Source organism: Lactuca saligna, chromosome 1 (genome assembly GCF_052625555.1).
Source record: "Lactuca saligna cultivar CGN05327 chromosome 1, ASM5262555v1, whole genome shotgun sequence".
In the NCBI taxonomy this organism is placed as follows: domain Eukaryota; kingdom Viridiplantae; phylum Streptophyta; class Magnoliopsida; order Asterales; family Asteraceae; genus Lactuca; species Lactuca saligna.
In genome coordinates this window covers 9,205,668-9,349,846 of record NC_136417.1, presented here as the reverse complement: position 1 = coordinate 9,349,846, position 144,179 = coordinate 9,205,668, and the positions used below count along the sequence as shown (strand labels likewise).

The following is a 144,179-nucleotide window of genomic DNA, read 5'->3' as shown; positions in this document are numbered from 1 at the left end:
TTCTATCTTCTTCTTTTCTTTATGTTTCCTATAAGTGCCTTCATGGTGTGACTGACGAAATAGAGAATCCACATCGAATCCTTTAGTATCAAGCATGGCTGCCTCATCGGAGGCTCTACATTCATCAGCATCATAAATATAATTCTTCATTAAAATACAACTCTAATTCAAATACATGTAGCCGTCGACGTTGCAAAGAAATCCATGCCAGGATGGTTTTCAATTACATTTTTATATAGTTTCATACATATATGTTTTGAATTGATTAATTCCTTATTAGAATTTGGGTTTTCTTTTCATAATAATATTATAATTACTTTCTCACAACTTGGATTAATCGATGGGTACTCAACTCCCAAATATCACAGTGATTGAAAAAATAGGATTGTCCATTGATCAGTTAGTTTCTTTTCATTACTCGATCAGTTTTTTACAGCATTAATCGATTAGTGAATTTAATATTAATGGGTTAGTTTGCTCATTTTTTTTTTTTGTACAAAAAGGATGATTTGACACTTTTTTGCAATAAATAAATGTTATGTCATATGTGATCATATTACTTTGAAATTTAAACCTAAACAGTACATTATAAAGTGTAACGTGGACATGATTCATCTTATATAGTAGCAATATAAACATAATTCTAACATGATTATTGTTTGAAACTTGATTATAGGATAGGAATCACACTTTTCTATTTCTTCATAGAATAACATTATTAACCTTTGAAGGCATGATGATATTCATGTTAGAATGACATTTATCACATTCAATTGAATTTTATTTTTTTTATATTCTCAACAGTGAATTTGACATACAACGATCGTGAATTCAATTTGCAATGAGTATTATGTGAAGATGTGATACAAGTCACAATGATATATATCATTATTACTATCGTTGAAGATTTGAAAACATCGTCATCAAATTTGCATGATGAATAGGATTCTAGATCATTTGAGTTGCACAAAACGACTTTATTTACTTTTGGATTATGTATCAATATACAAATTCATAATAAAATATAGCAGTAAGAAATTAAGAGTATTTTAGCAGATATTACATTCTCTGAATTAGGAATGAAAGTTTTACATAAATATTCTGAAATAAATGTTTTATCTGAATGAAAGATAGTTTAATACATAAGGCTATGTTTTTATTTTGTTATGAATATATACATGCAACTTACAATGTATGTTATTATTCTGATGTGAAGATTAACATATATAATAACTATCTTTTTCATTATTATTCAAACAAAAATTAAATAATTTAAGCAAATTTAAAATAGAAATGCATATAATATTCTGGATGTCAGTTATGTATAGTATTAGAATTTGATTTTTATAAATTTATATGTATATTCTAATGTGAAAATACATTGTTAATTGGTATTTAGCTAATATTTAATGTATTCTATAATTAATGGATACTGGAAATTTAAGCATTTAGTGTTTTTTAATTTTAAGAAAATTTATAAATTTTAAATTTAAATTTTGAAAATTTAAGAATCTCATAATTTTCTCTTATTCCATAATTATCTCAATTTACAATTACTACTTTACCCTTACATAATTATTAATCTAATTTTTAATAATATTGCTTATTAATTACAAAATATAACTTAATTAAAGAAAACGATTGGCTTAGAATCGTCCTCACCGTCTTCACTTTAATTAGCGTCTTCAAAAGAACCATCCCATATATATATATATATATATATATATATATATATATATATATATATATATATATATATATATATATATATATATATATATATATATATATATATATATATATATATATATATATATATATATATATATATATATATATATGAAATTCTAGACATTTAAGAATTAACGATTGGCTTAGAATCGTCCTCACCGTCTTCACTTTAATTAGCGTCTTCAAAAGAACCATCCCATATATATATATATATATATATATATATATATATATATATATATATATATATATATATATATATATATATATATATATGAAATTCTAGACATTTAAGAATTTCGAATTTATAATAAAAGTGAAAAAATATTGAAATATTAAAATTAAAATGTTTTTTTTTTCTTTTTAATTAAAAAAATAGTTTAGATAAATAAACAAAAGAAACTAATGAAATTTTAATTTAGATATGTATTTATTATTATATTAAAATATTATATAAAAATTAATAGAATGAAAGAAAAAACCATAAAATTACAGGGAAATCTCCAGAAAAGTTATAAAATTTTAGTCCAATTTATAAAAAAATCTTAAACTAAATTTTGTTTATAAAAAAACACAGAATATCGGTTAAAACTTCGAAAAAACCCTTTTTTGGTTGGTTTCGCAGATTTTGCCGGTGTTATGTTTTTTTGTTAATTTGCTCAAAATTTTGGGACTTTTCCAAAAATTACCTGATAATAAAAATATTGAAACTTTTCTAAAAATTACCATTAAATTAATGGATATTATTATCAATTTATAAACATAAAAATAATTTTATTTAGAAAAAAGAAAATACATTTGTTGTTAATTTTTAGGAATAAATTGGTGGTCTAAGGACTCATCTATTGCTTCCTGAGCACTCAAACTCTATACTTTCTTCCTATGCATTGTTGTGGGTACGATGGTCAGATATACTTAGTTAGCGTTCCTCTAATGTTGGTGTTCCTGTTATATTGTTTAACCTAACTACCACCCAACATTCATCCCTCACATATTAACAACCATCGGTTAACACACATCTATAAAATATGAAAAGTGAACCGTGAATGATAATTTATATGGAAATAAATGAAGGGTGATTATCTATTTAAATTCTCATTCAAAGTTTACTTTTCACTCTCCATAAATATGTATAATTTTATGGTTGTTATCGGGTAATGTTAGGAGGTTAGATGGTAGTTAGGTTAAAGAACATAATGAAAGATCTGTATGTTCGTGTAATGATATTTTCTAATAATATGTGATCATATAGTATCATGTGTCCATTTTCCTTTTGAACATCATGTGTTTCCACTTGGTACGCCATGCATACCCAGTTGACCCAAAACCCCTCTAACTTCAAACGGCCATCACTTTTGGGTCCTTTATCCGTTTCAGCGTTCTTTATATCCACGGAAAGGTAACAAGAAGCCCTACACTTCTATCAACTTTATATAGCCTGACAACCAACCAAACTTAAATCCAAAATTCATAAAAGTCCCGAACCAATGCCTTTACTGATACCCTTGGGCTCCAAACTACAAACCAAATACTCGGATCATCCAAACTACATCATCCACCTCCGAATGAGTCCAAACTTGATTCTTCAAGGGCTCTAAGTCAGCTAATACCCACTCCTTGCTCACCACCCCACAATGGTAACGATTCGAAATAGGGCGTTACATTTTTGTTCAAATAAAAAAGATTAGGACTTTATTAAATTTTTTTTTTCCAAAATATAAAGATTTCTATAAATTTAAATGAAAGACCCCAACTTTCGTTTTTTTGAAAGACCCAAACTTTCATACTTCACAATATCATTAGTCCAAAGCATGCTATTTGCATATTCATAAAAGCAATATTTTACATTGATAAAGGGAATTACAAACTATTGGATACAAACCTTCTATTACAAAGTGTTATATATATTACATAACTACCCAGGATATTGTAATTTTTACAAACATAAACTGTAGTACAAAAGTACTATTACAAACTATTCTAAATCTTTCAATACTATGTGAACATACTAGTTACTTATCACCTGCAATTGTTAAACATTGATAGGGTAAGTGGTGATGCTTAGTGAGTTCAAAAATAGATACAATATAACGTTATGCCATATATATATATATATATATATATATATATATATATATATATATATATATATATATATATATATATATATATACTTCAATGTGGCAAAAGCAAAGAGGAATAACAAGATGTATGTGAGATCATGTGACAAGCGTTCATATCAATCAAATACTTTATTCAAAGATATACTTTTCAATTCTTGATATACATCAATAAAGCTTTAGCCCAAATGGCATAGAAGACATGCAATTTCTGATTAACATCTTGTTAGATTTCAGGCTTATAGTTCTGTCTAACCATTTGCCAATGTCATAGAATAGAAGTCATTCTTTTACGGAGACATGCTCTACACGACCAGAGGCTACGTACCAGTACCAATGTGAATCTAAGTCCTTTCACTGATCACATGATCAAAAGTATTACAATTGCTATAAACATAGCGAATAACACGAGAAAATAACTCAGAATAATAACACTGAAAGTCACATAACACATATAACACATAACATACAATTGTTCCTATATATTGAACTCACCTTAAGTTAACCAGGGATTAAAATAGTAATATGGATAGCACTTCGGCTTTAAATATGTCTTTCTATGTTGAAAACCGGGAGCTTAATTGAAAACCCGACTCTGCGAAGGTAGGGCTTCAAAACCGAAAAGATAAAATTTTCGGGCTTCTTGGGGGGTCTCGGGACGTGTTTCGGGTGCTAAAATTGATATTGGGGCTTCGGGGAAAGTCAAAATAATGAAAATATGGATTTAGGGGTGTAAAATGGAAATTTTCTAATTTTAGCCGGGAGGGTTCGCACCCTCCTATTTATAGGGCCGAGGTTCGGAGTTGGCTGGGAAGGAAGTAGTCAGCGAAGCAGCTCGGTGGCGTCAGCAGTGAGGGGTAGGTGGCGCGAGAAGTGAAGGCCACGAGGCCTGCTGCGAGGCTCGGACGTGGCTTTGTATGCGAGAGGTAGGCGGGACGTGGAGGAGCGAAGTTCGGACACCGCAGCGAGGCGCGTCGGAAGTTGATTGGCTCGCACTTCGGTCAAATCAGCATGCGACACACATTGCTTCTCGGAACGGCCACGTCTCCGGTGACGCTACTTCTTCGTGCGAGGTGATGTGTCCGAACACTGTTCATGCGAGTTTTCTCGGTTTTCGGGCCCCGAACTTCTAAAATCCGTAACTTTCGCATACGAGCTCCGTTTTTGACGTTCTTTATGTGCACGCGTAGCTAAAATTACGCTCTACAACTTTTGTTTAGACTTCGTCGGCTAATTTTGACTTTAATTTTAATATTATTATTTTTAACAGACCGGGACAGGAAAATCCGTTAAAAATTCATAACTTCTTTATCCAACATCCGTTTTCGTCAGACTTTTTACCGTTGTACTACAAATGACGAGACCTTCGATTCTCATTTAGGATGTATCAGTCAAATATTGTTGGATCTAAAATTCGAGTTTTTAGTTGTCTACTGCTAAGTTGAAACTCCGAAAAATCATAACTTCCTCATACGAAGTCAGATTTTGGCGTTCTTTTTATCGAATTTATCGGTTTAACGAATACTACGACTTTCATTTAGATTACTAAGGCTAAAAATTAGTTTATTAAAAACTCGCTTTTTACGTCATTCGGTGTCGTGCCGGTTTTGTCGTGGATCTTCGGTTGGTCATAACTTATTCGTTATAACTCGAATTTCGACGAGGTTTTCGCCTACAAGTTTCTAACGAGATTCTATACAACATCATATAATAAAATTTTACTTATTTAAAATTTTATATTTTCGCTAAATTTCACTATTTGGCTTTTAATTGGAATCTCATAAGTCTTCCAATATTTTCTGAGTGATTCTAAATATAGTTTTACTTCATTTATAGTAAAAACCATCTGTTAGAACTCAACACTCAATTTCACATAGTATTTCACAATTTTATTCATTACATAACACGATTTCAAAACGTGTATGTTACATTAAAATAAAATAAAAAACTTTCATTTGTTATATTTTAAATGCATGCAATATTTTAAATGGATGCTCTTTGCAAATGAAAATAATTTTTATTAATTAAAAGTTAATTATATATGTGAATGGAGTATGTAATACGAGGATTGTAACACCCGTTCATTTAATAAATAAATCAATTAGTTAATGATTGTATTATAGCCCTAAAATCAATAATTATTTAGCAAAGTGTGATTTCGAGGAGCAACTTGTAAATATTTTAGAAGTTGGGGGTTAAAAGTGTAAGTTTCGGATGGGTTCCATAAAGAATTATGAGGGTAGGGATTACTTGGTAATTATTGGGACTTCATTTGAAAAGAGTTTGTATAGGAGGGGTTGTTTTAGTAAAAATCGTACCTGAATTGTAAAGGATTTAATGCTAAGGTTTTAAAGGGTGAATTTGGGGTCTATTTCGAATTGTTTTATGGAGGGAGGGACCATTTGTGCCATTATGGCCGCAAGTTTGTAAGGATCGGGTATAAAGCCCATACAAACCATAACCCTAAGGACCATGTGTACAGCCATCACTCCCATACCCCCTTGTGCCTCCCACCATTTGCCGCCTTCTTCCTCCACTTCCGGCGCCGCACCACCTCTGTGGAAGTCGGAAACCACTGAGAAGCCGTCGAACCATCAAGATGCCGACAAGGACGAAAGGTCACTACTCTAGACACCGACAAAGACACGAGAAGGCGCCTCCTTCCTCAGCCGTGATGTTATCGTTGTGGCTCACCACCGCCGTCAGCCACGACCTGCTGCCGCCATCTTAGTCCGATGACGATGTGGCTATTGTTTCCGTTGAAGATTTGGCCGCCGATGAGCGACCTGAGTCATGTGCCGCCACTGCGAGGCTATTCCGTCAAGATTGTGCCGGTTCCAGTCGCTCCTCCCTCGGTGTTGTTTCAGATCGTCGTCATTGCCACCAACCTTGTTGTCACCGCCACCATGAGCCGTCAGGTGGTGACTGGAGTATATTTTGATATTTGTTGTGGGCGTGACTGTTTTGGGTGGTTGGAAATCCAAGGTTGCCACCATCTACCACTGCCTGCCGCTGCTAGGTGGTGGTATGTGGGTGTTTTTATTTTCTAAGAGCGTGATGTAGTGTGTGTGTGTTAGATATCATGTTGTAACTTTGTAACCGATTGGAATAATGAGAAAGAAGCCCTAACCACCACCGTAGGGTGGTGGCTGCCACCACCGGCCGCCGTGTCTGGTGACAGTGTGTTTGCCTTGTGAGTTGATTCGTTTGGGAGGGGTGCTTGAAACCCTAGTGGGCCTTGTAAGCTCAAATAGGCCCAATAAAGCTTAATGGACTCTAATGGGCTTAATGAAAACCCTAATGGGCTTTAATATTATTCTAGTAGGCTTAATAGGCCCAATAAAGCTCTAATTCACCTAAAAGCCCAACAAATTAATAAATGAACTAGTATTTGGGTTGGAAACCCTAATGACGATAAAACCTTAATTTTGAAAATTAATCGGAACACACACGGGGAATTATTTAATAACTGGAGATATTAAATAATAACCATTGGCAAAAACTAATCTAAGCAATATTGGACTTAATGGATTAAGTCCTTAGTGGATTAAGTCTTTAATGGGTTAAGTAGGAAACTTAACCCTAATCGGCATTTTATGAGAAACCCTAACTTCACTTGGGTTTATTGTTGGGCCTTTCTTTTGGGCCTTGATGATTGGATTATTAATGGGCCATCCAAGAATAATCATGTGGACTAAAACAATTTAATGGGCCTAGGGCAAGGCCCATGTAAGGCGTTGGAATTATTTAATAACTGGAGATATTAAATAATAACCATTGGCAAAAACTAATCTAAGCAATATTGGACTTAATGGATTAAGTCCTTAGTGGATTAAGTCTTTAATGGGTTAAGTAGGAAACTTAACCCTAATCGGCATTTTATGAGAAACCCTAACTTCACTTGGGTTTATTGTTGGGCCTTTCTTTTGGGCCTTGATGATTGGATTATTAATGGGCCATCCAAGAATAATCATGTGGACTAAAACAATTTAATGGGCCTAGGGCAAGGCCCATGTAAGGCGTTGGGCCCAATTTGGAAAATTGGATCATAGTTGGGCCTTAATGATTATATGATATTGGACCTTAGAATAAGACCTTATAAAGGTTTGGGCCCAATTTGTAAAATTGGGCCATATGTTGGGCTTTGACGCATAGTTCACTTTTAGGCCTTTAGATTGGGCCTTGGGCTTGAATAAAGCCAACCTTGGGGTAATGTAGTAATTATCTAAGTATGTATTTATGGTTAATGTAGTAATTATCCATGTATGTATTTATGGTCGTGCGTTGGAACCCAATTATTAATTGGGTGTTATTTTGATGTCGACAGTTCGGGAATCTATCATCCAGCAGCTGGGGCTGGGTCTGCGGGACTTCAGCAGTGTGGGATTGAGTCTGCGGGATGTCAGCAGTGTGAGGTGAGTTACCTTCTAGTAGCAGTGGGTCTACGGCCACAATGTAAGCCCACCAGTAGGAGTTGTATGTTAGATGATTGTTTTTGTGATATCATCTAGGTTTGCTACTACCTGATATGTTATATGTTGTCATAGTAGTAGAGTTCGGTTGTTAGGACCAATGGGCTGGGTCTGCGGGACTTCAGCAGTGTGGGATTGAGTCTGCGGGATGTCAGCAGTGTGAGGTGAGTTACCTTCTAGTAGCAGTGGGTCTACGGCCACAATGTAAGCCCACCAGTAGGAGTTGTATGTTAGATGATTGTTTTTGTGATATCATCTAGGTTTGCTACTACCTGATATGTTATATGTTGTCATAGTAGTAGAGTTCGGTTGTTAGGACCAATGGGTAGGTCAGACACCCCAGATATGTCTGACAGTATGTGATGATATGAATTCTAAGAGGAACTTTTTCACATCTTTTCTTAATAAATGCTTGGATTCCATTAAAAAACAACAATATTTTTGAAATTTTCTTTTAAAAACTCACTAAAACTTTGATTTTTGAGTTTTTTTTTGGAATAAAAAAAAAATAAGGTTGAAAAATAAAGTTGGTGGGAATAAAACCTAACCAATAAGAGGCTGACATGTGGCGATGGTGAGTGAGAGTAAAGAAATGGCATGCGTGTAAGGGTTGAATTTTATTTATTTATTTTTTGTTTTATTTTTACATTTTAACCCCACAAACATTTAATTTTCGTCGGAAATGACCAAAATCTTACAAATAATTACTTAAACACCATATCATTTCAAGAGATTTTGACAATAAATAAAATCGAATCTCGACTATTTATTTTTTCAATCTTATATCAAATATTTGTCTCGCAATTTTCAGCAATTTTTGAACCCTCTTATCTTTTTTCTATACTTCTAAATACGTAAGATATCTATTTATACTTATAAAAACATTTTTTTTACGTTTTAGAACATACAATTAGGAAAAAACCCGGCTTACAAATAAATAACATTTATTATAATGTAAATGTGATGTTTAATTAAACATTTTTTTCTATATAAATATGTTTTTTCTTTCATGAATGCGTATAATATGACAAAGAAAAACATATTTAAATAAACCGTAAAAGATTTGTAAATTTAAGAGTCTTTTTATGAATTTTTATTACAATAACTTGAAAAACTATGAAAACAGATAACAAAAAAAAAAAAAAAAAAAAAGATTTTAAAACATCAAAAAATGTTAAAATAAAGCATTTTTTTTGGATAACTTATGTTTATGTTATTGAGTGGGTTTTAAATAAGTTGGGGTTGGGGGTGGGCATTTTATATATATATATATATATATATATATATATATATATATATAAAAGTTTAGGTTCATTTGAGATCATTTTAATTTTGTGAGACCGTGAGATCAAATCTAAAAATAATTTTACAATGCAAAATAAATGGAAAAATGTAAAATTTATTTTTTTAAATATTATTTTCGGAACTTGAATTAACTAAAAAAAATAAATAAATAGATAAATAAAAATTCCGTCTTTTTTTTTGAAAAATAAGTGAAAATTTCTAAGTGAAATATTACACTGATATATTCTAAAAAATAATTTTAAAATGCATAATAAATAGAAAAATCTAAAAAATCTTTTTTTAAATATTATTTTCGGAACTTGAATTAACTAAAAATAAATAAAAAAAAATTTTAAATTACATTTTTTTTTGAAAAATACGTGAAATATTCTAATAGAAATATTCTAATAGAATATTCTAATAAAATATTACACTGACATATTCTAAAAAAGAATTTTAAAATGCAAAATAAATGGAAAAATCCAAAAAAAAAAAATTTAAATATTATTTTCGGAACTTGAATTAACTAAAAAAAATAAAAATAAAAAATAAAAAAAATAAAAAAATGCGTCCCACGATCTCATAAAATTAGGCTGTCTCATATGAATCTAACCCTATATATATATATATATATATATATATATATATATATATATATATATATATATATATATATATATATATATATATATATTAAATCCAAAGGATCTTAGGAACAGTAAATTTTTTGACTTTAGGTTTTTGCCACAAATGTTTGGTTTTTTTGATATTTTTTGTCCTTAAAATCAAAACTTTTATATTTTTACGTTTTGATTAAGTTTTTATTACTTTAGGTTTTTGCCACAAATCTTTTGTATCTTTGACACTTTTAGTCTTTGCAGTCAAAAGTTTTATATTTTTGTGTTTTTGCCACAAGCTTTAATGAATTGGACATTTTTCGTCCTTGTAGTTAAAACTTTTACATTTTGATTAAAAAATACAAAAAACCTCTTTTAGAATTTTGCCACTATATTTACCCAACTTTGGCAACTATAACATTATTGCCACAAGATTTTTGGATTTTCTCCACCAATGTTCCATTTTTTGGTTGTATACTTTTGACATCTAATTTTAAGGGTTATGGATTTTATCCCATATTTATGATGATTTACAATTTTCGTCCTCGAAGTGAAAACTTTTACATTTTTAAGTTTTGATTAAGTTTTTGTGCCTTTACGTTTTTGCCACAAATCTTTAGTGAATTTGACACTTTTTGTCCTTATAGTCAAAACTTTTATATTTTTATGTTTTTGACGTAAATTTTTACTGACTTTGACACTTTTCAACATTCCAATCAAAACTTTTACATTTTGACATAAAAAACACATAAAACCTCCTTTACACTTTTATCAATATATTTTTCCAACTTTGACAACTTTCACACTATAATATTTTTGGTTTTTCTCCATCAGTGTTTTATCTTTTGGTTATACACTTTTGACATCTAATTTTAGGGGTTGTCAACTTTCTCCCCAATTTGTGGCGATTTACACTTTCAACACATCTTTTAAATTTTACTGATTTTTAACTTCTATGATATAGTCTAAAAGTGGTGGAGACGTGCGTCCTTTTGTAGTGTAAATAATTTGAAAATGAAATAAGCAATTATTTAGCATCAAGTCAGAGTTTTTGATTCAAAATGAGCAATAAATACCATTTATAATATTCAACAATCACAAAGTCATAGGTTTGAAATTTGAAGAAGACTATACGTAGCAAATCACCAAAAGTAATTATGACTTTTATTTTTCCATGTAAAGCGTTCTTCACTTGGAAAGTATATAGTTGGAACTATATGAAAATTTTCTCTTAAACACCAACACAAAGAATAAATTCTTTACAAATGGAGAAGTGCCTTATCGTCCATATATTAAAACTAATACTTTCCACAATTTCCTTTTTCCCTGTTGTTGCTTATGGTTCTACTGATGAAGTCGCTGCTCTTCTTAAATGGAAAGCTAGCCTGCAACAACAAAATAATATTTCTGTATTATCTTCATGGATATCTATTCTACCCAACAGTCAAAATGGTTCTGTGGCTCAAACGATGCCAACTATGTTTTGGTGCACTTGGTATGGCGTTTCGTGCAATTCTGATGGAAGCGTAACCAAACTGAACCTTTCATCCTCGAGCTTATCGGGTACACTAAATGGCTTCACGTTTTCATCATTTCCCAACCTTACAGATTTTGATCTGAGTGAAAACAATTTTTCGGGGGTTATCCCAGCAGAGATCAGCAACCTGTCAAAACTTGTTTTGCTTGATTTTGATTATAACCATTTTTCCAGCGTAATACCTCCAGAAATTGGGCTGTTGGCAAATCTTGAAACACTTCGTTTGTTTGAAAATCAGTTAAATGGTTCGATCCCGCATCAGATATGTGATTTGAAGTTTCTGTCTGAGCTTTCTTTGTATGCTAATGCTCTTACTGGTTCCATTCCGTTGTGTCTAGGTAACATGACCTACCTCCGTGACCTATTTCTTAATGAAAATAAACTCGTTGGTTCCATTCCTTATGTATTAGGAAACCTCTCAAATTTAGGTCAGTTGCATTTGCAGAGCAATTTTCTAACCGGGACAATCCCAAACTCTCTTGGAAATCTAAGCAAGCTGACCATATTGAATCTGTTTTCCAATCGGATACATGGCCCCATTCCTCCTGAAATAGGAAGTTTGAGTTCGCTTAAATGGCTAATCCTTCTCAATAATAGTCTCACAGGTTCAATCCCGAGTTCGTTGGGTCGTCTTCAATCCCTTACCCTTCTGCGTCTCTACTCGAACAACCTTTCCGGTCCTATTCCAGAAGAGTTTGGAAACATGACATCACTTGTTACTCTGTCCGCAGGTAATAATCTACTCAATGGTTCCATTCCTAAGTCGTTTGGCAACCTCATGCAGTTAGAGAATTTGTATCTCAACAGTAACCAATTTTCTGGTCATCTTCCACAAGAGTTGGGAAATCTCAAGTTTGTTGCACTAGAACTTTCCGAAAATAAATTTTCAGGCTCTTTACCAGATAATATATGTAATGGAGGGAGATTAGAGTTGTTGCTTGTACGTCAAAACAAACTGATGGGCACAATGCCCAAGAGTTTGTATAATTGTACAAGTCTAGTTAGAGTACGGCTTGATGGGAACCAGGTCTCTGGAAATATATCCCAAATATTTGGTGTTTATCCTCACCTCCGATTCATCGGTCTCAATGACAACAAGGTTTATGGGGAACTTTCTGACAATTGGAGTAAGTGCAAAAATTTGACCACGATGCAACTTGGAGGAAATGATATCAGTGGTAGCATACCTCCATCTCTTGGTAATTCTACTCAAATAGAAATGCTTAATCTTTCATTTAATCATTTGGTTGGGAAGATCCCAAAAGAATTTGTGCGGATGAATCGTTTATTGAATCTGGTTTTAAGTAGTAACCAGCTTTCGGGTTCACTACCCGCAGAAATAGGATCACTGAGTGCACTCTCTCTCTTGGACCTATCTTTGAATCATTTTACAGGGTCCATCCCTTTTACTTTGGGGAGTTGCTTAAATCTCTTTCATGTCAACTTGTCAAACAACAACTTTACAAATGAAATTCCAGTACAATTAGGGAAATTGTCGCACTTGTCAATTCTTGATATGAGTCGGAATTCACTCACTTCAGAAATACCATCACAAATTGCAAGTTTAAGTAGTTTGGAGAAGCTAAATCTTTCTCACAATAAACTCTCTGGCAATATCCCTAACTCCATGGAAGCAATGAATGCTTTGTGGAGCATTGACGTATCCTACAATGAGTTGGAAGGTCCCGTTCCCAACAGCAAAGGCTTTCTGAATACTTCTCTAAAAGGTTTACAAGGGAATAAAGGTTTGTGTGGTAACATCACTGGATTACAACAGTGCGACAACAATTTGATACTGGAAAAGCATGATAAGAACAGACGTCAAAAGCTTGCACTTATTGTTTCACTCCCTCTTCTCGGAGCACTTCTACTTGTTAGTATATTCATTGGAATGGTGATCTTCTATCACCGAAGAAAGAAGCTGTCATCAACAAGACAGGTGGAAGAGGATCACGTCTTGGACTTCTTTTCCATATCAAGTTTTAGCGGAAAGGAAGCATATGATGAAATCTTGAAGGTAACACAGGAGTTTAATGAAGCATATTGTATTGGAAAGGGAAGATGTGGAGCAGTGTACAGAGCAAAGTTGACATCAAATGAGATAGTTGCTGTTAAGAGAATTCATTCATCTTTGGATATGGTTGATCGTAATAGCTTTTTACGTGAGGTTAAGGCATTAACTGAAATAAGGCACAGGAATATTGTGAAGCTATATGGGTATTGTTTACATACAAAACATTCATTTTTGATTTATGAATACCTGGAAGGAGGTAACTTGTATGAAATGTTGAGGAAAGAAGCTACTCAAACTTTGGGATGGACCAAGAGAGTGAAAATCATCAAAGGGGTCGCCTATGCTTTGTCATATATGCACCATGACTGCTCACCCCCAATAGTTCATCGAGACATCTCAAGCAAAAATATTATGTTGGACTTAGAGGGTGAAGCTTGTGTATCAGATTTTGGCACCTCCAAGATTTTGAATCCAAATTCTTCTAATGAGAGTGCTCTTGCTGGAACATTTGGATACCTTGCACCAGGTTATGAATTTTTCCTACTCTTTTTAGACATAAATTCGAGAAGTCACAACTCATATTCACTATGTATTATTTTTCCATTTGTTTTTCAGAACTTGCTTATACAATGAAGGTAACCGAAAAGTGTGATGTGTATAGTTTTGGAGTTCTAGCACTAGAAGTGATCAAAGGAGAGCATCCAGGTAGTATTATTGCCTCTCTCTCAGATGGGAAGATGCAGCTACAAGATATGGTAGATCACCGCCTTCCAACCGCATCGATAGAAATAAAGAATGTGTTGACTCACATTATAATTTTGGCAATAAGATGTTTGAATAATAATCCAGCTATGAGGCCGACAATGTATTATATTTCCAAAAAGATTTCAACAGATTGTAATGCTTTTTTGTAAAATATTTAAGAGTACCATAAGATGTGCAATTCTTTAGAATGTATTTGGCAAAAGGTGACAAAATATTGAAGTAAATAAACACTAAATTGTTCTAGGTTTTCAAACAAGTAGATAGATAGATAGAGAGAGAGAGAGAGAGAGAGAGAGAGAGAGAGAGAGAGAGAGAGAGAGAGAGAGGTGTTGACCTTGCCGAGCTCCACCTTAGCTCCAACAAGGATGACGGCGGTGTTAGACCATTTTTACTAAAGCAATGGGAGAGAAGAGAGGCAAAGGAGTGAGAGAGGCATGGTAGGAGAAGGGAGTATGCCGAAGAGGCATGGTGGTGTGCGTCTAGCCACCTTAGCCATGTCAGGGGTGTTGTCAAGCTGCTCCCACTATCCTTAATCTTAATCTATCTATATGCTCATGTTATTATAGAATAATATTGTTAGATAATATATATATATATATATATATATATATATATATATATATATATAATTCTAAAAGGTCAGACTAATAATTTGATACAACTAATTATTTATTAGAAATTAGTATTAATTAACATTTATAAACTCTTATAATTAGTTGTAAATTATTTATTTGAGTAAATTACACGAATGGTCCCTATGGTTTGAGGTAATTTGCACGTTTGGTCCCTAACTTATTTTTTAACTTGGAAGGTCCCTACTGTTTGTTTTTGTTACGCGTTTGGTCAATGTCTTACTTAAAAATATTATTATTTAAATAGGGAAAAATGATAGGATATGTAAGGTAAGGTGAATGGATAGATTGGGGGTGTGTTTATTTAAATAAATAAATAAATCAAGGGCAAAACAGTCTTTTTAGGTAAGACCCCAGCGTAACAAAAACAAACAATATGGACTTTCCAAGTTAAAAAAATAAGTTAGGGACCAAATGCGTAAATTACCCTAAACCATAGGGACCATTCGTGTAGGGACCATTCAAGGGACTACAAAGGTTGCCATCTTTTTATTTCTTCTATGGTTGATGTTTTTATTTCCAAACTTTGCAAGAAGATATTGGTGGGGTTTAAACTAGTTTATGTTATTATAAAATTACAAAGTCTTCTGTTGTTAAATATTGGGTTTCTAAAACTAATTTTTGAATAAAACCCAACATATATATATATATATATATATATATATATATATATATATATATATGTGTGTGTGTGTGTGTGTGTGTGTGTGTGTTTGTGTGTGTGTATGTAGGGTAGGTTCAAATATAAATGATAACTATTGTGTTAATATGTAACAAAATAGTGACAATTGGATGAAAATAATGAAAAGTTATGATCTTAGCATGTATGTTATTAAAATGGGGCAACATGTATCATATGTATAATAGTGATGTGACCTTTCCCTTACTCTATCCGCAAACTCCTCTCAAACGTCTAGCTATCACTGCAAGATCACAAATAACGAAGGTCGTTAGCCGCTTTCCGGGAGCCCCTCCCAGAAGAACGCTCGGACGGTCAAGTTAGAGGGTATTTTAGGGTTTGTGTGTATTCTCTCTAGAAGGCTCCGAGAACTTACCTCGTAGGTCTGAGAGCATATCCTTTTATACCTAGCTCCCTTGCCTGATCCGTACCAGACAATATCGCTTTTTGGGAAGATAGGATCAGGAGCGCTGATTGGAGAGTCATGCGCCTTCAACCGTTAGGGCGCTCTTATTGGCTCTGACGGTAATGGTCTGGTCCTCCTGCTTGTCTCCTGACCGTATCTTTTGTTTTGGAGCCGGGAGCGTCTGTGACATCCCCAATTTCACGGCCAAAAAAGACCGATTTGTTTATGCTTTGTTTTTAAAATCAGAGTAATCGTTTAAAGAAAATTGTTGCGGAATTTGTCCCCAAAACAAAATATGATATGAATTTATCAAAGCATTTCTTAAAGAAAAGTATTTTCATTATATAACAAAATCTCGAGATATCATGTTCCGATACAGACACATAAGCATAAACAGAACTTACATTTATTTATACTAATGATTTACATCTCCTTTAAATCTCTCAGTGAAATATGTCTTCGTATTGATACCTGTGATACAAAGAAAACGGAGTGGGTCAGGCTTGGGAGCCTCGTGAGCATATAGGGTTTTCAACCCACAATAATATAATTATTATATTCTATCATTAAACAATCAACCCAATTACCCATCCCCATTATCTTCTTTACTTCTTAAAGTTTTACCCTAAGAATCAACTATCCTTCCTTCATTCATTCCTAAGGAATTGACCTAAGGAATTGGCACAAAGTCCATTGTTGCCTGAGGTTAATCTACATAGTACTAAATCTATAGCTACCAAGGTTCATAGTACTAAATCCATAGCTACCATGGTTCATCTACATTGTACTAAATCCATAGCTACCATCGTTTTATTATGAGGCACTAAATCTATAGCTGCCAGGGTTTTTAGAGTACACCGGTGAACATCAAGTCCACAACACCTACAAGTTGCGAGCTTGTTAGTGTTCCACTGGACTGTCTAGAATAGTCTGTGGTTGTCATCCCTACTCTGCTGAATGACGGGGGTCATCGTTTGGGTAAAGGTTTCACTCATTTTTCACGTGTCACCCTCATCTCATGATCTATATCACATTTCGTCTCATCCTCAAACTCATCTTTCATCACACACCAAGTATTTCATCTACCCATGTTCTACCCAACATATTTGTAGATATAAATTACATATATATAATTTAAATTAATAAAAAACATGTATAAAACATTCATTCAAGATCCATCTCAAGTAAACAAACAACGTGTAAACACATAGCATGTATTTCATAGCAAATACTTCATATCTATGTGGTGGAAGAAAGTAACTATACACTCACTTGATCAGAAGATGATCGGACAACACTACAACTTGTAGAAGTAGTATTCTTTGGTAGATCTGGAAGATCTTCACAAAAACGGGCCTCTCGCGGGCAGAGCTTCGGCTCTGGAATCTCACTTCTCCGGATCCTCGGGGCTTCGGAACTTGCTTCGGGGCTCGGGAATGATACTGGGTCTTAGGGATGTAATTGGCACACAAATCGAGGCAAAAACTAGAGAGAACAAAGAAAATGAGCAAAGAAAATGGTTGACCTCGGTTTCTATTTATAGGTTGTTGAGTTTGGGATTACGCTGGGCGTAATTTCCAAGTACGCTGGGCGTAATCTTGGTTACGCTGGGCGTATGCTTCGGATAAACTTTGGTATGCATGTTACGATCTTCAAAAATTCATAACTTTCGCATACGAGTTCCGTTTTCGACATTCTTTATATTCACGCGTAAGTGGGATTATGCTCTACAAGTTTCATTTAGACTATGTTGGCTAATGTTGAATTTTTTTTATTTTTTTTTTTTTGTTTATTTTTAGTAGGTCGGGACAGGAAAAGTCCGTTATAAATTCATAACTTCTTCACCCGACGTCCGTTTTCATCTGTCTTTTTACCGTTGGACTACTATCAACACGATCTTCGATTCTCGTTTAGATTGTTTAGGCTAAAAACCGCTCGATCTCAAATCGAGTATTCGGGTTGCATACCGCTAAGTCGAAACTTAGAAAAATCATAACTTTCTCATACGAAGTCAGATTCGGACGTTCTTTTTATGCACGCTCATGGTTTAACGAAATCTACAGCTTTTGTTTAGATCGCTAAGTTTAAATATCGATCTAATGTAAATTCACTTTTTACGTCATTCGACGTCGTGTCGGTTCTGTCGCGAAACTTCGACATGTCATAACTTCTTCGTTATAACTCGGATTTCGGCGTTCTTTATATGCACGGAAACCTTGTACTGAAAATTGAGCAAATCGAAAGAATACGCTTTATTCTTTGAGAAGTATGTGAAATATTTTAAAATTTTCATGAGAATGAATATAAATTAAAAAAAATATATTCTTGAAAGAATACATTATCATCATTAAAATTTTCTAAAATTTTAAAAGAAATTACATCAAACATGATGAAAAATACACTAATTTCTAACCATTTTCTGAATAGAATATAATGCATTCTTTGAAAGAATATAATGCATCCTTTGAATATGAAAATTAAAAACCACTACATTTTGTGGATGAATACAAGAATTATAAGAGAAAAACCAAAGATTATAAGCATAATTCTAAGATTCTCAGTAGAATGGGGAAATGCTAACAACAAAAAAGAATACATTTTGACGAGATTTAAGATTAATAAAAAAACGAAGAACATGAGCTACATTTGTAAACTGTATCATTACTTCTTGAAATCTAGTTGCATTGCAACCTCCTAATTTTCACAACCAAAATTTTTTATTTTTATTTAAGTAAATCTTCCCCAATTATAACTCCGTTATGGAGAAAATTGTTTGTTCCAAATACATTTATAAAAATCAAAGTGATATTAAAGCGTGGGAATCTTCAATGTTGTTAATGAATGTGTACAGTCATGCCTTCACATTCCCATGATGGCCACTACTACCTGAAACAATAAACAACTGGGTAAGCACAACACTTAGTGAGTTTCCCCCAAAATACCCCATATGATAAACATACAAGCATGCATCGGGTCCACTTAGCCATCAGGGTGGAATACCCAAGGTTTGTTGGCCTACAGCCTCAACCCAACCGCTCTACCAAAGCCTCCGTGCCTACGACTTACAACCAACCCGCACTAGGTATCTTGGCCTACATCACAAAGCAGGACCGCCTCAACCCACTAATACCATGTGTCGGTATAACACAATCTAGGATCAAGCTAACACACAATACATGTGAACATTGTGCATATAACTCACTACCGCCTACTAGTCCTCCTACAACATATAGTCTTACTACCAGCTAACCACCATAGAATGTGTAACCATAAGTGAGCAGCGGTGAGATAGCCACCTGAACTGATGATCCTACTTTAGAGCCACAACTAAACAAGGAATAGACAAGAAAGCCTAGATCAAGAGTTCTCCAACTATACTACATGACCACAGACTATCCCTAAGGCACTCCACCAGATGATAACCAACAAGTACAGATAGGCATACAGATCTATAGATCACTACCGCATAGCAACATCCTAAATACCAGGATACAGCTCTAACACATCACTACAACATAACAACATACCAACTACCAGGATAAAGATCTAACAGATCACTGCAGCATAGCAATATCCTAATTACCAACAATCCAAGGAATGTGTAACTGTATATACTCAGAGGTGAGATAGTCACCCAGACAAGTGATCCTACTCTAGAACCACAACCAAACGGGGAACAGGTAAAAGATCCTAGATCAAGAGTCCTCAGGTAACCTATTCAATAGATAGAGGCCAAGGCTTAACAATAGCTCAAAATACCCAAAATACTCTTAAGTCAAACATGGTTAAGCCTGGCCAAAGTCAAAGTCAACGGTCAAGATCAAAAAATCAATATTTCTTCCCAGTGGAGTACGCCCTACATACAAAGAAAGTACGCCCAATATACTCCAATGTTGACGAAACACAGGGCGCTGACTGCGTATGCGCAGCGTATCACCATGTACGCCCAACATATGCAGAATAATCACAAAAATCCACTATGAGCTTATTCCATTAAACCCTTACGTCCAAAACTCAGATCCAAGCCTAAAATGATGTCCTAATTCATAAAGTTTCCAACTTTATGACTTTGCATGGCCATAAAGTGCTAAATTTCAAAAACCCTAAGTTCTTAACCCAATAAGACCATCTAACATATGCATAGGTTATATATAAAACTCAAGATCATATTTTTATACATCACAACACTCTGAAATGTCTAAAAGGATGACTTAAAAGAATTAGAGTAACCCATACTCATAATGCCAAGCTAATGGGACAAAAATGTTCACAGCTTCAAGGCTGACAAGATCTTAAGCAAATCATCATCAAGTTCAGAGCTTGTTACCTTAAAATGATGACAAATGGTGATGATATTCTGGATCTAAGGTGCCTCACTCTTCCAAGGTGGTCCTCTCTTCTTCTCCTTCTTTCTAAATGACCAAAAGTACCCACAAAAGCTCAAGAACACTCTCAAGGATGATTAGGGTTCTAGATGGACAAAATGGTAAGTGCAAGCTAAACAGGGAATGAGAAATGAGGGGTTAATGATGTTTATATATGGACCAAACCCTAAAAATTAGGGTTTGAGGATCTTTCACGTACACCCTGTGTACGCAGTGTACGTTCAGAGTACAAAGGTCCGTCCAAGTACCCCCAACGTACATAATGTACGCCCAATGTACTAAGTATTTGGCCAAAATCACCAAAATGCCACTATGGTCCATTTATGCAATCTTTCTCATGCACAAGGGTTAAAATTAAAAATACCTCATCACCGTGTTGCAAAAAGTCCATATCTAAAAGCGAGGGAGTAACAAAACCACTCCAGTGGTCTTCCTTCTTCACGAAGAACACTAAAATGATACTCCAAGGCTTCAAAACACTCACACACACTTAAGGTTTTGAAATGAGGGCTAAGAGAAATGTAGGTTGGAGTTAAGAAGGGTCTTGAGGCTATAATGACCTTCAAATAGGGTGCAAACTGAAACATCCCAAAGATACAACCCAAAAATTTCGTTTTAAATCATTACCGAAAACCATGAATATCAAACTTCACATCAAAACATAAGTCATGTAACTCAAAACATCATAAAAATCTATCAAAGTATCAAAACATGTACCAATATCAGAGTAAATTTCCCATGTTGGAAACTGTGGTGTGTGCCATGCGATCACCCCGAGCCCTTCTCTTTGTTAGCTGAAGTACCTAAAACAAAAGTGGAAACTGTAAGAACGAAGCTTAGTGAGCTCCCCTAAACTATCAAATACCATACACACACACACACACACACACACACATATATATATATATATATATATATATATATATATATATATATATATATATCATATAACAGATAATACAACTATGGGTCACTGCCCAGCTGCATCGGACTCCTTCCCGGCTTCATACCACGTCTGACATAGGGCTTACCCCGACATATACACATCAAATTATATATCATATATACATAACATAACATATAACATATAACTAACATGCATTGGGCTTGCCCTGGAACACATATCACATCACATGTATGAATCACAAAAACATCAAGCATACACATACTGTGACGTCCCCATTTTCATGGCCAGAAAAGACCGATTTTGTTTATGCTTTATGAAAATCAGAGTACATTTTTTAATAAAAATGTTGCGGAATTTATTCCCAGAAAAAAACACGATAAATACGTTATCAAAGCATTTCCGAATAAACGTATTTTATTCATTTTAAAACATTTGGAATGTCATCGTCAATACAGAAACATAAGCATAAACAGAACTTACATTCATTTACACTAGTGATCTATATCTCCTTAATCTCTCAGAGTAATGTCACTTCATATCGACACCTGTGATATAAATAAACTGAGTGGGTCAGGTTTGGAAACCTGGTGAGTACATAGGGTTTTCAACCCACAATAATATAATTATTATGTTTAAACAATCAAACAATCAACACAATTACCCCTCCCCATTATCTTCTTTAGTCTTAAGGATCTACCCTAAGAATCAGATATTCCTCGTTCATTCATTCCTAAGGATCATCCTAAGGAATTGGCACGAAGTCCATCTTTGCCACGGTTTACACAAGGGGCACTAAGTCTGCATAGTCCCCAGGGCTTAGGCACTAAGTCTGCATAGTCGCCAGGGTTTAGGCATCAAGTCTGCATGATCACCAAGGTTTAGGCACCAAGTCTGCATGGACGCCAGGGTTTAGAGTACACCGGGTGAACACATCGTTCACAACACCTACAAGTTGCGAGCCTACTAGTGTTCCACTAGACTGTCTAGAATAGTCTGTGGTTGTCATTCATACTCTACTGAATGACGGGGCCATCATTTGGGAAAGGCTTCTAACATTGTCCACCTCTCACCCTCACCTCGTGGTCTATAACACCTCTCAACTCATCATCCAACTCATATTCCATCTATTACATCTACCCATGTTTTACCCCAATATTATCGTAGATATAAAATACATATACAGTTTAAATCATTTAAAACATGTATAAAATCGTTCATCTAGCATAGACAACAAGTACTCAGATAATATGCACACATAGCACGTAATTTATATAAAATACTTCATATCTATGTGTAAGATGAAAGTAATTATGCACTCACCTGAGAAGGTGGTGACTCGGTACTCGGACAGCGATTCGTTTACTTTAAAATAATTTCCTTCGACGAAACCTAGTATTATTACCACTAGATTTTAGTCTAATATTTACCATGACTAATTATTAGTCTTATTATTATTATTATATAAGCGTTTAAACAATACTTTCCAACCACTATGTACAGACAAGGGCCAGACATAAAACACTGGAGGGCATGACCATTTTGGCGTATAGCACTTCTGAAATCCAACAACCCTATGCGGCCCTTTAAACCAGATTCCCCGTACCGCGAGTAGTTAAAAAGATATTATAACGGCACTTATATAAGTCATAATAATAGCTCAAATATTTATTATAAGTTCATAATAACAATAGTAATTTTAAATATAAGCTATATTAAAATAGGGTAAGCATAACTTACTTACAATGATATTTTAGCTAGGAGTCGGGCTCTACAGGGGCAGAACTTCGTCGCTGAATCTTTTTAAAAAGATTCGTGTAGCGCTTCAGCGCTCACCTTACTAACTAAAAACTACAGAAAGAGAAGTCGAATCACGAGGGACCGAAATGCTCGGGTGATAAGGAGAGAAAGACTCTTGAATCAAGAGAATGGTGCAAGAAATATCAGAGCCTAAGGCTCTTATTTATACTAATTGAATTTTCAAAAACTACTCTCCATAATTACTTAATGACCTTATAGTTATATAAACAACTAAACACCCCTCTATTTTACATGGATTTAATTATATGTGTACTAAACTAATATCGAAAGAACTCAACATTAGTCTTATAATGACCGCATCGCCGATACCTTTCTAATGATATATACATATGTATATATATGTGTACGTATATATGATTTATACTTTATTTTAATACGTAAATATCCTATTATAATTTATAACTCGTTCATACGAACTCCGTTTTTTGACGTTCTTTATATCCACGCGTAGGTGGAGACATACTCTACAACTTTTGTTTAGACTCCGTCGGCTAATTTTGACTTTATTTTTAAAGTTATATTTTTAACAAGCTGGGACACGATTGGTCCGTTAAAATCTCATAACTTCTTCATCCGATGTCCATTTTCGTCCGTCTTTTTATTGTTATGCTAATAATAACGAAATCTTCGATTCTCGTTTAGGTTGTGTCGGCTAAAAACCGCTCCATCTAATACTCGAACTTCGGGCTGTACACCGCTCAGCCGAAACTTCGAAAAATCATAACTTCCTCATACGAAGTCAGATTTGGGCGTTCTTTTTATGCACGTTCTCAGGTTAACATATTTAATGACTTTCATTTATATTACTAAGGCTAAAAGTCGCTCTATCATAAATTCACTATTTACGTCTTCGCAGTGTCGTGCCGGTTCCGTCGCTAAACTGCGATGGGTCATAACTTCTTCGTTATAACTCGGATTTTGGTGCTCTTTATATGTACGGAACCCTTGAGACATATTCAACAACTTGGTTAAGATTATTTATTCTAAATAATCTTTTGTCAAAAAGTTGTTTTCGACCCTTATTATTTATAAATTGACTAGCCCGGATCTACGGGCGTTACACATACTCTTCTCGGGACTGCCCCGGCATCGGACCGAAGTCCGAAAACATATAATGTGCATCGGGCTAACCCCAGCATTGGGCCAAAGCTCGAGACACATAACACATAACTTATATAAACGTGCTGGCATTGGTGCCTTCGACCCGTTCCTACTGAAGGAAGACTCACCTCGCAAGATTGAAAACTGAAACTCTTTGTAAGGAATCTCTAACAGCTGCTTGCGCAACACCCCGACTATCATAATCACAATAAATACTTAGTAAAAATCCAATAATACTTCTTAGCATAAAATGACCATTTTATCCCTGATCTAGTTTGGTCCATGACCTAGGCCCAAGTCCAAAGCATGAAGCCTAATACTTAATGACTCGACCCAATCCCACTATCAGTCTATTTACGGCCCAATTTTCTAAATTGGGCCCAACCCCTAGAATGGAACCTTCTTCAAGCCCCACAAGTGATTTAGTCTGATACCAGCCCAAAAGAGTGGTCTAATAGGCCCATAGCAACATAGCACAAGGAAATGGCCCATCCTTCCTTATCCTTCTGTCCTCACGTCGTGAGCTTCGTCGTCTCATGTCATAAGAGTCAACTCGGCTTGGGTCGACACAATGAGTCAACGCGTTTCACTCGTCTCAGGGTCTCAGTCTGGGGAAATCATCGTGCTCACGTCGTGAGGCTATACCCCTCACGTTGTGAGAACTGTTCTGTGAGCATTAGGCTCTTAATCCTTTAAGATAAGAATTGAGACTTTCTAGAATACCTTATTTCGTCTAAAAGACCATAAAAATCATAACGTTTCAGCCATGCATGGCCAATGCATGACTTAATCACTAGCTAGGTTTAAAGTTGATATAATCATTATGATTTAAGATTGGGGGCCATAACTTGCACCAAAGTCTAGATCCAGGGGTTCTAATATAGTAAATGACTCGATGGTTCATAAAGTTGCTAACTTAATGAGCCTCATGCTTGGTAAGCCAAGATCCCATGCAAAGAAGGTAGCCAAAACCTAGATCTAGCAACCTTAAGTGAAAAAGGTAGGATCTTTATACCTTACTGGAGCTCACAAGTTCAGCTAGCCCACAAAGATGAGCTGGTCCTGCCCAAATGAGTCACCATAAGAGCTTCTTCTTCTTCTTCTCCTTCAATGAAAACAAGCACCTTTAACACCAACACCTCTAACAAAGGCTCAAGGGCTCAAAAGGATCAAATTTAGGGTTTTTAGTGCCTTGAGAGTGAAAGAGTCTGAGGATGGACGACCCTAGCCTCCCTATTCTGTTTTTATACCCGATTTTTAGGGTTTGGGAGCATCGGGCCTGTCTCACCTCTGACCAAACTCACCCCAACAAATTGGGGTCCCACACTTCCTCCCGTAGAGCATCTCAAAGGGAGTCCGGTCTATACTGACGTGGTAACTGTTGTTATACGAAAATTCTGCTAATGGAAGATACGTATCCCAACTGCAACCGAAATCTAAAACGCATGCTCGAAGCATATCCTTGAGAGTCTGAATTGTCCTCTCATTTTGTCTGTCCATCTAGGGGTGGAAAACGGTGCTGAAATGGATACGAGTACCCATCTCATCATGGAATCGCTTCCCAAATCTGAAAGTAAAACGGACATCTCGGTCTGACACTACTGAGATAGTCACTCCATGTCGTGTCACTACCTTTCACACGTAAATCTTGTCTAAATTCTTGGTTGAGGTGTTGTCTTGGATTGGTATGAAGTGGGCACTCTTGGTCAACCGATCCACGATGACCCAAATCGCATCAACCCCACGTGCGGTCCTAGGAAGCTTCGTGATGAAATCTATAGTAATGTCCTCCTATTTCCACACAGGGATGTCTAACGGCTGCATCTTTCTGTGAGACCTCTGTGCTCTGCCTTGACCTTCCTACAGTTTAGGCATCTCTCCATGTACCAAGCTATGTGCCGCTTCATGCACGGCCACTAGTAGTCGGGTCGAAGATATCTGTACATCTTCGTTGCCCCCGGATGGATCGAGAACCTGGACTTGTGGGCCTCATCCATCAGTATTTGTCATACCCCGCCTCAGTATAGTACCCAAACCCTCCTATGTAGGGTCAATAACACACGGTTTTCATAATCAAAGGAGGCCACCTGGCCTATCATCCGCTCGCACTTATGGCGTTCCTTCTTCAGACCCTCGACATGCGCCTCTCGAATCTTCCCTAGCAATGGAGTAATCATTTTCATCCTCAGAAAGATGTCTAGGATCAGGGCCACTACCACCTTGTGGATCAGGGTGTCGGCCACTACGTTGGCCTTGCCCGAGTGTTAAAGGATCTCACAATCATAGTCCTTCACCACATGTAACCATCGACACTGCCTCATGTTCAGATTCGGCTGATCCATGAGGTACCTCAAGCTCTTGTGGTCCGTTTAAATGGTACAACAGACCCTGTAGAGGTAATGCCGCCAAATCTTGAGGGCGAACACCACAGCCCCAACTCTAAGTCGTGTGTCGGATAGTTTGCCTCGTGAGGCTTCAGATGCCTTGAAGCATAATTTATCACATGATCTCACTGCATCAACACTGCTCCCATGTCTTTGATCGAAGCATCACACTAGACTACAAAATCATCAACTCCCTCTGGCAAGGTCAGAATCGGTGCCTCACATAATCGCTGTCGAAGGGTCTCGAAGGTTTCCTTCTGCTCAGGCCCCCAGCAGAAAACCACCAACTTCTTGATCAATCGGGTCAAAGGAACTGCGATCTTGGAGAAGTCCTGAATGAATTTCCTGTAATACCCTGCCAAACCCAGGAAACTACAAATCTCAATTGGAGACCTCGGAATCTCCCATTGCATCACGACCTCTATCTTGGCCGGATCTACCAGAATACCCTTCTGGTTGATGAGGTGCCCATGGAACTGTAACTCGCGCAACCAGAACTCACACTTGGAGAACTTCGCAAAAAGTCTCTCCCTCCTCAATGTCTCCAGCACCTCCCTCATGTTCTTTCATGTTGCTCCTGAGTCTTGGAGTAAACCAAGATGTCATCAATGAAGACTATTATAGACCGATCCATCATCAGTCCGCATACGCAGTTCATGAGGTCCATTAACGCATTTGGAGAATTGGTGAGCCCAAACGGCATCACCACAAACTCATAGTGACCATAGCGATTCCTAAAAGTTGTCTTCTGCATGTCATCGTCTTCGACTCGCATCTGGTGATACCCTGACTGCAGATCAATCTTGGAGAACCAATATGCTCCCTGAAGCTAGTCAAACAAATCATTAATCCTCGAAATTAGGTAATGGTTCTTCACTATTACCTTATTCAGCTCCCGGTAGTCTATGAACATGTGATGTGGCCCGTCCTTCTTCTTTAGAAACAGGATCAGGTATCCCCATGGTGAACTGCTCGGCCTGATAAAACCCTTGTCTAGCCGCTCTTGCAGCTACATAGACAACTCATGCATCTCGGGGGGAGCTAACTGATACGATGCCTTGGCTATCGGAGCTGCACCACGGACCGGGTCAATCCTAAACTCAACCTGCCTCTCCGGAGGTATCCCAGGTAAATCCTCCAGAAATACTTCCGGGTACTCTCGCACTATCGGTACATTATCAACTGTCTCCTTACCCTTATCTCGGGTATCCATGACATAGGCGACGTATCATGTGCAACCCTGTTGAAAAGTGGTGCCTCGCCTTCACTACTGAGCAGAACACTAGTCCACGTTGTGGCCTCTCGCCCTGGATCACCAACTCTCCCCCACTAGAGGTGTGAACCCTCACTAGTTGCTGCTCACAATTAATCATTGCCCCATTAGGGCTCAACAAATCGATACTCACTATAACCTTATTCCTACGTAGGGGAATAGGAACCAGGTCTACTGAAAACTGCTAATTGAATAGTTGTAGCATACATCCTTTGTGAACCCCGTGACCCTGATGGTCCTTTCATCTGTTATCTCCACTTCCAGTAGATAACTTAGCTCCCCTGGAGCTCTTATAAATTGCTTGTTGAGTGCGAGCGACACAAAAGATCGGGTGGCACCCGAATCAAATAGTACCAAAGTTGATATACCGTTCACTAAGAACAATCCTATAACAAAACAGGCGAATATAAGTAACAAACAATATCAATAAAGATATAAGAGAAGGATACATACCCGTCACCACATCAGGAGCTACTCACGCCTCCTCTACCAGTAAGCTAAAAAGCCATGCTCCGCACCGTAGGCACCTCATCCCGACCGTGACGGTCGTCTATAATCCTCAATGTGGCAGGAAAAGGTGCTACCACCTTCCCTATTGCTACTAAACTCGGGCATTGGGACGGCTTGTATCCCCTCTTATTACACTGAAAGCATAACAGATCTGATGTTGTCGTGGTGGTAATGGTGGTTGTGCAGTCTCAGCTCATATGACCAGTTCAACCGCACTTGTAGCAGCTCGAACTCCCCGCCTTGCACGTCCCCTCGTGCATCCTGCCGCATTTTCCATAACGGTTGTGGCTCTGCTATCTTCGAGATCTATGATCTGATACCTTGGGCTTCTGGCCCAAACTTCCTGACTGATCCATTCTGGTTTCCTCTTCCTCTCCATCTCTAAATCCAACTCCCTCTCTTGAGCCCTAGCAATCATGTCCTCCAGTGTCATGCAGTTGGAGTGGCTCACAAACTAGTGGATATCACTCTGCAACATCTCATGATATCGGGCCTTCTTCATCTCCTCATCCGCCATGTACTGCGGTACAAGAAGGTCCCTCTCCTTAAACTTGTTGATGATCTCCACCACTGTATATGTCGTTTGCTTAAGGTCCTGAAACTCTCTGGCAAGCTGCTGCACCTCTATCACGGGTGCAAACTTGTCCCTGAACCGAGTCGTGAAGTCGCTCAATGTCATGGCATCAAGAGTTGCATCGTCACCCATGGCATGTCCGAACTCCTTCCACCAATCATGTGCCCTGTCCTTCAGGAGACATGACGCAAGTCTAACCTTGTTCCCTCGGGACATCTGCTGGTGCGGAATGTGTTGGCGACATCCGCAAACCATCTGGTACTCGTGATGGGGTCCCAAGCCCCATAGTAGTCGGGAGCTCCACAAGCTCTGAACTCCCTTAAATTCAGCGTGTGCGACCCTATCATGGCCGCTACCTCAGTGCGGAAAGCATTTAATCTCTTGTCCAAAAGCTGAATAATGCCCTCCTTGATTGTGCCGAAGATCACAGGAGTCTGGTCTAGTATGCTGCGCATAATCTCTGAGGAGATGAATTCCATAGTCTACTCATCTAGCTGCTCAGCTCCAGAGCCTAAGCTTGATTCCTCACCTGAACTGCCAACTGCTGGTCTAGGTCGTAAAACCACCATTTTGTAAAACACATCATAACAAACGTCAGAATACTAACATAACTCAAGGGATCAAATACACTACAAGTTCCCCGGATTCATCTCAGCATTCCTTGACTCGAGTACGAATCCTCTGCTTTTAGTAGTACGGGCCCATACTACCTTCCACATCTATTTGTACTTTCCTCAAGAACTACCTTGACTCTACCAAGTCCCTTCTACTACTATTGCTTCACGCGCTACCCTCATCCTAGGCTTGCCCTAGGGTAATCACCATCCCACTCTCCACCATCAGCTGCATAAGAAGTCCCTGCTATCTTCCGCTAACTAGCTCGCGAATACTATAACATATCACTCAGACTAGATAATTCTTCGAATGAGAGATCCTACCCTACAACAGTTAGACTCAAACAAGAGCTACGAAATAGAGCTAGACCTAACCTGCGGAAATTATTTAGTCCTTGCAATATGTAACTTAACATATTTGTTTACTAATTAGTAAAAGATAGCTAGAACTTCTAAAAGCACAAAGCAAGAAGCATTCAAGCATTGAGTACACATAATCAAGCATATACTAATCAGGCTATCATACTAACTAATCTGTACTAGCATGCAATTCTCATATGGTTGATACACATATAACAGGAACATAAGGCATCATTCCTAGATCCTTAGTCCTAATCTAGCATGTTGTTCTCATAAAGTTGATAAACATATGATAACATAAACTTATATGGGTAATTTGGGAGTACTTACTTGAGCTCGGTTGATTGCATGCACCACACCCTCTTTTCTTTTTCAAAATTTTGTTTGCTTTTTCTAAAACTCTTTTCTTTTCTCAAATCCTTAAAAAAATGGTTTTTCTTTTGAAAATTTGTATACAAATTCCTTAGTTTGAGTTCATACACACCCTAAAGTGTGCCTAAATCCCTCAAACCAAGGCTCTGATACCAACTTGAAACATCCCAAAAATACAACATAAAAATTTCGTTTTAAATCATTACCAAAAACCATGAATATCAAACTTCACATCAAAACATAAGTCATGTAACTCGAAATATCATAAAAATCTATCAATGTATCAAAACATAACATATAACATATTACTAACATGCATTGGGCTTGCCCCGTAACACATATCACATAACATGCATGAATCACAAAGACATCAAGCATACACATACTCTTCTCGAGACTGCCTCGTCATCGGACCGAAGTCCGAAAACATATAATTTGCATCGGGCTAACCCCGATATCGGGCCAAAGCCCGAAACACATAACACATAACTTCTATATACAGGCCGACATTGGTGCCTTCGACCCGTTCCTACTGAAGAAAGACTCACCTCGCATGACTGAAAACTGAAACTCTCAGTAAGGAATATCTACCAGCTGCTTGCGTCACTCCCCGACTATCATAATCACAATTAATACTTAGTAAAAATCCAATAATCCTTTTTAGGGTAAAATGACCATTTTGTCCCTGATCTAGTTTGGTCCATGACCTAGGCCCAAGTCCACAGCATGAAGCCCAATACTTAATGGCTCGGCCCAATCCCACTAACAGTCTACTTATGGCCCAATTTTCTAAATTAGGCCCAACTCCTAGAATGGACCCTTCTTCAAGCCCCACAAGTGATTTAGTGTGATACCATCCCAAAAGAGTAGTCTAATAGGCCCATAGCAACATATTCCAAGGAAATGGCCCATCCTTACTTATCCTTTTGTCCTCATGTCGTGAGCTTCATCGTCTCATGTCATGAGAGGCAACTCGGCTTGGGTCAACACAGCGAGTCAACCCACTTCACTCGTCTCAGTGTCTCAGTCTGGGGAAATCATTGTGCTCATGTTGTGAGGCTATACCCCTCACATCGTGAGAACTGTTCTGTGAGCATTAAGCTCTTAATCCATTAAGATAAGAATTAGGACTTTCCAGAATACCTTATTTCGTCTAAAAGACCATAAAAATCATAACTTTTCAGCCATGCATGGCCAATGCATGACTTAATCACTAGCTAGGTTTAAAGTTGATATAATCATTAAGATTTAAGCTTGGGGGGGGGGGGGGCATAACTTGCACCAAAGTCCAGATCCATGGGTTCTAATACAGTAAATGACTCGATGGTTCATAAAGTTGCTAACTTTATGAACCTCATGCTTCGTAAGCCAAGATCCCATGCAAAGAAGGTATCCAAAACCTAGATCTAGCAACCTTAAGTGAAAAATGTAGGATCTTTATACCTTACTAGAGATCACAAGTTCAGCTAGTCCACAAAGATGAGTTGGTCCTGCCAAAATGAGTCACCACAAGAGCTTCTTATTCTTCTCCTCCTTCAATGAAAACAAACACCTTTAATACCAACACCTCTAACAAAGACTCAAGGGCTCAAAAGGATCAAATTTAGGGTTTTCGGTGACTTGAGAGTAAAAGAGGCTGAGGATGGGCGACCCTAGCCTCCTCATTCGGTTTTTACACCTGAATTTTAGGGTTTGGGATCATCAAGCCTTTCTCACGTCGTGAGAACTAATGCCTCACGTCGTGAGGTTCGAGGATGCGGGTCAAAGAGTTAATTTTCCTACTCATAACTTGATCACTATGGCTCACGTTGTGAGCCTATTCCAAGTGCAAAACTAACATTTTATTCCTCATGATTCGGATGTTACACAAACCCTAAAAATTAGGGTTTGTCTTCTATGTGTGAATGTATGGCATCCACATACCAATGCCTTGAGTTCCCTCCTAAACGCCTGGCATTTGGGACCAAAAATGCAACATTATTAAAAACAAGGCCAATAAATGTAAATACCTGGAAACCGGCGTTACAAATCTCCCCCACATAAATCAAATTTCGTCCTTGAAGCCCATTGTTTCAAACAAGTCTGGGTAGTGCTCCCTCATCTCATCATCTAACTCCCACATCCACTCAGAGCCCTTTCAGTGCTCCCATTACACCTTTACCAGATTCACCACCTTATTACGTAGAGTCTTGGACTTCATGTCGATGATCATGATCAGCCTCTCCATATAGTTCAGGCCTTCATCAACCTGAATGCCATCCAAATAAATAACCGCGAACTTAGCATCCACATAATTCTGAAGATGAGAAACATGGAAGGTGTTATGGATTTGACTGCGCTTATTGGTCAAATCCAGTCAGTATGCAACTCTGCTAACCTAGGCTAAAATCCCGAATGAACCAATAAAATGGGGGGGGGGGGGGCACATTGCCCCGCTTCACGAATCGGATGACACCTTTCCAAGGTGACACCTTCAGAAGCACCAAGTCCCCCATCTAAAACTAGAGGTCTGAGCTTCACCAATCCACATAACTCTTCTGTCAACTTTGCACGAATCATCTTAAATATCATCAAAGGGACCACTGCCTCGTCGTCCAACACACACTTCCGTAACTACGAAACATGGAAAGTGGTGTGGATATGGCTGACCTCACTCGGCAAATCCAACTGGTAGGCCACCCTACCTACCTTGGCGATCACACGGAACAGACCAATATACTGGGGACCCAACTTCCCCATATTCATAAATCGTATCACACCCTTCCAAGGTGAAACCTGCAGTAGCACCATATCGCCGACCTAGAACTCCAAATCTGATCGATGCCAGTCAGCATAACTCTTCTATCGACTCTGAGCTGTCTGCAATCTCTGCCTGATCGAATATAGAACTAGACCGGGCTCCTACTCGGCTCTAACAGCCCTACTCAACTATCTAATGACAATACTGAGGTTCACCCTTGTTCTATTAATTGAAAAGAACACTCATGCTTATCCCCGATCCACTAACCAACAACAAAACTCAGGCCTAACAAGACTTAGCTGGTCCTACCACGTCTTCGAGCCATGACTCAGACCTCCAAGCCCCAATCAAACAAGAACAGATAAGGAAGCCCTCATCACATCCCTTAAACTGGACTACTAACACCCTCAATTCGAAAGCATAAATACGCCCTACATATGATGTCACAACTAAAAATAATACGACTTGGAGGAATTCCAACAGATGATAATGATCTTGACGCGAAACCGAAAGATTCAACAGATGTACGAAAGTCTTGAGCCTGGAGAAGCTCAACTAGGAATCGATTCTTTCCATAAGGCTTTCCATCTACGAGGTACCACTCTCCCCTACTTGAGATATGCTAGAGTCTGTTAACTTCACAATCCTTCAATATGCAGACTAACTTGAACTCCACCACTTGATCCCAACTACTGATATCCTGATACATAAGAGAATTTGAATCATCACCACATTCATAAATTTCAATGTGCATACATTCAAGGACAATATGATGAATCCATTCATAACAAAAACAAATTCAACAAAGCTAAATATGATAATTCCATTTAACTAATCATACAGATTATAACTAAACAATACCACTACAATTTCTAAATAGAAGGACTACCAACTCAACCTTCGGTTCTCGGGACTCTGAAGGTCCCGTGATGACCTTCGGGTAACTACCAAGCTAAGGATGTAGGATCCAGTACCTCACAGGAAATGAGAAAAAGACAACGAGCTCTGATGTGGCCTTCCTGGCTGCAATGGAAACAAACTCATGCACTCTGTATGCAATCTCTACCAAAATGGCCCTCCTCGCCACACATGTAACATAAAAAAGATATGTGCTTCCCTCTAATTGATCTCAAACTCTGGTTGGTAAACTTGAACCGCTTCGTTGCAGGTTGGGACTGACTCGAAGCCTGACGTTTCTCCCTCGCCTGGGTCTTTATCTCAATCTTTCGCCTTCTTGCGGCATCCTGAAGTTTAGTGAGAGAACCACAGTGCCGAATGGACATTGAACTACCGAATATTCATCTTGAACATCCCCAAATACCAAGTTATCTGAGCCTACTCCGAAGCTGCAAACTCAAGACAAAACAAAGCCCTCTCAGTGAACATCTTGGTGATCTTTGTCACTAACTCAGTCGTCTGCATCAAATCCAAATACTCCTGAGCCAACTTCTCTCTCTCCACCAAGGGAACATACCTCACATGGAACATCTATGAGAACTACTCCCAGGAAAAAACAACTCTCTACTAAAAAAATGTAAGCACTAGTCACCAATCTCCACCAATCCTTCGCCCCCAATCTGAGAAGGTTCAGGGCGCACTTGACCTTCTAGTCATCTGGACAAGAACATGTGAAGGAAAAACCTTCCACATCAGATAGCTATCTCATCGCCACAATCGATTCCTTGACCACATCAAATTTCGGAGGCTTCGTATTGTCAAAGTCCCGATACTAGAAAGCTCTCTCTTCTCGAACTCTAGTGGTAAAAACAATTGCGGTAGCTACAAAAACAATAACCTCAGAAAGTGCAACATAGTGATCATCGAATAGCTTAATCATGGCGGTCTTGACCATCCCGAACAACTTCGTAGTCACCTCCCTAATCACCTCATCCACTTCTATAGAAATGATCCCATGGAGCTCCCCCTCACTCAGACCTTCTCTCCCAGTGTTGCTAACTCCTAATTCTGAACCTTCAATAGTTTCCACACTGAAAATATACCAAGGAATGATCAGAAGTCACAACAAAATGCTCAGCACACCAGGCCCTATTCCTATAAGTTCCTTAGTAGCCTTGAAGTTCCTCCTGAATCTCATATGAATCTTGTGCTTTCAATAGTAAGAGACCATACTATCTTCCACACCTATCTGTAGTCGATTCATAATTCATCCCAAGGTCCTACTTCACTGCACTAGACCACCCTTAGGTGTGCTAACATCCACTTCTCCTACGAGCTACAACTAACTTCTTAGGTAATCCTCTTAGGGATTACCCTTGCTCCCACACCACCGGTTGCTTTTGTGCATGCTTGTTGTACACAATACAAGATCAGATAGACTATCAAATAATTGACTCGGCCCTAAGTCCACAACCAAAAAAGGAAAAAGAAGTAAGGCTAATTCGATCATTCTAAGACTATTCAACCGCGATCATATACAACTAATCAACATACACGCAACAATCATAAATCACGTAATATATATTAGGCAAGAAACTCCCTATATCATAAGGCATCATAGAAATCAGGCATTTCTATCCAACAGTTTCGAAAGAACCTTATCCACTAGCATGCTTTTTTTAATAATCCATATATTACCAAAATCAATTCAGTGAACATAACAAATATGGGTATTTTGGGAACCACTCTCCTGTTCGGGCTCTGGCTAACTGTACATACCGCAACTTCCTATAAAACAAAACTTAATTTAAGGTCCACATTCCCGATCCCAAGCCAACAATCAAACAAGAAGATGACTAGGGACCGAGCCCATGTTCCTAACCCAACTCTTTTATTATAATTTATTTTTCAAAAACATTTTGAAAAAACTTTCGGATCCTAGTTTGAGACTGGATTCACACAAGTGTTCCTCCAATTCGCTCAAACCAGGGTTCTGATACCAACTTGTAACACCCCAATTTTCACAACCAAAAACTTTCATTTTATTTAAGTAAATCTTCCCAATTATAACTCCGTTATGGAGAAAGCCGTTTATTCCAAACACATTTATAAAAGTCAAAGTGATATTAAAGCGCGAGAATCTTCAGTGTTGCTGATGATTGTGTATAGTCATGTCTTCACCTTCCCATGATGACCGATGATATGTGAAACAATAAACAACTGGATAAACACAAAACTTAGTGAGTTTCCTCCAAAATACCCCATATGATAAACATACAAGCATGCAACATGTCCACTCAGCCATCGGGCTAGAATACCCAGTGTTTGTTGGCCCACCGCCTTAACCCAACTGTTCTACCAGAGCCTCTGTGCCTACGGATTACATCTAGCCCGCGCCTAGTATCTTGGCCTATAACACAAAACAGGATCGCATCAACCCACTACTACCATATGTTGATATAAAACAATCAAGGATCAATCAAACACATAATATATGCAAACATCATGCATAAAACTCACTACTTCCTACTAGTCCTCCCACCGCATACCGTCCTGCTACCAGATTACCTCTATAGAATGTGTAACCGTAAGTGACCATCGGTGAGATAGCTACCCAAACGGATGATCCTACTTTAGAGCCACAACTAAATAAGGAACATGCAAGAAGTTCTAGATCAAGAGTTCTCAGACTATCATACATGACCACAGACAATCCCTCGGGCACTCCACTAGATCATAACCAAAAAGTAAAGATATGCAGACAGATCAATAGATCACTACCACATAGCAACATCCTAAATACTAGGAAACAGATCTAACATATCCTTACAACATAGAACCATACCAACTACTATGATATAGATTTAATAGATCACTACAGCATAGCAACATACCAACTACCACAATACAGATATAACATATCACTACAGCATAGCAACATCCTAATTACCAACAATCCAAAGAATGCGTAACCGTATATACTCATAGGTGAGATAGTCACCCAGATAATTGATCCTAGTCTAGAACCACAACTAAATGAGGAACAAGTAAAAGATCCTAGATTAAAAGTCCCTAGTCTATCCTACATAATTATATAAAATCCCTAACCAAAACTAGTGGGTTGGCATTAGTTCCTTTGACCCACGATACAGTGAGGAAAAACTCACCTCACAGTCTAATGAATAGCTAAACAATACACTACTCTGAATACCAGCTCTACAGGTCATCTATTCAATAGATAGAAACCAAGGATTAACTATAGATCAAAACACCTAAAATACCCTTAAGTCAAACTTTGTCAACCCTATTAAAAGTCAAAGTCAATGGTCAATGTCCAAAACTCAATAATTCTTCCCAGTAGAGTACGCCCAGCATCCCCACGACGCGTGACCAAGGAATGGTCACGACATGGCGTTGATGTTGAATTTGACCGTTGCCTTTTTTTTTTACTTGGTTAACTTTTGGGGAAATTTCTAGTCTTTAAGTGTAGATGAAAGTTTGACCTTGGATATTTCGATAGTTGGGTTGTAGTAACGATTTATGGACTTTTCAAGCTGTGATTGTTCAACTACGAGTGTGGGGTAAGTCTTCTCACTATACTATGTAGGATGTTGGTTGTCTTTGTGATACTTGTATGGAAGACCAGGATATGGCCCCTAGCATATGTATGAAAGACAAGGATCCACTACTAGAAAAATAGCCTTTGTAACACCGGAAATTTAAAGCCAAAATTTTTTTTTTTTTTTTTTTTTTTTTTTATAAAAGCATAATTTCGTTAATATTCATAAAAACAACCATTTTACTTGTTCCTCATAAAACAACCATTTTAATAGTCAACATAACAGTACAAAATCCCAAGATCAACATGTAAAAACTCCAATCGTGTGTGTACGGATCAAGCCGGCGCCTTCCCGCGGTCGTCACTAGTACCTGAAACAAATAACATCAACACTGTAAGCACAAAGCTTAGTGAGTTCCCCAAAATACCACATATAACACATATTAGCCACTCGAGGCTATAACTCTGTGGGTCCGTGCACCCAAACTCCGTGAACCCTCAGGTTCTAGCTCTGAATAACATGCACTACATAAATCACATAGAAATCATGCAGTACAACACATAACATACATAGCATACAATTACTCAATCACATAACTCTGGTTACCTACTCAAGGTAAAGTATAGAGAGGAGACTCACCTCGATGTCTCGGTAAATATCTGACTCGGAAGAAGTGTGATCTAGCCTCCGCCTAATCACATAAAACTCTCATAAATACAACTGTACTCAACCCTAAAAGTCAACAAGGTCAACGGTCAAACTTTGACCCGACTCGTCGAGTGCACTAGGGCGACTCGGCGAGTCTACACGTGTCCACTGACTCTCTTAGATCCTCTCTTGGCACGTCGAGTACTCCCCTTGATCCGACGAGTTCCACCTAGCATGAATCGTGGGGCCACCCCGACTCAACTCGCCGAGTCTCAGAATAACTCGGCGAGTCCCAACTTGAACTTAGACCCCTGACTCTCCCTGACTCACCGAGTCATTTCCCCCAACTCGGCAAGTCCACTCACTGAGTGATTAACGGGCCACCTTCATACTACTCGCCGAGTCCGTTCTTCGGACTCGGCGAGTTCATGCCATGCACGAACTCAAAACAACTTCTGAGGTCAGATCTGTTCCATACAATCATAGATCTGGCCTCCCCAAGCACGATAATCACGTAAAGTTGGGACCTTGACACACATATAACATCTAAAAGGTCCAAAATGGTGCTTTAGCCCCAAAAATGACATTCCAAGCTCAAGACTCCCAAAATGACTCATAAAGCTCCATGGGTTAAGGTCTCTGGACCTCTTTGGGTCCAGATCCAAAACACAACTCGAGAAGGGACCAACTACTCCACTTAATAAACCTCTAAAAGGGTTAGAAAACCCTAACACTAAGAATAAACACCAAAAAGTGAAGAAGGTCCGAGAATAATACCTCAATACAGCCTCTATGAGCTCAAAGACCACAAAAATCGCACCTCCTTCAGCCTCCTCTTGCCTTGAACACTTCCTTCTTGCAACAACACCCACAAAAGTTCAATATTGGCCTCTCCTTCCTCACAAACGCTCTAGATCTCTTTAGGGTTTCTCTCTGGGGGTTGGGTGAGCACAAAAGTCGGCCATAAGGCCCTTTAAATAGGCCTCAAACCCGGAGATTTAGGGTTTCATTACACAGCGCAGACTCGCCGAGTCCATACCCTGGACTCGCCGAGTCCAAGCGCGCACCAGCGATCAATTCCGCGTCCCTACTCGGCGAGTCTGAGCTCCAACTCGCCGAGTCCCTCTCACATAATAACAAAATTTAAACTTACAAGATACCTGGTAAAATCCGGATGTTACAACTCTCCCCCACTAGAACTGGACTTCGCCCCCGAAGTCCCACTCTAAAACAGCTCCGGATGCTGCTCCCGCATCGTACCCTCCGGCTCCCAGGTCATCTCTGATCCCTTCCGATGTTGCCACTGAACCAACACCAGAGGTACCTCCTTGTTCCTCAAAACCTTGATCTTCCGATCCCTAATAGCCACTGGTCTCTCCGCATAATTCAGGCTCGCATCGACCTGGATATCCTCAAGTGGAACCACTGCCGACTCATCGGCTATACATTTCCTCAACTGCGACACATGAAACGTGTTGTGAATCTGCCCCAACTCTGCTGGCAACTCCAGCCGATAGGCTACCCGGCCTACCCTGGCAATCACACGAAACGGGCCTATAAACCGGGGCCCCAATTTGCCCCTCCTCCTGAACCGGATCACTCCCTTCCAAGGGGAGACCTTCAGGAGAACAAAGTCACCGACCTGAAATTCCAGCTCGGACCGGCGTCTATCCGCGTAACTCTTCTGTCGGCTCTGAGCGGTCAATAACCTCTGCCTGACCAGCTGTATCTGCTCTGTCGTCTGATTCACGATCTCTGTACTGCCCATTACTCTTTTCCCAACCTCTCCCCAACATATGGGAGTCCGACACCTCCTACCATACAGCAGCTCAAAAGGTGGCATACCGATGCTCGAATGATAGCTGTTGTTGTAGGAAAACTCCGCCAGAGGCAAATACGTGTCCCAACTACCCCCAAAGTCCAGAACACAGGCCCGTAGCATGTCCTCGAGTGTCTGTATCGTCCGCTCACTCTGACCGTCGGTCTGGGGGTGGTATGCGGTACTAAAATGCAGCTTAGTACCCAACTCCTCATGAAATTTCTTCCAAAAACGGGAAGTGAACCGCACATCGCGGTCTGAAACAATCGAGATCGGCACCCCATGCCGAGATACAACCTCCCTCACGTAAACCTCTGCCAACTTCTCCGCCGAAGAACTCTCACTGATGGCAAGAAAGTGAGCGCTCTTGGTCAATCTATCCACGATCACCCAGATTGCATCAACTCCTCTGGCAGTCCTCGGCAATTTGGTGATAAAGTCCATAGTGATCTGTTCCCACTTCCACTCGGGAACCTCCAATGGCTGCAACTTGCCATGCGGTCTCTGGTGTTCGGCCTTTACCCTTCGACAGGTCAAACACCTTTCGACAAACCACGCTACATCCCTCTTCATACAGGGCCACCAATACTCCTTCCTTAGGTCCAAATACATCTTCGTGGCCCCGGGGTGGATCGAAAATTTCGATCTATGAGCCTCCTCCAGCAATGTAGCACGTGTACCACCCACAAACGGTACCCAGATCCTGCCCTGATAAGTCATAAGACCACGACTATCCGATACAAACTCAGAAACCAATCCAACAACCCGCTCTCTCTTCTGCATCTCCGGATGCACGGCCTCGGCCTGAGCCCCACGAATGGCATCCAGAACTGGAGCTATCACGGTCAATCTCATATATACATCTCGCAGGGGAGTACTCTCCGCCCTGCGACTCAATGCGTCGGCTACCACATTCGCCTTGCCCGGGTGGTACAAGATCTCACAATCATAATCCTTGACCACGTCTAACCATCTCCTCTGCCGCATATTTAGGTTAGGCTGATCCATCAAGTACTTCAAACTCTTATGGTCCGTGTAAATCGTACAACGAACCCCATACAAGTAGTGCCGCCAAATCTTGAGGGCGAACACCACTGCCCCCAACTCCAAATCGTGTGTGGGGTAACTTGTCTCGTGAGGCTTCAACTGCCTCGAAGCATAAGCTATCACATGACCCTTCTGCATCAATACCGCTCCCAATCCTAGGATCGATGCATCACAGAATACCACAAAACCTTCCATTCCTTCCGGAAAGGCTAATACTGGAGCTTCACACAACCTCTGGCGAAGCGTCTCAAAGGAGGTCTGCTGCTCAGGACCCCATGCAAATGCCACACCCTTCCGGGTCAATCTGGTGAGTGGAACCGCAATCTTGGAGAAATCCTTAATAAATCTCCGATAATACCCTGCCAACCCGAGAAAACTCCGGATCTCAGAAGGTGACCTCGGCACCTCCCACCTCATCACTGCGTCAACCTTGGCCGGATCGACCAATATCCCCTTCTGGTTAACGAGATGTCCCAGAAACTGGACCTCCCGTAACCAGAAATCGCATTTGGAGAACTTTGCGTAAAGCTTCTCCGCTCTCAAAACCCCAAGCACCTCCCTCAGATGCTCCTCGTGCTGCTCTCTGGATCTAGAATATACCAGAATATCATCAATGAAAACAATCACCGACCGATCCAACATCGGCCGACATACCCTGTTCATGAGGTCCATGAACACGGCCGGGGCATTGGTGAGCCCAAAAGGCATCACCACAAACTCATAATGCCCATAACGCGTCCTGAATGCTGTCTTCTGGACGTCCTCGTCCCGCACTCTCACCTGATGATAGCCCGACCTCAAATCTATCTTGGAAAACCAAGATGCTCCCTGAAGCTGATCGAATAAATCGTCGATCCTCGGTAGCGGGTAACGATTCTTGACCGTCAACTTATTCAATTCCCGGTAATCGATACACATGCGATGCGAGCCATCCTTCTTTTTCACAAACAGGATGGGTGCTCCCCACGGCGAGCTACTCGGCCGAATAAACCCCTTCCCCAGCAACTCCTGAAGTTGCGAGGATAACTCCTGCATCTCTGGAGGCGCAAGGCGATATGGCACCTTAGCAATAGGCGCAGCTCCAGGAACCAAATCGATGCCAAACTCTACTTGCCTCACGGGAGGCACACCTGGTAACTCGTCTGGAAATACATCTGGAAACTCCCGCACCACCGGAACTTCATCCACAGAGCTCGGTCTCTCCGAAATCACTCGCGTATCCATCATGTACGCTACATAACCCTTACAGCCCTGCTGTAAACACTGCCTCGCTCTAGCAGCCGAGCAAAAGGCTGATCCAGAACGTGTACCCTCGCCGTATACTGAAAGAACTCCCCCACTAGGATCTCGTATAGTCACCAGCTGTCGCTCGCAATCGATAACCGCACCGAATCGGCTCAACCAATCCATGCCCACTATAACACAAACATCACCCATCGCAATCGGAATTAGGTCGATCGGAAACTCGACCCCGAATATCTCCAATACACATCCCCGGAAGACCTCTGTAGCACAAATCACCCTGTTGGCGGCTATGGAAACCCGCAGAGGCCGACTCAATACCCCTCGACTAACACTGATACGCTGACTAAATGCCAAGGATACAAAAGATCGACTCGCACCCGAGTCAAATAACACTAAAGCGGGTACAGAATTCACAAGGAAGGTACCTAAGCATAGCATGATATAAGCATAATATCTCAACACCGAAAATAAATAATGAAAAGGAAACATACCAGCCACAACGTCGGGTGCAGCGCGGACCTCTTCCGCAGTCAGCTGGAAGGCTCTCCCCCGAGCCCTCGGTGCCTCGACCTTCACGGGCCGACTCTCTGTAGCAGCAGATCTGATGGCGGCGGGAGCAGTCCCCTGAGATGCCCCACGCAGCAGCGGACACTCCGCCTTCCGGTGTCCGGTCTGATTGCAGTGGAAGCACACTGCAAATCCCTTGGGGCAGTCCTTAGCCATGTGCCCCTCCTTGCCACATTTGTAGCAAGACCCTGCCCGACAGGCGCCATCGTGACCCTTGCCGCACTTCCCACAAGTGCGGCCCCTCTGACTCCCGGGTCTGGGATCAGCGGGCTTGGCCCGCTTGGCTGCCGGCTGGGACTGTGCCGGTCGCCGATCCCTCCCCATAGACTCCGCTTCCTCCCTGGCCTGAGTCTCAAGCTCAATCTCCCTCTTCCGAGCGTTTGCCTGAAGCTCGGCAAATGTCCGGTACGAGGAGTTCGCAGCGAACTCCCGAATATCCCGCCTCAAAATGCTCAGATAACGGCTCATACGTGCCTGCTCGGTGGACACGTGCTCAGGGCAAAACATCGCCCTCTCCTGGAACATCCTCGTAATCGCTGTAACCGACTCGGTACCCTGCTTGAGGGTCAGAAACTCCTGCGCCAGACGTTCCCTCTCCACCTGAGGAACATACTCATCCCGGAACATGGAAGTGAACCTCTCCCAGGTCACTGCCGAAAGCTCAGTCGGTGTGAAATGCACAGACACAAACTTCCACCAGTCCTTCGCTCCCAAGCGAAGCTGGTTCAGCGCGAACCGAACCTTCAGATGCTCAGGGGACGAGCAAGTGAAGAAGCATCCCTCCATATCAGATATCCACCTCATAGCTGCCACCGGGTCCTGCGTACCATCAAACTCTGGTGGCTTGGTGTTGCTAAACTCCCTGAATAACGTCGCATCACCTCCCTGGGGTCTCGCCGCAGCAATCGCTGCGGTAGCTGCTGCGACCGCAGCCTCAGAAAGAGCGGCATAGCGCTCGTCAAATGTCTCGATCAAAGCGGTCTTAATAGACCCGAACATCTCCGGTATCTCGGCTCTGATGACCGCAGCCACCTCCTCGTGAATGATCTGCCGAATGTCCTCATCACTAAACCCGGCATCCTCCGGCATGTGTCGCGTCCTCACCATGATCAACCTCTGAAATACAACATGCGATAATTAGAATTCACTCAAATACTCTTACATTCAACAATCCACCCCTCCTTGACTCTTGGCATCCCCAGATTCTTATTTGGGTCTGTGTACCGCACCGGTGCTTTGAGTAGTACGGGCCCAATACTACTGTTTGCACCGTCTCAGTACACATCCCCAAATCGTCCTCTTCGGATCCCAATCCCCAAGTACTCTATTATACGTAAATCACTCTGGAACGAATCTCACACAAAGCCCTAGCTGCTACCTAATTACTCTCAGCATCTCATAGCAGCTCACCATTCCCTAAGCTAAGGCATCACAAAACAGGCCACTCTAGTCCTATCAGCAATACCTAGCCTGCTCTAGCATGCAAACACATCATAGTAATAATCATTTCATAACGAAGGATAATTTTGGGAATTCACCGTTCGAGCGCTGACTGATCGTACACACGTTTCTCCCTGGAAAACCCTTTACTCTTAGAAAATTTTGGTTTACATTTTTTTTTTTTTTTGAAAATGTCTCTTAATTCCTCAGTTTGAGTTCAAATACTCCCGAATGTGTACCTGAATCCCTCAAACCAAGGCTCTGATACCAATTTGTAACACCGGAAATTTAAAGCCAAAATTTTTTATTTTTTATTTTTTTTTATAAAAACATAATTTCGTTAATATTCATAAAAACAACCATTTTACTTGTTCCTCATAAAACAACCATTTTAATAGTCAACATAACAGTACAAAATCCCAAGATCAACATGTAAAAACTCCAATCGTGTGTGTACGGATCAAGCCGGCGCCTTCCCGCGGTCGTCACTAGTACCTGAAACAAATAACATCAACACTGTAAGCACAAAGCTTAGTGAGTTCCCCAAAATACCACATATAACACATATTAGCCACTCGAGGCTATAACTCTGTGGGTCCGTGCACCCAAACTCCGTGAACCCTCAGGTTCTAGCTCTGAATAACATGCACTACATAAATCACATAGAAATCATGCAGTACAACACATAACATACATAGCATACAATTACTCAATCACATAACTCTGGTTACCTACTCAAGGTAAAGTATAGAGAGGAGACTCACCTCGATGTCTCGGTAAATATCTGACTCGGAAGAAGTGTGATCTAGCCTCCGCCTAATCACATAAAACTCTCATAAATACAACTGTACTCAACCCTAAAAGTCAACAAGGTCAACGGTCAAACTTTGACCCGACTCGTCGAGTGCACTAGGGCGACTCGGCGAGTCTACACGTGTCCACTGACTCTCTTAGATCCTCTCTTGGCACGTCGAGTACTCCCCTTGATCCGACGAGTTCCACCTAGCATGAATCGTGGGGCCACCCCGACTCAACTCGCCGAGTCTCAGAATAACTCGGCGAGTCCCAACTTGAACTTAGACCCCTGACTCTCCCTGACTCACCGAGTCATTTCCCCCAACTCGGCAAGTCCACTCACTGAGTGATTAACGGGCCACCTTCATACTACTCGCCGAGTCCGTTCTTCGGACTCGGCGAGTTCATGCCATGCACGAACTCAAAACAACTTCTGAGGTCAGATCTGTTCCATACAATCATAGATCTGGCCTCCCCAAGCACGATAATCACGTAAAGTTGGGACCTTGACACACATATAACATCTAAAAGGTCCAAAATGGTGCTTTAGCCCCAAAAATGACATTCCAAGCTCAAGACTCCCAAAATGACTCATAAAGCTCCATGGGTTAAGGTCTCTGGACCTCTTTGGGTCCAGATCCAAAACACAACTCGAGAAGGGACCAACTACTCCACTTAATAAACCTCTAAAAGGGTTAGAAAACCCTAACACTAAGAATAAACACCAAAAAGTGAAGAAGGTCCGAGAATAATACCTCAATACAGCCTCTATGAGCTCAAAGACCACAAAAATCGCACCTCCTTCAGCCTCCTCTTGCCTTGAACACTTCCTTCTTGCAACAACACCCACAAAAGTTCAATATTGGCCTCTCCTTCCTCACAAACGCTCTAGATCTCTTTAGGGTTTCTCTCTGGGGGTTGGGTGAGCACAAAAGTCGGCCATAAGGCCCTTTAAATAGGCCTCAAACCCGGAGATTTAGGGTTTCATTACACAGCGCAGACTCGCCGAGTCCATACCCTGGACTCGCCGAGTCCAAGCGCGCACCAGCGATCAATTCCGCGTCCCTACTCGGCGAGTCTGAGCTCCAACTCGCCGAGTCCCTCTCACATAATAACAAAATTTAAACTTACAAGATACCTGGTAAAATCCGGATGTTACAACTCTCCCCCACTAGAACTGGACTTCGCCCCCGAAGTCCCACTCTAAAACAGCTCCGGATGCTGCTCCCGCATCGTACCCTCCGGCTCCCAGGTCATCTCTGATCCCTTCCGATGTTGCCACTGAACCAACACCAGAGGTACCTCCTTGTTCCTCAAAACCTTGATCTTCCGATCCCTAATAGCCACTGGTCTCTCCGCATAATTCAGGCTCGCATCGACCTGGATATCCTCAAGTGGAACCACTGCCGACTCATCGGCTATACATTTCCTCAACTGCGACACATGAAACGTGTTGTGAATCTGCCCCAACTCTGCTGGCAACTCCAGCCGATAGGCTACCCGGCCTACCCTGGCAATCACACGAAACGGGCCTATAAACCGGGGCCCCAATTTGCCCCTCCTCCTGAACCGGATCACTCCCTTCCAAGGGGAGACCTTCAGGAGAACAAAGTCACCGACCTGAAATTCCAGCTCGGACCGGCGTCTATCCGCGTAACTCTTCTGTCGGCTCTGAGCGGTCAATAACCTCTGCCTGACCAGCTGTATCTGCTCTGTCGTCTGATTCACGATCTCTGTACTGCCCATTACTCTTTGCCCAACCTCCCCCCAACATATGGGAGTCCGACACCTCCTACCATACAGCAGCTCAAAAGGTGGCATACCGATGCTCGAATGATAGCTGTTGTTGTAGGAAAACTCCACCAGAGGCAAATACGTGTCCCAACTACCCCCAAAGTCCAGAACACAGGCCCGTAGCATGTCCTCGAGTGTCTGTATCGTCCGCTCACTCTGACCGTCGGTCTGGGGGTGGTATGCGGTACTAAAATGCAGCTTAGTACCCAACTCCTCATGAAATTTCTTCCAAAAACGGGAAGTGAACCGCACATCGCGGTCTGAAACAATCGAGATCGGCACCCCATGCCGAGATACAACCTCCCTCACGTAAACCTCTGCCAACTTCTCCGCCGAAGAACTCTCACTGATGGCAAGAAAGTGAGCGCTCTTGGTCAATCTATCCACGATCACCCAGATTGCATCAACTCCTCTGGCAGTCCTCGGCAATTTGGTGATAAAGTCCATAGTGATCTGTTCCCACTTCCACTCGGGAACCTCCAATGGCTGCAACTTGCCATGCGGTCTCTGGTGTTCGGCCTTTACCCTTCGACAGGTCAAACACCTTTCGACAAACCACGCTACATCCCTCTTCATACAGGGCCACCAATACTCCTTCCTTAGGTCCAAATACATCTTCGTGGCCCCGGGGTGGATCGAAAATTTCGATCTATGAGCCTCCTCCAGCAATGTAGCACGTGTACCACCCACAAACGGTACCCAGATCCTGCCCTGATAAGTCATAAGACCACGACTATCCGATACAAACTCAGAAACCAATCCAACAACCCGCTCTCTCTTCTGCATCTCCGGAGTCTCCTGATAAGTCATAAGACCACGACTATTCGGGAGTTCGCTGCGAACTCCTCGTACCGGACATTTGCCGAGCTTCAGGCAAACGCTCGGAAGAGGGAGATTGAGCTTGAGACTCCGTCGGAACTGAAGTACAGTTCCGATTGATTCTAGGGCTAGCGACTCCGGCGATGCTAACGAGAGAAAATCTAGGAATAAAAGAAGGTGAATCATTTTTTGTAAACACATACTCCATTTAAATACGTATGTGAAGGAGAGAAGAGGTTAGCTGAAAACGATACTTCAGGCGATCAAGAAGTTAGGGCCGACGCTACTAACGGTGGCGGAGCAAGATGCGAACCACAACGGGCTGTTTTTTCTCGGGCGATTTCTTGACACGTTACATTATTATTCGGCGATATTAGATTCAATAGAAGCAATAATTGGGAGAAACAGTATGGAGAGGATGAAGATTGAGAGGAATCACTTTGCGAAGGCTTGTCATCCAAGAAATCACCCTTTCCTTTTCTTCTTGGCCCGGTGTATTACAATCCAAATACAAGATAGTGGTGGTTTGTACCATGAAGGGGGGGGGGAGAGAGAGAGAGAGAGAGAGAGAGAGAGAGAGGGAGAGAGAGAGAGAGAGAAAAAAAAAGAAAGAGAGAGAGAGAGAGAGAGAGAGAGAGATGGTGGTGAGTCTGATCGAGATGAGCGTTTCTGTGTAAGGAAGAGACGCAACAGGCGGGATTTTTATTTTTTTCGATTTCATTTCCCCCTGCTATTAAAAAACGAAAACACGCGTTCATATACTAAAATTATAAAGCGACAGGGAAACACGACACGCTATTTAGGATAGGTGCCCTCCGTGTTTTTAATTTTTTTTTGTTGGACACTAATTTTAGGGCGCGCACAAATACGTGCCCTCTATCCTTCAAATTTTGCAAAACTGACATTATTTTTTAGGTCCTGCACAAATGAGCGTCGTCTATCAGCAAGTGTCATTGTTTGCGCGTCATTAAAGGGTTGTTTTCTAGTAGTGATCTGGCCCCTGACAATTGTATGTTAGACCAGGATCCAACCCATGACATTTGTATGTAAGATGCTTTTTGTCTTCATCATACATACATAGAAGACCAGGATTTGGCCCCTGACATTTATATGTAAGATTGGAATTTGGCCATCGACATTGCAAGGAAAGACAATGATTTGCCGCATGGCGGAAAGTGATTGTAAGACTATGATCCAGTCCATAACATTCACTATCTTATGTATGGTATATGATACTTTAGGGAACTCACTAAGCTTTGTGCTTACGGTTTATGTTTAAAATGTTTTCAGGTACTTCTTGTTCCAAAGGGAAGGGTATGACTTGATCACACTACATCCCCTGTAGTTTTATTTCACATTGTTTGATTTGGATTTTATTCTGATGTTTTGGAGAATAATGTTACTCTGATTGTCTTCTGGAACAAATGAATGAATGGTTTTGATTAATTTAAAATTGAAATTTTCACTCAATATTTTTGGGACATTACAACATCGTTGAGTCAGAAAGGAAGTCATGGAACATGGAGGTCATCATAAGTTCGTCGAAGAGGAAGCTATGTCATTGGTCACATATGTTGTAGGTCAAAATAATAGTTGTCGAGCAATTGAGAGGACCGATGAGAGATAGAAACTCAATGTTTAAAGAAAGGGAAAAAAGGGCGATTAAAGAGTGGTTAATACTCCGACAAGGGTGATGATATTTCCTAGTGAACAATTTGTTATTTTTTTATTATTTATTTATTTATTTTGTTATAACACTATATCCTTTTAGTTTAGAGTTTTGTATTTTCTGTAGTAATTTTTTGATTTTTCTATAGTCTTACTTTCCTACTCTATTGTTATCCTAACTAATATTGGTATTGTTTTTTTCAATAAATAAATATATATATATATATATATATATATATATATATATATATATATATATATATATATTGGTTGGTTACCATTTGGCTTACTAATTTATAGCTGCCTTTTAAGTTAAAATGTGATCTAAATATTTTTATTGAATTAACGCATATACATATAAACATATTAAAACGAAAACGATGATGAAAGATAATCATGGTTCTAAAAAGCGCGTCATGGCGCGCCTCAAGGCGTGCCATGGCGCAAGGTGTGGTGTAGCCGTTACGAAAACGTCCAAGGCGGGTTTGTTAAGCTTGACACCCAAATAACGTGTCAAGGCGTGCCTTATCGTGTTATGGCGCGCTTTTTTTTCAAGCGCGGATATTTTCGATTTTTTTCTGTTTTTTTTTTTTTTGTCGGGTCTAAAATAATTGAGTTTTTGTTAACTTTTTTTATATTAAATATTAATATAACACTTCTAAAAACTTCATATATTTGATACAATTCAATAATTATATAATTTATCTCTTTTAATGTATATAAAATAGTTACGCTTTGAAAAACGTCATAGCTCGCCAAGGCTTGGCATAACTTAACTTTGACCTCGCCGCCAAGTAACGTCTTGCGTTTTTTAGTACCTTGAAAATAATAATAAAAAAACCCAAACTATGCAGTACACGTATTATACCAAAATAATAATAATAATAATAATAATAATAATAATAATAAGGGGATCATAGCCCCCTCGCCCTTTAGAGGATTGCATGTAGTTAATAAAAAAGTTAATAGGTACTAGATATAAGATACATGTATTATATGGGTTAATTTAAAAAAATTAAACATAAATGTTTAAATATTTAGAACTTTGGATTTATAGGAAAATTTAAAAAATAATGAATAATTAAAGTTGATTTTTTTATCTTTTAAATTTAAATAAATAAACAAAATAAACTAATGAGATTTAATTTGAGAATTTTGAAATACGAAGATAAGTCTATTAGTGAAATTGATATTTATTTATTACTACATTTATTGTAATTATTACATTAAAATGTATTATGTGGAATTTATTAAAATAGAAAAAACCCATAAAATTACATGTGAAAAAGAAATTAATTCAAAATAATATCTGACAAATTGAATGAGAGTGTTACATATGGTAAAAAAAAACCTTCATTTATTAAAGTAGATTTGTTTCAAAATTTAGGATCCAAATCCATATTGTTCTTACGAGTTTGGTTTGGATCATTCATCAAAATCCATTCCATTTCCTTTTGGTTTGGATCATTCATCAAAATCCATTCCATTTCCTTTCCATCACCAGAGCTTCAACAAACAAATTCATTAATTGTTTTGATTGAAAGTGATTCGTTTGATTTTTTTATAGTTTGAATTGGTTTGTAGATTGAGGAGGAATCATAAAGATCATTCATACGTTCAAAACGATATTCAACAATAGGTCCCATCAAAACGATATTCAACAATAGGTCCCATCACTGATTTTCTTGGATCCAAATTTCCGACAAAATTGCAAAAATGGTCCCTATAGTTGTCAAATTTCTGCAGTTTTGGTTCAAAACGAAATGTTGGTGCACGATGAGTCCAAAATTGGATCTTTTTAGTGTTTTTGGTCCCTGTTCACTTAAAATGACTATTATGCCCTTTATATTTGTATTTTTTATTTTCTATATTTATATTATTGTTTTTAATTATTAAAAGTCTCTCTCTCTCTCTCTCTCTCTCTCTCTCTCTTTTAAGAACACCCTCCAGGTGTTACCCTCTCAAGAACATTCAACATATCCCACCATTATCATTTACCACCACGATCTCCTACTACCATTTTCGTTCACTACCACCATCCGCCTTTCATCATCGTCGTTTACCACCACCATCCACCTGCTACCATCCTTGTTCTCCACCATCCCCTTAAGAACACACACAATCATTCTTTCTCACTCCTCCTGCCATTATCTCCATTCATCACCACCATTCGTTGCCGCCTGCCCGACCACCTCCATCTCCCCCACCATCACCTCTCCTTTCGTAACCTGATAACCATTCGCCACCACCATTCACCTGAAAAATCAAACCAAAACGTCGAAAAATCGACGGATTTATAGAAAATGGTGGATGTTGAACCACAGATCCATCTTTCTCCAGAGGCCGTCTTGAACTACAAAATTGTTTTATGCGTTGAAATGTGGATTGATGTTGATTTTGTTATCGAATGGCCGATGTTGCAAAAGGTAGCTTGAAGGGAACAAGTGAGGTTGATGGTGGCAACACAATCAGAGCGAAAGAGAGTTGAGGGCCAGGGTTCTACTTCCCCGACCTCCTCCCAGATCAACTTCTACTTCTTTCGAACAAGATGAGGATAAGAGGATACGAAGTCAATTTCAAGGATCTGAGATTGAAATTGACCTCCTAATTCGAGCTAAAATCAAACATTGGTGTAGAAATCGAGCAACCGTGGGGAACGTGACGACGATCGATGGTGGTGATAGTCCAGTTGTTCTGGGTGGTCGACGACGGCGAATTTAGGGTTCTTCAGTTGAATCTTTCACTAGATTTTGTGATTCCAGTTGTTCGAGCCTAAGTTTGTTAATGACATCTAGATGTCTTGCCGTCGTATCATGTATCTTGTTGTGGATCTCGCAATGGAAGCCGCCACCGGAGCTAGGGTAACAGAGTCGTCGTCGGAGTGGTGGTGATGGTGGTCCTATTTTAGGGTGTGGTGGAGTGTGACTTAATTGGAATGGGTGGTCTGATGATGGTGGAGAGAGAGAGAGAGAGAGAGAGAGAGAGAGAGAGTTTATTTTGTTTTTGTTTCTTATTTTATTATAAGAATAAAAAATAAATTAATTAAATTAAAATATAATTATTTAAAGGGCATATTAGTCATTTTAGGTAGGATGTGGACCAAAAACACAAGAAAATACAACCATAAGGACCAAAACCACACAAGATATCTAAAATTAGACCAGTAGTACACCAACATTTCGTTTTGGACCAAAACTACATAATTTTGCCAACCACAGGGACCATTTTTGCAATTTTGTCCAAATTTCCACTAGGGTGCAAAAGGTAGGTGAAAGAAAGGGAAAGGAGTGGAGCTTTGGGTTGAGGTGGTGGGACTTTTTATTTGAATTTTTTGATAATAATAATAATAATATTGCTATGTAATTTTTTATATAACACCCACATCATTAAAAAGAACTTGTAAATATATGATTATAGGTCAAAATAACCGGAAAAAAAACGTATTTATTAAAGTTGGATTGCTTAATTGAGAAAAAAACAATTCTAACATTATCCCGGAAAATGAGCAAAGCTCGTGACTTTTTATTAGGATTGTCAAATCGGGCAGTCGTGTCGTGTTTTTGTCTGACACGATAATGTTTGTATAACACGAACATGACACGACATGATGTCATGTTTTTTTCATTAATACGAAAACGAATCAATTAAAACAGGACAAAACGACACGACACGACAAAGATAATATTACATAACTATTAGTGTATTTCATTCATATATAAATATATATATAACATGATAAAAACGACAAACACGAAAACCTCGACAACCATATGCTTAATCGTGTCAATTTCGCATCGATTTATGAACACGAACACAACACGACATCGTGTTTTTTAATATTGACACGAACACGAATTTGAATTTTGATTTCGTCCCGATTTCGTTTCGTTTCGTATATTTTTGTCGTAGCGTATCATAAATTGACACCCCTACTTTTTATGTAATTTCTCTAATTAATTATGTCAAAGTATGAATATATATTTCCTCTACCTCATTAAAATTACAAGACAGTATTTTCAAATTACTTTAAAAAGATATTACAATTAAGATGGCTATATGATCATATGAAACTATGAAAGTGATAAATATTGTAAAAAATGTAATAATGATTATAAAACAATGTTTTAAAAACCAGTTTATTGAAACAATATAGTGATTGGTTTCGTGTTTAAGCGGTTTGACTGTTGTTCAACTGATTTCTAGAACTTTTATGCTTTTTTTTTCATGCACATACAAATATACAAGTTCAAACATTAAAAATATACATAAACCAAGTTGTAGATCCCTCCAAATATATTTAAAAAAACAAATAATCATAACGTTTACATCAATCCACGTAATCAAAAGAAAATAAAATATAATACATAAATAAAATATAGTTTTAGATGAATGCGCACGCTTCAAAAGGATTAATAATATTTATATCATCATGTGTTTTTATTCAATTTTAGAAAAGTCTAAATAGATGTAAAAAGACCACCAAAATTTGTTATGCAAAACGTTTTGTTTTTCTGTATTTTTATTCAATTTAATCGATTCAATTGGTTTTTTTTAAACCGTTCGGTTCATTCCAGTCCAGAAATAGACACGAAACTAGGCCTAGTTGCTCACTTATTTTGTTCCTAGTTCAACTGTTTCGAATTGATTTTTAAAACATTCGTTTAAAGCCGTTGGATTGAAAAAACAAAGAATATTGATTGAATTTTCTCCATAATAAATGCTTTGATACAGTATTCCATGAGGAATTACCCGGAAGTTCATGTGGCATTGCATAAGACTTGAATATGTGTGTATATAGAATAAGACTTGAATATGTGTGTATATAGAGCCACAAAAAGATCGAGAATTAAATAAGCAGTACCGCCAAACTAGTACACTATGAAATTGTGTATGGAGTCTAGGATGTGGATTGCTCTTGCTTCTTGTATCTTATTCATCTTTAGTACTTTTTTGGGTTCTGCCCATGCTATAGGTAAACGTATATGCATTATGCTCATACAATTAATTCCGTTAATATAACTTCTTGGTATAAAATTGCAGCAAATTAAGCATCTGATTTGGTGTTAATGCTAACTCCGGTTTCCTCTGTCTTCCATATATGGCTTAATGGCATGCGTTATCATTAAAGAAAAATTCCAAGATATTATTAATTGTGTTTCCAAATTCATACCATTTTCTTTCTCCGTGCAGACGCTCAGGGTCAGGGTAGTCCTGTTCAGAATCCTGGACCCCCAGAGATTATTTCTAGGAGGTTAATTTCTGCACCTGTTTGAGAAACCTCTATTTACTCAATAATTCTAGTAGTGAAAATGATCACGAAATCAAGGGCGTCGAATAAAGATCATAATTGCATAGCTAGATTATTGTAATCTTGGATATTGTTGTATTTATGTGGACGATTATCCTGATCTATCCACATTAAAAATCTTTTTTATTGGTGTGATTTCTCATAGTTCCATGTTATTCTTTATCTCCATAGTCCATATATATAAGTATTATACAGCTTTTTAAGTTAGTAATCTTTGTATAAATACATAAGAAATACATGCTTAGCTTTGTAATACGTATTTAGTGTTGTAATATCACATGTTCAATCAATTCTGTGTAGACAAATTTGTTTATTATTGTTACAATTTATTTATTCAGATTATTGTTACAATTTATTTATTCAGATAACTATCGAGGTTCTCTAAAGTAATTTGCAACGATCGACAATAAAACACTTCAAGTAAAGAATAAGTATCTTATCATCTATTGTAGTAGACTATGCTAGTATGCTATACCTGTTATTCTTATACAATTAACTAAATCTTGTTCAAATTTATATAAGAGTAGATCTAGACCTAACGGTGTTCAAAAATTACATTTTTAAAAATTTGTTCTAACCAAATATAAAAATGATGAAAAACGTAATTAGTAATTACATACATTTAACCGGTATTTAACCAAATATAAAAATGGTGTTAATATATCATATTTTGACAATTTATTACATATGTATGTGTATGTATTATGTATGTACGTTTATATAAATATTCAGTAATTTCGTCACTTTTTTTTCCAAAAAATAAAATCATATTAATAATATATTCTAAGAAAAATCACACTTCAAATAAAATAATCTAATAGGATATTACTCATAAAAATATGTTGTTAAAGATTTTAAAATTTTACACGTTGTAATATTCTGATATAACAATATATTTTTATAAATAATATTCTATTGAAATAAAATAATTCAAAAAGCGGTGATTTTTGTTTTGATAATAAAAGGCAACAAAATTTAATGATAATTGCTTGTTTATTTTTTTATTTCTATTTCATTTTTTAGTATTCAAAATGTGTGTATGATAGCCTTATACACTAATAAAAAAAGGGAATGGAAATATGGAATAAAGTATTGACAAAATTGCAAAAATTATCCTGTGGTATGCAATTTTTTGGGTTTTTAGTTCAAACCACGACTTTTTTGAATTGGTGATCCTTTTAAGCTAGTTTTATTGTGTTTTTGATCCCTCTGAATTGTGAAATGATTGTAATATCCTTTGGTTATTTATTTTTCATTTCTTTTTGATTTCTTTCATTTTTCTTAAAATCTAAATACTTATTTATTTATTTAACTAATTAAAAAACTCTCTCTCTCTCTCTCTCTCTCTCTCTCTCTCTCTCTCTCTCTCTCTCTCTCTCTCTCTTCCATCCCACCATCTTTCATTCCCAAAGATCTGGTGATATCTTCGGCCAACCACCATTGTTCAATAGTCTTGAAGCTTTCGATCTTCTCCTTCACTTTAGTATCAACCTAGATCTTTAATAGTAAACTCTTTTTGTTCTTCAGATCTTTTTCTTCTTCCCCATCGTCAAAGCCAAAATCAATTTGTCACCGACATCGACGCCTTTTAAATTAAACAAAACATAAATCGGATCGTATACACACACGATCTTCTTATTAGGGTTACGATTGGTAATGGTGAAATTGAACTTCGAGGTGAGTGTATCCGACAAAAGTGAGGTTCAGTTGATAGAAATTGAGAAGGGAGGTTGCCTGAGATGCAACACCAGTGAAGTGATTGTTTGAAATTTCTAGCCTGAGATGCAACATCTTCAGAGTTCACATCACCATCGTCTCCACTTCCATTTGAATGCATACATTCTCCAAGATCACAGTTCCTAATATTATCTCCCAGATTTCTATTCTCCCCAACAAACCAATTAGGATTCCATCTTATTAAGGTTTACCAATTTTCAAACATGATTTAAATTATCAGATGGGATTTGGTTTTTTTGGTTTGGGTGAGAGTTTCAAATGATTTTAATCTTTCAGAAGCTTTTAGAATTGTTTTTTCTTTTCTAGAGGGGTAATCGGAATCTGATCATGTCCATGGTTGGAGGGTTTCACCAGAGGACGTCATAGGTGAAAGACAGACTTCATTTATGATGGTGGTGGCGGCTACGATGTGCAGGTAACGGAGGGTGTTGAATATGGTGGGTTAGTGGCTGGTTGGAGATGATGAACAGTGGTGGTTGGCCGAAGATATCACCGAATCTTTGGAAGGAATGACGGTAGGATGAAAGAGAGAGAGAGAGAGAGAGAGAGAGAGAGAGAGAGAGAGAGGGAGAGAGAGAGAGAGAGAGAGAGAGACTTTTATTTTTTTTAATTAGTTAAATAAATAAAGAAGTATTTAGATTTTAAGAAAAATGAAAGAAATGAAAAATAAATAACCCAAGGGTATTACAATCATTTCACTATTCAGAATGACCAAATACACAATGAAACTAGCTCAAAATGACCACTAATCCAAAAAAAATTGTGGTTTGGACTAAAACCCCAAAAAATTGCATACCACAGAGACTATTTTTGTGATTTTGTCTTAAATATTAAATGCATGTTTCGTAAGGATCGTTTGGGAGTTTCTACTTTTTACAATATGACAAAACGTTGCATTTTGAACAAAAAGTCTCATTGGTCATTACAAGTTTTAAGCATTTAATTTAAACAAACCGCTTCAAATTTAAAAGTTATCTCATATAACGTTTAACAAAACGCTACCAATTGTTAGCTACTCGTTAATCACTAGTTTTATCGAGCACGCCCTAAAGCAGTTAAAAAATCGTATATGGTTTTGTCATAATCTCAATGGAATGAAACATTTCTAACAATTCCTTCTTTTTATAAAAACCATATGTTGTTGCCATATAGGTTATAGCAATGGAATGAAACATTTCTAACAATTCCCTCTTTTTGACAAATTTTATTCGAATATACATACGTTTATGCTTTATTTTTTAGAAATTAAATATCCTTCTATATTTTATTTTTATTCAACTTCCTACCATATCAAATTGTGACATTTGTCACATGATATATTTAATAAAATTAATAATAATTTATTCAACTTGTCACCATTTGATATGATAAGAATATGAGTAGGAATAAAATATAAGAGGATGTTTAATTTCTCTTTATTTTTTTATAAAATTGAATAATATATTAGAATTACAACCATCTTTTAATTATATAAAAAAAATGTTTATATACAATTTATTAAACTAATATAATTAAAATTTGTTTATTATAAGATTATGATCATATCCAGCACACAAGTAATTTTTTTTTCAAACTTTTTTAAATTGTAATGTAATAAAAGGTTTTTTTAAATATTCTAAATATATACTTAATTAATTATAAAAAAAAATCATCATAATAAATGTTTTTATGCCATTTTATATCTTCAAACTAATTTATTAGCTAGTTTTTATCGAACATCATCATAATAAATACTCATATTATGTTATTTTATATCTCCCAACTAGTTTATTAGCTAGTTTTTATCAAACATTATTTTTTTATCAGCTAGTTTTTCAGTTAACTTTTTAACCGGCAGCTAACCATCATAAAAAACAGACACTAATAATTAAACCATTCTCTCAAATTATAACTACCCATGTAGCTATACAACTAAAATAAATATCATAAATAGCTAATAATAGCAATAAAAACACCAAGATTTGAAAAACAAATACCAGAACTACAGCTACTAACAATTTGTCCAAATGCAAGCCAGTCTCAAACTTCTTTAAAAGCAAGTAAAATGGAAAAAGCTTGTTCCTTGCTTCACATAAATAGTCAAAATTTCAACAATTTCCAGTAATGAAACTATGACATCATGATACTTAAGAAAAAAAAAAGATCTAAGCTTCTGTGATCGGGTATTCAAAGACAACATCTTTCCCAGAAAGCTTCCTGTAGACTCCAGCAAATGTCTCCAGTTTGTATTCAGTGTCATTGCGAGCCTTTGGGTCCAAATAAATCTAAACAACGCAAAAAAGATTTAATTCACTTTCAAAAACTAGGATAAAGGGATGAAGAGAATCAAGAGATCAAGATATTCTATTATGATATATGAAGGGTAAAACAGAGAAGATTATTAAAGAGTGTTTACTTACCTTGATGATTTTAGATCCATCAAGCCTGTGTCTGATGCGTTTCCCAACAATTTCAGCAGGATGTACAATATCTTCAAGCATGGCTTCATGAACAGCAGTGAGTGTACGCGAGCGAGGTCTCTGAGCAGCAGACCCTTTCTTTGGTGGCCTCACAATCCTTCTGGTGGCAATGAAAACTACATCCTACCACCACCATTAAGTCACCACATACAATTTCAGTCAGCTTAAATTGAATTTTTTTTTGTTTTTAGTTCACATATGATAGTCAACAACAACAGCACACATGTACCTTTCCACTGAACTTCTTCTCAAGTTCTCTCACAAGTTTAGGGTGAATCTTGCGGAATTGTTTGGTCAATCTATATGGCACGTGGATCACAACAGCCTTTTTGTTGTTGGCAACATCAATTTGGCTGCAAGCAGATACCAAAGAGCATATTAGATCTCAATGATGTAACAAGAAAGCCCACACTAACTTCTAAATAATATAAGATTACCTTGCTGAGTTGATGTACAGATCCTTCAAGTCACTTTTGAGCTCTTGGTGTGTGTTCTCCAAGTCAAACAACGCCTGCATTGACATGTTAACAGATCATACGTATCAAAATTGTAACAGTCAACAACAATTAAGCAATGATCTTTGATATTCAGAAGATCACCTGGGCAACACTCTGCTCAAATTCAGTAGGTTTAACATCCTTATCCTTAGAGATCTTCTTCATTGAGGTATACATCTTCAAATATCTGTTTGTCAATAGCAAGGGTTCAGAGAAAACAGTCATTAATAAGAAAACAAATTACCAGAGAAGGGAAGTTCAAAATCAAGTTCATAAATTGTGAGACAACACAGTTACACAGTTAACCACACACTAAATATTAATCAGAAGAAAATAAACGAGCACCTCCATAGACAACGTATCCCTGGTTCTTCTAGATATTTAGAAATTTACGCTTAATTCACACTAGTTGTATCCAAAAAATGAGGAAGACAGTAGATGCAATCAATGTACCTAGCTAAACTACTTATAGCACACTCAGGATAAAACAACAGTTTAGAGTGTTAACTGCATTATTCAGGTACCAAGTTTGCGATTTGAGTGATTCTTACTGATAATAAACATGAAAAAAAAAAACGCAATGAAAAAACATCACGTTATGAATTCCACCAGAGATTACCTTAACAATCTCTTCGCTGATGCTCAGCAGGATGCCGCTGCTGTTATCGTGTGGAGCAAATGTAGGTTCAAAGGGTTTTTGGATTCGAAATTCGATATGTTTTCTAATTTCTAGGGTTAAAAATCTGGGCTTGAGTTTATATGGGCTAGTTTTGAGCCCAATTTGGATAAAAAGAACAAAGAACATGATTATAATTCTAAGTGGACACAGGTTAATTTAAACTATTCGGTTAAGGATTAAGGTCAATGCGAATAATAAAGTATCTCGTTTTCATCATATGTTATTAAATATATATATTTTTTATATTAATCTTTTTAAATTCATTTTATTTGTTTAAAATTTATTTTTTTGATCGGTATTTATCTTATGATCCATGAGAACTTTTTTTATTTACTTTTTACCTTTATTGTATATTTACTAACTAGTGGGTGAGCTCGTGTGAACTATAGGTCACCGTTGTGAACTATATAGGTTACCGTTGTGGTTGTTCTTGTACGTTTATTGAACCTGATATTACTAAAATGCGTTTTGTTTTATTCACAAATGATGACGATGAGAAAACAAAGCCCAAAAGGAAAGCACAAATCAGTAGACAAAAAATGGATAAAAGGAATGTCAAAATGGTCAAAGTGACTGAAAGTGAGAAATGTTAAAACACGTGTGGTCATCTGTAATGAAAAATAAGTAGTAAGATGAAAAAAGGGACAAAAAGAAGGCTAAAATGGTCAAAGGGACTTAAAGTGGCAAATATTAAAAGACATGTGGTCAATCTTTAATTACAACATGCCATGGATTAAAATTGTCAAACTATAGAAATTATTGTAGTAAAATCTTGAAACAAACAAAATAGTAGGACTTAAAGTGGAAAAATTAAAATATATGGCCAATCTCTAATTACAACATGCCAAGGACTAAAATTGTCAAACTATACAAAGTATTGTGACAAAATTTGGAAACATACAAAATATGGACTAAAATTGTCAAACTATATAAAATTATGTGGCAAATCTTGAAACATAGAAAATATGGGAGTAAATAGCACGAAAAAGAATGATGGGTAATATGGAATAAGCAAGAACAATACTATTGCTAATTAATAGAGTATATTAATATATACTTTTAAATTATTATAAATATTTATTTCATTTTCTCGGTTCATCACCTTCTCAGTTCTCATAGCATCATTTTCTATAATTCCCAACAATAGACACGGCAACCCACACAAATCATTTTTGTTTATAATTAGATATTTAGATTTAGATTGGTTGGGTTGGAAAAAGAAGCTAGTTAGATGATGGGTAATGTTTCGTTATACTTGAAAACTTATCGGACGGAATGGATAACCTAAATATTAACAGAAGTTTAATTTCCGCCGGGTCAACCAATTAACAGACTCCACGAAATGTTGTGCGTGTATATATATATTCAAGGGTAGAAATGTTGTAGGTAAAATGGTCAACCAATTAACAGAAGTTTGATTTCCACCGGTTTGGCTTGGAAATGTAGTAATTGAAAGCATTGCATATCATGTCCGCTGATTGGTTTTTTGCTAATAGTTAGGATTTGGGTACTCTCCACAATCATGCAATGCTTTCAATTACTACATTTCCAAAATTACCTTTTTTGGTGTTGTTTCGATTTTGCTCTGTTTTTTTCACCTTCTATTTACGTGTATCTAGTATAAACTTTTACTCATTGTACTACCTGGCCTAATTTTTATTTTAATCTTCGCTGTAAAATAAATGAAAATGTACAGTTCTTTTCTATGGAGCTCTATGCATCTTTAATATGGTTCCACTAATTTTCAACATATTTAACATTTACAAATAAAGTAAAGCCCAAAACAGCCTACTTACTTGTAGACTCGTCAAAATTATCTCTTCCATCTTAAAATCTTTTGTTAATAGATCAGCAAAAAAAAAAATATAAAATAAACAATACAAATTGACTTAAATAGACTTATGAATGAGAAAAATAAAGTCAAAATAATACTTGATAGGGAAACCAGATATTATCATCCATAACTACATCCCTTCCATTACAGCATTATACTTTCAATTTTTATTTTTTCTTAGTAATGTATTGTGTTGTGAAAAATCTACCCTATTATAGGCTATTTCATCGTTTTTTTCTATATGTTCTTTTTAGGACAATGTACTTTGAAAAATCTTCCCAATTATGGCAGTGGAAGCTCCATTGTATTTGGATAACATGGCTATAACTAGGTAGATTTTTTCAACATGTATTGCTACAACATGAAGAATGAAAGTAGGATGCTATAATAAACAAAATAGATCAAAGTACATTGTTATTTAGCCCGTTTCTGTATTTAAATTCATCCATATGTTTGCATTGTAATAGCATATATATTACAATAAGCACAAACCTCACTTCATAGCAAAATAGCCTGCAGGGTGTAGAGAGCCAATATCAGTAACTTTTTATAGCTTTAAAACATACAATTAAGACCTAAATTTATAATTGCACATGTAACTACTTTTCAACTTATACAGCCCAACATTATTTGTAGTAATCCTATTTTCTTAGGTATTGCTTCAACTTAATAGGGACAAGACTTAATCCGGTAAAGCTATTTATGGGTGTTCCTTTTTGGCTCAATACAGAAAGAACAAATTAATAGAGAAGGTCAGGGAAATTATGCTTTTCATTAAGCCCTAAACTGGCCTTCATTTATTTTGTACTTTAATTTCTCCAAGTGTTATGTTGCTTTTTAACGTTATTTATCCAAAAAATTCTATACAACACTTAATAGAGAAAAGGGGCCAAAATCTTCTAGCTACCAAGTGTAGCTAAAGTACTATACCCTCGATTTCAAGGACAGCCAAACTAGTTTAGCTTTTTCATGGAACTTTTTAAGTCAGGAAACTATTTATTTTCCATTTATCTACAGAATCAAGCTTCAATTACTTTTAGTAAACATCAATGAACTTGCACCATTTTATCGATTTAGCCACCAAACTATGATTCTATATAAAATAAAAAAAAAAAAAACAGTTCAGAGGCTAAATTGAAATATGAAATGTCTGAAATGTAAGAGCATGGAGTGTAGTTTAAATTTTTTACCTCATGGGTGTAATTTGGATGCATAAAAACAAGAAATGCAGATTCAGACCGGATCATCAGATCCAATTTGGTTCTTTGGTTGGTTCCTTTTCCACCAAATTTGGCTCTCCACATATCTTTTCTTTTTAGTCAGAATCATCATATGCCTTGAGCTTTACACACTCTGCACTGTGTTTTCAGTCATTTCCTGTAAGTGGCTCCATGCAAAATCAACTACAAACTCCTTCCACTATTTTAGACACCTCCATTATACAAGAAGTGGAGAAGCAGATGGAGAGGTGAGAGATGTTTACTTGTGGCAATCTAGGGTTAAAAGGGTATTTGAGTAGTTTTAACAGGATAGAATGTCAGAAGACATCAATGAAAGAACTTTGTTTGTGAAATCTAACAGAATTCAATTCCTTACTCATTTGCAACAAAAGGGAATCTGGCCAGAACTTATAACCTTTTCGTGTGCTTAGCTGAAAGACTTCTTAATTACTTGTTTTGATGCCTTATCCAACTCTTCTGTGTGCAATAACTTCACTAGGTCATTTAATGTGCCTGAATTTGCAGAGAAACCAGCATCAAGCATGCTTTCAAGACATAAAAGTGCCCTTTTTGTCTCGCGATATTGAAGAAATCCCTGAACGACTAAATTATAAGTAACACCATCCATCATGCAACCTTCAACCTCCATTTTTTTAAGCAGATCATTCACGCCCTTAAGATAACCAGTCTTAAAAAATCCACCCATCAAGACATTATAAGTATGACAATTTGGTTGCAAACCACTTGCAGCAAGTCTAAGAAAAACCTGATAGCCACCATCGACTTTCCCAGCCCTACACATACCATCAATGAGGCTAGTGCAAACAACAATGTCAGGTTTAATGCCAATACCTTCCATAGTTTTAAATAACTTAAGGGCCTCATCCATTTTCTCATTTTTTAAATAAGAATCTATCAAAGTAGAGTAAGTAAATATATTTGGATAAATACCCTGATTCAGAATATATTTAAGAGGCACTAATGCCTCTTTGAGTCTTCCCACGTGACAAAGACCATTTATAAGAGAGGTGTAGGTCACTATATTAGGAACAATTCCCTTTCCATGCATTTCACTAATAAGGTCTTTGGCTTTTTCTATGCATGCCATCTTTTTACTATTGCAGTACCCTTCAATCAAGACACTATAGCTATATACACATGGCGCATACCCTTCTCCAATCATAAACTCAAAGATCTTTCTAGCAACATCCATTTTTCCAAGCAAACAATATCCATGAATTAGTGTAGTGAAGGTGAAAGCACTAGGCACACACCCTTGTGTAATCATAATCTTGAATATCATTCTAACATCATTTCTTTTACCAGGCAAACAGTAGCCATGCATTAGTGAAGTGTATGTATAAGTATCAGGCTTCATTCCTCTTTCCAACATTGATTTAATCATTATATGTGCTCCTTCAATCTCGCCTTTTTTACATAGATAATCAACTAGAATGCTACATGTGACTACATCGTATGAAATGCCTTGAGTTTCCATTTCAATCAATAATCCATCTGCATCTTCCCATTGACCTGAATTACGAACACCTTGAATCAAAGTATTGAATGTTACAACATCTGGCAAAATACCTTTGTTGATCATTTCTATATAAATCTCACAAGCTTGAGTAACATGGCCATCTTTGCAAAGACCATTGATGAGTATATTATACTCAGTTGTGCTTGGTTGACAGCCCATAGTTTTGTCTGCATCTTGGAAAAAAAGAAGAGCAGCTTGTGAGTCGCCTCTTTTGCAAAACCCATTTACTATGGTACCAATGGTTACAACAGTTGGTTGTAATCCATCATTCATAATGCCATGAGCAAGCTTTTCTGCCTCACAAATGTTACCATAATCACAAAGCCCCCTTACTAGAGTATTAATTATAGCACAATCGGGCTTATAACCAAGCTTAAACATTTTTCCATACACTGAGAAACCGAAATCCACCCTACCTATATGGCAAAAACAGTTTATGGCAATGCTAAACGTATATAAATTAGGTTTAACAAAAGAGTTGTAGCCTAATAAGTCATGGCCCAGAATGAGAGAGATGGCAGTAGGGTATTGCTTCATTTTAGCAATTTTAATCAAGATATGATTGAATTGACGAACAGGAGGTACAGGTATGGTCTCAATCATTCGATTAAAAGAAAGCAACGAACCTGTTAGCTCATAGGTCATTTGTGGGGAAGAAAAACGAATTTGAGAATGATAAGTAGCAGTAATCGTATTATAAGAAAGAATGTTGGAACGCACCATAGCATTTTGAGGAAGAAGAAACGCAGGCTTCCACATGATTAACTAAAACCCTAATTTCCATTAACATCCTTAAACCTCAAATCTATAAAACTAGAAGAGTCGAAAGCATAAAATCAAAAAGGATGATTATTGACTTCCAAAGTTGAATTTAATCAAATCTTGATGTGATTATTTGAAGATTAGCTATGAGAAACCCTGCCCAACCATCATCCCCTGCAGCATTTCAATGGCTGCGCCTGTACCTAATACAACCGTCGTAAATGTGTATTTATATCTTCTGAAAATAATGCGACTAATTTGGGCAAGTCCAAAAGGCCGCCCTCTCTAATTTAAAACCAGGTTCCGTGTCTTTGCCTTTTTGGATTGGCTTCACCTCGCCGTAAGTTCATACCATTAGGTTTATACGTGTGTTACCTTACATTTTAAGTCAATCTCCTTTTTTTAATTTTAGGGGTGGAATTATAGGTATCAAAGTTTTTTTTTTTTTAACCGTATAACATACCAACTATAATTAACAAAAGAATTTAACTATCAATGGCAATATCATACCAACTATAATCGATAGAAGAATTTAAATACCAATAGCAATATCGTACCGATTATGTTTTGTACAGTGTTGTAAAAATCGGTCTAGACGGCCGATTAATCGGGGATTAATCGCTAGGCGGTCTACAACCGAATAGGAATAAGGCTAATCGGTCGGCTTAATCGGTTTTAGTCAAAGGGGGTCAAAGTCGGAACTAGACAATTCTAATCGGTCCTAGGCGGCCTAATCGGCCAAAATTTCAAAATTTCAAATTTTTAAATATTAAACCAAAATTTTCAAAATTCCAAAAGTTGATAGTATTTCAATGTTCAACTAATATATAAAAAAAAAATTTAAAAATTAAAATTTAAAGTTTTTCTCCAAAATTTTCAAAATTTCTATGTTTTCAAATGTACAAATACCCAAATTTATTTTTCTTAAGATATATTAAAATTTGAATAAGTTTTTTTATTAATTTGATGATAAATTGTTGTGCTTGTTAAACTTATTATTAAACTTTTATGCTTATTTATTTATATTCTTACGATTAAAGTTATATTTATAAATTTTTGAATAATTTTCATAATAATTAATGGTCCCCGATTAATCCTCTGATTAATCCCCGCCTAGCCGATTAATCCTTAGACCCCAGTCCACCGACTAGCTAACGTCTAACGTTTTCTGCAACCTTGGTTTTGTACCAACTAAATTGACAACCAAAAAATGTAGTTGGTATATATTGGTATTGATATATACCAAAGTTTTTAACTAATAAATATTTTTGAAGAGTTTGACACTTGATAAGCTAAACATGAATGTGAAATGAAGTTGTCTACTTGTGGTTGTCGCTTGTTTTAGTATTCTTTTTTACTCTTTTAGAGTTATGTGCTAGTAATTCTTTTGGTATCGCCAATCACGTGCTAGTCAAAATATAATAAGTAGAAAAAGAGTTTTCATTCATGTACTTGTGTTTTTTACTTCAAAGATTTGTTTGTGATATTTGATTGGTACAATGCAACTGTGGTATTCAAAATTTTATATCGTTATCATACAAATACTACTTAATTGACATGGTATTATCGATCAAACATATTGGCTACCAAACAATTTGGCTACTGTTTTTATTGGTTCGGTTGGTAACATGTTGGTGGTTCTTTGTGGTACGTATTTGTTAGCCCCAGTTTTTTGTTGGTATATGTGTATTTACACAATGAATTATTAGTTTTAGTGTTATGAGAGTTTAGCGGTTGAGGAGCGAAATCTCACACGGGAGGTCCACGATTCAACCCAAAATATTTATGACACACCCAAAATATGTTTATTGTTCTGTGATTCTTATATGGGCTCTGGGATAGGTTAACATGAGCGACTTAAATAGTGTGGTTTACTATTTTTTATATAGATTATGGTTCATATTAAATGTAACATCTGAATCTCAAGGTACTTTACATTTTGCAAATTTTGCCTTTTATTGGATCGTCACGATGTGGTGAGGAGGCATTACGACGTGGCAAGTCAAGGTTAACCCGTGTAGTTCATTTAAGCCGCTACGGTGTGGCAGTATATGATACGACATGGCAGCTGGAAAAAGAGAAAACCCTGTTTTCTAGGTTTTGCTTCGTATTTAAAGGAATGAGGAAGCTATGGTTTGCTCACCCTCAGTCTCCATCAGCCCTGTGAAACCCTAAATCTCTCTCTCTCTCTCTGTCTCTCTCTCTCTCTCACACACACACACATATTTTGTGCCTTTATGGTGTTCTTAAAGCCTTGGAAGGAAGAAAGAAGAAGAAGTGAGCCAAGATTCATCAAGCTAGTCCTCATCCCTTGTGTTAGCAATCTTCTGGACCCTTGTAAGTGTCCAAGACTTGTTTTTTTATCAAATAGATTTCTAGATCTTATGTTTTCTCCCTTTATCTTCATGTTTTGTGAGTTGGAATGATGAGATCTCATAAATCTTACAACTTTATGAATCTATGGGAATTTGGGTATTATTTTTGGTTTGGATCTAGGTTTTTGATGGGTTTTAAGCTATGCATGAGATTTCCATAGAAAACCCTCTTTCTGGCTTATTATAGCTTTAAGACATGCATTGGACATGCATGTCTATAAAACACCAACTTTTATGTTAGATTAGATATTAGAATTTGTTATGGAGTAAATAAGCTATGGACTTTTTGGGATAAGTGGTTAATGGGGAAAGTAATGTCATATTTAGCCCCTTTGAATCTAGAGTTTGGGGATTTCGCCTTGTGGATGGTCTTATCGGGTAAAGTTGAAAAGGTTATCCTTCTAGACCTTGTTTCAGATCAGATTTGGAATTTGGAGCCTTTGGGATTGAAGAAAACAGTTTAATCTATTAAGCGACTGAAAACCAATGGCCACGATGTGGCGATTGGGAAAATCATGTTTGGCTGTTACCGGAGGGTCACGGCGTGACCATAGGTGGCCACGACGTGGCAGTTGACCAAAAGTCAACTTTTAACCGTTGACTTTAACCTTTGACTTGAGTGGACTTTTGGTCAAGCACCTATTTTGGAGGAATAACTCAAGGCTTATTTGGTTTGACTAATTAGGCGGTGCGTAGCAGCGATACTATGTCGGTGAGAGCTGTAGCAATTGAGCATTTTTTATGAGTTGAGTCTTCTCATCATACTAATAAGTCGAAGGCACTAATACTGACTAACCGATTCGTATGTGTAGGATATAGATGACTATGTGACTATTACTATTATGATTGTATGATATATGCATGGAGTCGGTCTGGGCTCAGAGTCATTATGGACTCGGGGTTGATACGGACTCGACACAACTACTTCTTTTTACATGGGGTTGATATGGAACCGACACAGTCATGTGTTGTTATATTTATATGTATGTTATATGTGGTATTTTGTGGAAGCTTACTAAGCTTTATGCTTATAGTTATGTTTATGGTTTTCAGATACTTCCGGTACGAAAGGGAAGGCCCGACGTGATGGCACAACATTCTCCCCCCTCATGTTTCCATGATTATGATTTCTTTTACTCTGATATTTTGGATAGTTTGTATATTGGATGTTTTCGAGACATGATGTATGAGATTGATGAATTTGAAAATTTTATCATTGTTTTTTTTTATGTTACATTAAAAAGATTTTATATTATCAAATTAGTTATGATAATGTCATGCAAAATTGAAAAATAAAAGAATGTCACCCGGACACTTAATTGAGTTTCTATATAGTTCACAATTTACATTACTTAATTATCTTTATCTTTTATAAATTTCTTTGTTACCTTATATTTTTTTTATGAACAAGTAATTTATGTCCATGTATGATGATATTGTATTTTTTTATACTATGTTACGTTTGTTGCCAATCAAAGTCGAAATTTGGTTCTAAATTCGTCTATTGTCATTGACCATTCATAATGAATCCAAAAAACTGAATTATATTTATTTTTGTGTCAAAATATGAATCGGTGTAATGTTTTAATAATATAAATACAAAACACCAAATCTGAATGGAAAAAAATGTTGTTTATGAATTGCCAAAATGCAACAACTTTAGTCCACATCACATGAGGTATTTTGGTATTTTCCACTTCTCCATTAATTAGATATCCTCTTGCCGCCATTTTGTCTAACACCCAAAAGAAAAAGGGTTTCAAATTTCATCCTGAAGGTTTATAAATAAGCCATTAATGAGAAGATCTCATTCAAAGTCCATCATAATTTGTGATTTAATATTTTTGAGTTCTTGATGAATGATTTGGATCTCATTGCGGAAAAGCTAGGTCAAAATGGTAGTATACCTCATCCTTCTCATTTATTAAAACTTGAAAAAGAGTTAAAAAAAAAATGGACTTTGGCCTAATGGCATTAGATAGTAGGGTCATATTGTCAATATTGTTGACAATAAATTGAAATCATTTTTGCTAAATGTTTAATATGATACATGTCATTTTTGAATTATTTTTTCTATTTGTCATTTTCTTGTATTTTTCATCTAACAAAACTGCAAAAATGGTCCTTATGGTATGCTTTTTTTCCTGATGTTTGGTCCAAACATCGACTTTTTTGGTTTAATGATCTTTTTGAGGTAGTTTGTTTGTGGAATTAGTCCTTCTTAAACTTGAAAAGACCAATCTACCATTTTAATTTGTTTTTCTATTTTCTTAAATATTTTTCCCTTTTATTTAAAATTTTAAAAATAAAAACAAATAAAGAAAGAGCCCATACCACATACACCATTTTTGCAGTTTTATCTTTTCATTTTCTAAAATTTAAAATCCATATTTTAATGATGGTTTATCTATGTAAGGTAGATCATTCTATTAAATTTCAAAATAAAGGTTCTATAACCTTTTCTTTCCTTAATGTTTTCAAATCTCCTAGAATATATTAAATTCTTACTCTATTCATTATATTATTTGTATTTATGTCAAACTATTACTTTAAAAATACATAATGCTTACAACTTTATATTAAAATTTTAATTTTTAATATACTCATGTAATACATAGGTCTCACACCAGTCAAGTCAAATAGCATTAAAATAGTAGAAGGTGATTGGCAATTTTGTAGAAGGCAATTGACAAATAAAAAGGTAATACAAAATAGTGTACAACAGGTCTTCCAAGTATCAGATAGTTGGTTGGTGGTTTGATTTCAGTGGCTAATGTGATTGCACCTAGTGTCTCCATAATACCTGAACAGCAATCAGAGGTGCACTTCCTGTAAAAGATGACTAATCAAGAAATGAAGGAATGGAAATAATTGGAAAATTATAGCATCTAACTTTCATTTCTAATTTTATTTTAATTTTTTCTTTCTTTTCATGTTTAAGCATTGTACTTTGAAAGTATGATGTTATATCAGACAAACAAATGGAAGTACTTAGCTATATCTTGCATTTAGCCCCTGATTGGGATAAATGAATGTACTTTCTTTTATTTGTCTAATTATGGCATCTAACTTTCACTTTTAAATATTAACTTTTTTTATTTAATTGTTGTACTTTGAACGTACAATGGTTTAATAAGAAAAAACATTAACATAAAATTAAAAAAAAAAAAAAAATTAAGAATTAGAAATGAAAGTAATCAAAGCATGATGCTGTTTTCTTTGCTTTGTAAACTTATAGATTTCTCTGTATACTATTTATGTTGTTAGAATTTCTGATTGAGGTAACATTTCACTACATTGAAATACCCGACCAAAATGACATTTCCCTAAAAATAGATCATCTTTAAATTCCTATTTGATTTAAATACTTTTTGTTTCTTTTAAACACATATATATACAATGAAAACTTTATTATTTCAAAATATATAATAAGGGTATTCTGGTCCCTTAATAAAAAAAGTACAAATGAAATTCAATTCTTTCCACCCTCCCAGTATGAAATCCTCAAAAACGGAGTTTGATATATTGTAGCGGAATTGAATTCCATCCATTTAGCAATCACATAAATAGCGGAAGGGAATCTCGAATTCCAATTCCACCAGATTATCGCATTGTCAACTTGCCTTCTGCCTGCCTGGCTGTCCTCACAGGAAATACCATAGACACGTATTGTCAACTGGCTTGTGTTTTACACCCTCTATGCCTGTGCTTTCAGTCATTTCCTTTATTGGAATTGGAATCTAAGAGGGCGTTTGGTTAGCAAAATGTTTTGGAAGGAATTGGAATCGGTCAAAGGAATTAGAATTTGAAGGATTTGGATTCCATTCAGCCACATGTTTGAAGGATTAGCAGACCTTGTAGGGTTAAAAGGGTATTGAGTACTTTGTGCAGGGAGGAAAAATGCTGCAGGTTGAATTCCATGGGTTTTAAGATGGAATGTGAAAACACATTGGTCAAAGAACCCTTTGTGATTTCTTACATAATTTAATTCCATACTTTTTTGCAACAAAACACAGACTGGAACGGAATTGAATTCCCCTTCTATCCAAAATCCCACAACATCTAACCTTTTTTTTCTGTTGACTAAAAAACTTCTTAAGCAATTCCTTCGATGCCCTATTCAAATGTTTTGTTGTCAACAAGTACACTAGTTTAGTTGTTGTACTTGCATTTGCAGAGAAACCAACATCAAGCATGCTTTCAAGATATAAAAGTGCCCTTTTTGTCTCATTATGTCGAAGAAATCCCTGAATAACTAAATTATAAGTAACACCATCCATCATGCAACCTTCAACCTCCATTTCTTGAATCAGATCATTCACATCTTTAAGATAACCATGCTTAAAAAATCCACCCATCAAGACATTATAAGTATGACAATTAGGTTGCAAATCTCTACTAGGGAGTCCACGAAAAATTTCATAGGCATCCTTGACTTCCCCAGCTTTGCACATACCATCAATACGGCTAGTGTAAACAACAATGTCAGGTTTAATGCCATTATCTTCCATAGTTCTAAATAAGAAGCCGAAATGCCTCTTTGGGTCTTCCCACATGACATAAACCATTTATAAGAGAGGTGCAGGTGACTACATTAGGAACAATTCCATTTCCATACATTTCACTAAAGAGATCACATGCTTTTTCAATCTTTTCTTTCTTTTTGCTCTTGTAGTATCCTTCAATCAAGATGCTATAGCTAACAACACAAGGTGCATACCCTTCTTGAATCATAACCTCAAAGATCTCTCTAGCTTCATCCACTTTTCCAACCAAACAATATCCATTGATTAGTGTAGTGTAAGTGAAAGCATTAGGCACACATCCTTGTGAATCATAAAAGTGAAGATCTTTCTAGCATAATTTACTTTACGAAGTAAACAGTAGCCATGTATTACTGAAGTATACATATAAGTTTCAGGCTTCATTCCACTTTCCAACATCAATTTAATAATTTTATGTGCTTCTTCAGTCCAACCTTGTTTAAACCAATAATGAACTAAAATGCTAAACGTGACTATATCATATGAAATTCCTTTAGCTTTCATTTCAGTAGATAATCCATTCACCTTTTCCCATAAACCCAAATTACAGTAACCTTGAATCAAACTATCGAATGTTATAACATCAGGAAGAATACCTTTCTTTTCCATTTCGAAATAGATTTCTAGAGCTTCAGTAAGATGTCTATCTTTGCAAAGGCCATTGATGATTGTATTATACTCAGTTGTGCCTAGATGAAAGCCCTTAGTTTCCTCCACAAGCTGAAGAAAACGATGAGCAGCTTGTGGGCCATCTTTTTTGCAAATGCCGTTTATTATTGTACCAAAAGTAACTAACTACTGTTGGTTGTAATCCATTATTCGTATTCATTTCAGAAAACTTTAGCGCCTCACAAATGTTACCATTATCACAAAGCCCCCTTATCAGAGTATGAATGATAGCAGAATCGGGCTTGTAACCGAGCTTAACCACTCTTCCATACACTGAGAAACCTAAATCCACTCTACCTGTATGGCAGAAGCAGTTCATGGCAATGCTAAATGTATATAAATTAGGTTTAACAGAAGAGTTGAAGCCTAACAGGTCATGGTCCAGAATGAGAGAGATGGCAGTAGGGTATTGCTTCATTTTAGCAATTTTAATCAAGATATGATTGAATTGACGAACAGGAGGTACAGGTATGGTCTCAATCATTCGATTAAAAGAAAGCACCGAACCTGTTAGCTCATGGTTCATTTGCGGGGATGAAAAACGAGTTTGAGAATGAAAAGTAGACGTGATCATATTATAAAAAAGAATGTTGAAACGCAGCGTAGCATTTTGAGGAAGAAGAAACGCAGACTTCCACATACAAAACTAAAACCCTAATTTTCATTAACATCCTTAAACCACAAATCAATAAAATTAAAAGGAGTAGAATGCATAAAGCCAAAAGGGATGATTGTTGGTTGTCTTCCAAAATCCAATTTAATCAAGTCTTTCATTCCATGCGATGAATTGAAGGTTAGCTAGGAGAAACCCTTCGTCATCACCCACCTGCAGTATTTCATGGCTGCGTCTGTGGCTTAATAAAACCGTCGTATAATGTTTATGCATCTTTTGAGGCCGCCCTCTCTAATTTAAAACCGGGTTGCCTCCTTGGTTCGGTTTTTGCCTTCAATTGCATTTACCTTTTATAAATTCTTTTGTTTCCTTCTTAATTCTTATAATAATAATAATAATAATAATAATAATTTATGATCATTTTTAATCACATTATATTTTAAATTTTGTTTAATTTTATTTTGTATTGTTTAATTTTATTTTGTATTAAGTTAATTAAACATGTGTCTCATTGAAATTTGGTTCTACATCTACGTATGATCATTGATCATTTATGATGAATCTTTGAATAGTATATCATATTTATTCTTGAATCAAATCCTGATAATCAATGTAATGTTTTGATGTTATAAATAGAAATCACACCAAATTTGAAAAAATGTTTACCAATTGTCAAATACATAAGAGAAAATTACAAGAATCGCTCATGTGGTTTTTAAAATTTGTTTAGGCTTTATTTGTTGCATTTCTACAACACTTCAAATCTTCCTAACATCTTTCCTTCTTGCCCTAAATATCATTAGCCCCTATGTGTTTATATCCCTCACGACTGTCATGTATCTTTCACATGATGTTATTTTGGTCTTTTCCACTCATCCATTACTAGATGTTCTTTTATTGTTGGGGTGTTAGACCATAAAATTGTGTTGTGTTTTTATTTGTACGACACAAGAAGAAATTTTTTTTATGTAACACACTATGACATATAGGAAAAGGCTAGGAATAGAATTAGATGAAATGGAAGGTGTGCAAAGAGGCATACAGTGTTACTTTTAAATAACAAGAAAACGACTTAGTTAAAACACGGTAAAAAATAATATAAAATAACCATTAATTTATTAAATTCATACTTAAACATACAAAACATGACAAAATGAGTTGCAACTATTGTGGTCTTTTCCTAATTTTGTTCCGCATTTGTATAGTGTCGTGGATTGACAGTTCGGCTTACTTATTGTCATTTAGTCTAACACATCAAAAGAAGGAGTTGCAAGTATCATCCCCAAGGTTTGTAGAGATGTCATTAAAGTGATTCTTACACTCGACTGTTATTTGTGTGATCATAAGCTCCCATGAATGTCAAAAGCTTTGATTTTGTCATTAGTATTGTTAACAATGTGGAAAATAGTATTATTAACAATGTGAAAAATTAAAGCTTTTGAGTGAGGTAAACCTACAAAACTTGTTGATATCATGGTAAAGATGATTTTATGACAACATAAAGGGAACTAGCTTTGACAAATCAATTAGACAATAAAACCAAAAACAAGGAGGCATGGATATATCGGTGACCCAGGTGATATGAAAAACTAAAATCAAGGATCGTCTGCCCGATTTAAAAAATTTAAACCACGAAACATACCTTATATAGAGGGTGATAGGAAAAAGGTCATTGATCCCGATCAAATCAAAATAATATAACTATATTTATATTTATGATCCTTTAAGTTACCCAAAATTTTACTATAAATTGACTAAACTTTAGTTTTTCTATTGAGTACAGTATATCCATTGGATCCTATTACAATCAATCAAAATAATATAATTATATTTACATTTATGGTCCTTTAATTTACCCCAGATATACTATAAATGGCATGAACTTCATTTCTTTATTGAGTGGAGTGTATTCATTAAATCTCACTTCAATCGACTCCTAGTAATCAAAAAAATTTCCATTCTACATAAATAACAATTCCCAAAATACCCTTGGTCAAAGGTCAAAAGTCAAGTCAACACCCAGTCGAGTCAACTCATCCAAGCTAACTCAACTGAGTCGACTCAACCAAGTATGTTAACGTACTCCTCTGTACGTGGGGCGTACTTGCTGGTTAACCAGGCGATGGGGCTCTGACTGCGTACATGCAATGTACCACCTAGTACGCCTAACGTACGCACCTGGTCAACTCTTTTCTCACTAAGAGCTTATTACAGCAAGTCATTTCATCCAAAGTTAGATCCAAACCCCAAATAATGTTCTTGACTATAAAGTTTCCAACTTTAAGGTCTTGCATGGCCAAAAAGTGCTTAATACTAAAAATCTCATCTATTTAACCCATTAAGACCTTATAGCACTTGCATGGAAAGGAATAAGTGATCAAGTCCACATTTTTATGCTTCTAAACACCACAAAACGACTGAAAGGACGAATTAAATGGATTGGAGTAGCTTATACTCAAAAATACCCAAATAATGGGACCAAAAGGACACAAACTCCATTCCTAACCTAGATCTATGCATAGAATCATCAAGTTCATAACTTTATACCTCAAAATGGATCTTAAAGGTGAGATGTTCCTATATCTAGAAGGTCTTGATCTTCCAAGAGGATGCTATTTTCTTTACCTTGCTTCAAAGGCTCCTCAAATACACACTTTTGAGCTCAAAGGATCACACACAATGGATTAGGTTGCAAAGGACGAAATGAAGGTTGGAGGCCAGAAAGGAATGAGAAATGAGGAGTTAATGATGCTTAAATATGGACCAAACCCTAAAAATCAGTGTTTGAGGATTCTTCACGTACACACTACGTACTGGGTGTACACTCAATGTACTCAACCCTGTGCATGTATGCTCAACCTACACAATATACGCCCAACGTACTAAGCCTCAATTCGAATTTACAAAAATACCACTATGGGCCACTTTGCTAACTTTATCATACACAAGGGCTAAATATTATAAGTCTTGATAATAAAGGGATAATTTGAAAATACCTCAACATCGGGATGTTACAAACAACAAGTTGTTGTATCAGGTCCGTATCAACCCTGAGTTCATAATGACTCTGAGCCCAGATTGGATCCATGCATGTATCACCCAATTATATCAGTAATAATTAAACTATTCACATACATCCTACACATACGAAGGGTCGGCATTGTCTTCAACCCACTAGTGTGGCGAGAAGACTCGCCTCACAGAAAATGCTCAACTGCTATAGCTCTCACTAATATAGTACCATTGCTACGCATCACCTAATCAGTCAAACCAAATAAACATTGAGTTCTTCTTCCAAAATAGTTGCTTGACCAAAAGTCAACTCAAGTCAAGGGTCAACGTTAACCTTAGTCAATTGTCACGTTGTGGCCTTCCAATAGCAGTCAGTTGCAATTTTTCCCACCGCAACGTTGTGCGACCTGAACCACGTCGTGGGAACTGGGTTTTCAGCAACTTAATAGATTCAGTTGTTTTCTTCGATCCCAAAGGCTCTAGATTTCAGATCTAATATGAAACAAGGTTTAAAAGGATAAAGTTTCCAACTTTACCCGATAAGACCATCCACAAGGTCAAAATCTCAAACCCCATATTCAAAGGAGCTAAATATGGCATGACTTTCCCCATTAATCACTTATTCCAAAAAGTTCATAGCTCATTTACTCCAGAACAAATTCTAACACCTAATCTAATATGAAAGTTGGTGCTTTATAGACATTCTTGTCCAATACATGTCTTAAAGCCACAATGAGCCAAAAGAGGGTTTTTCTATGGAAATCTTATGCATGGCTCAAAACCCACCAAGAAACCAGAATTAACCAATAATCATACCAAAAGTACCCTAGATTCATAATTTTGCAAGCTTTATCAGATCCCATCATTCCAACTCACAAAACATGAAGATTAAAAGACAAAACATAAGATCTAGCAACCTATTTTGATAAAAATCGAGTCTTGGACACTTACAAAAGTCCATAGATTTCTCATACCAAGGATGAGGACTAGCTTGTTGAGTCTCAGCTCACTTCTTCTTCTTTCTTCCTTCCAAGGCTTCAAGAGCACCAACAAAGGCTCAAAATGTGAGAGAGAAAGATATATATATATATATATATATATATATATATATATATATATATATATATATATATATATATAGAGAGAGAGAGAGAGAGAAAGAGAGAGAAAGAGAGAGAGAGAGAGAGAGAGAGAGAAAAGAGATTTAGGGTTTCATATGTATGATGGAGACTGATGGAGAGCAAACCCTAGCCTCCTCATTCCTTTAAATAAGGAGCAAAACCCAGAAAATAGGGTTTCTTATTTGCCATCTGCCACGTCGTGGCTTATACTACCATGTCGTAGCGTCTTAAATGAAAAACACGGGCTGACCTTGACTTGCCACGTCGTGGTGCCTCCTCACCATATCGTGGCGATCCTATAAAATGGAAATTTTGAAAAATATAAAGTACCATGGGATCCGAATGTTACAATTTGGTCCTTGTTGGATTAAAAAAGACAATTTTGCCTTTTTCATTTCTTTATTTTCCTTTTTTATTTATAATTTATTACATTAATAAGGGAACTGACTAGTACACAACAAAATTTCTCCATACACATCAATTTCTGCTTTAAAATGTTGTATTGTACAATAGGGTTGGCAATTCTTGACATGACCCGCGACACGACACGAAATAAATGGGTTTGGGTTGAGTTTTTCAACCCGCCAACCCGCCAACCTGCCAACCCGTTTATTAAATGGGTCATATATGGGTTTCTCAAAAAATAAACGGGTTGACCCGCCAACCCGTTTATATACTCAATAAAAAAATTATTTTATTTTTAAATGTATTTATATATCAAGTATTAATATTTAATAAGTATTATATAATATATACCATTGATTCATAGACCATTTGACTATTTTGACATTTTGACTCGTGGTGGATGGTCTAAGGTCGTAGGTCGTCACCTTTAAGGCTAAGTCTGTAACATGTTTCTATAAATGTTTTTAACTTTCATTTGGATGTTTAAGACTTAAATGTCTAAAATTTAGACTCACGAACCCAAATCTAACCCACGAACCCACCAACCTGTGAACCCGTATAAATAAATGGGTTGGTGGGTCATATATGGGTTTATGTTCCAAACCCGCCAACCCGTGACCTGTATATTTAAATGGGTCGTGTTTGGGTTGGCATATTTTGATCCGACAACCCGCCAACCCGAACACGACACGATTGTCAGGCCTATTGTACAACTATATTAAGCATAAAATATTATGTACAGACAAAAATTGTTGAGTGTACAAATTACTTCCCCTTTAATAAATAATAAATAAAGAAACTTACCCACCCCTTTCCTACACTCACCCATTGTACCCTTCCTTTCTTTTTTCCTTTCTTTTTTCTTTCACAAACACATTAAATAACACCCTAAAAAAACCCACATCTCCATTGTCTTCTTTACCACCTCACGTGCAATAGTTTAATCCTCATATTTCACCAAAATTTATGTATTGCTTCACTTTCACTAAATCAAGAATTCAAAGATTAACAAAAAGGAAATCTTTATAACATATCAATTTTTATCCATATCATACAACCAATCGATAAAGTATCTACGATTATCAGGAGAGTAAGAAGATCTAGCAGTGTCCCTTCCATTAACAACCAAAAAAAAAAAAAAAAAAAACCCACACTAATTCTGCCATCCCTTCTTTTTCTTCTTTTTCTTCTTCTTCTTCTTCTTCTTGTTTCTCACTTGCACGCACCGTTTTTGAGTTCCAGTTGGCAAAATTTTCATTTTCTCCATTAGTGCCGCCATCATCATCACTACTTCTTTGAATCGGAACCCTAACCTTTGGTTCAACACGGACATGCGTAAGGGATTCCATATATGTTGTTCATCATCGATAATAGACACGATTACGGCTCCATCTTCATTCAAGAACATATCAGACTATCTATTACCAACAAGTTGTCACAACCCCAAACCCATTTTTTCAACACCATTGGACAACCACCATCAAAGAAATCAGGGCTCTTAAGAAGAAAGGGGTGATGAACAACATAAATCGAAGCATATCTCCACGGACAATCGAAGTTTATATGGGTTCAATAAACACATTGAAAAAATGAAGAAAAAAACACTAACACACTCGAAAAAGACAAAAATGTTGTAAACCCGGTTGAAACAAAATAAACTTGTGTATGTTTTCTTTCTGATTTGCAGGTTGTGTTTAAGATTGCGGTGGTGGATGGTGGGAATGGTGATGTGAAAAAGGTGTTGTTTATTGGTGAACTGTAACAAATATGAGGTTGTATGTGGTGTGTCTATGGTGATAATATGACGGACATGTGGGAAGAAGAAGATGATGGAGTAATTGGGTTTTTTGGTCTTGGGATGTATGTGTGTGTGTGTGTGAGAGAGAGAGAATACCGATAGGGGTGAGATGGGGGTCTAACTTTTTTGTTTTTATTTCGTAAAGTATTAAAATAAATAACAAACAGAAAACAAAAATAAAATTAAAAGGGTAAATTGGTAATTTCAAGTTTATTTAAACTAAAATCATGAAAAATTCTTAGTTTTGGACATTTTTGGAAAGTTTTTGGATCATATTTATAGTTTTTAGAATATCATAGGATCAAATTTACAATTTGTGTCTAATATTTTTAATATATTTTTATTTGACTTTATTATTAACGATTTTGACTTAATTACTAGTGGTTTTAACTATGATGCATTTAAAATCCTCAAAAAAATTCAACAAAAAAATATTATCTTTTATGTTTAAATTTAACGTAGTTAACCTAATCTATGGATAGTTTGTTACAAAACCAATTATGGCGGGAGGGAGGCGCCAACTCTTCCTCTCCTTCATATTCATGGGTCATGGCCTCCATATCGCCGGCTCCACGAAGCACTCAATCTTGATTTGATTACGGAACTCCGCCGTGGGTTTGAGTGTTTTTAAACTATCAATCTGCCGCGGAAGACGAGGTTTGCAATTTTACTGCGATTTATGTAAAGTTTCTTCAATCTGTTCATTTTCTCCTAAATTTAATTTCTAACTACTACTCCCTATATTAATCCAGAAATCAGATTTTATATGTTTATTTGGTTAAGATCTTCAATTTCTCTGCGTATGCTTATATTCACTTTTTGAAAAGTCATTAAAGTTCCCGAGGGCATTTTCCTTCTCCAATCTCATGTTGTTCTTATGTCAACAAACAAAAATCCATCATTTGGGCATATCCATTATTTCCACCACATGAATTGCAATGACTGCATGCGTACCATTGTTTTTTTGGTTTTATTATCTTTTTAAGGTTTTGTATCTTATTTTAATATGATATCACATACTTCATTAACTCTTGATGATGATGATGATGATGCTTTCAGGAATACGTACACTTCCTGCAACTATTACGCTGGATATGTAGCAAGTCATGATGGGCTGACATGCAGGTATTATAATGACACTATTTTCTATAGAAGTCCATTTATATGTATTAAATTAGTGGATTAAGTTCAAAGTATAACAACATACTTTTTCATTTGTCCCACTTTGGTCTCTGGGCATTTTTTCATTTGACTCGGTGCAAAAAGAATGACTTAATGTGAAAACTGAAAAGTATGGGAAATGAGGCTTTCCCCATTAAGTCCTACTTTTGCAGATTTGCTCTCATGTCTTTTCCTTTTTTTCCCTTCCATTTCTCCATGTTTTTCATCAAGCACTTATCTGGACCACATTCCACACTTAAGTAAAAATATTTTCTTGGGTTACTTAGAAGTTTACCTCAATTTTGGCCAGTGTTCATTGATTTGATGCCTTTTGTCTGTGGTAGATGTAGGTCATCTGTAAATCATCTTACCTTTTCCTAAATGAACTGTCAAACTGTCTCTCTTCCTGCAAGTTGAATAGTTAACTTAGGCTATGCCCAAACTACTATGAAATTAAAAAGACTTAATCGTTCTTATATTTAAACATACATTAATTTTGGGTCAGATTTTAGTACTACTAATAAGTATTTATCCATCTATTAAGTCGTACATGTACTATATCATCAAAAATGGAACCAATATTTTGATGCTCAAGGAAAAAAGATAACAAATGAAAAGAATAATATTCTGAAAAAACAACTCTCAACTTTGTTCAATGTACGATATACTCCCGAAATAATAAACTAGGAAAAATGTAGAAAAAAAATTGTAGTGAACCACTGCTAATCTATCGCCTTACGATTATATATCTAGTCTGGCTATAGCAAAGTAAAAGAAGGCACTCTTTTTAGCTGTGTACTTTTGTTCTCTCAACTCATCTAAGCAATTGCCTGGTATTCTTGACTCATGATTCCTAACTGCAGATTAAATTCAGAAAAAAAAAAAAAATAGATTTAGTTGTCAAGAATGTTTAACCTCATTAGGTCCCATTTGTTACACAGGACATAACATAACAAATTTTACTGCGGTTGTCATTTGACAAGCATTAGACCGTGACTCAGATTGATGTCAGTAGGACAAATATTGAAGTTTTTTATTCCACCCAAAAAGGTGGGACGGAATTTTTTTTTATCTCTCGTATGTGAAAAAGACGAGAATACCCTCCTCATTCTTATCATAGAAAATAGTCCTATAGAAGGTTTTTTCAGTCCTGTGTAACAACTAACAAACGCAGCTTTAATGGACTAAGATTTATTTACTTGGAGTTCAGCACTTCTTAAGTTACTCCCTGCAACATGCTTAAGAGATTGTGTGGTCTCTTTAGGCGATGATTCCGGACTGTAAATAATTTTAAAAAAAATAATAATAATTAGAAAATGATAACACACATATAAAAAATTCGTTATTAATTAGTACTGAAAAGAGTATATACTATACCTTGAGTCATTAGCCTCCTTAGAATCCATATACGATTGAGTGTCATCAATGGTATCAAAAAACGGATAGATTTCATCATAGTCATGAGTCACTTCATCTTGAATAGTCAACTGCTGTGTGCTATTAACCAATTCAGACTGCAACGTAGACACTACACCTTTTCCACCATCATCATTCTTATTCTCATTCTCATTACAATACGTTTGTTGACCCCAAACAAAAATCATATTCTCCTTCAAATCCATATGAATCCCTGAATTATTATTATTATACCCATCATGCCCATTCCCGTTTCCACTATACGGTGGAATCGGTAACCCCGATGCCAGAACAAATGGTTGTTGTTGTGGTTGCTGGTGTTGGTGGTGACTATCGCCACCACCAACACCTTGGTGTTGGAAAAGGGTAAGTGCCGCCGTGGTGGGGGCGGCACTGTCCGGTTGTTCAACTCCCATTCCGAGTTGCAACCGTTGCGACTCGGGGGAGTCGAGAGGCGACAACACGATCTCGTGTTGTGGTCTCTGGTTTTTATAAAACTCGAGCTGCGATAAAACGGCGTAGAGCTCTTTCTCGGTCTGGCGAATTTGAATCTGAAGCTGAATGACGATCCCGTAGCAACCGTGAACGGGGAATCGGTCGCGCATGTTGGCTTGGTAGATCATGGAACGCATGGCTTCGGTTTTTTGAGAAGGGTCGATTTGATCGAGGACTTTAAGGATGTTTTTGACACCGAATAGTTTGTGTGCGTTTTTGAAGATCTCGGTGTGTTCAGGGCGGAAGTGGGGGGCAAGTGGGCATTCAGGGGTGCATCTTTTTCGTTGGTATTTGCAGGCAGCGCATGCTTGGGTGGTGCCGCCTTTGAGGGTCATAGCCGGGAGCCAAATTTGGGTAAGAAATGGTGAAAAAAGCAAGGAAGTGAGAATTGGAAGGAGTCTGATGTATTGTTTGTATGCATGAGAGGATTTGGTGGAGTTAATGAGACCAAGTAAAAACGAAGAATGCGAATTAAGTGGGAGTTTGTTTGCTTTGCATGTGGAGTTTTGAATTTTGACATGTGGTCAGACTCACTTCAATTCACTGTGGGTCTTGGAGGTTTAAAAATTGAATAATATTACTCTCTTATATAAAAATCTGCAAACATATTTCACTTTCTTCTTAATTTACGGCTTCCATTCAAATAGCATAGTTTAACGTCTTGAAATTTGGAGATTTGTAGTAGATATTATATTCGAATTTCGAATATTTAAGTTTTATATGATCAAGTAAGCATACATGGCAAGGATGTTTTTTTTTTTTTTTTTTTTTTTTTTTCAATTTATAAAATATTATTTAAAAAAAAAAAAAACACGTTATACAACTAACTACTTGAATCTACACATATTGTGTAAGAATAAAATTACGTTACATAGTTATAATCTTGAAAATTTATATGTTATTCAAAATATTTTTATGTTTCTTGTAGGGTGAAATTTAATACAATAAATAATTATATACCAGGATGAAAAATGTAAAAGAACTGCAGACTTAGACTTTTCTTGTGAGTTTCATAATAACATAAAAAAAAAAATAAAAAAAAAAAATAAAAAAAAAAAAAAAAAAAAAAACTTATGGTAACATGTTAAAAGTGCTTTAACTAATTTTATGATAAAACCGTACTATTTTAATAAATTTTTGGGCTTTTGTGTAGGTAACACCTCAAAGTGTTCTATAAATAAACTCCTCATACTTAAATGATTTTAATTACATAAAACTATGAATACTTATCCGATGATAACTGATTATACATAAATCACAAGTGTTATCTTGCATCTAAAAATAAAAATTATAATGATATACTTGACCTTCTTTCCATGCTATTTGTTCGCAAGATCCTATTTGTTTAGTGTAGGCATTGATTAAAGGGGTGTTTGACAAAAATAAATAAATAAATAAATAAAACTTATTGCTTATTTGCTAATTTGCTTATAACTTATTAACTTATAAGCTAATAAGTAAGTGTAAGATAACTTATGAAAAAATGACTTATTAGAAGTTTTCCATCGGAATAAGCAATTTTTCATCCAAACATTTTTTTAAAACACCTTTTTAACTTATAGGGGTTGAAATTTCTAATAAGTTAACAAATTGTTTTAACAAGCTTAGTCAAACACCCTCTAAGAAAATAAGAAATCAACAGTAGAATCACTTTTAACTTTTTAAAAATTAACCACAATTTTTGTTGTCACAAACTACAAAAGTTAGGAAAAAAAACATCTTATGTGACCATATGCAACTAAAGCATAAGATCACAAGGGAATATCATAAGTGTCATGATACTCTGTAATTTGAAATGAACAGATGAAATTTTGATGCTTTATGAGAATGAGACCTTTTGCTGTATGTGATTCTCTATTTCTAGTTGAATGAAAGATTCTTTTAGGCTCTGATATATAAAAAGACTTACGAGATAGGATCAAATCAAATAGATCCCACTTCAAATTGATGTTGGTCTCATGGAGATTACTTTTTACTTGTGAGATCTTAAAATCAAGATTAGGATTTTAAGAATCATACCTCCAACTATAAACGCATTGTGTTCAACAACCAACGACTGCATTCTTGAACTACAAAACCCACAATTGTATTGTTGAACTACAAAACCTACAACTTGTTATCCATCTTTATCATCGATTAAATGCTACTGCATTTAACATGCTAGGTGTTTTAAGCGTCTAAAACAACCATATCAAAGAGTTTTGCCAATTTCCATCTTATTTGGTTTGTTTTACAAGAATTGAAATCAGATATATATATATATATATATATATATATATATATATATATATATATATATATATATATATATATATATATATATATATATATATATATATATAGTAAATAACAGAATAATGGGAAAGAAGAGCACACGGGCTTTCTTCACTTAATTATTTGATTTTAATCACAAGTCCAATAGTACAAGAGTTGAAATGTGAATACATGTTGGGTAACCCAAAACCCGAGTTTTCATCATCTTATCAAAAGTATGATCGATCTATACAGTAGCTCTTTCAAAATTGTAAAAAGCAGAGAGTCTATGGCACATTCATAACTATTGCTTAGCCACTTACATTGACCCATCTTAGTACAATTTACATTTTCTTGTTTTCCAAATTCCAGATCAAAACTTTGCTGGGAAGGCCAATTTCAGTTTCTCCTACAAAATTTCTTTATACTAATACATATAACTAACAGCATCTCTCTTTCTTGTCATGTTTTTTGTGTATGTATCCGTTGGTTTGCTAAAATGCACATACATTGATTGTGTTTGTGTAACTCCACATATCCGTCTATCACCATCAAAAAATGTAATAATGTCTGAATGGTTTGCTATTTAGTGTACAGCTTCATAGAAAAGAACCTGGGGTTGCAGATGTCCTTTTTCACACATTGTAAGGACATCTTCCCACCTTCCAATCACCTACAAAATTCTCATTATTACTTTACTTTACTACACAAGAAAAATAAATAAATAATTGCAGAGTGAATAAATAAATAAATAAATACCTTGACTGTGTTGTCATCATACATCATCCACTGTTGATGATCATGACTGTAGGCAAAGCAATGGTAGTGCTGCCCGTAATAACACACCTAAAACATAGTAGTTTAACAAACTTAACAAGTAAAAGATATATATTTTTAAAAAAAATATATATATATATTTAATGAGCGTAATTTACCACTGAAACTAGACAATGCCTGTTCATGGGATCAAGGCCACGGTAAAGAACACTGATATCAATTTCAGTAGCTAGGGTTGCCAATGTGGCCTTTATATCTTCAACACTTTCACAAGTATTCTGCCATCCAAGCACTACAAAAAACAAAACCTTAGTTAGAAAAAATATGTATATATGGTTTGACTTTGAGTTTGACCATGTGATGACTCATCATCCATCACCTCACCTGTAGTGAAAACATGAGGTGGAGTAGAAAGAATATGATGAATATAGTTAAGCTTCCCACATCCAGCATCCTCAGGATCACAAGCTAACTGATGATTCATCTCAACAAGGTTTAACAGCTCATCAAAGGAGCTCTCTGGACACATAACCTGAATTCACAACAGAAACTTGATAATCATTAAAATTAAATGAAAATTGAAATTAAGGAGATGGATAGAAGCATGGCATGCCTTCATAGTCCTGAGGGCATTGGCATTGATTTGGTGAAAGAAAGTAGTGTATTTCATTCGTCTAGATTCAAACCCACAATTGTAGCAATTCATCTGTTCAAAAATGTCCATTCCAAAAAGAGAATGTGCTGTACACCCACTGTTTGCACATTCCCAACCACCTGCCACATTGCCATTGCTTTCCACTTGTTTCATATCAGAATCAGCAGATATAAATGACTCGTGAAGGCAATGAAATATCACTCCCAATACTTCAGAAGCATCGTTCATTTGAGCCTGTCATATGCACAAATTTAATTGATTGCATTGGGGCTTAACTTTATTTTATTAACAATAAGTTTTACTTTTATCCGTATATACCTCCTGAAAGAAACTACTGTCTGGATACAAATTGCTCAGAGCAATCCTCAGAGAAGTAGGAGCAACAGATTCACCTCTTGTCTCCATTGAAGCCGTATTTAAAGCAATAAAAATTCCGTACAAAGCACATGTCACACATGGATCGCCAACATGGCGATGAGCTGATGTGGACCTTCTCAAAAACTCTTCCCTGAACCTTCTCAAATGCCATAACGACTGCAGTTTAAATTGAAGGAGAAAAAATTAAAAACACCTAAATGCAAGATATAACAACATATTTGTGCTATGTATTACGGAATCAAACTCCCATTCATCTTTTATTACATCATTTTACTTTGAAAGATCTATCTGATTATGGCATTGCACTTCCAATTTTTTTTTTTTTTTCAAAGTAGAATGCTGCCAATTATAATAAACAAATGAATGAAAGTATGTTGGTATTTCTTGCAGTTAATGTTAACCCAATTAAAAAGGTAAGTAAACCAAGTCCTCACATACCAACCTGAATAATGACATTTAAAAAGCAGTTGTATTCACCAGCTTCATTCTTCAGGCCTGTACCATATACATCGCTTGCATTTGCATTTGCCTTGTCAGAGAATACTTCTATAGATGTTACACGAGAGACTTCCCCTTCTGGTATAAGAAATATGTAACATAATTTTCAGATTATATGCAAGTAAGAGCAACATTATTTCTTTGATTTGTTCATTTCTTCCTGTTACAGCATTTTACTTTCAAAAATCTACCTAATTATAGCAATTTAATTGAAACCGAAACCAATTTCCACTGATATAATTGGCTAGATTTTTCAAAACTGCAGTGTCTTGGTAAGAAAAAAAAATTCCAAGTATTATGCTAAAAAAAAAAAAAAAAAGTGAAAGTAGGATGCTGTAATACACAACAAATGACAGTAAGTTGCTATGGATAAATCACTTAAAAATAATCAAAATAACATGATAATCATAGATTCTTCTAGTAGAGATAAGGAAAAAAAAAATACCAAGGCTTTGGCGTACAGCTTTTAAAAGATCAGCTTGGAATCTTTCTTCATCATCCTCTTCTGCTTGCAACTGCCTCAATGTCTTTGTTCCAGTTTCTCCTGAATAAGAACTATCTGTTGTTCAGGCAAAATGAACTCCATTTGATGAGATCATTTCTTCACATAATAAGTTGCAGTAGATAGTAGTAGATTAAATTTTTAATGATAAAAAGTTTAAAAATTTTAAAAACCCTACTCTGTGCTAACTTAAGGTTAGCTAAGCAACCCTGAATCATAAACAGCAACATACTTTCATTTATTTGTGTATTATATCATCCTACTTTCATTTCTTTCTATTGAAGCATCATACTTTCAATGTTTTTTTATTAATCAAGGCATTGTACTTTGAAAAATCTACCAAGTATAGCATTGTACGTTCTTTCTTATTAGGACATTATACATTTATATGGTTCTGTAGATTTTTCAACATATAATGCTATAATAGGAAGAAATGAAAGTAGAAGTACATTGCTATTATTATGCTAAGTAAACCGAGAAAGTTGCAGCTTTGAGACAAGAACAATGGGTGTTAAAATAACAAGAGACACTTACTGTTATCATCTTCAACACCCTTTATGAGCAGAATTTGTCCAACTTCAACATTTTCCTTCTCCAACAACACAGGTTGCTGCTTCCCATCAATTAATTTGGTGGCATTTTTGTGGCGCCTACTTTTTCTTCCTGTTTTCTGATCAAAAAGCAAAACCGCATCTTCTGCAATCCCTTCATTATTCTGTTTCAGAGGTTCCTATTAAAGCAGAATTTTATTATCCTTGAGCATTCACATGCAATTATCACAACTCGTAGTTGTATCTAACATGAGAAAAAGGCAACAATAACATGCACCCACTTCAATACTCACCTGCCTTGAAGATCTTAACTCATTGTCTGCATGATTATTTTTGAGTTGCTCTGCAAGATGCTTTTGTTTTGCCTCATTCTCAATCCGTCTTTGGTATTCCAAAGTTTCTTCAAGCTTTCTTTCCTCAGCTTCAAGCTCAATTTTTCTACGCATTGCTTCATCTTTCAGTTGGTTAAAAGCATCTTCATTTTCATCAACAGTTTCTGCATTCTCATGGGCTAAAATATGTAGCTCACTATTGTTTATAGCCTGCAAACATAACAGGATTATTAGGAAGCATTCCAATCCATTGTCTTATAGAACATTAGAACATAAGCAACACTCATTTGTTTCGAACCTTAGCATCCTTTATTTTTCTGGAATCCCTGTTCTTTCTTTTATCTTTTAGCTTATCATTAACAGTCCCCTTTTTAGAATCTAGAGCAAGTTCTGCTAGAAAAGCTTCTCTTGCAGCATCCGACTTCTCTGTGGCATCTTTCTCTGCTAAATCTTCTAGGAGTGCCTAAAGAAAAGTCAAAATAGGGGAAAAAAGATCTCATTTTAAAGGGGAATGCATGGTAACAGTCAATAGAAACTGATAAATATACGAACCCGCAAGAAAGACTTTACTAGAGGCACGACTATGAGACCAAAATCATGGACAGATGCAGGACTGAGCTTAGATTCCAACTGCTGCATTCCAGTTACAGTTCGCATGATTCTTGCATCAATTTTGCTGAGCTGTATCTTCAAAAAAGTAAGATGAAGTATAGATACTACAAATAAATATAAAATATACATCTCCATAAATCAAACTAACCTCAATCGACAACTGTTCTTTCTGCTTCTGGATTGCAACTTCTATACAAGAATCCACTTGATGCAGATAGTCATCTTCACCAGATTCCAAGTCACATAGATGAGAATTCACAAACCCAAACTGGTTAACATTCAAAGATTCAGCTTCTTTTAAAACATTTGCCAAGGCATCCACCTCAAATTTGTTGACAGGTGGCATGGCATCATCGCAGCTCACCATAAGCTCTTCATGTCGCTTCCTCAAAACAAATTCATAACTTTGTCGTGTAGATTCTGTAGAGTATTCCCTTTTCTTACCTTCCTCTAGACAGAGATCTTCCACTTGCTGCAAAGCTTCTTCATAGCTTGCATGCTCTAACTTTCTTTCACATAACGCATGGAGATGATTAAATTCCTTTTCAAGCATCTGTAGAGTCTCCGTTCCTTGATGCACTCTCTCCTCTCTAGACCGCATCCAGAATGTCAACTGTTCCCCACTTGTGGGACCCGAAAATATCCATGACAATAAAGAATCATCATCATATACCAACCCATTTTCAGAGCCAAGGCTAGTAAGAAGACACGGCTCTAACAAGAGACATGATCTATCTTCACTGAATACTATCTTTTCAGTCATTTCAATCACACGGGTGGACCTATTCAAGTCTTCCACAAGATTACCTTTCTCTGAATACCTACTTAGTCCACAAGAATGAGATATCTCTTGCAAGAATTTGAGCACTTTCCTAAGTTCAGTTGCTCCCAGAAAGCATATGCAAATGGGTGATTGATCCACACCACAATTAATAAGCCGAGAATGTAGCTCATCCACTGCAAAGTGTATAACCTTAGTAAGATGACTAGCTGCAAGGTATTTATGTTTAATAAGCAACTGGAATGAGGAATGAATTTTTTCAAGTAGCTTTGTCCGCTCAATATCTTCAGCAAGTGGCCAGCTGTCAGGATGTAAATATGGTCTATCATCAAAGCTAGCAGCTAATGAACCTGATTGCATTTCGACCATATTGATCGCAGCATTGATATCAAGTGCTTTCCAAGGGAATGTTAGAAGCATTTCAGTCCACTCATTGTCTACACTTGGAGGCAACATTTCCTGCAAATTGGGCAATAAGCTACCCATGTGTTCACTTATAACATGCTGCATGTGCAGTTCAGGATCTGGAAATTTCTCGTTGCATCTGCAGCACATCCAAAATTTCCAACTATTATTAGCTTCCCCGAAGGACAAAGCTTCGGAAATGACTTCATAAGCCGATCCATCTTTTAGTGATCTAAAATGAGCCTTAAGATCTGATACACTAATCTTGAACAAGTCTTTCTTTGAATCCAAGTTCATGGACTTCCAAAAAGGATGAACACAATCCTTTCTCTCAGCAGATGTTGCATTCTTTTTCACCTTTGCACTCTTCCTCCGTTCACCCACACGCTGGCTAGATCCAGAAGAAAGTTCTGAACTCTTATCTCCATCAGTTTGGGATTGAGATGACTCTAACTTCTGTTGCAACAGCCTTGCTGCAGCAACTTTTACTTCAATCTCTTTCTTACGTTCTTCGTCTGTCTTATTTGCTTTCTTAATTTCATTTGGCCTTCTGGCTTGCACTAACCTTACATCCATGGGGTCATCCGGAACCCTCCTAAGAGGAATGAGCCTAAACTTTTCCTCCCCATTTCCTAGATTCTTCATCCAAGACGAAATTGAAGCAATGTTGGACTTCTGAACCAATGACCGGAGTTCATTCTGTACATGCCCAATCCTTGCATCAGCAGACAAAATCTTCTGCTGGCTCTCATCCTGTAAACTCTCCTTTCCTGGATCTACAGGATTCTCAACAGCCAAAGCACGCTCACACTCTTGCACCACCTCTTCATAATCTTTCCCTTCATTAGCTGATTCATACAACAAATTTGCATAAAAATGTGCAAACTCAATTGAACTTGGTGACAACATCACTGCCTTTTTAGCCGAATCAATTGCATTCTTCAAATGCCGCTGCTTTGCATTGGGATCATCAATAATGGAAGCAACCTTAACACAGATGGTTCCTTGCACCCTATGAATCAGCGCCAACTGATTCGAATTCTCATGTTTTCCACACATCTCCTTCATCAAGCGTAGGGCTTTTTTATGGTTCCCCCGTCTGAGTGCAGTTAAGGCTTTCTCACACTCGACTTTCACAGTAGAGTAACTATCCGATTCAATCGCTAAAGGAACATCAGTTTTTCGTTGTACTATTTGAACAGTCGACGAATGCACACCTAAATTATGTCCCGTAGAGAGTGAACTAGCCTCAACACCATCGCTGCTGTCGTTACCGATTGGAAACGACGGCGGGGCTGGAGGAGTATTAACAGCAGCTGTCGCCGCTTTGGAGCGAGTGGCAACGTTCCGCTTCTTATGCCCCATGTATATACGTGTAGATACGTATATAGCAGTTCAATTCAAAGAAAATCCCACCCCTAGTTTCATATCCACAGATGCATAGAGATAGGATACAGATATGGAGAGAGAAAGATGGACTTACTTCAAATGAGCTAGAAAAAAACGGCAAGAGTTCGAGTTCAAATCTCGAGGTTTCCAGCGACGGTGGTGGTTGGTGGTGTTGCAGCTCACCGTTCGGCGTCTTGGGTATGAAGAGACGGATTCGCATTTTCTCTCTCTTTTATATATCAATCACTCTGTATAAAATTTCCCCTTTGAACTGTAGACCAATTTCTCGATTTGACGCCTCGAGATTTATGTTTTGTCAATTTACCTCCCTAAACTTATAATAATAATCTATCAAACACACTATTAATCAATTATATGCGTAAAAATGGTCCAACTGATGCTCATTCGTCAAATTCCGGCAAAAGATTATGACATCGCATCATACTTTTTATGATCGTAATTAGATAAGTCCTTTCTATAAATAGATGAGAAGCTAAAAAAAAAAAAGTAATCTACAAGAGTAGTTGAGGAAAACCACTCATCATATGAGATGATGGATGTAAACCACCAACATTATCATTGTCGTACTTAAGATGAAAGTTCCCATTTTGGGTCAATGATCAACACCTCATTAAAATCAACTTCATGTAAAGGTTGATTCTTATATTAATCAATCCATTTTGCCTATTGATTTATTTGAAAACTATCATCTCAACTAGAGGGGTCTTCTTAAAGTCTTTTTTTTCTCTTCTTCCTCCAAATATATTGTTTTCAAATGATTTGCATGGTGATACGTGTAGAGAACTAGAAAAGTAAGTAATGTTGGAATTTATTTTTTGTATTTTTTTTCATTTCTAATTTCTTGTTAGTTTTATAAAAATTAAATCCTTCATTTGTTTCTAGTGCAAAAAGCTCATGCAAAGATTATATATTTTACTTCAAATATTTGAACATAATGTGTTACTTGGTTAATTTTTCCAAAATCTTTATTTTTGTAAAGTTCATAATCAATCTAATAATTAATCTCATAATTGATCCTCAACGTTAATTGAATGTAATATAATAAAAATAAAGTAAAATTTAGAATATCTTTATATAGCAACAACACGGCCGATCAAGAAAATTACTAATTTGTTAAAACATTTTTATAATATTTCTTAAATAACTAACATCAGGACCTAATTAAGCATGTTAATTACTTGTCAATAATTTATGCAATAGCTGTAACATCCATAAAACTCATGACAATTTTAAACTTTTAAAACAACCCAAAAATCATCGATGTTTACAAATAATTTTCAAAATAGGTTCAATATCAAAGTAATTCCAAAATCATGAAACAAAACATGAGGAGGTGTACGATCACAAACTACTGAATGTCACTCCTCAGCATCTCATGGTACCTCGCCTTCTTCATCTCCTCATCTGTCATATACTACAAAACCAACAATGCCCACTCTCGGAACATCGTGGTGATCTCTGCCACTGTCTCAGTAATCTGAAGAAGGTCCTAAAACTCCTTCGTCGGCTGTTTCACCTCAATCACTAGTGCAAACTTAGCTCAAAACCTAGTAATAAAATCATCCCATGTCATCGAATCAACAGCCTCATCACCAACGGAGTGCCCAACCTCCTCCCAACAGTCTCGAGCTTTGTCTTTCAAAAGACATAAAGCAAGTCTGAACTTTTCCCTATCGGGAGAACTGATAGTGCGGAAGGCGTTAGTAACATCCGTTAACCAATGCCTACTCGCAATCGGGTTCTTCTCCCCATAGTAATCCGGAGCCCCACATGCTCATAACTCCCTAAAGGTCAGTGAACATATCCTAATCAAAGCCACCATCTCAGAACGGAAACAGTGCAAATGCTCCTCCAACACCTCCATGATACTTTCCTTAAACGTACCAAAGATTACATGAGTCTACTCAAGTATATTGCGGGTAATATCAGATGAAATGAACTCACGTGTCTGATCATCCAACTACTCGGCTCCAGAACCTAAGCTTGAGCCCTCACCAGCACCAGAACCACCCATCGGTCTACCTCGAAGAGTCACCATACTAAAAAATAGACAATATAAACCATCATAATACACATCAATGTGTGTGTGTGTGTGTGTGTGTGTATATATATAGTGAGAGAGAGAGTCAAGATCAAATAAGAAGGAAATTTTTGGTAGGAAGGTAAAAAGTTTTTTTTCTACATATTTTTTTCGCGAACAAACAAAATGAATCATTAGATGATTCATTTGTAAGATGATTCACAAGAAAAAATTCTCAAAAAACATCTAGATTATTCATTTATATAATGATTTTGTTGTTATTCACTAAAATTGTCATAAAAGTGAATTTTTTCTTAATTTACTTAAAAATGAATCATAAAGATGTTTTTTTGAGAATTTTTTCTTGTGAATCATCTTACAAATGAATCATCTAGTGATTCATTTTTTTTGTTCGTCAAAAAAACTATGTAGAACAAAAATTTCTTACCTTCTTACCAAAAAAAAATTCTTACCGGATATATATATATATATATATATATATATATATATATATATATATATATATATATCGAGGAGTCTCATACTCTACAAGCTCCTTGGATTCATCGTAGTTCTCCTTGACTCGAGTACGGATCCTCTGCTTCCAGTAGTACGTGCCCATACTACCTTCCACATCTATCCATACTTTCGTTAAGGATCATTTTTAATCCTCCAAGTCACTCATTATCCACACAAATAATCCTCTACTTGACAAGGCTCCCAACACTAAATCCTTTCCTAGTTTTTCCTAGGTCAACCACCACACCACTCTCCGCCATCAGCTGCAGAAGGAACTCCTACGAGCAACCTCTAACTAGCTCATGAATACAATTACATATTACTGGCACCAAATGATTTTTCGAATGAAAGGTCTCACACTACAACGGTTGGACTCAAAAATGGAGCTGCACAACATAGTTAAAACCTAATCTTCTAAAATTATTTAGTTTCTGTAATATGTAACTTAACATATTTGTTTACTAGTTAGCTGAAGTTAGTGATAATTCCTAAAAAGCACAAAGCAAGCAACATTTGAGCATCGAGTAATCGGAATCAAGCATAACCTAATCAGGCCATCCTATCACTGACTGATCAATACTAGCATGAAAGTTCCTCGACTATCTAAAGGAATGTGGGATTGTCTCACAATTGACACCTCCCAGGACACCGCAGTTGAATGGTGTGGCTGAGAGGCGCAATCGAACCTTGTTGGACATGGTTCGTTCCATGATGAGTCGAGCTTCGCTACCAATCTCATTCTGGGGCTATGCCTTAGAGACTGCCGCCCATATCCTTAATCTAGTCCCTACAAAGAAAGTTGCCAAAACTCCTCACGAGATGTGGACTGGTAAAGTACCTAAACTAGACCACATCAAGATTTAGGGATGCGAGGCTTTCGTGAGACGCGAGACTCATGATAAGCTCGAACCCCGAAGCGAGAGGTGTATTTTCATCGGCTACCCACAGCAATCCTTTGGTTACCTCTTCTACAGACCTAGTGACAATGTGGTCTTTGTAGCAAGAAGAGGAGTCTTTCGAGAAAGAGAGTTTATAAGCCAAGGAGACAGTGGGAGGCAAGTTGATCTTGAAGAAATTCAAGAGTCAAGTGGTGAAGGAACTTCAAACTCTAGCCCTCAACTTGAGGAGGAAACTCCTGTTGAGCCAATTGACGAATCTGTACCTCTGAGGCGTTCCACGAGAGTTAGGAGTGCACCTGAGCATTACTATGGATTCCATATTACTGCAGAAGGTGAGACACTTATTAGTGATGAGACACTAGTAAGTCAAGATGACCCTAACAGCTACGAGGAAGCCATGGCAGGCCCCGAGTCTGCTAAATGGAAAGAGGCTATGGATAGCGAGATACAATCCATGTATGACAATCAAGTTTGGAACTTGGTTGAGAATGTACCAGGTCGTAAGACTGTAGGGTGCAAATGGGTCTTCAAAAAGAAGACCGACATGGATGGTAAAGTACACACTTATAAGGCTAGACTGGTTGCAAAGGGCTTCTCTCAAATTCCTGGAGTGGACTATGATGAGACCTTTTCTCCGGTAGCCAAGATTAAGTCTATTCGGGTTCTGTTAGCCATAGCCGCATTTCATGACTATGAAATTTGGCAAATGGATGTCAAAACCGCTTTCCTTAATGGAAAGTTGGCTGAAGATGTTTACATGAGTCAGCCAGAGGGTTTTGTCAGTAACGAGTACCCTAATAGAGTGTGTAAGCTTGAGAAATCCATTTATGGATTAAAGCAAGCACCTCGCAGATGGAATCTTTGCTTTGATGAAAAGGTCAAGGAATTTGGCTTTTCTAGGAGTGAAGATGAATCTTGTGTATATGTCAAGGCTAGTGGGAGTATAGTTAGCTTTTTGGTATTGTATGTGGATGGCATACTACTCATAGGAAACGAAATTCCAACCTTGCAGGAAGTAAAGTCCTGGCTTGGAAAGTGTTTCGCTATGAAGGACCTTGGTGAAGCTGCCTATATTTTAGGGATAAGGATCTTGAGAGATCGGAGTAAAAGACTAATTGGACTTAGTCAAAGTACCTACTTGGAGAAGATTCTGAAGAGATTCAGAATGCAAGACTCCAAGAAAGGAGAGTTGCCCATCCAGAGTAGCGCCAAGCTGAGTAAGACACAAAGCCCTAGCACTGAGGCTGAGATAGCAGAAATGAGTCGAATACCTTATGCTTCGGCTGTAGGCTCGATCATGTATGCTATGACGTGTACTCGACCTGATGTAGCCTTTGCCTTGAGCATGGTTAGCAAGTTTCAGGGGAACCCTGGCAAGGCACACTGGATTGCGGTAAAGAATATTCTCAAGTACCTACGAAGGACTAAGGACTGGGTCCTTACCCTCGGTGGGAGTGATGACTTGAGAGTTGTAGGGTATAGTGATGCTAGCTTCCAGACTGATAGGGATAACTTCCGCTCTCAGTCAGGCTGGGTCTTTACCCTAAATGGAGGAGCAATTTCTTGGAAGAGTTCCAAGCAAGAGACAGTGGCAGATTCTACTTGTGAATCAGAGTATATTGCAGCTAGCGAAGCGGCAAAGGAGGCGTTATGGCTGAGGAACTTCATTGGAGACCTTGGAGTTGTACCAGCTATTAAAGAGCCGATGGAAATTTTCTGTGATAGTGAAAGTGTTGTTGCCTTAGCCAAGGAACCAAGGGATCACGGGAGATCCAGACACATCGACAGAAAATACCATTTCATCAGACATCGGATCGAAGAAGGACTCCTCGTGGCAAAGAGGGTATCATCAGATGAGAATCCGGCAGATCCCCTCACGAAGGGACTGACTCAGGTTAAGCATCTCCAGCATGCTCGGAGCATAGGGCTGAAGGATGATATTAGATTTAGTAGTTAGATAATCTCTAAATTTGTAAAGTGTAATTGACATTTGATGATGAATAAAAGTGTTTTATTTATGAGTAAAGTGTTGCTATCTCTTGTCGATCGTTTACTATATTTCTTTTGCATGTTTTGACTTCCAGAATAATTCTGTTTGGTATAACATATTATTCAAACCTCCACAGTCGGTCATATGTCGGAAGTAGGTATGAATCAAGACTGTCATGTTTGGTTGTAGAGGTCTGGGACAAGGCTACAACAATCATGAGTGCTCATAAGCTCTGAGCATTGGACTCAACCCACGCTCACTGGAATCACTTCATGGAATTCTATCTCGAGTGATCGTGAGACGGTAATATCATATAAGTCTTTAAACCTAGAGATATGATTTGTTACTTACAAGTTGGTTAGGCATTGATTGTACGAAAAACGCATTGGTAACTCGATGTTATAAAATCGTGCTCTTATGTGTAATTCAATGAGTAGTAGAACAAACATATGAGTCGAAGTTTATCTGTTCCTTCTTGGATTAGAAGCTGATATCTGGGCCCCTCGATGATTTTGTTTTGACCTATGTACCGGGCCCGGTCAGAACTAAATTGATGTGTTCAATAAAGTTCTTTGTCAAACAAATCGGAAATCGGGAAACAAATGTTGGACAATAAGTAAGACATTGTTCCATGTATTTGTCCGACTGATATCTAGAACAGAGGATTATATGATCACTTATCTTAAATGGCGTACCATCATCTTCTCAAGTTTCGAGAAACCTTGTAAAGAGCTACGATTGCCGATCGGTTCCTGAAGTCATACTTGCAGTAATAGTTACTAGACTTATCCAAGTGGGAGACTGTTGGATAAGGTGTCTAAGTCCATAACTATTTCTGGTATGTACTTGACCCAACCCGGCATGGTCCATTTGGGTTGCATGGCACCATGCAATTGGATAGACTAAATGAGAGAAATAACGCTTGGAGATTATTAATATATTATAAGTTCTAATATATTAATAATATTATTTGATTAGTTTGATCAAGAATTAATTTAGAATTAATTAAGTGATCAAAAGATAACTAATTAAATATATGGGTTGATTAAGTAAATCATCCATATCTTGTATAGTGGGCTAAAAGGCTCCATGGATCATCAAGTTGGGTTCCACCCATAGGATGCTCCATGGATGCTCCATGGGAGTTACAAACCCATGGGTCATGGAAATGAAGAGTCATGACACATTAGGGTTTAACCCTAGATGTGTCAACACTATATAAGTAATATGATCTCCTCCCAAATCGGATACATACTAAGAAATAGAGGGCTTGGCCGATTTTGTGAAGTGAGTATTCTCTCATAAGTTCTTCCAAGAGCATTTGGTGTTGTGTGAAGCATTTGAGGCATCACACTTGGGGTGCTAGGCTCACAAGGTTTCAAGGAACACAAGCAACAACAAGGTAAGTTATTCTATCTATACGTTATGTTAAAATTGTTCCCCATGTATGCTAGATAGGAATATAACCTTGGAATTCAACTTTGCATGACAAATTAGACAAACATAGATCCAAGGTTATTAGGGTTGCATGTACACTTAGGAAGTGTTAGAATGCTCAAAACCCATCAGTTGGAGCATTGGTTAGTCCAAACGACATAACCAAGAACTCATAGTGTCCATATCTTGTTCTGAATGTAGTCTTCTCAATATCCTGCTCTCTCACCTTTAGCTGATGATATCCTGACCTAAGATCGATCTTCGAGAAATAAATCGAACCTTGTAGCTGGTCGAACAGGTCATCAATCCTTGGCAATGGGTACTTTTTCTTTATTATTGCCTTATTCAACTCTCTGTAGTCTATGCACATCCTCATGCTTCCATCTTTCTTCTTGACGAATAACATCACATCTCCCTAGGGTGATGAACTAGGTCTAATGAAACCGTTGTCCAACAATTCCTGAAGTTGCGTCATAAGCTCCTTCATCTTCATTGGTTCTAATCGATATGATGCTTTTGCTATTGGAGTTGTTCCTTGTAACAAGTCTATTTGAAACTCCACTTATCTATCAGGGGGAAATCCAGGAAGATTTTCGGGAAAGACTTCTGGATAGTCACACACCACTGGTATGATTTGCATTTCCTTCTTCTTTTTCTTAGCATCGATCATGAATTCCAAGTATGATGTGCATCCTTTAGACAAACATTTTCTGGCCTTCATCAGGGAAATGATTACAGAATTCACTCTGCGCTTGTCTCCGTATACCCTAAATGACTCTTTTCCATGTGGCTTTACCCTCACTATCTTTTCCTTGCATAATATCTCGGAAACATTGGCGCTAAGCCAATCCATCCCAGTATAATGTTGAAACCATTCAACTTAATGGGTAACAACTCCTCGCGGAATTCGTTTCCGTTCAAGTTGATGACAATATTCTTAATGCAATCGCTAATAGGTATGAATTTGCCACTAGCAACTTTACAATTAGGGCATCATCAAGTTTTTCAATAGGCAATGCTAGTCTTCCACCAAATTTATGTGATATAAATGAGTAATTTGCTCTGGAATCAAACAATAAATTGGCAGGCAATCCATTTACTAGAAAGGTACCTGAAGCGACATCCGCTGCATCCTTTGCAACTTCCAATGTCATCTAGAAAGCTCTCACCTTTGTCTTTGGTGGGCGATTGGGCCTTGCTTCCTATTTCTTATTCGATCAGTCCCTTAAAATGTGGCCTTCTTCGTCGCACCCATTACATACTTTCTTATTGAAGGTTCATTAATTGGCATAATGCCCAGGCTTTCCACATTTATAACAACTGACCTCCTCACCACATTTCCCAACATGTTTCTTTTTACATTTGTCACACCATTTTGCTTCGGCTCCTCCTCTAAATTTCCTCGAACCAGACTTCGAGAACTTGCTCTTCTTGTTGGAACCTGAAGTTCCTTCAAACTTTCTCTTCTCGCCAACTTCAACCTTGTTGGCGGCTCTTCCCTTGATCATATCTGTTGGGTTTTAGTATACTACAACATCCTATAGTGCACATACAACCCTAAAAGCTTTGGATCTATGTTTTCTAGAATTATAGATGCAATATTGTTTCCAAAGCTTGAAGCCTACAACTAATATACAGTTGATATAAACAACATATAATTGAGTTATAGAGTTACCTCTTTGTTGTAGCTTGTAGTTTTGGACTTTAAGAACTTAGTGCCCCAAATGTTGCACCTCAAACGGTTCATAACACACCTAGGACAAAGGAGAACTTGAGAGAAAGGCTACTTGCATACAAAAATAACTACCACTCTTCTTGGAATGTATGGGGGCGATTTTGGTGACTAATGGGTTCCTTTTATAGTGTCTCAAGGTCTAGGGTTACATTCATGCAAACCCTAATGCCCATGACTTTTCATATTACTTAGGCTCCATGGGTTAAACCTCCATGGACTATCCATGGACTACCATATTGGTTTAGCCCATCCTAAATAACCACTAGCCCGCACTCATGCATAGCTTAATGGGACTTATCACATAAAGTTGGCAACTTTACACTCATGCATAGCTTAATGGGACCCAAAGGCTCAACACAAGCTTAATAAAGATCTTAATACATGCATGGATCAAAATACTCCATAAAGTTGGCATTTTCATGAACATGGGGACTGAATGGAGCTAAGATCTAACATCCATTGCTCTTGGAGTACATCAAAACCTCACCTTTAACACAAAAGACTCAAAAGTGCACAAAATACACAATAAACTAGATCTAACATATATGATCATCAAGGTGTGAGCTTTTTACCTCAAAAGGTTGCAAATAAGAAGGTGATCCTGGATCTACTAGCCCAAGCTACTCCTCTAAGTGTTTATCATCTTCTTCTCCTTCACAAATCACCAACAAACACTCTTTCAAGCTCAAACTCACCAAATCACTATAGGGTTTTGATTTCGTGGTAAAGGGAGGTGTAGACTGGTCTAAAATGTCAAAGAGATGAGTTTAATTCGTTTAAATAGGGCACAAACCCTAAAAATCAGGGTTTGTACGAGCCTTATGTATGCTATGCATACTCCACATATGCCTCGCGTACTTGGGTGGAGTCCTCGATCAACATTAAGCTAGTACGCTAAGCGTACTCATAGAGTGCGCCCCCGTATACTAGCAAGGGACAAAATTGATAATAAATTTGCAATAAGGGTCGAAAGAGAAACTTACCAAAACTTAAATATAACGCTCGTTTCAGGTATCAATTACTTTTCAGAATTTTATGGTTTTAGATTTGAACTCGACAAGTTGGGTAGCTCCAACTCATCGAGTAGAGATCATTTGTGGGACACTGGATTTAGGATCTACTCAACGAGTTGGAAGGCGCAACTCGATGAGTAGGTGCTGTAAAGGAAAACCCTAATTTTCAGGGGTATGCACCCTATATAATCTCCTTAAAACCTTGAGGTTGGCCTTCCATCAGCCTCCAAACCCTAAGAACGTCAGTGCAAAACCCTAATCTCTATTTTTTCTCATATTGTGAGCTAGAGTGACTTTTGGAGCTTAAGAAGAAGAAGATAGTGAGAAGAAGGAGAAGATCCAACAAACAAAGCCCTCACTCTTGAGCTTGACCATCTAGCGAACTATTGTAAGCACTCAAGATTCGATTTTTATCTTAGAGTATGGCTAGATCTTGAGTTTACTCTTCATTTCCTATCATTCTTGTCAATTGCATGCCTTGGTTTCATAAAGTTTGCAACTTTATGAATCTCCAGGGCAAAATGGTCCCATAGTGGGCTAGATTTAGCTTTTGGTCAATCATGGATACCATGCATGGATTTTAGGGTATATTTTCCCTCTTTGGCCATTTTGACTTCAAACTTCAAGACATGCATTTCCATAAAGTCTCCATCTTTGGAACGTTTTGAGGATTAGAACCTCTTCTGGAAAGGAAGGATTCCATATCCTAGAATCTTGAACCATATGGCTAAGCTTTTGAGCATTCCAACATTTGTTAAGGGCTTTAGAGCATTCGAAGTGGTTCTAGAGGATAAAGTTGGAAACTTCATCCTTCTAGACACCTTTAGATTTCAGATCTAAGCCTTAAAGTCCCTGCAATCAACGTATCATCCGAATGAGCAAACAGGGGGAAAACTCGACGAGTTGCTCTGGCAACTCGACGAGTTGGATCAGGTTTCCCCGTCTATTGGATATTGAGTGAACTCGACGAGTTGATGAGACAAATCGGCGAGTTGGCTAGGGTTTGTCCCGGTTTTTTTGACTCTGGAGGAACTCGACGAGTTGTTAGATGCACTCGATGAGTTGGGGTTAACATAGACTATTGACCTTGAATGTTGAATTAGACTTTGACCAGGGTTGACCAAGTTTGACCTTGAGGGTATTTTTGGTATTTCAGAATTTTGACAAGACTAGTCATATCATGATTGTAGGCAGTTGAGTTGGAGCTACGGTTAGGACTTATCCGGTCTTATCTTATCAGTTCAACATTCTTGAGAAGGTGAGTCTCCTCACCATACCAATGGGTCGAAGGCACCAAGGCCGACCCATTTTATGATATGTGGTATACTAGTTGATGTAATATTATGTGGCATGATTGTTGATTATATTCTAGGAGGTATGCTAGTTGTATATATGGTACACTTGTATGAATGACCATGGGGGAGCCCATGGAACTTAGATGTAAGACCATGTGGAGAGCCCATGGTTTTCCTATTAAAGACCATGGGGGTAGCCCATGACACTTGGATGTAAGACCATGTAGGGAGCCCATGGCTTTCCTATTAAAGACCATGGGGGAGCCCATGACACTTAGGTGTAAGATCATGTAGGGAGCCCATGTCACCCTGGAGTAAGACCCTAGGGGGAGCCCACGACATCTATATATGTTGTATGCATGACTTAAATGGTTTATGTAGATTTTGTAGCTAATATGGTATATGTGATTATGTGGACTGTGTGGGGTATGCTCTGGGGAACCCACTAAGAATTAGCTTACAGTTTGTTGATTTGTTTCAGGTACATCTGAGCCTAAGGGCAATGGCAAGGCTTGATGGCGCGACATGCAGTCTTCAGTATTTGATTTGATGGGACACTCTGATGTTTAAAATAAAATGTTAATGTTATGGATTTTGAAAACAATTGTCATTGTTACTTTATATTTTATGAGAATGTTTTAGTTAGTTAAAAATGAAAATTTTATTTGAAAATTTGGGTCGTTACATTAACTGTTACACCATTATTGTAAATGGATAGATTTATGTGAGACCTCAAAGTCAGATACAATTTTGAGTGCTTGTAATAGTTTCAGAAAGTTAATAAAATCCTATCTCTCTCGTTCACCCTTGGTCATAGGTCACATTAACCGAACCACCTTAAATATCGTGTTCTTTTGATTTATGTTTTTCAGAAGTTTTGTGAGTTTACCGAAGTTTGTTTTTGATATTTATCTGAAGTATTTAAATTGTTTTTTTTTGTCACCCAACAATTTCAACACATGAATGTCGGTTGTCTAGGAGTTGGTGATTTCTCACGACTTTTCAGGTTATGTTGAGTTTTTGTAACAACCAAAATTTTAGAGTAGTAAAAATGCAAAAAAAAAAAAAAAAAAACAGAATTTGTTTTTATTTATATTTTTAGTAGAAGGCGTAAGTATAAAGATTAATCTGGTTAAGGGGAGTGGTAATACTCCTAACACCTTGCCACATCATCTTTTTGTATGCCACATCATCTTTCTATCTTAGCACCTTATTCTTAGCATTTGGAAGGGAGTGGTAACACTCTTATTATTCTATTTTTTTTTTTCATTTTCAAATTTAATTACATTATATTTTTTAATACAATATCAATTATATTAAATAAATTTATTTTTCTAAATACAAACACTTTAAATATAACTTTTTAAAAAAAAAATGATTAAAATTACCAATTATTGTACAAATGCCTAAAGTGTATACATATAGATTAAGTAAGTCTTCCAAGCAACCCAAAAATCATTCAAAAGCTTCCTGTAAAAGATGGAATCAAATTTACTGGTGAAAGAATGAAAAAAGAAAATCAGTTACCCACACACCCCCTCTTCTTCATCTTCATTCCTGTCAAGAACCAACGGAGGTGGTGGCTACTTCCGGTGAGCAATGGAGGCAACAATCTCTCCCTTTTTCTTCTATTTTTTCTGTTAATTAAAGCAACCAAACACCCCGTAAATACATTGTGCTGATATGCTCCTTCTTCCCTTCCCCTTCTTTGTTTTCAATTAAGAAAACCTCCACTGGAGGTGGAGATTTTCCGGCGATTGGGAAGGTAACAACCCCTCGCACCCATCTCTTCTCTCTCGTCGGATCCACAAAAAGCCTAAAACACCCCTCGTAGCAGATTGTTTCACATCTTTTTCTTGAACAGTTCTACTTCTTCATGACCTTTTCTCTCACTTTCTCTAACCTATTTTGCATTTCCTAAAAAAATAAATTCACATAATGGAAAATAAATCTAATCTTTATTATCTAATATTAACACACCCATTAGATGGAATCATGATTTGAGTATAATTATAGGGATTTGTCTAAACTACATCATATGATCCAAACCCCAAAATCTAAAACATAGAAACTGGAAACAAATTGGGGGTTTTGAGCAATCAATCAGAAAGAAGTAAACTTGAATCGGGTCCATTGGAGGTGGGAGAAGATAGAAAGCAATGAATCAAGAACAAAGCAATGATCAGATTTAAGAAACAGACGACGATGGTGGCATTTCTAAAGGAGAATCTCGACACAAGCACCAATCAAATTCAACCCCCACCCTCTCTCTCTTCTTGCCAAAATTGTAACAAGACTCTAGTGGCGACCCCCCTAACGAGAGCTAGGGGCGGTGTTCATTGATTGCTGGCGAGCGTAGCGAGCCCGATAACGATTGCCATTCCTCTTAGTCTCAGGTTGATGGTATCACCATCATTTCCTTTGAAATTCTGTTTTCTAAAGTTTGTTTTTTTTTTTTTTTTTTTTTTTTTTTTTTTTTATATCAAACACCTTTCTATGTTTTTAATAAAAAAAATTGTTGTTCCTAAAGATAATGTCGTAGCAAGTATTCGGCAATTCAAAGATCCTCACACCAATGAAATTATATTAATTTTCAAATGTGTTATATCTAATTTTGCAGTTACATCTAAATCAACACTTTTAAAAATGATTCATACTGCCATGTTAACAACTATTTTATAACTATAAACAAATCTCTTAATTATTTATAAATAATAATTATTCAACAATACATAAACACGAAACAGTTATTTATAATTTAAATAAAAACAATTATTAAAATATAAAATAACCAAATATTAATTAATAAGTTAATTAATTTAAATATCAAACATTTAAATAGTTTAAACGTTACAAAATTTGGATTACAAAACAAACATTATATTGATAATCATTTTTTTTTTTCATTTCCAAATCGATTTCAAATCTTTCAACCAAATCAACTTGTGGCGGACGATTTATGGTTTATTAGTATGTTTTGTATCATTGATATACTTTTTAGATGGAAAATAATGTTATTTTTTGTGCATTTTATTTATGTTTTGTATCATTGATATATTTTTAGACGGAAAATAATGTTATTTTTTGTGCATTTTATTCACTATTTGTAGTATTCCAAAATGAAAAATGATTTGTCTATAATATTTTTTCTCCGTATACAATAATTTATGTTTTATAATGTTACACAATATATCATTTTAAAATATAAATTGTTGCGAAGAAAAATGGTTGTGTATGGTCAATCACTTTGAAAATATTGTGTGTTTATAAAACTAGATTGTATAGTATGTTAAACTTATATAAGTTATTGTATTTTATTAATTTGTTTTATACTATAAACTTATATAAGTTATTGTATTTTATTAATTTGTTTTATACTATAAAATTAGTAAAAATATTAACAAAAGAAATTGAAATATTTTTTAATATATGAATTCATTTATATAACAATTGTTTAATAATAAATAAATTATTTAATATAATGTAATATTAATTAAAATAAAAACGAGTATTATCTTTTCTAATTTTGGACCTTAATGGCTTTGACCATTTGAAAAACGAAAGTCTATGTGGATTTCAAAGTGCCTTTGAAAGGCATTTGAAAAACCGCTAATCCGCTATGTGTATGCTCCAACGCTCATTTGTTTTTGGTGAATGTAAAATTTAACAAGACAAAAGCCACATCCCTCATTCCATCCTTCATCTTCCAATTTGAACCCTAAAGATGTCTACGAATAAACTAGAAGGGAAAGTAGCTATCGTCACCGGCGGAGCAAGTGGCATCGGAGAAGCCACCGCTCGTCTGTTTGCAAAACAAGGTGTCCGTGGGGTGGTGATCGCTGATGTCCAAGACGAGCTCGGCAAAAACCTATCTGCATCCATCGGCTCGGACCGTAGCACCTACATCCATTGTGACGTCTCCGACGAAACCCAAGTTAAGTCACTGGTCGACCAGACGGTGGCTAAATACGGCCATCTTGATATTATGTTTAGCAATGCCGGGATCGCGAGTAAAGGCGAGCAGACAGTTGTTGACATGGATCTGAACGAATTTGAAAAGTTGTTTTCCATTAATGTTCGAGGGACGGTGTTGTGCCTGAAGTATGCCGCACGTTCTATGATTGAGAAAAAGGTGAAAGGAAACATTATTTGCACGGCTAGCGTGCTGGGCCGGAGAGGCGTGCCACGACGTACGGATTATTGCATGTCGAAGCATGCAGTGGTGGGGTTGATGAAATCGGCGACCAAGCAGTTGGGGAAGTATGGAATCCGAGTGAATGCTGTTTCGCCTTTTGCTGTGGCGACACCGTTGATGTGCAATGTGCATGACAAAGGGGCCGAAGAAGTGGAAAAGATGTATGAATCGATGAGTAGCTTGAAAGATGTGGTGTTGAAAGCAGATGATATTGCCGACGCCGTGTTGTTCCTTGCCTCCCAGGAATCTAGATTTATCACTGGGGTTGATATGGCTATCGACGGCGGTTTTGATGTTTGATTCGCTTATGATGATGGAAACTTCTACGGATAAAATAAATGTTTGAAACTGCGTTTTTTAGTTAATTATCATGTGATCCGGATATATACATTAGAATTAGAATCATATAATCTTTTAACGAATATAGAATGGTAATAAAATAATGGATCCTGACATGTATTATCTTGACCTTTTTTTATTATATGAAATTATAATAATCGGTAAAAATGTCCGTTGCAAAACAACGGGACTAGTGTTTTTTTGTACATATTGTAGTAAACAACAATTGTGTTGTACTCCAATGGTTCTCAATTAGTAATAAATAACTTACTACTCATTATTTTTAGTGTATTATAGCCCTCTACTCACCTTTTTTCCATTATGTCATTCTACTTTTTAAAGTATAATGTTGCAAAAGGAAGAAATGGGTGTAGTGTACGATGCAATAATAAACAACTTAACGAAAATAGTTATTTCATGTATTTAAAAATGCAAGATCACTTTTTAGACAATGAGTACTCGCCGACACAGATACATACACATAAATCGACACACAAACAAATAGAAACAAATAGCGACGTGTATACACACATGATCCGTTGCAATTATCTATCTAATTTCAATTAATAATGAAAAAAAACATCAAGTTTTGAGTTATAAAAAAATTATACCATAGACTTCCGGTAATAAATTTCAAAAAGATTATTACCATTCATTGTGACACATCACGCATACTCCTATTGAGAATCAATCAATGGAACTTTAATATCAACCGAATCAACCATATTCAAAACGCTTTCCGTGCATCTCTATATGTTGGTGTACATCTTATAATTGCTCTTAATTTGTTTACATAAATAAAGTAAAAGACTCCTCTTGATTTGTTTACATGAATAAAGTAAAAGACTCGATTCCTTATTTAGCTTCAAAATAATTTAAATATTAATAAAGCAAACCCAAATGCATAACATGCAAGTGCAAGTAAAGAAACAAATAAATAGACTTACGCAAGAACAATAGGTATTTGGATGACACTTTTGGAATTGGGTAAATTTAAGTTGGTGTTCTTGTCGCAATCGCCAAAAATGCCCAAATTTGACTCATGTTGTGTTTGTGCAGAAAGGCCATAACTACCTTCACCACACCTTCAAATTCAATAAAAAAAATGCATAAAATTAGAAAAACAATATGGTAGATTATTTGTATCGGTATTTGTATATATTCTTCAACAAATAAAGTAATTAAAGTAATTGACCATTATTTTTTTTAAAAAGGATAGTAATCATTAGCAAATAATTAAATAAATTAAAAATAGCACAAAATTTTGGTAAATAATCAAACACCCTCTAAGGTGAGATCATAATTTATAATTTAAAGGTTGTAGGCAGAAAAACAAAAGGAAAAGATTTACTCTTGTCGGTGAACACCTAATTGATCTAAAGCTTGTACACTATTAATCTTGAATCATGTGACATATTCCGCTGTAAGAAGCTATATTGAATGAAAGTATTGAGCCAAACAGGATAACAATTTTTTTTAATAAAATCCAAGATCAGCTCATATTTGTACTGGAATATTAACCTGTGGTGTGGTGTATTCCCCATATATGGTCGGGACCTTTACATAATCAAGATCTTTGAAATTACTTGCAAAAAAAATCGGCATTTGCAGCCTCCTTTGTATAATCAATCTGCTAAAAAAATACAACTATAACTTATTGAAAAAAAATGTCACCTATGATTCATGCAAAACAAAACAACCAATCACTCCATGGATAGAAAGTAAAACCAAATTATCTGTAATTATACGTACGCATGTTAGAAACAAAGTCAGGTTGATCAAATAGCTTTACCAATGAGGCATGAGGTGCTATTGGATATGAAAGTTTGACACGTCCATCTTTGCAACAATGATTATACCTTGCGTGTTGTGTAGCGGAGGTTTTAATAAGCTCGTCAAACCAAAAGAAAGCCCCACAAGGCTTACATACTCCTTCATAATCACCAATGTCTGTATATATATACAACATCAAATGCACATCATACAAAATATAAAGGATACGTAATTTACAAATTAATTAATAGGACATGAAGATAGAATTGTATTCACTTGTGATTTCAGTTTGAGGTGATGAAATAACATCGATAGAAAACATGGTCATATGAGAAGTGACAAACAGGATTTAGCATACTGTTTAGATATCGTCATATGAGAAGGAAGAATGAATACCTTCGTTTAGGCTTCCGACCAAGAACATCTACTCAACTTGCTGGATGCATGAAGTCATGTCAATTATGAACCTGAAACAAATTGACTTTGCAAACTGACTTTACAGTTAGTCAGTTACTAATTGACAACGACAAAAGGCAATTTAAAAAAATTGTATTTCAATTTTTCACTGGTAAAGGATATTACAGCTAACAATTGCTAAATGGTAAAGAACATTACACCTAACCTTAGTGATATAAATCGATCATAAGTTGAAGATAAAAGGGAGCTATTATTAATAAAAAATCAGAAAAGTAATCGTGCAATGCTTATTGGTTTATTGAATTTTAGTTGATTCTTTGTCTTATATATATAAAAAACATAGACATATGATGTTTATTGACCTTATTGCTAATCTGACAACAAAAACATTATGTTGTTTGATATATTTTATGTTTTTGTTAAAATTTGATAAAATATCAAGTATGTACTTGAAGTTTAATTTCATCAGTGACCTTTATGCTGGAATGATTAAAGGAATTGTTAGTGATCTTTTTGAGGACAGTTCTTCTTACGGATTGGACAATAGGCACAATATCAATAGATGCAATTTTGAGTTTCAGGGACTGTTTATCTAACACAAAATTTCTTTTGATTGTGTTCCATTCAGCACAAATCTTCTCTATTTACCCTTATTCCAAAAACTCAACGTTCGACTTGTCTAAATCTCGCAAGAATACACCAAATCTTGCTTACATTGAAGTACCAAACTGCAACAATAATGAAATAAACTTATAGAATCAAAGAAAGATACAAAGTTCTAGATGTGGGATTTTCAAATTCTTCTTTGGATTACCATGTTGATAACAATCACGAATTTCTACCCTTACAAATAGAATCGCTAAAAGGAATGGCTGATTTGAAAGATGTTGTCCACTTAACCAACAAATATGAAGTTTAACAAGTTAGAACTAGAAGACTGTTTTCTATTTCAAAAGTAAAAGCAAACAATTGAAACAGTTAAGCACCTCCCAACCCCACCTAAAAAACACATCAACCAACAAACACAGAAAATCCCTAAATCAAAAATAATCTACAAAATAGCAAATTCAAAACGCCAAGAGCCCCATATCTTAACATAAACAACCAAGAAAGGAGAACTGAGCATAAATATAGAATAAATGGCCAACAAAGTTCAGAAAGCAGGGATACTTACAAAAAAACGTTTACAGGTTATTCTTACCTTCAATTAGATATTGGAGCTTGATTTTCTTGATTTGTTCACTGGAGAAAGAAAAAACCAATAGAAACCATAAAGAACCTTGTAGCTTTAAACACACACATACACACAAAGTTACTGAAGACGATTTAAAGATAGCGATATGTTCTCATAAAAAACAAACGGGATGGAGCGATTACTGTCTGATGCAACTTTGATAGGTGGTCGTGCGAAGCAGACGTGCCGGTGTTGGTGTTTTCAGGATAATGCCCGATGAAGGAGAAAAGTTTACGTCTCCAAACATTTGAGTGGCAGATTATTATTGAAGAATCCATCCATGTGAAGTTTGATGAAGACTCATACTCTAAAGATTATATACTGATCATTCAGGGTCAATTTTGGTTAAACAAGAGTATCGAGGAAGTCGGTTTGGAATTTACAGGACTGATTTTCCTTATAAATCTAAAATCGGTCATCACCAGAGTGTTTGATATTATTGTGGCTATGGATTGGTTATCTACAAATAATGCTCAAATGATGTGCAATAAGTAGATTGTGATTTTTGAAGTTTCTGATATGTGATTAATTATGATACGAGGTGAAAGGGGTAGCGAAGAAATTCCTATAATTCAATGGAAAATGCACAAAATGGTCTCAATAAAGGCGGTGTATTATATGTAGCACAAGTCACAAAAATTAATTTAGAAAGAATCATTGGTGATGTAGAATTAGTGAAAGATTTTCAGGATGTATTCCTGGATGAATTTGAATTCACTGTAAACTTGGTGCCTGGTGTTGAACCCATCGTTCGTATACTGTATCGGTTGGCACCTTCGAAAATCAAATAACTAATGGTACAATTGCAAGAATTATTAGACTGTGGTTTTATCCGAACTAGTACACCAACTTGGGCCGCTCCTATTCTCTTTGTCCGGAATAAAGATGGTACCATACGAATGTTTATAGATTGTAGAGAGTTGAATAAATTTACGATAAAAAAAGGATACCTGTTACCACGAATAGATTATCTCTTTAACTAATTGCAAGGAGCTTGGTATTTTTCAAATATAGACTTGAGTCACAATATCATCAATTGCAAGGATCTTCGTATTTTTCAAAGATAGACTTGAGATTGTAAGGTCGAACCTTATAAACCCGATTAGTCAAACCTATGTCACGTTGATTTATACAACATCGCTATCTACTATTGTCCAAGCTTCACTGCAGTGTAACATGTTACTTAGTAATAGGATCATCTTTTATATATATATATATATATATATATATATATATATATATATATATATATATATATATATATATATATATATATATATTATATGGTAGATATCTTTGAATTTGAATCCCTGATATGTAGGAATTATGTAGGGATTCCTTTCGAGAATTCTCTTTAACGTAATATGTAAGTTACACTACATTTTGATGTAAACTTACCTCTTTGTGTGATCTCTCTTTGTGAGAGATTCTTAATCAAAATTAGTTATTGATTATTTATGCTCTTTGTTGTTATTGATTGATATTTTTTGTTCATTACGATCATTCAAAGAATATCATAACATGAAAACATATATAATATAATTCACTACACATTGTTGTTTGATGTTGTAGATATGTTTGATGTTTTGTAGGTTCACGTAGCAACTGGAGTATGTGAAGAAGATAGAAGCACAAATAGGGATGAGTAGCGGAAGCAGGTACCTGCTTTTGGAACCGAAACAACCTTAGAACTGCCAGTTGTGGAACTAGAATTGCCTTAAGCGGTTCCGGTTCCGGTTCCAGTTCCTTAAGTTTCGGAACTGCCTTAAGCGGCTCTAGTTCCAATTCTCATTTAAAAAAACCGATACCCGCTGGTTTTGGTTCCAATACTAGGTACTCGGAACCGGTGGTTAACCAGAACCAATATGTAACACCTTAAATTTCAAACAAAAATTTTCATTTTTAAATTACCCAAAAAGTTTTTCATATACCAAATCATCCGAAAAACACAAGTATCAAATATAAATCATCATCACAAAGTATCGGAGTGCTAGAAAATGCCCCAGTAACAAATCTCCCAACGAGTGTGTATAATCAAACATTTGCCTTCCCGTGATCATCAGAAGTACCTGAAAACACATATAATCAACAACTATAAGCACGAAGCTTAGTGGGTTTCCTAAGATACCAGATACAACAAAACATAAATAAACAACTATGACTTATCAACAATCCTGGGGACTATCACTAGTCCCAATGGGCAAACAACACGTCCTATGGGTTATTAGCAACCCTGAAGACTAATCGAGTCTCAGTCACACATAAACAATACAACACAATAACAATAGCTAGACACAATTGGTCATCACAAATACAACTATTCTACCACAAATGTAAGAATAATTGACGTGACTCACCTAATACTGATGATAGATGTGACATCCCCGCTTTCACGGTCATAAAAGACTGATTTCGCTTATGCTTTTAAAATAAAATCTAAGTAATCTTTCAAAAAATGGTGCGGAATTTGTCCCCAAAACAAAATATGACAAAAATTTATCAAATCATTTCTTAAATAAATGTATTTTTCATTTCATTACAAAACTCAAGATGTCCACATCGATACAGACCAAAAGCATAAACAGTACAATATAGGCCTTACAACAGTTATTTACATCTACTGACCTACAATCCAAAATTCCTTGTCATCGTCCAACTATGCTCTTGTTCCACTACCCGTGTTTTACCCAACATATTTGTAGATAAAAATACATATACAGTTTAAAAGCTGTATAAAACATTCATTCAACACCCATCTCAAATAAACCAACAATATATATACACATAGCACATATTTTATAGAAGATACTTCATATCTATGTGTAAGATGAAAGTGACTACACACTCACATGATAAGATGGTGAATGGACAACACTCCGTCCCTTAAAACAACATTTTTCAATGAAACTGGGATGTTACCTCAAAATCTGGGCTTTACGCGGGCATAGTTTCGACTTGAAAAACTCTTTTTCTTGGAGACTTCGGGCTCTCCGGGGATTTATTATGATGTTAGGAATGTATTCTAGGCTTGGGGTAATTATTACAGCTTAAAAGAAAGCAGAAGGTGTAAAGGAGTAAAATTTGTAAACAAAAATCGGAATGCCTCGCATTCTATTTATAGTGGCCAAAGTCTGGCATTTCGCTGGACGTAACTTCCTGGTATGCGGGGCATACTACCTTGCAAGGCTTTACACTAGGCGTAGACCGAGTACGCTGGGCGTAGGAGCGGATCACTTCGGACGCGTCACCGCTGCAAACACATGTGCATCATGCGAAGGAATAAGACGACATTGCCAACTTCGGACTGACGTACTCATGTACGCGAAGGGTACTCCCCCGATTTTTATTTTTCAAACTTAAATTTTTTATAACTTTTTTCTCACACGAGCTCCGTTTTCAACGATCTTTATATGCACGCGTAGGTATGACCGTGCTCTACAACTTTCGTTTAGACTCCGTCGGCTAATATTGACTTTATTTTTAACAGGCCGAGACAAGAAAAGTCCGTTAAAAATTCACAACTTCTTCATTTGACGTCCGTTTTTGTCTATTTTTTTTACCGTTGAACTACTATCAACAAGATCTTCGATTCTCGTTTAGGTTGTGTCGGCTAAAAATCGTTCGATCTATAATTCGAATCCGAGCTGCATAATGTTATGCCAAATCTTATAAAATTCATAACTTCCTCATACGAAGTCAAATTTGGACATTCTTTTTATGCACGCTCTCGGTTTAGCGTGTACTACAACTTACATTTAGATTTCTAAGTCTAAAAATCACTTTATCGTAAACTCACTTTTTATATCACACAGCATCGTGTCGGTTCTGTCGCGAAATTTCATCAAGTCATAACTTCTTTGTTATAACTCAGATTTTGTTATTCTTTATATCTCTGGAATCCTTGTTTTGACTTCTACAACTTTCTTCATAGATATCGGGTTTATCTAACATTTATTTTCGACGCTTATTTTCATCCTTAATTTATTAAATCATGATAATTAAGTATAAAACACATAATACTCAAATAATACATTTTTATTACTTCAAAACGAGTTACAAAGGTTGACCTAGACTATTACATCATCATTAATGCCTAGACTAGAAACACGGGCGTTACAATTCTCTCTCCCTTTGGATGATTCCGTCCCCGGAATCATACATCAGCAAAAAAATACGGATAGCGACTCATCATGTCACTCTCCGTTTCCCAGGTGAGATTTGGTCAATTCGTATGTTTCCATCGCACAAGCACTAAATCGACCATCTTACCTCGCAACTTCTTAGTCTTACGGTCAACAATTGCCTCCGGTACTTCAATTAGCCTCTTGCTTTCATCCAACTTTAATTCAGAAATTGGAATTATGTCGGGAACTTCTCCCGTGAACTTCCTCAAATAACACACGTGGAAAGTGTTATGAATATCATCTAGTTCTTCTGGTAGTTCTAGCTTGTAAGTTTGGTTCCCAATCCTCTGAAGAACTTTAAACGGTCCAATAAACCTTCGAATCAACTTTCCTCTTTTACCAAATCTTATAAGTACTTTCCACGATGAGACTTTAAGTAAAACCGAATCTCCAACTTTGAATGTTATCGGTTGTCTTTTCTTATCAGCATAGCTTTTTTGACGATCCTGAGCTGCTAACATCCTTTCCCTAATCACTTTCAACTTTTCAGCAGTCTGATGAGCTATCTGGAGGTCCCATAGACTGCTTTTCTCCATCTTCAAGCCGACATGACGGCGTTCGAAAATTTTGTTCATACAAAGCTTGATAAGGTGTCATCTTGATGCTCGAGTGGAAACTATTATTGTAGGAAAATTCTACCAAAGGTAAATGTTCATCCTAATTACCTTGGAATTCCAGGGTACGAGCTCTTAGCATATCCTCCAGTGTTTGAATCGTTTGTTCGCTCTGACCATCGATTTGTAGATGGTAGGCTATACTTAGACACCATTTCGTACCCTATTCCTCTTGCAGACTTCTCCAAAACCTTGACGTGAAACGACTATCAAGATCTGATACAATCGTTAAAGGAACATCGTGAAGTCTTACTATCTCCTTCACGTAAGCATTTGTAAGTTTTTCCATAGACCATTTTGCATTGGATGCTATGAAGTATGCACTTTTAGTAAACCGATCAACGACCACCCAAATCATGTCGTGACCGTTCTTCATTCTGGATAGTTTAGTTACAAATTTCATGGTGATGTCTTCCTATTTACCAATAGGTACAGGTAAAGGTTCTAAACTCCCCTATGGTTTCTGATGTTGCGCCTTAACTCTCACACATGTCACACACTCGGCCATATACTTTGCAACATCGAGCTTCATCGTCGGCCACCAGTAATAGGGTTTCAGATCCCTATACATTTTCGTGCTGTCAGGATGAATCGAGTACATGGTCTTGTGAGCTTCCTCCATCAGAAGATATCTTATTCCTCCCGTTTTAGGTACCCAAATCCTATCTTGGAATACCTTCAATCCTTGACCTTTTGTATTGAACACTAACGTTTTGCCTAAACGTTCATTCTTTCGGTCATTTTTCTCTAAAGCTTCTTCTTGAGCTTTCTTGATGCTTTCTATAATCATTGAGACAACTTCGATTCTTAATGCTCTTGGCCTTTTCTTTTTCAAGGATCACTTTTTTGCTTAATGCATCAACTACAATATTTGCTTTACCAGGGTGGTAAAATATTTCACAGTCGTAATCCATAAGCAACTCTATCCAGTATCGTTGTCTGATATTCACTTCCTTCTGATTGAGGACTCTTATGATCAGTGAAAAGTTTGCAATTTGTGCCATAAATATAATGCCTCCATATCTTTAGGATGAATACTACCGCAGCCAACTCCAAATCATGAGTAGGGTAGTTCTTTTCATGTTCTTTCAATTGTCTCAATGCATATGCTATCACCTTATCCCTTTGGGTCAGAACACAACCTAACCCAATTCCAGATGCATCACTATAAACTGCAAAGTCTTCAACTCCTTCAGGTAAAGAAAGAATCGATGCTTCACACAACTTCTTCTTTAGCTTCTCAAATGCTTCCTCATGCTTCTCATTCCAAGTATAAGCAGCTCCTTTGTGGGTCAAAGCTATCAATGGAGCAGCTATCGAAGAAAAGCCTTGGATAAATATTCGGTAATATCCAGCTAATCCCAGAAGCTTCAGATCTCTGTGCGACTTTGTGGTATCTTTGCCAGCTGCTCCAACGACTCCCCGACTATTATGACCAAAATAAGCACTTAGTCAAAAACTGAGAATCCATCTAAGGGTAAAATGACTATCTTACCCATTTGATCTAAATCGGACCATGACCGAGGCCCAATCGTTTCTAGTCTTTCCAAACTCACTAAGGTCCATTAAAGTCCTCCAATGGCCCAATTTTCTTAATTGGGCCCAACTCCTCAAATGGGCTTTCCACCCACACCCAAACTAGCCCTTGGGACCTTAACTGTCTCCTGGTGGCCCATCATGGCCCAACAGTTGCTAACCTAAGCCTGGCCCCAAACCGAGGCCCACTAACATAAAGTCCACAGTCTGAGTGTACACTGAGCGTACTCTTCTGTAAGCTGCGCGTACTCTTCTGTACGCTGCGCGTACAGCTTGCATGGATTGTACATTGCGCGTACTGTCGTGTACGCCCTGCGTACTCCCCTGATAAGTCATATTCTTCAAAATTGCTTAATCCCATAAGACACAACTTCCAAACTTCAGATCTGAGTCTAATAATCCTTCTTAACCCATAAAGTTGATCACTTGGTGGCTTGCACCCCACCAAATGAGACCAACTTGGAAAAATAGCAACTATCTTCATGGAAATGGTTAGATCTGTTGCATGGATGCAAATAGGCCTTAAAGATTGCAACTTTACTGCTCAAGGGACTCAAATAACTTCATGGGTGGCAACCCTAAGTCTAGAAACGGATTTGCACCATAAAAATCCATTCTTGAAACCAAAAAAGGACATTATCCTTGAGAACCTAGATATATGATGTAGAAGCACCAAGATGAGAACTTTATACCTTCAATAGACAGGAAATGATTTAAACCATTGGATCTACAAACTCTCTTCAATCTCTTGCTTCTTCTCTAAACACCTTCTTCTTCAAAAACACCAAAATACTCCTCTAATGGCCAACCAAGCTCCAAAATTACTCAAATGAGGGCTAAGGGTCGATTTCTAAGGTTTAGATAATGGAGGCTGAAGATATTAGGGTTAGGTTATGAGATAAGGAGTTTAAATAGGGTCCAAGACCCCAAAATAGGGTTCAGGTCTAATTGGCGTACGCCCAACGTAAATATGGTACGCCCACCGTACTCTGAAGAACATTTATGACCATCCTGGTCAGTATGCCCAACGTATTGCCTTCTTCACTAGTACGCCCATCGTACTCTTTTGGTACGCCCAACATACTCGACTAAGCCTGAAACCACTAAACTTCCGAAGGCCATAACTTCTTCGCTATACGTCCGTTTTCGACAATCCTTATATCCACGAAAAGGTAACGAGAAGCCCTAAACTTCTATCAACTCATATCATCTTAAATACCTTCTAAAAAAAGTCCATTTTCCAAAAAAGCCTAAAGTAACACTTTATCGAAATACTCTTAGGCTCCAAAACACAAACCGAACATCCGGAATGCTTCTAATACATCACTCGCACCCAAAATGGCCGATATCTTACCCTTTTCAAATTTTCCTGATGATATGCAACCCGAATGGACCATGCTACTCTCGGGTCAAGTACATACCAATTATAGTTATGGGCTTAGACACCTAATCCAACAGTCTCGCACTTGGATAAGTCTAATAACTATTATTACAACTACAACTCTAAAATCCCGACTAGCAATCGTAGCTCTTAAAAGCCGCTATCGTACTCTGATATAGTCAATGATGCGTCCATTAGATAATGGATCATATATTCCTCTATTCTAGATATCATATGGCATGAGACATGGATAATAATCATTCTCTCTGTCCATCTGTTGTTTCCCGATTTCTGATTTATGGCGACTGACTAATTGAACAAATCAAATCAGTCCAGGCTTGGCCAAACACTTAGGGTTGTCATCACTAAATATTAGAGGGGCCCACACATATCACTTTTATCCCTATAAGTGTATAAAGAGCGGATAAACTTCGACTCATATGCTTGCTTGTACTTACCCATCAAGTCACAAACAACAATATTTTTTATAACACCAAGTTACTGGTGCGTTTACATATGTCAATGTGCAACCAACTTGTAAATTACAACTCACATGTATTGGTTTCAAGAATATAAGATATTACCGTCTCACAATCACTTGTGATAAAATCCATGAAGTGATTCAGATGATTGTGGGTTGAATCCAATACTCGAATCTTATTCCAAGAGTACTCATGAACACTCTAGCAAACTTGTGTTATGTCTAAAACACCTAGACAAACTACAGTCCCATTCATGATAGTCCTTCCTCAATACCAACTTCCAAAGTATGATCGACTGTGGATGGTTTGAATAACCTAGTTATTTGGGAAGTCAAAACATGCAAAGTGAAACACAAGAATAATACTAATCCTATATGGACCTAAAACTTTTGAGTGCCATATTTATTACTAATTATTCATTGTATAATGTTTCGTATAATCAACTTAATACTTGAATTAAAACAATAGTTGTCCCATGCTCCAAGTATGCACACTATGTTTATCTATGATCCTTACTTTGTGAAATAGAGATAAATTGATAACCTTTCAATGATGCTCATTTCACAATTCCAAATCCTTACCGTAACTGTAATAATATCAAATTCTTGCCATTTACTGTAATCTATTAGATTCTAAACTTATATGCAATGATCATCTTGTAATGACTATACACAAAAGTCATAGAGACTTGGCAACAAACATTACAAAGTATTCTAATGGAGAGCAATTCCATGGAAACGAAGTCTCAAATTCAAGGAAATTCCCTTGAACATCCTTCTTGCATTAAGTTTCCTAATCTTACACATATTTAAAGAATAACTTCCACTTATGGAAAAATTTCCATGTTCCCATTTTGACTATCACTTCTGAACAAGAGTTAAATCTTCTCAGAGTGTGTCAAAATGGTCCATCCATTTTTATACTTTCAACTACAAGCAACCAATCCTTCGCAAACCTTAAATTGTCCTTAACAATTATTAATCACTTTAGTCATATCCGGTTCTAGTTCTTTTTCCCTCTTAATGCCCCAGGCATTAGGAAAATTTAGAACGGATGAATATTATAACCCATGTAATCGATCCTACCCGAAGCATATTAGATACGATTCATAAAGACATGATACTTGACCAATCTTTTGCTACAATATTACTATTTTCCATGTTCTCATAATTTGAATTATGAAGTGGGATGCCGTAATCATAATCAAAATTGGAGAACGCAGTTAACATTTCCATATATAGAATTTCCTTATGTTGAACCATTTAAACATAACATTCATGTATATTTGACTAAATTTGATGAAGTATAATTTCCTCTCCCTTAATTATAGCGAAACAACTTTTCAAACCCTGCAACTTTGCGATTTGAAACCTTTTTTTCTCTATAATTAACATTGCTAACATGCAACATTTACCATAATAATTATGCTCCTACTAGGATAATAATTATTATCTTACTACAATAACACTTATGCTCCCACTAGCTTTGACATGTATTCAGAAATCAGCTGGAAGTCTAGAAATCAATACGTATTGAAAATCCTTTCCAAAGTTTAGATTTCTGATATGAGATGCTTCGATAAGACTTTATCTAGGCTTCTCAAACTCATACACCTTTACTTAGATAGATCACATGTGTTTCTAAACAATTTTAGAACTTACAACAATAAGTCTCAAATGTTTAGACCTTTTGCCATTTCTCACAATTCGATCTATGAAGAGGGATGTCGTAATCATAATCGAATTTGAGAATGCAAATATCACAATTTCTGTCTCCTTAAAATCTACTGAGTGAAAACATTTCCTCACAATCATTTTCATTAATTGGAAAGAAACCTTATGACACTTAGATTTTATGGTGTATGTGTTCCTATCCATGTGAATTTGTCAAACCATAATCATAAAACAAGGTTAGTGACAAATCCAAACTCATATGGACTAAACTTGTTCAATCTTAATTTCTTGCCACTTAGTAGCACAAGGGCCTACCATGTCTTCCAAGTTGTTAAGCAGCTCACCCATACTGATCAATGAAACTTTCATTGATCCATGTGCTTTGCTTTATGCAAACAGCTGAGAACTCATGGAACTCACATGCATAGTCAACTTTTAACTGAAATGAGCACAAAAATAATAATATATCAGCACGATAGGGTACAACCTTCAGTCGTGTGCTAGTGATTAACAACAGGTTTACTCTTGATTAGTTCTTGAAACTTTTAAAGATCTTTAAGAGTCCCACTAACCTCTTGACATATAAGATAAACAAATATTCAAGAGTTAGTGTAGTTCCTAGGACCGCACGAGGAGTGGAGCGGTGCTTGACCTTTAGGAAGGTCAAGGCTAAGCACCAGAGACCTCACGACAAGGTCCAATCGTTGGATATTCTACTGTTGAAATGGGAGGATATCATTATGGATTTCATCACGAAGCTTCCTAGGACCGAACGAGGAGTGGATTCGATTTGGGTTATCGTTGATCGATTGACCAAGAGCGCCCATTTTATTCTGATTCAGGAAAGCATTTCGGCCGAAAAGTTGGCAAACATTTATATTAGGGAGGTAGTGGCGCGGCATGGGGTGTCAGTTTTAGTGATTTCCGGCAGGGATGTGCAATTCACTTCCAGGTTTTGGAAGAAGTTCCATGACGAGCTGGGTAATCTTCTGCATTTTGGTACCGCCTTCCACCTGCAGACGGATGGCCAAAGCGAGCAGAACATCCAGACTCTGGAGGATATGCTACGGGCATGTGTTTTAGACTTCGGAGGTAATTGGGATACTTACCTTCCTTTGGCGGAGTTCTCTTATAATAACAATTATCACGCGAGCATCGACCGTCCTCATTTCGAGATGTTGTATGGTAGGAAGTGCAGGACCCCGATATGCTGGGGTGAGGTGGGTCAGAGGGTCATGGGGAGTACAAATGTTGTACTCAAGACTATGGAGAGGATCCAGTAGGTTCAGAGCAGGTTTCAGACTACTCAGATTCGGCAGAAAAGTTATGCCGACAAGCATCGATCGGACCTGGAGTTCCAGTTTGGGGATATGGTGCTCCTGAAGGTGTCACCTTGGAAGGGCGTCATTCAATTCAGGAAGCGGGGCAAGTTGGGACCCATGTATATTGGGCCATTCAAGGTTATAGCCCGGGTGGGAAAGGTGGCATATAGGTCAGATTTTCCAGCCGAACTCTGTCAGATTCATAGTACTTTTCATGTCTCCCAGTTACGGAAGAGTCTGGTGGACAATTCGGCAGTGGTGCTTTAGAGGATATTCAGGTCCATGACAACCTGAACTACATCGAGCGGCCAATGGAAATCCTTGACAGGAAGTCGAAGGATCTAAGGAACAAGAGAGTGGAGTTGGTAAAGGTTCAGTGGCAGCACCGAAAGGGCTCGGAATGGACCTGGGAGTCGGAGGATGAAATGAGGGAGCACTACCCCGAGCTTTTTCAGGACCAAGCAGCAGACATCGAGGACGAAGTCTAAAATAAGTGGGGGAGATTTGTAACACCTGATTCCCAGTATGTAACACTTCAAGGTTTCTTGTATTTGTTTTGGGACTCGACGGGTTGATGGCCCAGCTTGTCGAGTAGAGTCGTGACCATGGGGGAGTTTAAGTGGCCTACTCGATGAGTCGGGAGCCTGACTCGGCGAGTAGGTATTGTTTGAGTGAAACCCTAAATTTGAGGGTTTGCACCCCATTTAAACAACTTATCCCAACCTTCCTTCGTCCCTATTACTCCCATAAGATAGTATATCGAAACCCTAGCCTTGTTTGTGTGCTCTAAGGCCATTTTAATGTATTTTGGTGGGTTATGAAGCTTCAGAAGAGGAAAGGAGCTTGGGAGTGCAAGTTGGGGCTTAAAGATCTAAGAGATTTCTTCCATTTCTAGTTCATTTAAGGTAAAAATCTCTTATCTTGGTATTCTATGTGATTATTCATCTTTGGAGTTGGGATTTTGGGGGATTTTTAAGCCATTTTCGGATTATGAAGGGATTGAATGGGGTTTGACTTCAAATCTGGGCCTTAGGATGGGTCTCATGGCATAAAGGTGCCAAATTTATGGCCATGAGAGACCCATGCCTCTTGTAGGTCACGTTTTATGTCTTTTTAAGCCAAAAACCCCTTGCATATGCATCAAGTTCGGGACTATACGTGTAAAATGGGCATTAGGAGGCTAGATCTATGGTTTTGGTGTGTTAAGACCCCTTTAGATCAATTGTATAGTGATGGTCAAGAGTGATCTCGGCGAGTCATTCTTGGGACTCGACAAGTCAGAGCGTAATAACCATCAAATCCATCCGTCGAAGGACCAGATAAGAGCAAGGAATGTCCCTTAGTTATTCAAGCTCATTAGAGGGCATGGGAGTCATGGGACTCGACAAGTGCTTGGAGCAGGCTTGGCGAGTCCAAGGGAATCTCCTAAGGACTCGACGAGTTGTTCATACAACTTGGCGAGTCATGGACTGGACGTGTTCATAAGAGGGAGGTGGGCTCGACGATTCAAGGTGAACTCGGCGATTCAGATGAAGTTTTCCTTGAGGGTAAGATCGAAGAAGAACCCATTGAGTTCTTGCAAGACTCGACGAGTGGAGACATGGATTTTCATCGAGTTGAGGGGTATGGACTCGACGAGTTGGTAGACCAACTCGGCAAGTCAGGTCAACTGGAAGTTGACTTTGACCAATGCTGACTTTGACTAGATTGGTATGACCCTGGTTAGGGTTGCATACTCAAATGAATAACTTTGTAGTATTATCGTGTAGGGATCGAGGGGTCTTGGGTAGTCGACTTGTACGCCGAAGATAGTTCAGACACTGCACGACATCAAGGTGAGTTACCTTCCAGTAGGGGTGGGTCTAAGCCCACAATTCCGGCCCACCATCAGGGGTATTTGATGGATAATTGTCTATGTGATAATTATCTTGGTATGTTTATGTGATATGGTCATGAGATATGCATGTATGATATGCAATGTGTATGTTAGTGGTAGTAGTAGGGAATAGTTTTTCCCTGACATCGGTCATTAGGATCGAAGGGTAGGTCAGTACCCCAGATATGCCTGAGTGTATGATTATATCTTGATATTGTATGATAGCAGTAGGAAGTGAAATAGTCCCCGGTTACCGGTTGAAAGATACCGATGGCAGGTACCAGTTGAAAGATACCGATAGCGGTTACCGGTTGAAAGATATCGATGCCGGATACCGGATGAAAGATAACGATGGCAGTTACCGGTTGAAACATACCGATGATATGATATCGTATGTGGTATGATGGGGGAACTCACTAAGCTTGTGCTTACAGTTTTGGTTTGGGTTTCAGGTACCTCTTCGTCGAAGGGGAAGGAGCCAGCGGTGTAGCAGCGCATCACACACATACATGGTTTCCGCATTCGATTTCCAGGATCGTACTCTGATTTTCATTACTTTTGATGTCATGGTTTGGGATACAACATTATGATTTTGTAATGTGTTGCTTTATTGACAATGTTATGGTAAAATATTTTATTAATTTATTAATTCAAAAATGAAATTTTTTGTCTCGAAATTGGGATGTTACAAAATAAATCTGACACCTGAACTGTCGAAACTAGACTCCATCTAATAACACAATAATAAACCCTAATTAATAATTAAGGTCCACAACCCAACTAACATGACCAATCCCACAATTATGCTCCTTAAGGGCAAAAGACCATTTTTACCTCTCTCATGGTCCAAACCCTAAAACTTTGACCAAAAGTCAAAGTCATCAAAAAGTCAACTTCCAAGCGCGTACGCTGGGTGTACGCTTCTCATGTGCCACATATTCGAAGAATCAGATGAGTTGGGGTCAGGCCTGACTATGTTGGGCTTAGCCAGAAGTACGCTAGGCATACACTGTCTAATCCCAAAAATCACTCCCAAACGTCTTAATCATTAAGACTTGCAATCTAAACATAGATCTGACCTCCATAAAACATCTTAATCCATAAAGTCCATAACTTTTCCCCTTTTCATAGCTAAAATAAGCTTAAACCTCAAAACCCTAACTTAAATCAAACCTAAAACCATTACACTCTTACATGGGAAGAAAGGGACCTTCAAGCAAACATTTTTATGAATCTACAAGACCCAAAACACATGAAAGAACAACTAATATGCTATGGAGTGCCCCATACTCAGAAAGATCCAAGCTTGGGACAAAAAGCTCATAATAACCCATTTAAGGGATCTAGAAAGAAACACATCAAGGTATAAACTTTATACCTTCAAAAGATGCACAAGGTAAGGTTGTTTCTAGGTCCATAAGCTTGCAAACAACACCACCTTCTTCAATAGTCTTCTTCTCCAACAAGAGATCATGGAAATCACCAACAAGCTTCAAAATCTTCACACACAAGGCTTAGGCTCGAGAACAGGGTTTGTAAGGAGTGGAGGCTAATAAGAAATGTCCAAGGGAGTCATAAGGTGGATCAAATACGGAGCACACCCATAAATTTAGGTTTTAGGAGCTGAGCTAGTATGCCCTACGTACCACATGTACACCCAATGTACTAGCATGAGTCCCGTGTTTCAAAGTCTTGATCATGTACGCTACACGTACCTCACGTACGCCCAACGTACAGGCTGAAATGCAAGGTTTTTCAAATAAAGGGCCAAATATGTAAACTATAATTGATCTAAGGACTAAAATGTAAATACCTGAAAACCAGATGGAACAATTCTCCCCCACTAGAATTAAACTTGTTGGGGTTTGAGCACTATAACACTTCCTAAGTGCACATGCAACCGTAAATGCTTTGGATCTATGTTTTCCCTAATTATACATGTATTTTCCTTTTCCAAAGCATTCACCCTAGCTAGCATACAACTGAAGCTATATATAATCAAAACATAGTTAGGATGCTTACCTCTTGAGTAGAGTAGAGTTCTTGACCTTTAAAAGCTTTAGCACCTCAAGTGTGATGCCTCTAATGTTTCAAAAACACCAATATGCAAGAGGAGGTTCTAAGAGAATAATTTACTTGTCTTTATGGTTGGTGCAACCGATTTTGGTACGTGGAGGTGGTATTTATAGTTGTGGCAAGTGCTAGGGTCACACTTTGCAAACCCTAATGATCCATGACTTTCCGCATTCCTATAATCCATGGTTTTAACCTCCATGGACTATCCATGGGTTATATTATTGGTTTAGCCCACTTACATAATCATGGATCTCTTAGCTCATACTATAAATATCACTGATTTACATAATCAATCCCTCTATATTTAATTAATCTCTTTTGACCACAAAATTAATTCCAAATTAATTTTGGACAATACTAATTAAATAACCATATTAGTATATTATACTTATAGTATATTAATAAATTGTAAATAACCTTATTCTCATAAAACCATCATATCAAATTGCATTGGTGAAGGTAACCCAAAAGGATCATGCTACTATCGGGTCAAGTACATACTAGTTATAGTTATGGGCTTAGACACCAAATCCAACAGTCTCCCACTTGGATACGTCTAATAACTATAGTTGCCTATGCACTTCAGGATCCGACTTAGCAATCGTAAGCTTCCAAAAGCCGCTGTCAACTCTAACTCAATCAGTGACGCATCCTTTAGATAAGGGATCATATAATCCCCTGTTCTCAATATACCAGCTGGACAATCCATGGAATAGTGTCATACTTATTGTCCAGTAGTTTGGTTCCCGATTTATGATTTGTCTGACATAGAACATAACTGAACACATTAATTTAGTTCTGACTGGGCACGACACATAAGTCAAAAAAAAATCATCTAGGGGCCCAATATATTGCTTTTAATCCTCTTGGTATAAAAGGGAACATATAAACTTTGACTCATATGCTTGTACTAACTATTCGTTGAATTATACATAACAACACATTTTATAACATCGAGTTGTCGATGCTTTTTCGTACTATCAATGTACAACTAATTCATAGCCAACAATTCATATATCTAGGTTTGAAGCTTTATATGATATTATCGTCTCACGATCACTCGTGATAAATTCCATGAAGTGATACAAGTGAGCGCGGACTGAATCCAATACTCAAATCTTATTTCAAAAGCACTCATGAATGGTGTAGCAAAAATGTTGCTATGCCTAACTCCTTAGACAATCATACAAGCCAACTCATGACAGTCTTCTTTCATACCTACTTCGAAATTATGATCGACTGTGGATAGTTTGAATAAATCCTATTATTCTGGAAGTCAAAACATGCAATGTGAAACACAAGAATAATACTAATTCTATATGGCCCCAAAACTTGTGGGCGTAAATAAAATACCTTTTATTTAATCACAATATTGATTACTCATTATTCATTGTATAATGTTTCGATTGATCAACTTGATACTTGAGTTAAAATGGTAGTTATCCCATGCTCCAAGCATGCACACTATGTTTCCCTATGGTCCTTACTTTGTGAAATAAATCAATTTGATAACATTTCCAATTAAACTCATTTCACAATTCCAAATCTTTAAGCGTAAGAATGCCAAATTCTTGCCACTATTAGAACGTGTTAGTTCTAAACTATTATGCAAAGATTCCTTTTTTAATGTTTAGGTACAAAAAGTCATAGAGACTTGAACAACGATATTACAAATCTTTTCACTACAAATTGTTACAAGATAATTCCAAGGAAGTGAAGTCTCAACTTCAAAGTACATTCCTTTGAACATACTTCTTACATAAAGGTTTCTAATTTTCTCAATATCTAACTCCCATTATGGAGACTTTTCCATAACCGCCATATGACTATCTATTCTTAACAGAATCCTATCTATTCAGAATTATATCAACATGGCCGATTCATTACTATACTTCTAACTATACATAAGCATCCAATTTTTTAGCGAACTTTAGATTGTCATTGACAGTTGTGTAACCACTTTAGTCGTATCTGGTTCTAGTCATTTTTCCCTCTTAATGCCTAGGCGTTTAGAAAATCAGAACACGTGAATATTATAGCATATGCAATCAATCCTATATCTGAAGCATATGGGATATGATTCATAATGTCTTACATAAAGACATGGTACTTGACCAGTCTTCTGCTATAATATTTCTATTTGCCATATTCTCACAATTCGAACAACAAAGAGGGATGTCGTAATCATAATCGAATTTTGAGAACACAATTAACATTTCCGTATATAGAATTTCCTTATGTCGAATCTTTTCAACATAACATTCATACATGTCTTTGATTAAATTTAATTAAAATTCTCAATCTAAGCTTTTAGATTTGAAATGGAGTATAAGTTCCTCTTCCTTAATTATATCAAAACAACTTTTCAACCCTACAACTTTGCGAAATGAAAACTAGTTTTTCTATAATTAATATTGCTAATTTGCAACATTTAACATAATAATTATGCTCCCACTAGCTTAACAATTATAACATTTATGCTCCCACTAGCTTCGACATGTACTCAGAAATGTGCTAGATTTCTAGAAATCAATACTTATTGACTTTCTTACTAAAGTTCAGATTTTTGATACGAGATGTTTCGATAAGCCTTTAGATTATCTTACACACCTTTTATTAGAAAGCTCATATGTGTGTCTAAACTATTTTAGAACTTACAACAATAAGTTCCAAATGTCCAAACTTTATTTGTCATTTCTCACAATTCGAACTATGAAGAGGGATGCCATTATCATAAACGAATTTGAGAATGAAATATTACAATTGCTAACTCTTAAAATCTACTTAGTGAAAGACTTTCCTCACAATCATTTTCATGAATTAGAGAGAAACCTTACGACACTTAGATCTTATGGTATATGTAACATCCCAAATTTTGTCATTTGAAGTCCCTGGGGATGTATGTTTGGGATCAGGAAGAGTACGTTGCGCGTACATAAGGGTACGCTAGGCGTACACTTGTGTACGTCGGGCGTACTCATAATAGGAGGAAACCCTAATGTCTTGGTGGTTCCGGGAGTGGTTCCAAATTTCTAGGAACCGGTTTAGGCAGTTCTGATTCCAATGCTAATAATTTCAGAACCGCCGGTTTGTAGAGCAGTTCTGGTTCTAACTTAAATAAACGGGTACCCACTTATGCTCATCCCTAAGCATGAGGACTTAGATTATAAGTAGTTTTATTACTTGTATAGAAGTTCTAAGGCAGGTGATTTCATCATCTCTCGAAGTTTTATGCCGAAGATCCAAAAGGATTAAGGGCTTTAGTTGTACATCATTGTGTTTTTACACTTACATTTACTTATTTATCATTGCGTGATCAATTACAATATTTTCTCATATTTACGTGATTGTTTATCTAAATTTATAGTCAAAACTACCAAGATATTGTGCGGTATCTTAGTAACTTTTTGAGTATCTTAAGATTAATTGTCTAAGTTCATTCATTTACGACTTTAACATTATTTTTGCCTCAAACTTTTCAGAAACACTTATTTGCATTAAATAGCCTCAGAGTTGTACTAAATCGCCAGAATGGGACATTATACTAGGCAAATGCCCACGTGTTGCACAAATATATATATATATATATATATATATATATATATATATATATATATATATATATATATATATATATATATAGTTATATTTTTGGCATCAAATACATGTTGAAAATAATGATTGTTAGGGGAAGGATCATTAAATCATATTCAGGATCCATAATATTAGTACATACTTAGGATACTTAAACACATCTCAAGATCCTGATTGTTATCGTTAATATTACTAACACTTACAACGACTATATTCTACTTTCTTTTTCTCACATGTGTTGAATTAGTCAACTAATAACTTATTCTCAAAGGATGACCGTCTCAACCAGGAAAAAGACTCGGAATACCGAGTAAATCAACGTTCATATGCTGATTCTCGAAGGATCCCAGAATTATTATACTTATTGTTATTAACATTAGACTATAAATAACACTTGTATTACACACACAAGACACAATTAGCTCATCTACTATACTTGTACTGACATTTACACATTCATCTCTATAATTAAGATTTTACATCAATAAAATCATCAAGGCAGGTGATCATTATCACCTCCCAAGGTTTTATGCCGATGATACTAGCAAGGATCAAAAGTTTTCCTCGTAAATCATTGTGTCGCCTTGTCTACCATTTCATACTTATTTTACCTCGAACATCAAAGCCTCTCATACAATTTGATTCATTATTGATTAATGTTCATTTTTTGACCAAAACAATTATGTTAAGGAAATTAATTGTGAAATAATAATTTTTACACTAAGTTGATATATGACATTCTAATATTTTAAACAATATTATAAGATAAACAAGTGTTATAATCATATATACTTCAATAACCTCCACCTGCATGAGTGTAAAATATCAATATGTTTCTCGATTTAATATTTGTTTTAACATTATGATTAATTATTTTAGAACTTACTTATTTTTGTTTTTTAAATTTCGATAATAATGATTATCTAAATATCAAAACATTGCTTGTAATGTAACGTAATATAATTTATAATTATATGTTGATGTAGGTTTATAGTTGAAATATTTAACATTTTTAACAAATTAAGTAATTTATATGGATAATTTAAAAAGTCTAACATTAATATTATAATATTTTATATTTACTAATATATTTAAGTTAATAAATTAATCAAATTATACCGGAGGTTGAAAATTTTAAGGTTTTAAATCAATATAATAAATGTTTTCTAGGACAAACGTTTTCTTTTAATACTTATTTTGTAGTATAGCATGATTCTTCAAAATTACAATTAATGGAGCACTACTATAGATTATAGAAGGATCGAGGAGATTAGTGGCAAATGAGGAGATGATAAGGACACAAAGAGATACGGAGAAACCTAAAAGAGAAAAAAGACAACCTAAAATATTTTAGAGAGATAGCAAGTTGACTATGAGAACAAACTGGCCTCATGTTGCCCCTTCATCCAATAATGCCTCTTCCAACCCTTCAACGGCCAACACATATACACACACACATACACTTGTCCTCTCAACCTGTCAGGCCTCTTTGTTTCCATAAATTTTCGCCTACATACCCACCGTTTCCTTCACTCCACCTCCAATGGCTGCAGTTTCTTCTTCATACATCTCCAATATCGTAAGGATCCGCCAAGATACCCATCATGCATTGCCGTTCCGATTGCGTCTGCCGCCGAGTCTCGTCGGAGCCTCCATTGATGCCGGAATCAGAAGAAGAAGAAGAAGAAGAGCAACTTGGGAGTCCCAATCAAAAACCAGATTAGGCGTTGGGGTTAGAGTTAGAGCAACGGGGAAGTTGGCTACTGGGACTTTAAACTGGGACTCTTGGAAACCTGATCAGGGTTCGAAGGCTCCTTCACTTAGTGACATCTTTTGGCCATCTGCAGGTTCGTTACCTTGGCTCAATCGATTGTGTTAATCGGTATAATCATGAACTTGATTGGGTGTACTAATGAAGACGCTTTAAACCAACAGGTGCATTTGCAGCCATGGCTGTGTTGGGGAAGATGGACCAGATGTTGGCTAAAAAGGGAATCGCAATGACAATAGCACCACTTGGAGCTGTTTGCGCTGTCCTTTTTGCCACTCCTTCAACCCCCGGTGCTCGGGTAATTAATCCCTCACTTTTCCTTGTGTTTTATTTATCAAAATCATTATATATGTTATCATATCATAAAATAATTTAAAGTTCCAGGAGAATTATATATATTTCTGTGTATTAAATTTAGAATTAAAGAGGAACAAAGAATTTAAAGTGGAATATACTTTCCGATGTATGAAGAATTTCACATTTTATAATAATATTATTTGCCTTTTTAAAGATTTTTGTTGATTGGATTTTAAGATATTTACATGTTATAAATTATTGTTTTTCATAAACTTTTTAAACCCGTAAAATATTTAATACACAATTCTCAGAATATGAGTGTATTATTTGTTTATGAACGACGTACCAAGTAAAATAACAGATATAACGCTCGTTAGTCGTTGACGTGTATATAGAATTAAATAAATAAGGGAGAATTTTATATATGTCCTTCTTAAAAATCAAAATATCATATTTATCCAACTTAATTTCTAAATATCATATTTACCATTCATAAAATTTCAAAATATCATATATGTCCTTTTTAAACATCATAATATCATATATGCCCTTCTTAAATATCAAAATATCGTATATGTACTTTTTAAACATCAAAATATCAATGGTAATATCTAAAATATTCTTCATCTACAACATAATAAAAAAAAACTAAACAATCAAAATATACATTCCATAGAGAGGGTTGAAGATGAATATTTTTGTTTGTCAAGAGGACGACATTCCAACAATTTAAAAGTTCACATTCCATTATCATAGACGTAAGGATAATATCGTTAAATTTTTTAATTATTATAGTAATTTTAAGTTATAAAAAATGATTATAAAATATTAAAAACATTATAAAAAAGGATTTGGATAAATATGATATTTTGAAGGTTTATGAAGGATAAATATGATATTAAGAAATTAAGCTGAGCAAATATGATATTTTGAGGTTTAAAAAGGGTATATATGAAATTCTCCCAATAAATAAATTCTTTGTTTGAAAATATATATTTTATACAGTTTACCTATAGTATTAATACTACTGTTCTCCAAACTCGTACTGAACCATTTCATATGTACAAAATACCTTTAATTAATCTACATGTCTACATGTATATACCAAATACATGTATGTTGGATACCTTATTGAAAATGTCTTCAAAGCCATTTCTAAATGGTAGTTTTAGAAATAAAAAGCCCATTGGATTATCTCTAGACCGGTTGTGTTTATTAAAATCGTTATATTTCCCGAATTTGGTTAAATTAGTATTTTACAACCAGACAGAGATAACTTAAGAAAACCGGTTGTGTAACATGTATGGATTTAAAAAGATTACATATCATTAATAATTTAAATTATAATTACCACAAACAGAGAAACAAAAAACATTTGAATCGCTATCAAAAAATATAAATATTTCTATATATAAATACAATAACTGACCAAAGAAGAAAATAATTCTACCACAAACAGAAAAACGTTACTATATAAATATCATTAATTTACCCTGATATTAAAACGTTAATATTCACGTGCAAGTGGAGACCATGCGAAGAAAAGAAAATGTGCCCGTAGAATCTGTTACCTGTCGAATCCTTGGGAACCCATCTTGAAAGTTTCATATTAATAATATTAATTAGTTCAGATTAATAAAACTTTAAATTAAAAGAATCGACATAAGATTTAAAATAGATTCATGCATTTGTTAAATTTCCTTAGGCTCGACATATGTACTATATTATAAGATCTTCGATCAACATATGTACTATTATAGTAAAATTTCTAATAATTTGCACATGTGTAATTGTTTTTTTTATTTCGACCCACTCTAGGTCACATGTTTAAAATTATGTAATTTTGATTTTAACATTATATATTAATAAAATAAAATATTTCATTACGTTTTAATATAAAATAAATATGAGTTTAAATCCAAAATCGGAAGATATTATTATTATAATTCGTTACAACCAGCCAGTCACATGTATATAAACTTATGCAATTTTGTTCTATAGTGATAATAAAATTATATTGATCAACTTTTATATTAAAGAAATTTGAATAAGATCTATGATTTGTTGTAACCAGCTCGTCACATGTATATAAAATTTTGTAATTTCACTCTATGGTAATTATATAATTTTTATTAATATAATTTTATATCAATCTCTTTTGAGATCAAAAGTTTATAACTATTATAAAGATGAAACCATAGATGCCTTGTGTCTTTATAATATTTATAAAATTTTGATTTTTTTCCAAAAAATAAGAACGAGAAAAAACTCAATCGCAATTTCTTTTTTGAATACAAAACTTGCAGAAGTACAATATGTTTATGGCTCAAATGGGTTGTGCAGCAATTGGTGTATTAGCCTTCTCATTTTTCGGACCCGGTTGGCTCGCTCGCAGCACTGCCCTTTCTGCATCCCTAGCCTTCATGATATATACTCGTTCCGTTCATCCACCCGGTACATATTCAATGTTCATTTTCGTTATTTAGACCTGTTTATACATACATACATGACAGAACTAGTTGTTCTGAATTTGAATAAGACAAAAACCCACCTAAGATATAGGTGAGGGACTTACCTTGGATGCAAAAGAAGTGAATGCTCTTCTCATTCTTAACAATAAAAATAGCAGTGTAAAATTTGTATAGTCATGTTTGTATAACAAACAAAAACTTTACTAAAAACAAGACACTTATGTTAAATTCTTCATGTGGCAATGCAGCTGCGAGTTTGCCATTGTTATTTATCGATGGGCCAAAATTTCATCACTTGAAGTTTTGGTATGCTTTGTTTCCTGGTGTAGCTGGATGCCTTGTTCTCTGTTTGATTGTAAGTTTCACATTGTGGTCTTGAAAGCATTATATCACAAATGATACCCCATGATTGGTCTTTAATCGAAGTTTTGATTGCAATTTTGGCAGCAAGAAGTGGTATGTTACTTGAAAGACAATGTTAAGTTCTAAGCAAAGTTATGTGGCTTACAATTTTGGGGAAAACTGGTTTCGTGTTGAAAAGAGGGAAATACGAAGTCAAACATGTGTTTGTGATTTTTTTTTTTTTTCTCAAATGAGATGAAAATTTGGTAAATCATTTTTAGGGGTGATGGATATGGTGACTTGTAAATCATGTAATCAAGTTTGTACATCATTATAAAACTTGTCTATATAGTGAATGTGTTGACCAAATTTGAACACGCAAATATAAATAAAGTATTGGGCTTTACTAAAACCTATTGTTTAAATCAGACAAACAGTAATTTGGGCCTTTGGATCAACTTCACTATCTTTGGTCCATCTTCTTCATGAATGGCTTAGCCTGGATAATACGGACGGCCGTTCAAGGCTCATGTTTTTAACCGGACTGGTTATCAAGAATATTGTGGACCGGATCGGATAAGTCATGTCTGTGTCTGTGTTCGGATCTAGGTTCGGGTTTTCCGGTTCTTAAACCCGTTCTAGGCCTCCGCCCCCATCGGGTCCCACCCGGCATCGAGCCCCGTTCGGTATACCATATTTGTTATTCTTAGGCCCCGCCCACTACACACATACAATATATATCAATAATCATGCTAACACATAAAATAATCATAAAACATTAGCATACGATTCCATCATCGGGCCTCATCCGACATAGAGCCCCACACGGTATACATAGCATCACATAACATATGCAAGGGTCACACAGACTCCTAGCATCCTAACATAACCAATAAGGGTGAATATTGGTGCCTTAGACCTGCTAAAACCAATGAGGAAACTCATCTCAACTGTTGAATCTCATTGAAAATCCATGGTTATTGGTCCGACAAACACCCAATTAACATTTGGGTCCAATCCATATCCAACAATCCATACTTGGGATAAAAAGACCATTTTACCCCTCACCTAGTTTGTTCCATGACTAAGGCCCAAACTTACAATCTAAAAGGCCCAAAACCAATTAATTATCCAAGACCCATTTATAGCCCAATTTTCCAAATTGGGCCCCAAACCCTTATATGGGCCTTACCCTAAAGCCCACCCATTCTCTTAGTCTAAAACACTTTCACTCAGACGGCCCAACAACCACCCAAACATCTAAACCCAAAAGAAAGGCCCAACCTCAAAGCCCAAAACATAAAACCCAACAGACTCAGTACGCGGGGCATACTCAGTTGTACGCTAAGCATACACACAAAAAGGCTTGTATGCTGCACGAACTCAACCATTAAGCCAAAACCTACTTTAAGCTCTTAATTCTTAAAACCAAGAGTCCAAACCATAGATTTAAACCCTAATAAGCGTCTAGAACCATAAAGTTACTGATTTGGTGACTTTGCATGCCTCAAAAGGACCCAAATTCAAGATATAGCTCTTTACTTTCAATAAATGGAAATAATTGTCACACCCCCAAACCAAGGATGGCAGAAACGTCCGGGGGTGGAGGACTTCATGTATAGCATCATAACCACAATTTTAATAGTAATTTAAGCAAACACAACCAACATATATATAATTGAAAAAGTTACATCACTTGTATGAATTACATGTTTCAAAATCAATTACAATATGTTGTCAAAATGTGAAAAGTTTGACGCCTTAACGTCCCATCCTCAAAAGCACTTGATAACCTGATTAGTGTTTTCCTGTGAATACAAGTTGTTTGAAAAGTGTCAACACAAAGGTTGGTGAGTTCATAAGCTTTTATTAATAAACTTAGTAGAAGTATTTCACATGTAAATGTCGCGTTTGTTTCAGAAAAATCCGAAATTTTCCTTGAAATCCGAAAAATGTAGCCTTATAACCAAAGACTAGAATGTATGAGAAATCATCGTTACTTAGTAGAAATGTTGTGAGTTTAAAATATTGTGGAAAGTAAATTTCTTTTATCAACCTAAAACCTACTTCGGTTTTATGAAACCCCGTAAACTTCATGAATTGTTATCCCCCTAAGTGAGTCGCTATAATCATACTGTGACTATGTGAACCTGCCACAACGTTTCTCAGGCGTCGCGAAAATGAAATGACATTTGTCACCCGTAGACCTGCAGGTCCCACTGTAGCTAGCAGCAAGGTGTGGGGTGTCAAACCCAATATAGATCTATATACAAGTATCACGTTCTCCCTCAAGGAGATTTTGATTATAACTACCAAGAATTATATCCCGCACTCGGACGTACGGGGAGAGAGAGTCTCACAACATAGGTTAACAAGTTTACGTGAAATGTGTGTGTGAATATAAATCTTTCTTGTATGAATGTACCCTTTTTGTACGAGTTCGTTGAGTGATGTATCATAAACTATACCTATTATAGTTTATCTAAAATGTATGTAATATGTATGAATTCTTTTATGGAAATGTATTAGTGTTGTGAATTTATCAAACTATACTTTTTATAGTTAAATAATACGTGTTCTAAATGAATGAATAATATTTAATATGAATGACTTAGTTTCAGTTCATAATGGTAAACTAACAAGGAAACACATTCAAATATTAGAACTTATGATTATACACTTTGCTCAACATAATACAAAGTGTTATGATATTTACATGCTGTTGGCTAACTTTAGCCATTCTGCCCTGTTTTTGGAAAAATCATAGGAAGTCGAAAACTAGATCCGTAAATTCTGAGAGTTCGCAAAATGTGTCTAGTTTATTCATAATTTTTATCGCGATTGTTAATGACTTCCAATTTGAGTGAATAAGTCCAAAATCACAGACTGGTCCGGATTGTTGTTTGAAATGATAGGCAGTTTTGTAAAAATCACCATAAATTGTAGAAAAATCGTATGGAGATGTGCAAGTAGCCATTTTAAAGCTAAGAACTTGAACTATTTTCACCTTGTACAGTTTTGAAAACAAAAATGTTTAAGATGCCCAAAACAGTCCGTGAATGGAGTTGAACTTTTCTGATGAAGGCTGTTAGAGAAATTTAGTTATGTTCTTAGTGTTTTAACTTGTATTCCCCCCTTAAAAACTTGAGAAAACATGAAAATGTAGGGGTATGAACTCACCTTAAGTGATTTCAGTAGATGATTGTTGAAGAATGGAAGTGTTTAATTCAAGAACACTTGGAGATGCCTTGAAGGTTTTCGAGAATCTAACATCATAGTTAGGGAGTTTGTGTAAGCAATCAAAGATTTGAGTAGAATGAAGTGAAATAATAATAGGGAGGATGAATTTTTACTTACTAAGTGTGGAAGAACACTTGAAATCAGCCTTGGATCTCGAAAATTTGTGTAGAAGAGTTTGAGAGAAAAAGTGGTGTTTGTTACTTAGTGGAATGAGAGAAATGAGAGAAAATGAGGAGTGTGGTTGTTTGTTCCAGCTCAAAAACGTGGGAGTGAGTGAAATTTGAGTGTAAGGGGACATTGAAGTGACATAGGTAAGGTGGGGAGGTATGGCTGGTCATAGAGTGGGTGTGGGGTGGTTGCTTGTGTCATAAGTTAAGGCAAAGTCAACACTCCACCTTAAATAAATCCCCCATTAGATCTTTATTATTTAAATAATGATTTTCATAAAAATATGTTTAAATTATGAATATTTAAGGTTTATTATGTTAAAATAAAATTTCTGGAGAAAATCCCGCTTTAAAATCACGAAAAACGGGCTTAAAATGTTAAAAATATCAAAAATGGGCTGAAAATGACAAAAATGCGAAATCTGGCCGAGGCTCGGCCCTCTTATGCTGAACCGAGAGAGAGAGGGAGGCAGAACCGAGAAGAGAGAAGAGAAAGGAAGGAACCGAGAGCACGAAGAGACAGAGAGGAGAGAAGGAACAGAAGGCGCGAATAGAGACCGAGCGAGAAGAAGGAATAGAAGGCGACAGAGCGGCGGAGTAGCGGACAGAGACCGAGAGGAGCAGAGCGTGAGCGACAGAGGCAGAGGCTCGGTCTCTGGTCTCTTAGTCACCAGAGGCTCGGTCTCTGGTCTATAAGCCACCAGAGGCTCGGTCTCTGGTCTCTTAGCCACCAGAGGCTCGGTCTCTGGTCTCTAAGCCACCAGAGGCTCGGTCTCTGGTCTCTTAGCCACCAGAGGCTCGGTCTCTGGTCCTAAGAGGCCTCTCACTCCGGTTTCGGTTCCTAAAGCCTATTTTTCTCGTTTTCGCCCCGTTTCAAGCCGTTTTTGACCCGGTTAAGGGCCGGAATGACCCGAATGATTCCAAAAAGTTACGGGAAACTTTTGAGAGAGATTTCACATACTTGGAGAGATTTGAGAGAGATTTGACATTCTTGGAGAGATTCCTCATACAAAGAGATATTTGAGAGAGGTTTCACATACTTGGAGAGATTTGAGAGAGATTTGACATTCTTGGAGAGATTTCTCATACAGAGAGATATTTGAGAGAGGTTTCACATACTTGGAGAGATTCCTCATACAAAGAGATATTTGAGAGAGGTTTCACATACTTGGAGAGATTTGAGAGAGATTTGACATTCTTGGAGAGATTTCTCATACAGAGAGATATTTGAGAGAGGTTTCACATACTTGGAGAGATTTGAGAGAGATTTGACATTCTTGGAGAGATTTCTCATACAGAGAGATATTTGAGAGAGATTTCAAGTGTGGCATTTGTGAGTGTTTGGTTCCGTAATGCGAGTCTCTTGAGCCCCGTTAAGTCATGATTAAGGATCCCACGCACTCCTAATGAGTATGCAACATGGTTTTCATCAGTTTAGTTCATTGATTAGTACTAGGGCTTAGGAAATTTTTAACACAAGACTTTTCTCAAGTGATGTTTTCCCATTAATATAGCAAGTTATACAGTATGAACATAACACAAACCCTAATACACAAGGTTTAATAGGGTTGACCGGCTTGACCTGATGACTTGACTTGACTCAAGATTGACGATTGTCACAATAATCGCATGCATGGGTGATTCTAAACCCTAAAGGCTCCAACTTTTTGGACCTTGAACCTTAGAAACACCAAGAGTGGCAACTTATAGCCATGGAGTGGTATCAAAACACTAGATCTTATTCATGGGGCCAAAAAGGGTACAAAACTCATACAAACTAGATCTAAACTTCTAATGAGAAAGGTCATAGATTTTTACCCCAAACAAGCTAGAAATGAGTAGAGAATCATGATCCACAAGCTCTTCCTTGATCCACAACCTTGCACCAAACTCTTTCTTCTTGAATATGAACCAAAAGACACCAAGATGCACGCAATAAGCTCAAAATAAAATAATGAAGGCTAAGGAATGATTTATAGGGTTTTGGAGGTTTAGGGGCTGGTAAAGAGGCCAACCCTAATGACTTAAGGTGTTTATATAAGGTGCAACACCCTAAATTAGGGTTTCCTTGAATCACACGTACGCCCTGCGTACATGGATGTAAACCCATGTACGTATCCGGAGTCCCGACCAAGCCTCACATCAGTACGCTAAGCATACCCTTTGGTACATCCTGTGTATTGGCTTATCGGCTTGTACGCTAAGCGTACCACTTGGTACGCCTCTTGTACTGGCCAAGGAAGAAAATGAAACTTTTAAATAACATAAGGGGAAATAATGAAACATACCAGGAATCATGTGTTACAATTCTCCCCCACTTGAATTGGACTTCATCCTTGAAGTCCGCTACCCTGAAAAACTCCGGATAGTGCTCCTGCATCTCATCCTAGGGCTCCCAAGTCCACTTTGAACCCTTCCGATGCCTCCATTGCACCTTTACCAGCTCTACAACCTCGTTCCTCAAGGTTTTTGTCTTACGATCCAGAAATGCCACCAGTCGTTCAATATAATTCAGGCGGTCATCCACCTGAATAACCTCCAATGACACCACTGCAGAATCATCCAATAACCACTTCCTTAGCTGAGAGACGTGGGACGTGCTATGAATTTGACTGAGCTCATCTAGAATATCCAAGAGATAAGCAACCCGGCCTACTCGAACCAAAACCCTGAAAGGACCAATGTACTTAGGGCCCAACTTGCCCCGCTTCCTAAACCGGATGACACCTTTCCAAGGTGACACCTTCAAAAGAACCATATCTCCCAACTGGAACTCTAAGTCTGATTGATGCCTATCGGCTAACTCTTCTGCCGAATCTGAGTTGTTGGAGCCTGCTCCGAACCTGCTGAATCAGCTCAGTGGTCTTGAGTACCACCTCAGTACTCCCCATAAATCGTTGACCGACATCACCCTAACGAATTAGGGTCCTGCATTTCCTCCCGTAGAGCATCTCAAAAGGAGGTCGATCAATGTTGGCATGATAACTGTTGCTATACGAAAATTCGGCTAACAGAAGATAGTCCGTTCACTCTGACCATCGGTCTGCAAATGGAATGTTGTGCCGAAGTGAAGACAGGTCCCCAACTCGTCATGCAAATTCTTCTAAAACCTGGAAATAAACCGGACATCTTTGTCAGAAACCACCAATACCGGCACCCCATGACGTGCCACAACCTCCCTGATATAAACCTTGACCAACTTCTCTGCTAAAACACTCTCCTGAACTGGAATCCACTCCGCATGCAGTCCTAGGAAAGTTCGTGATAAAATCCATGATGATGTCCTCCCATTTCCATACGGGAATATCCAACAGTTGCATCTTACCGTGAGGTCACTAATGTTCAGCCTTGACCTTCCTAGATGTCAAGCACCTCTCCACATACCATGCCACATCTGGCTTCATGCAAGGCCACCAATAAGCAAGATGAAGATCCCTATATATCTTCATCACCCTGAGATGAATGGAGAACCTCAAATTATGAGCCTCCTCCATCAGAATCTAATGCACACCGCCCCAATACGGAGACCATACTCTCCGATGCAAAGTCAACAATCCACGACTATCATAATCGAAGGAAGCCACCTGACCTACAATGTGCTCGCTCTTTCGGTGTTCTTCCTTCATAGCCTCGTCCTGTGCCTCACGAATCCGCTCCAATAATAGAGTAACCACGGTTATCCTCAAACATATGTCTCTGATTGGAACCGCCATCTCCTGGTAGCTAAAAGCATCGGCCACCATATTGGTCTTCCTCAGGTGAATAAGGATGTTGCAGTCATAATCCTTCACTACATCCAACCATCGATGCTGCTTCATATTCAGATTCGGCTAGTCCATCAAGTACTTATGGCTCTTTTGATTCTCATAAATAGGACAATGAACCCCAAAGAAGTAATGCCTCAAAATCTTGAGGGAGAAAACCATGGCCCCCAACTCCAAATCATGCGTCAGATAATTCACCTCATGATGCTTCAGCTGCCTTGAAGCGTAGGTGATCACGTGACCCCTATATATCAACACCGCCCCCAATCCGGTGATCGAAGCATCACAATAAACTAAAAAATCATCAACACCCTCCGACAGGGTCAAAATCAACGATTCACACAACTGTTGCCTCAAAGTCTCGAAAGTTGTCTGTTGCTTAGGCCCCCAAGGGAATGTCACCGTCCTCTTGATTAGTCGGGTCAAAGGTACAACCATCTTGGAGAAATCCTGTGACAACCATCAAAATTCAAGTCGGTTCTAGATTTGATAAACTTAGTTGCACGTGAAGGCACGACACATTCTAGACTTTGTAAATAGAATCTAAGTTATAACCAACTAGAAACTTGAAAACAAGTAGAATCGAAGGATATTGTGCTTAGATTTCACATTGATATGTGAATTCTACCACTACTTAACTGTAATGAATATCCGTATTCGGGTCATTCTTTGACTCAAACATCATTGCATGAATCGTGTAGACACATCATGCACTTGACTTAGTAGTAGAAATTCGGTCCAAGTCTCATATTAACTTAAGTCAAATTTGAAACTATGACTAGTATACTTGGTTTGTCAATTTCACTTGAATCTTGGAACCACTACATGGAAATGCCAATAAACCGAAAAAATACAAACATTATTTGTAACTATAAAAGAGTTATAATACCATAAAATATTTTGAAGTCTCAAAGATTCAATTTATTTTGATATTCAAAGTTTAGCAAAATCTAAAAAGCCCTAAATACCTAAATTTATAAACTTTAACCTTAAAATTATTTGAAAATAATTAGGAACCATACAATATCAATTTAAAATAATTAAATTCGGGGAAATATAATCAAGGAAAATATAATTTGAAGTATCAACATATATCCTTAATTATTAGTTTAAGGGAACCTCTCTCACCCAAAATTTGGGAAATATAATCAAGGGAGCCTCTCTCACCCAAAATTTCGGCCTCCCTTCTCCCAAGACACTCCTCTTCTTCCTAAAACACATAGTTATTTCTCTCTTCTCCACACTCTTCACCTATTCATTCTCTTTCTCACACTCCCCATCATTCATTGAACTCTCTCTTCTTTGTCCCTCTAAACTCACAAAAATCTCCAGCCAAGAACTCCTCCGAAGCACAAAATCTTCATCCTCAAGTGTTGTTCTTAGCGGTAGTCACGAAAATCCTTTACTTTCCTTCACTTTTCTTTCAAGTTTTACAAAGTTTCCTACAATTTATTCTTATTCTACACCATTCTATTGTAAAGATCATGAACCTGTAAACATACACACACACACATTCACAGTTTTGACGATGATGGTGGTAGGATTTCACTCAAAAACAACATGCATGTTGTAAATGTTGATGTCCCATGACTAAAACCTAAGTTAAAATCAACATAATGCACTTTTCTACAAGTTTTGGTGGAAAATCACCACATGCACCCTAAGTTTTCTTTCAAAAATGACTTTTGAACATTTCAAACTCATGAATGGTCTTCAAACCAACATGCATGTGATGATCTTCAAACTTAGGTGCTAGATGATCAAAGTTTGTTGTTAAAAGCTTTCAAATATGTTCATAAAGGATTTATTCACAAATAAATATCTAAAACTTATTTTTTTTGTTCAAATACGATTTTTACCAGAATCCAAATAATAAAATAAGATGATCTATAAATATTCAGAAAATAATCATTTTTCTCGATTTATTGTAATTTTTGCAAGAAAATAGAGCAAGAATTCACATAAAATACCTTTTGTTGTCAATAAATTCTAGAAAATTTATGATATTACCCATACACTAATTAAAGACGTTTCATGAAGTTTCATGCATTTATGTGATTGTCTTTTGTTGATTTTGAATTTATTTTTGTTGAAGAGAAATAAATATTAAATTAAGTTACAAATATCCAA

The 144,179-nt window shown here is 36.7% G+C and overlaps 6 protein-coding genes, 2 long non-coding RNA genes and 2 pseudogenes across 21 annotated transcripts; 4 read left to right on the top strand and 6 right to left on the bottom strand.

Moving 5' to 3' along the window:
• Nucleotides 1-11,473: 11,473 nt before the first annotated feature.
• On the top strand, nt 11,474-14,727 carry LOC144997209 (uncharacterized). Its single transcript, XM_078957090.1, has 2 exons — nt 11,474-14,301; nt 14,391-14,727. Exons 1-2 carry the CDS (start codon nt 11,490-11,492, stop codon nt 14,687-14,689), a joined length of 3,111 nt encoding a protein of 1,036 aa, XP_078813216.1. The 5' UTR covers nt 11,474-11,489; the 3' UTR covers nt 14,690-14,727.
• Nucleotides 14,728-54,361: 39,634 nt separating this feature from the next.
• On the top strand, nt 54,362-55,109 carry LOC145048071 (uncharacterized). Its single transcript, XR_013682703.1, has 2 exons — nt 54,362-54,566; nt 54,785-55,109. It is a non-coding gene; the product is annotated as an uncharacterized LOC145048071 (long non-coding RNA).
• Nucleotides 55,110-58,599: 3,490 nt separating this feature from the next.
• On the bottom strand, nt 58,600-60,317 carry LOC144997130 (small ribosomal subunit protein eS7). Its single transcript, XM_078956995.1, has 6 exons — nt 60,215-60,317; nt 59,698-59,782; nt 59,536-59,609; nt 59,328-59,451; nt 59,039-59,221; nt 58,600-58,903 (listed from the first exon to the last, which is right to left on the bottom strand). Exons 2-6 carry the CDS (start codon nt 59,770-59,772, stop codon nt 58,784-58,786), a joined length of 576 nt encoding a protein of 191 aa, XP_078813121.1. The 5' UTR covers nt 59,773-59,782; nt 60,215-60,317; the 3' UTR covers nt 58,600-58,783.
• Nucleotides 60,318-62,372: 2,055 nt separating this feature from the next.
• On the bottom strand, nt 62,373-65,945 carry LOC144997041 (uncharacterized). The gene is made up of 2 exons (XM_078956893.1): nt 63,299-65,945; nt 62,373-62,621 (listed from the first exon to the last, which is right to left on the bottom strand). Exon 1 carries the CDS (start codon nt 65,625-65,627, stop codon nt 63,756-63,758), a length of 1,872 nt encoding a protein of 623 aa, XP_078813019.1. The 5' UTR covers nt 65,628-65,945; the 3' UTR covers nt 62,373-62,621; nt 63,299-63,755.
• A 5,260-nt stretch (nt 65,946-71,205) lies between these two features.
• On the bottom strand, nt 71,206-74,110 carry LOC144996950 (uncharacterized; annotated as a pseudogene).
• A 7,724-nt stretch (nt 74,111-81,834) lies between these two features.
• Nucleotides 81,835-83,947, bottom strand: LBD27 (LOB domain-containing protein 27). Its single transcript, XM_078996473.1, has 3 exons — nt 82,706-83,947; nt 82,528-82,606; nt 81,835-82,185 (listed from the first exon to the last, which is right to left on the bottom strand). Exons 1-3 carry the CDS (start codon nt 83,572-83,574, stop codon nt 82,147-82,149), a joined length of 987 nt encoding a protein of 328 aa, XP_078852599.1. The 5' UTR covers nt 83,575-83,947; the 3' UTR covers nt 81,835-82,146.
• Nucleotides 83,948-85,619: 1,672 nt separating this feature from the next.
• LOC145048824 (uncharacterized) lies at nt 85,620-92,593 on the bottom strand. 5 transcript variants are annotated; one of them, XM_078997478.1, is made up of 13 exons: nt 89,946-92,593; nt 89,738-89,872; nt 89,484-89,648; nt 89,147-89,395; nt 88,837-89,032; nt 88,246-88,359; nt 87,745-87,878; nt 87,243-87,458; nt 86,883-87,158; nt 86,654-86,801; nt 86,428-86,561; nt 86,252-86,338; nt 85,620-86,165 (listed from the first exon to the last, which is right to left on the bottom strand). In XM_078997478.1, the coding sequence occupies exons 1-13, from the start codon at nt 92,346-92,348 to the stop codon at nt 86,079-86,081; spliced, it is 4,344 nt and encodes a 1,447-aa protein (XP_078853604.1). In that variant the 5' UTR covers nt 92,349-92,593; the 3' UTR covers nt 85,620-86,078. The 5 variants fall into 5 exon arrangements, 4 of the variants coding, with proteins under 4 accessions (XP_078853604.1, XP_078812766.1, XP_078853740.1 ...); XM_078956640.1 differs by having other exon boundaries at nt 88,246-88,344; XM_078997614.1 differs by having other exon boundaries at nt 88,837-89,017.
• A 14,391-nt stretch (nt 92,594-106,984) lies between these two features.
• LOC145048058 ((-)-isopiperitenol/(-)-carveol dehydrogenase, mitochondrial pseudogene) lies at nt 106,985-108,015 on the top strand (annotated as a pseudogene).
• Nucleotides 108,016-108,510: 495 nt separating this feature from the next.
• On the bottom strand, nt 108,511-112,310 carry LOC145048326 (uncharacterized). 10 transcript variants are annotated; one of them, XR_013682877.1, is made up of 5 exons: nt 112,210-112,310; nt 111,227-111,267; nt 110,005-110,098; nt 109,695-109,785; nt 108,518-108,920 (listed from the first exon to the last, which is right to left on the bottom strand). It is a non-coding gene; the product is annotated as an uncharacterized LOC145048326 (long non-coding RNA). The 10 variants fall into 10 exon arrangements; XR_013682902.1 differs by having other exon boundaries at nt 110,005-110,089; XR_013682935.1 differs by having other exon boundaries at nt 110,005-110,075.
• A 19,144-nt stretch (nt 112,311-131,454) lies between these two features.
• Nucleotides 131,455-135,247, top strand: LOC145048238 (uncharacterized). Its single transcript, XM_078996715.1, has 5 exons — nt 131,455-131,844; nt 131,933-132,066; nt 134,372-134,519; nt 134,785-134,891; nt 134,984-135,247. The coding sequence occupies exons 1-5, from the start codon at nt 131,541-131,543 to the stop codon at nt 135,023-135,025; spliced, it is 735 nt and encodes a 244-aa protein (XP_078852841.1). The 5' UTR covers nt 131,455-131,540; the 3' UTR covers nt 135,026-135,247.
• Nucleotides 135,248-144,179: the final 8,932 nt, after the last annotated feature.

Excerpts from the sequence above, each read along its gene's own strand:
- LOC144997041 (XM_078956893.1), bottom strand. The coding sequence starts at position 65,627 with ATGTGGAAGCCTGCGTTTCTTCTTCCTCAAAATGCTATGGTGCGTTCC.
- LOC144997130 (XM_078956995.1), bottom strand. The coding sequence starts at position 59,772 with ATGTATACCTCAATGAAGAAGATCTCTAAGGATAAGGATGTTAAACCT. Across the intron at positions 59,610-59,697 it reads TTGAGCAGAGTGTTGCCCAG|GCGTTGTTTGACTTGGAGAA; the intron begins GTGATCTTCTGA and ends ATGTCAATGCAG. Across the intron at positions 58,904-59,038 it reads ATGGATCTAAAATCATCAAG|ATTTATTTGGACCCAAAGGC; the intron begins GTAAGTAAACAC and ends TGCGTTGTTTAG.
- LBD27 (XM_078996473.1), bottom strand. The coding sequence starts at position 83,574 with ATGACCCTCAAAGGCGGCACCACCCAAGCATGCGCTGCCTGCAAATAC. Across the intron at positions 82,607-82,705 it reads AAGGAGGCTAATGACTCAAG|TCCGGAATCATCGCCTAAAG; the intron begins GTATAGTATATA and ends AATTATTTACAG. Across the intron at positions 82,186-82,527 it reads TAAGAAGTGCTGAACTCCAA|TTAGGAATCATGAGTCAAGA; the intron begins GTAAATAAATCT and ends TTTAATCTGCAG.
- LOC145048824 (XM_078997478.1), bottom strand. The coding sequence starts at position 92,348 with ATGGGGCATAAGAAGCGGAACGTTGCCACTCGCTCCAAAGCGGCGACA. Across the intron at positions 87,879-88,245 it reads AGCTGTACGCCAAAGCCTTG|AAGGGGAAGTCTCTCGTGTA; the intron begins GTATTTTTTTTT and ends TTCTTATACCAG. Across the intron at positions 86,339-86,427 it reads GGCATTGTCTAGTTTCAGTG|GTGTGTTATTACGGGCAGCA; the intron begins GTAAATTACGCT and ends ACTATGTTTTAG.
- LOC145048238 (XM_078996715.1), top strand. The coding sequence starts at position 131,541 with ATGGCTGCAGTTTCTTCTTCATACATCTCCAATATCGTAAGGATCCGC. Across the intron at positions 132,067-134,371 it reads CTTCAACCCCCGGTGCTCGG|AAGTACAATATGTTTATGGC; the intron begins GTAATTAATCCC and ends CAAAACTTGCAG. Across the intron at positions 134,892-134,983 it reads GCCTTGTTCTCTGTTTGATT|CAAGAAGTGGTATGTTACTT; the intron begins GTAAGTTTCACA and ends CAATTTTGGCAG.
- LOC144997209 (XM_078957090.1), top strand. The coding sequence starts at position 11,490 with ATGGAGAAGTGCCTTATCGTCCATATATTAAAACTAATACTTTCCACA. Across the intron at positions 14,302-14,390 it reads ATTTGGATACCTTGCACCAG|AACTTGCTTATACAATGAAG; the intron begins GTTATGAATTTT and ends TTTGTTTTTCAG.